The sequence below is a fragment of the Gambusia affinis genome, linkage group LG18, assembly GCF_019740435.1.
Source record: "Gambusia affinis linkage group LG18, SWU_Gaff_1.0, whole genome shotgun sequence".
NCBI lineage: Eukaryota > Metazoa > Chordata > Actinopteri > Cyprinodontiformes > Poeciliidae > Gambusia > Gambusia affinis.
Window position 1 is genome coordinate 10110874 of NC_057885.1, and position 140922 is coordinate 10251795.

Below are 140922 nucleotides of genomic sequence, written 5' to 3' on the forward strand. Positions count from 1 at the left end.
GACTTTCGTTGTTGTTTTTGTCTCGACTCGTTTTGTTGGTTTTCTTTATTAAGGAACAACGGTAATAATGTGAAAATTGTAATTTTTGTTACATATTTGTTCGTATTGAATGTTTTACGCAAAGAACTAATAAGATTTCTTGAAAATTGAAACAGAATTGACTTTGAAATGGGGTGAAGAACAACGAAGCAAAACAGCAACATCATGAAATTGTTAAAACTACGTCAAGTCAAAGTCCGTTTTGAGGAATCACAGTCTCCTCATTCTGAAGAAACTGGAGGAAAAGGGAACTATAGGTGCTTACTTTGCGAAATGCTTAAGCTGGGATTTTGACAGGGAAGTGAAGCAAGCCCTTATTTTGAATCGGAAATGATACAAAATAAAATTCTTCTGATTTTAATTAGGAACATAGGCGTACTATTTAAGCCATCCCAAGGAATAATGATTTGGGCATTTTAAACAAAACAAATGTGTCAACTTGAGCAAAAAGAAGATGCTCTCAGGATTTAATTAACATGAAAGATGGATACACTCATCCATTCTCAGTTAATCCAAACCCCTTAAATATAATTTTCCAATAAGATAGAGATGATAAATTTGGTCTTAATCTAACCTCTGCGTTGACAAAATGCCAAATTTCCAGATTAAAAAGTATCTAAATGGCCAAATTATATTTACATAGATTCATTTTTATTTACAGAAAAACACAAGTTGTTGGAGAAGCGCACTGCTGAATAAAAAATGCCTCGTGAGTTTTTCTGTTAATGCAAACAGATAAATACATCAGATAAAAACTGATGTTGGCTATCAAACCGTTTCTCTTAATTACATGCAGTTTTGGCACTTTTCTGATAAATGGCACTAACTGAGAAGTTTGTTTTTTTCTAGTAAGTGCATTGAATCAGACAATTTAGTAACAATTACAAGACAGTCCTTTGAAATTGCTTTTATAACACATTCATTTTTATAAAGCATTAACTCTGCACCCACAGTACATCATATTATGTATGATAATACATCATATTATGTATTATATTATAATATAATGTAAAAGATAAAATTTATCTTTAATTCATATTTAATAAAAGATAAATATGATTTATTAATCTTTTATTAATAAAGTTCACAGTATTCACATGTACCGTTTAATTTGATTGATTTCAATCACAGTAGTACTATTGCAGTTGTCATGTTATTCCACCTAATATTAATTTCTGAACTCTTCCTGAGTTAAAACATCAGTATTGTTGTTTCTAAATGAATATGAACTTGTTTAGTTTGCATCATTTGAGCTCTGACAGGACTGGGTCTTTTTCGTTATCCTGACCATTTCTCATTTTCTGTAAATAATAACTAAATATTTGTTTGGAATGTCGGAGACACGTTGCCAGTAGTTCATAGAATAAGAGAACAATGTTCGTTTTACTCAAACATAAACCTATAAGGAGTAAAAATCAGAGGAACTGATCATTTTAAGTGGTCTCTAGAGCTGTAGGTACGCACTTCATTTAAAGTCCCCCTGCCCCTGTTGTACCACCAAAGTCCACTGTTAAAAAAATAAAATAAAATAAATATTTTACTTTCACCGCTATTATGAGACAAAGATCAACATTCTCGCCCACTCTCTGAGTCAGTCACCAGACCAGACATCTTGTCTCTGAAACTTGCATTATTACCTGTTTGACGTCAAAACAAATAAAACATCGTCTGAGTAATAAAATCTCTCTCAGCTGTGACATGTCGCCGTATCTCTCACCCACAGAAAGCCCCTGGATGAAATCGTTATCTAGTTGTTAGAAGATTCCTGTCTCTGTCTCTGTTATTCCCCGAACCCCAATTAGAGGGATTTCCGAGAAATATCCGTCTGCAGGACCCAAACCAAACATTGACCATCGCTCCTTTCACTGAAGGCAGACTACATTTATGCCAGATCACTAGGTACTCTGGTTCAAAACCTTATTCACTAAGAAGTGAATCCGCCACATGAAGCCAAGTGGCATCAGGAGATTAGATGAAGTTCAGAGTCAGATTAGGAAAGAAAAGTGATTAAAGTGACTTTGGACGTAGCATAGCTGTCTGTGACAGACAGGTTGGTCAGAGTATTTAATAGATAATGAGATTTTCACATGCTATTATGTCCTGGGTTTATAGAGAATGGTCAGAAGAAAAGAAACTTTTAATCAACCAGGAGTTAAGACAGGAATGACTTTCTGATGTTGGGATTGATAGGGGAGTGGAGGGACTGGTTCTAATTGAGAAAAACAACAGTAACTCAAGGTCACATTTTCTACAATAAAAATACAAAATACATGCAGACTGGAGCAGATGATGCGAAAAACTGAGGCACAATTCAGGAACGTTTCACGTCGTTGAAGCCATGACAAGAAGGACGGATGCGGTTCTAAATGAAATCAGCAGTAATGTTTGGCCTGGAGTTCACATTTTCTCTCACTCTACGACGTGTGGGACTTTTCCAGGGTTTTCATTTTTTCACTTGTGGTCCAAAAGTTATTGGGTTAATAAATCTCTCTAAGTGGCGTTTAAGCGTGACTTCATTAATGTGAATGCTGTAACCATTCGTTATGCATTATGCTGCATTCATTCACACTACTGAGTTACACTTTTCTGGTTGCTCCGTAAATTTAAGCACCGTTTCAATAAGAAGCAATAGGGGAAAGTTTCTGTCTTTTTAAAATTTTAGGTTTTACATGAGTTTGTTTTTTTACATAGCATAGAATATATTTCTGTAACTCTACACGCAAGTGGAAGCCTGGATGCAACCATTAGCATTTTAGCTACTTTTATATAATTTTACCTTATAAACTGACCCTACAGTCTAGGTTAGGAACCACTGTTCTCCAGCAAGCTCTAACACTGTTTAGGTGGAATTTTGCCATTAATCAAAAGCTTTTACTAATTTTTCTGTTATAATAATCCCATTTAGGCACCTTGCAGGATCATAATTTGCTCTGGTGCGTCTGCCTATTTCTTGCACTTCTGCAAATCTTCAGCAGTTGATTTCAAACGTTTTGGCATCTTCAACAAAAGCATTCAGCATTCACACTTCCATTTTCACAGGAAATGCACACTTTCTAGTTTCCTTCTGTGCCTCGTTGATAAACCGGGGACCTGATTCTCACTAGTTTACCTAATAAAAACCAGTATGAAGTGGATGACTAATCAGGGGATTGATGCCAAAACCTAAATCAGGCAGCGATAATGAAACACCCGGAAAGTTAAGTACAGTAATTTTCTAAAATGCAGGTGAAACTTCACGACAGAATCTTAAAAGAACATTTATCGACATAAAGTAAAGATTTCCTTAAGTTAAATTTAAACAGATATTGTAGTTTAAGTTTGGAATTTAATGAATAAGGACGTAATAATAAATCTGAACTAGTTAAGATAACGTGTTTCTTCCTATTTAGACTTATCCAATGTTTAACGTTTTTCTTACTTTCATCACCTCTTTTTTTTGTGTCTTCAAAATCCAGATTGTCTGTTATACCAAAGAATGATGACAAACTTTCTTGGAGATTTTCTGTAATCATGTCATCGTGCATATCCCTGATTTGTGAAAGACTGTAAAATGCAACAATAAAATGTTTTAAAGCTCCACTGTGAGGATTTACGGACTCATCAGATGTTTAGCAGCAGCAGGTCCAGCTGCAGAGAGGCCGGTGTTTCCTGTACCGACGTTCCTCAAGCGTGCGCCCTGAGTTCACAGTGAAGGAGTCACGACCAAATAAAAGGAAGTGGTGGCTTCCTCCTACTACGAAGAAATCAGACGGATTACAAAGTAGTGAAAGTGAAAAGACTTATGAAAGACTTTTGCTTCTTTTTTTTTTCTAAGTTCTTTGGAAGACACAATTTTGCAACTGTGAGTGTATAAAAGGCGAAGCTCATGGCGCTCCAGAGTCAGACAGCGAAACTCACAGAGTGGAGAAATCCTTCAGTCTGGAGAGGAGAGATCAGCTTCACTCATTTTTACCATTTGAGACAAACATGAAGTCTGCAGTCCAGCTCATCGTCCTCCTGGCCTTCGTCTTCCTCTGCTCCTCGTCAGGTTATAGTAAGTGTGCCGTGTAAAGATGTTTTTCTTTTATTGGGCATGAACTATCTTCCTATCTTACGCTGCAATAATTTCTCCCCAGCTATTACAAGATGCAGTTGTATAAAGACGATCCCAACAGTGAGGCGCTTTCTCGTCGCTGATGTGAATGAGTACAAACCGAGTGCAATTTGCAACAAGCATGAAGTGATGTAAGTATCTGAGGAAAAAAATTGTTCAAACGATCAGAAACGACACTGAAGGCTGAGAACTAATTTATTGTTCTGTTATTGCAGAGCCATCATGAAAGATAATAAGCAGCACTGTCTTGATCCGAAGTCAGATTTCACCAAAAGACTCCTGCGGGATTTTGCAATGTAAGTGGAAAAGCTAGTCCTTTGAAAAAAAATTTTTTTCCTTTTTTAACTTTTACATAAAAGTTTATATTGGTATTTAGTGGCAGCTGCAGAATCTGTAAAGCATCAGTCAACAGGAATCACATGATTTATTTTGATTTTTTTTTTTTTTTTGCTACTCCAGAATTTCCTTTCTTGAGTAAAAACCTAATTCAGACAATTTAAAAAAAAAACATGAACAGTGATGGTTTAAAAATATTCACTAGTGCTTTATCTTCTTTACAGGAAGAGGACAGCGTCTACAGAGAAACTCTCAACAACAACAACAACAACTGCAGCCACTACAAAGTCAGCAGCAACATCATCTGCTGTCAGAAGGCAGCGACATTGAAGCTGCTCTTCAGCCTGTTTGTGTTGGTCTGATTTTATTTAAGTCTACAAACATTCACACCAGCAGCTAAAACTAAAAATATTTATTTCAGGCAACAACAGGCTTGTCAATCAGCAAACTGTGACTTTCCAAAATATCTGTCAGTTTGTCCTTTAATGTTTAATTGTCTAATGCTGTGTAGAAGAAAAGCTTCACTTCTTCCCCTTTGGGAAGATGTAGACTTTTTTTTTCTTATCATAATTTTGTTTAATTCAAATACGTTGTGTGTCTTTTTGTCTTTTATTGCACTGTACATAAAAAACACTTGCTGTTGATGGTTAAATTACAATAAATACAAACACAAATAAGCTCTGCTGCCTTCTGCTTTTACTTTATACTTTCTATCAGCAACAGCAAAAGGATTTCATGGTAAATCTGAGTCTGTTCTCCACTTTATGCCAACATTGGCTTTGCCACTGAATCTCAGCCCAATTTTGTGTTTATAAAGATGAATTATGCCAGCAGAACAAACATCATCTTTATTCAGCTTCATGTTGTTTCCTGAAGACTTTATGTTAAAGTTTTGGATGCCTCTTATTGATACATGAGAAACTGAAGGATCCTGATCAAAACAAATATGGATTCACATGATCTCATTTATTTACAGCAAACTATGAGCAGGTGGTATAAAACCTCCTTTTGTCTCATCAGTGATGTCTGACTGTCAAACCAAAAAGCTTCACCGTTCTTCACTGTAAAGCTGAGCAACTGTAAAAAGTGACAACAAAACAAAGCAGAAAGTTAAACTCTGCTATTTGGGCATTTGACTGATACACGGTTCTATAATTTATATGTTCAAGCATTGAATATCCTAGCTTTTACTAATTCATTTATTGAAAAAAATCCAATCAAATCTCCAGTTTTATGCTTTCCACTGGTTTAAGTTTCACAATATAATGACATGCAGCTCATTTTAAATATTTATAGATGGGGGATGACGGTTAGCACAAAGAAGAGCAACTCAATGAATCTAAACTATTTCAGATTTCACATCTTTTTATTCATCAAATGTTTTGTCATCTGTTTTAAATAAACTGCACTTTCATCACTTGCTTTTGAGTCTCATCAGTGATGATTGTCAAACCAAAGAGATTCACCGTCCTTCACTGTGACGGAGTTTTTCCCTTCAGCGCAGGAAGTCCATGAAAGGAAGTGGGATGGTTCAGAAGAGAGCAGAATCCTTTTTGTTTGTTTTTTGTTTTTGTTTGTTTTTACAGAATCCTTTTTGTTTGTTTTTTGTTTTTGTTTGTTTTTACAGAATCCTTTTTGTTTGTTTTTTGTTTTTGTTTGTTTTTACAGAATCCTTTTTGTTTGTTTTTTGTTTTTGTTTGTTTTTACAGAATCCTTTTTGTTTGTTTTTTGTTTTTGTTTGTTTTTACAGAATCCTTTTTGTTTGTTTTTTGTTTTTGTTTGTATTTACAGAATCCTTTTTGTTTGTTTTTTGTTTTGTTTGTTTTTACAGAATCCTTTTTGTTTGTATTTTGTTTTTGTTTGTTTTTACAGAATCCTTTTTGTTTGTTTTTTGTTTTTGTTTGTTTTTACAGAATCCTTTTTGTTTGTTTTTGTTTTTGTTTTTTACAGAATCCTTTTTGTTTGTTTTTTGTTTTTGTTTGTTTTTACATAAACCTTTTTGTTTTTTTTTTGTTTTTTGGTGTTTTTACAGAATCCTTTTTGTTTGTTTTTTGTTTTTGTTTGTTTTTACAGAATCCTTTTTGTTTGTTTTTTGTTTTTGTTTGTTTTTACAGAATCCTTTTTGTTTGTTTTTTGTTTTTGTGTGTTTTTACAGAATCCTTTTTGTTTGTTTTTTGTTTTTGTTTGTTTTTACAGAATCCTTTTTGTTTGTTTTTTGTTTTTGTTTGTTTTTACAGAATCCTTTTTGTTTGTTTTTTGTTTTTGTTTGTTTTTACAGAATCCTTTTTGTTTGTTTTTTGTTTTTGTTTGTTTTTACAGAATCCTTTTTGTTTGTTTTTTGTTTTTGTTTGTTTTTACAGAATCCTTTTTGTTTGTTTTTATTTTGATTGTGTTTGTTTTTACAGAATCCTTTTTGTTTGTTTTTTGTTTTTGTTTGTTTTTACAGAATCCTTTTTGTTTGTTTTTTGTTTTTGTTTGTTTTTACAGAATCCTTTTTGTTTGTTTTTTGTTTTTGTTTGTTTTTACAGAATCCTTTTTGTTTGTTTTTTTTTTTTGTTTGTTTTACAGAATCCTTTTTGTTTTTTTTTTTTTTTTGTTTTTACAGAATCCTTTTTGTTTGTTTTTTGTTTTTGTTTGTTTTTACAGAATCCTTTTTGTTTGTTTTTTGTTTTTGTTTTTACAGAATCCTTTTTGTTTGTTTTTTGTTTTTGTTTGTTTTTACAGAATCCTTTTTGTTTGTTTTTTGTTTTTGTTTGTTTTTACAGAATCCTTTTTGTTTGTTTTTTGTTTTTGTTTGTTTTTACAGAATCCTTTTTGTTTGTTTTTTGTTTTTGTTTGTTTTTACAGAATCCTTTTTGTTTGTTTTTTGTTTTTGTTTGTTTTTACAGAATCCTTTTTGTTTGTTTCTTGTATTTGTTTGTTTTTACAGAATCCTTTTTGACATCCATGTGTGCATGACATGCAAAGCAGATGGTATTTCACAGTCAGATCGCTTCAAACACTGACAAGGGGAAAATCACTGCAAAAAACTTTATTATCCTGGTAAAAAAAAAAGGTGTTCCCATTATTTTATAATTGTGTGTATGTATATCACATATTTCCACATGTGGAAATATGTGATATACATGTGATTTTAACACAAAACGTTCCAAAATCACAGGTACACATGTGCTTTCACATCTTTCACACATCATTCACATGTAAAAAGTTGTGAACCACATGTGAGGTTTTCATGTGATTTTCATGGGATTTTTTTGTAAGGGTGGAAACGTCTTTATTACTGTCTTTAAAATGACAACGGCACAGACAAACATTACTGCACAAACGCTTGACACCAATTTGAACAAGATGGAGGAGGGAGACTTCACTCATCAATCAATCAATCAAACTTTATTTGTATAGCACATTTCAGCAGCAAGGCATTTCAAAGCACTTTACATCAAATCAAACACAGAAACACAATGCAACATATTTGCTCATGTTTGCTTTTCAAACTCTTTGAACAGGATAGAGTTCAGATGGATGAGAAAAAGCGTAAGAATAAAATCTGGAATCTAAACAAGAATGAGTTAATTTTTTTTTTTTTCTACTGAGTTATCACATTATTTTCACTCAGAAATTTACTCTCTTTCTCACCGTCCCCTCTTGCTTTCTTCACAGGATCCCACTGGCTACTAGAAGGTAAAGCTCCCAGTGTCGTGTTCTGTGTTTTTCTGTATGTTTATTTCAGGTTTCCTGTGTGTCTGAGTCTCTGTGTTGTCCTGTCTCCCCGTGATTAGTCCCCAGGTGTATCTCGTTCCCTGATTTCCTCTTATGTATTTAGTGTCACCTGTGTGTGTCTGTCTTCGTCGGGTCCTACGTCTTCTAACGTCTTGTTTCGTCTACGTCTCAGTTACGTGAATGTACGTCTTCTATTGTCGAGTCCTCGTATTTCCTGTTGCTACCTGTTGTGAGCATTAGCCTTCCGCTCAGCAGTGCTGCCAGGTCTGTGGACTGTTTTTCTGTTTATATTTCATCATTAAACTCCTCATCTCACCTCATCTGGGTCTGCTGCGTTTTGCCTCACCGCCACCCACTCCACCGCATGACACCCAGCCTGTGTGAGCTCAGGTTCCCACAACTCTGCCAGGAACCCCTCCAGGGTGTCGTCATCAGCGGAGATTATTTCACAACGGCTGGATTGCTCAAAACCTCATTTGTGCCAAAATGTCATAGAATAGAACAAGTAGCCTTCGGTGTTGGACTTAAATTTCTGATGTTCCAAGTTTTCGAGATTTGAAGGAGGAGATGTGTTATATTAACCTTAACAATCAATACTTCTTATCTAATATGATCAAGTTGATGAAAAATGTTAAAACCTTTTGCTGTTTCTGCACAATTAAACGTAAATGTGAAACTTGTATCTGCCAAGATTTAACCTCATTTTTTTTGTTTTTAAGGCTGAAATCATAATAAAGACATTGATCCTCTTTGTTTCGCTGTGATTTTGATTCTTATGAAACAATCATTATCATGTACGTAATTCAGCTGTATTAACGACTCATAAAGCTGTAATATGTCGTCTTGGTGGTGGGGCTGTATTTTTTTTAAACACATGACTGTCACACATTTCCGCCATAAAATGAATGAGATGCTATTTAAAATATCGGAAGTTTAACCTACAACTTAATATGATGTGGTTATTATTATTTTTATATTTTACAATATTCTTTGCTAAACGCACGGTGATAAATTTGAGGTGACGTCATTTGTGAGCTTTGGACTGAATGTCAAACGTTTACTTAAAAAAATATGTAGTTATTTCCATCTTAAAATATTTAGACTGAGAAAGCAAATACACATATGAATTAGAAAATTGCAATTAGCAATGTTAATGTAGGAGAGAGTGGTTATATTAGAGACTCAACCATCTGATTCAATCGTAATCAGGAGGAAAGGAAGACCAAAAGTCCTTAAGTCATTTTAAGGAAGCTGAAATGCTGAAAGCAGCAAAAGTAGTGAAATAAAAAGAATCCTTTTTCTAGGTTTCATGCCTGCATCACAGAGTTGAACACATTTTCCTTCTGAGCTTCACATTATCTGGAATCAAGTGCAAGAATGCAATTTGAGACCTTTATAATTAACGACTCTTCTTTTTTTATTTTGAGGAATTATAGTTTCTTCTTTCCGAAGAAGCCAACACAAAAGGAGAACTGAAAGAGCTGAGCATTACGTTTGTTGCAAGCTGTGATCCTGGGAGCGAAATGATGTAATAAAGGGATAATTAGACGAAACCTGCAGTTTCGTCTAAATAACACCATTTCCAAACTCTCCAGGTTTCACATCGGAAAGCAGGGATGCTGGCAGGCTTCCAGCACGACGTCCGGCTCGGTCTCACCAGCATCACAGCCTGGGACAAGAATCTTCCTCCATCATCACAAGATGACGTGGCGGAAAACTCAACAGCTCTCTGTGTGTGGGAGCGTGACGCAATGCAGCTGGGAAGCATCCAAGTACTGATAACAATCAATGAAACGCAGCTTTAAAAAAATAAAATAAATTAAATCTGAAAAATGTGGCATGCATTTTTATATTGTAGATCTACATATGTGTACTTGACTAAAATTCAACTAATTATGAATTGAAGTCCCGGCTGCTTGGTGGCGACTGAAAGGGGAGGCGAGAGGATTAAGTGGAGAAGAGATGAGATAAAACATCTTGTTCAGTACGTTCATCACACTATACTGCGACCGTCCTTTAATCATCTGCGTTTACACAAATAAAGCCCTTTTAATTACTCTGGATCAGGTCATGATTTTTTAATTGGCTTCTAAATTAATTGAAATCGTCAAACGACAGCAGCTTCCTCCACTGCTGTGACACTCACTCACTCAACGACGACAGCCGAATGCGTTTCTCTGGTTGGATTCTCTCCCAGCCGCTGTCACACGCATGCCAAGCGATTTTATACTGAATTTTTATTTTTATTTTTTTTTTTTATTCTTTTTAAAGAGTTTGGTGTTTCATGCTCACCGTCGTTAGAGAGAAGAGACCACCATTCTGGCCTGTCGGCAGGTCCAACGTGCTTCACATGAGGACCCGGATGTTACGACACACTCCCACTCAAAGCTGATGAATTTCACGGTAAGTGATCTTGTCTCAACGGGAGAGTCTGATCTCAGTTTTTGATACTGTTGAGTCAGTGGAGAACGTTGAACAAAAAAAAAAACACTGCTTACCGTAACCCCACAGTCGAACCTGCAAGCAAATCCCAAGAAAAAAAAAAACAATTATGGTAAAATGTTGACTTGTTTTATGTGACTGAGGTCAAACTGTTGTGTTCACAGCCAAATAGACTTTAAAAAGAAACCGGAAGAAGAGTTAAAAGGAAATAAGCAATATATTTAAAAAAAAATCTAAGAAAGAAGTGGGAGAAACAAATCTTTTCTTGATCTATTTCTGTCTTCCTCTTTCCTCTTTCTTTCAGATTAGTAAAAACCACTGAACACGCTTCGACATTTGACACAATTCACATACAGTTAATCTACATTACCCCATTTATTAACGGATGTCATTTCTGTTCACCTCCCAACACACTTTATATGAACAATTACAGCGTAGAGAACGATACGTTGGACGGGGGTGGGGAGAGAAACCACGACACGTTGGACCAGGACATTTCCTCACTTTCTAAAAATATCCCGGGACAGGACGGGAAATACAGACATGTCCCGGGAAATACGGACGTTTGGTCACCCTACTTTAAACAGGAATAAATGTCATGCTCAGAATGACTGCCTTAGTCAACTGGGCATTTAGAAATTTATTTATTTCTCTCGCAAAACTGGAACAGAGACACTTTTTTTGCATCACACAAGTCAAACGTTCAACAAGTTGGTGTTGACACTCGCTGATGCAAACCACGAAGAAGAAGACGACAGGAAGTAGTTGGAGAATCATGGCGTGGCTTGTTTACTAATGGTTTACTGCATGAACAAACTTAGTCACCTGTGATTTTTTATTGAGTTTCTTATTTAATTGAAACACCAAAGTTGAAAAAACGATGTTATTTTCTCCTCATCAGCGGAATATTTGAAATGGAAACACATCAGGAGCTTTAAAGACTTCCTTGAACCGGAAAAGGGTAGAGTGCCTTCTCTTGGTCAGGGGGGGTGTCCTGCCCCAAGTGGAGGAGTTCAAGTATCTCGGGATCTTGTTCACGAATGGGGGAGGAAGGGAGCGGGAGATCGACAGATGGATTGGTGCAGCGTCTGCCGTCAAGTGGGCGCTGTACCGGTCCATCGTGGTGAAGAGAGAGCTGAGCCAAAAAGCGAAGCTCTTGATTTACCGGTCGATCTACGTTCCCACCCTCATCTATGGTCATGAGCTTTGGGTCATGACCGAAAGAACGAGATCACGGATACAAGCGGCCGAAATGGGTTTTCTCCGTAGGGTGGCTGGGCTCTCCCTTAGAGATAGGGTGAGAAGCTCAGTCATCCAGGAGGGACTCAGAATAGAGCCGCTGCTCCTTCACATCGAGAGGAGCCAGTTGAGGTGGCTCAGGCATCTGGTCAGGATGCCTCCTGGACGCCTCCCTGGTGAGGTGTTCCGGGCACGTCCCACCGGGAGGAGGCCCCGGGGAAGACCCAGGACACGCTGGAGGGACTATGTCTCTCGGCTGGCCTGGGAATGCCTTGGGATTTCACTGGAGGAGCTGGTGGAAGTGGCTGGGGAGAGGGAAGTCTGGGCCTCCCTTCTGAAGCTGCTACCCCCGCGACCCGACCCCGGATAAGCGGAAGAAGATGGATGGATGGATGGATGGATGGATGCTTTAAAGACAGAGATAGACTCAGAAGCACCAGCCTGGTGTGTGAGAAATTTTAAATATTTCACAGGTAATGACAGAAATTACTCCAGTGAACCTTTCCAGGAAAACAGTTGAGAAGACCATCATTATGTAGGAGTACTTTCTATGAAAACAAAAAGCAAATGAGCTCAACATCAGAGACTCCAGCAAACTAAATAATAATAAAATGGTGATTAGAGGAGAAGGATGAATATTTCAGTATTTTATTTGGAATATCAGAGGGTTTATTTGTCCAGTTAAAAAACACGCCTGAGCCACCTGGACCTGTAAAATACATTCATCTGGAGCCCCAAGCAGTGAAGTGATGCTTCAAATTATTGAGTCTGCAGAAAAAGGTCAGAAAAAAAAAAAAGACAAATTATGACTTTGGATGTTGGAGGAAAATTAATAGACAAAAAGAATATGGGATACATAGATATGAATGAAATCTGACAGACTGTAAAATGAACCCATTTCAGAGAGGAGTCACTGACTTATTTAAACATTGGTTCCTGCTCCACAGGAGTTTCTGCAGCAGCGTGAAAGCCGGGTGCAGTCTGAGGCCACTCAGCTTGTTTCACTGTCAAGCTGGGATTCCCGTCAGCGCAGGAAGATAATGAAGGAAGAGGAAGCTCCTCCCGTTTCAGAAGAAAGCAGACAGATAAATTAGAGAGGAAGTGGAAGAGCAGGAATAACTTCTTTCTTTTTTTTTCTAAGTTCTTTGGAAGACACATTTGTGCAACTGTGAGTGTATAAAAAGGTGAAGCTCATGGCGTTCCAGAGTCAGACAGCGAAACTCACAGAGAGGAGAAATCCTTCAGTCTGGAGAGGAGAGATCAGCTTCACTCATTTCTACCATTTGAGACAAACATGAAGTCTGCAGTCCTGCTCATCGTCCTCCTGGCCTGCGTCTTCCTCTGCTCCTCGGCGGGACGTAAGTGTGCTGTAGGAAGATTTTCTTTTGTTGTTTTATTGGGCACAAACCACCTTCTTTACTTACGCTGTAATAACGTCTCCCCAGCTATCATGAGATGCAGTTGCATAAAGACGTTCTCCGCATTGAGGCGTGAATTAATCAAAGACGTGAAGGTGGATGAACCCAGTCCGGCTTGCAAGAATCGCCAAGTGATGTAAGTCCCTGCAGAGAAAAAAATTGTCAAAAAGATCAGAAACGACACTGAAAACTCAAGACTGATTTATTGTTCTGTCATTGCAGAGTCATCCGGACAGATAACAAAGAGTTCTGTCTCAACCCGGAGACAAAATTCACCAAAGACCTCCTGCGACAAAAAGAAATGTAAGTGAGAAAGTGGTTCGTTTAAAACATCTTTCACTTAAGTTTTACATAAAATGTGGTATTTAGTGGCAGCCAACGCAGCTAAAGTGATTCAGTCAACGGGAATCACGTCATCACATCTAAAGAATCAAGTTATTTCTAGCAAAGGCTTAAAACCATCGGCTCCTAAATATTCTCTTGGAGGAGATAATTGACAGTTTCATCATTTCAGGCTCAGACCTCAGTGCTGAATGTATCACATCGTAGAGTTTTAAACAAGTAAAACAAAGTCAGATAGTTTATTTTTTTAGATGCATTAACAGCGGTGGTTTCAAACTTTTCACGTTTGGTTTGTTTTCTTAACAGGAACAAGAAGAAACTCTCAACAACAACAACAACAACAACAACTGCAGCTACAACACAATCAGCAGCAACAGCAACGTCATCCGTCACATTTCCGTGACGCTAAAGCTGATATTTATTATGTTTTTGTTTGCTTTATTCTATGAAACACAGTTTGCACCAGCAGCTAAAAGTAAAATATTAATTTTATTGAACCCCAGATTAGAGAGTTTCTGTTAGGACTGAATTACTGGCTAATCAGCAAAATGAGACTTTCACAAAAATCTGTGCATTTATATTTTGTTTGATATATACATTTATTTTTGAAGGATGTAAATATACTTGTATATATTTACAAATTTGTTTAACTTAAATAAACACAACACTTCTGTCTTTTCATTGCTCTGTACAGAATCATTACTGGCTAATCTGGCATCTATGAAAACAAACGGTGGAGGAAATTTGCTTGATTTATTATTGCAGGTCAAAGGTGAATCACTCAAAACTATAATGTCTGGTCCCGCTGTGACTCAGCTACAACCTGTCACATCCAAATAATCCACAGCTGACGCTTTCACTTTCCACTCGCCTCCACTGGAGCTAAACGAGCCCAAACCTGTTCAGTTAGAAACGAGCTGAATTGCACCATCATTACCTTTATGGATGGTAATGAATGCTGTAGAATCTGCAGCTTTGTTCTCTTCACTCAGAGACGCCTTAAGTTTCCACACCGATGAACAAAGTCAGTTCAACCTGCACCAGTTCGTCCCCTCATGGCGTCGCCGGTCGACCTGGACCCACTTTAGTTTTAACAAACTATTTTGTGTCTGTTCCGTATGTTTGTCGACAAATAAATAAATGAATGAATAAAGATAAATTATGATGACTGTGTGTTGTTTTCTGAAGACTTTATTTAAAAACCTGTACCCTCGTTGTTCTGATGCCTCTTCTGCGTTAGTATTGGTGTTTCTAAATGAATATCAACTTCTTTTCTTTGCATCCTTTATGTTATTTTGACCATTTCTCATTTCCTGCAAATAAAATCTAAAATTTCTGCTTCTAATTTCAGACACATGCTGTCAGTAGTTCATAGAATAAAAGAACAATTTTTAATTTTACTCAAACATAAACCTATACAGAGTCAAATCTTTTCATTTTGATCATTATAAGTCGTCTCTTAATTGTTTCCGAACTGTTTGATGGCTTCGGCTTTATCGTAATCAAACCATTCACGTTTTTTAAATTGTGTGTAATTTTAATAATTCTGTCCATGTTGAGGTCTAGATTATTTGGGACAGCATTTTTCCCTTAAATGAATAAAAACGTTACTTGAAAACAGTATTTTTGTATTTAGGCAGGTGTCTGTCTCACTTTAGACGGTAGGCGACTGTTTTAATGAGGGCAGCAAGACAGAGTGAGTGGCAGGAAGCTGGTTCCCCTCACACTCAGGGGGAACATGTTCAGCTGCAGGTTCAAGGTCGCGTGTCTTCGTTTCAGGCTGACCCGTGGTAGTGGGATCTACCGGCTCACACGGAGACGTTTCAGCTTGTTTTGGAGAAACACCTCCTGCTTGTCTGAGGAAACTAACAGAACCTCAGGATGGAAGACAGCAGCAGCTACAGTGTTTAACGTTTACGAAAGGATCCAGAGATCTTTATCCTGAGGTTCAGATCTCATAGTTCTGTGTGAACTGAACCTCAAACCAGTTCTTAGCACCTTGGTGTCAAACAATTAATACCTGATTAAGATATTTTCGAATCCATCTTGGATCTTCATCGGTTCTCTCGCTGCTCTTGCTGTAAAAATAAACAAACAAATAAATAAATAAATAAATTCCTGCTCTTGCCGCATCATCGCTGCCACACTTTTGGAAAAGAATGATGCACACGAGGTTGAACAAAGCGACCATGGAATCTGTTTTAGTATTTACTTCTATTACAGTAAGAGTGAAGTGACTGAGTACTTGGCTGTTTTCCAGCTGTGACAAGTCGTAGCACATCTCTCTCGGAAAGCGTTGCCGTTATCTGGATTCCAGGTCTCAGTCTCTGTTAACGAGGAGCATTATGATTCACCTGGTGGCGGCGCGCCAGAGACCCGGATGCGTAGAAGTAGAGCAAAAGTTCAGTTCAGGACAGCAGGAAAATCTGACAGAGTCTCAGTTCTGATCTAGTTCTCAGGAGGTGGGTCAGAAAACTGACCTGCAACCGAACCATGAAGAGCTGAGACTGTGCAGCATGCAGAGGGACAGTGAGCCAAGAGGTGGCAGCATTGTGTGTGTGAACTGCTGCAGTCAAAACGTCCAAAAATGAAAAGCTATTTACTCATCAGAAGATGTAGTGAAGTAAAACACACGATCGCTTCTGTAGTGATGATGAACTAGAACGGAAAACAAAGATTCAAGCTGAGACTGCTTTTCTTGATCTCTAGATGTTCCTACGATTTGGGATTTGTGTCACAAAACAACATAAACCAACTTTAAACTGTGAACTGAAAAGAAACTGGAAAACAGTTTTAAAGTGGAAACGTTTGCTGTAACGACAACTGAATGTCTTTTGGGGTTTGATTCTACCAGCTTTGCAAATCTGGGGACTGAAAGTTTCTTCAGTTCTTCTTTTCAAAGAGCCTCAATTTAACATGTATTTCAATTCAGGTCTGGGCTTTGATTGGGCCATTCTAATATTTGAATATATCCATCCATCCATCCATTTTCTGTTCACCTTTGTCCCTAATGGGGTCAGGAGGGTTGCTGGTTCCTCTCCAGCTACGTTCCAGGCGAGAGGCGGGGTTCACCCTGGACAGGTCGCCAGTCTGTCGCAGGGCAACACAGAGACACACAGGACAAACAACCACACACACACTCACACCTAGGGAGAATTTAGAGAGCCCAATTAACCTGAAAGTCAAGTTAATTGTGGGAGGAAGCCGGAGAACCCGGAGAGAACCCACCATGCACAGGGAGAACATGCAAACTCCATGCAGAAAGACCCCGGGCCGGGAATCGAACCCAGGACCTTCTTGCGCCACTGTGCAGCCCCACTTGAATATACTTCAGTCAAAACCTTTGTATCTGTGGTTGCAAGTTTAGGGTTCATATCGCAGAACAGGAAACCTCTGATTAATGTTCTTTACAAATGAATCAGTGCCAATATAAATATTTCCGACCAGCACTGTGACGGTTTAGATATTTATCTGTCTTCTCTAACCTGCAGATGCTGCTCTGATAGTTTTCAACACCAACAGAGAAAACGCCTCGCCGGCGGCCGAGTTTCAACACTCGGATTGTTTTGTGACGTGTCGGAAGTCTGCTCCTCCGCATTCAGAGGAAATCGACAGTGAAAGTTGGGAAGAGGGAAAGGTTTTTTTATTTTTGGTTCAGTTCCTAGGAAGACTCACCTGACAGGTTTTCACGTCATTGTGAGCGTATAAAAGGAGAAGCTGATGATGCTGCACAGTCAGACAGACTCGGGAGTGAAGAACGCTTCACGTCAAAGAGGAGCTAAAGAAACGACTGATCTTCACAACCTGAAGGAAGGATGAACTCTGGGATCCAGTGCATCGTTCTCCTGGCCTGCATCTCCATCTGCTCCTCAGCCAGTAAGTGTGCAGAAATATTCTACAGTCTAGAAACCTGAGATTAAAAATATTCCTAATTAAGTCCACATCTTAATTTATGCTGTCATTTGTTCTCCAGGTATTATGAGGTGTAAGTGTATAAAAACGATTTCTGCAGTAAGGCTCCATCTCATCGCTGATGTGAGAGTGTATCAACCTGGTCCACTCTGCAGCCAACAGGAAGTGATGTAAGTATCTTCAAGAGCAGATAATGACTAGCATGACCACTGAGCGTCGATTGAATTTGTTTTATTTAAATGTTTTTCCATCTCTTGCAGCGTCATCCTGAAAGATGAAACCCAGCGCTGTCTGGACCCACAGGGACGTCAGGCTCAAGACCTCATCAGAATCCTGACAGCAAAAGAAATGTAAGCAGGATTGTTTTTATATAAATGTAGCTTCTCTATGATGCTCTGAACATTAGACAGGCAGAAACGCCAGTCAGCACAAACAGACGTATCTGAGATAAACAGCAGTTTTAACTAAATGTAAAATCTCTGATCTGTTACGAGTCTCTGTTTCAAATCAGTTTAATATTTTGTAAAAAAAAAAAAAAACGCCTGAATGATTCAAAGTGACTGAATCTCATCCGTTTCCTTCACAGGCAGACAAAGGCTGAGCAGACGAGCAGCGTCAACGCAAAAGTAACTACTGCAGCAACCACAAGTACTGCAGCAACCACAAGTACTGCAGCAACCACAACTACTGCAGCAACCACAACTACTGCAGCAACCACAACTACTGCAGCAACCACAACTACTGCAGCAGGAACATCAACACCAATGGAAGCAACACCAGCAGCTACATCAACATCATCAGCAGCAACATCTCCGTAATTTGTTTTAAATTCACCCTGTGATCTGCCGTCCTTGTTGTTAATATCAACTCAGCGAAGACCTGAAACAGTGACAAGACACGTTTTAGTTGTCATGAAGTTTTAGCACAACTTCACTTTCAAATCTGTCAATTCCTTTGTGTGATGCCTTTTAATGTGATATAATTTAATTAGTCGATAATTTAAACTCATGGATGTAATTTGTAAGCTATGGTTGTTTATTGTCAACATTTATCTGTATAATTTTAGCTAATTAAGTATGTACGGTTTTTTTTTTATCTATTCAAATTCTCTTCTTTATGATGCCACGGATGGAAACATATTTTATAATAAACAACAGTTGATAGAAACACAAAAGTTGTCTTCTTGGCGGTTTGTCTTGAGTTTGAGGCTGCATCAATTCATAGCTTGTAATATTACAAACTCACCTGCAGAGACAAGAGCAAACCCCAGAGTACATGAACAGAGTTGGGTCAAAACATCTCAATCTGAATCTGAACGCTTAATATGAAAACATTTTCCTCAAATCTCACAACAACAAAAAAAAACGACCTTTTATTATACGTAGAGTTTAACTGTGAATGGTTGGAGAGCATTATAAAGCAACTCGGTTCAGTTCAGCGGAACTGAGTTGCTAAATGACAACAAATGTCAGCTGAGGCCAAATCAGCAGAACAATCAGATCCAGTTCCAACCCATTTTACAAAAGCTCATTTGCTCTAAACTGAAGTGAAGCCCAGCTGCTTCCAGCATGAGCCAATCATGTCGTCAGATCCAGTGACATGCAGTTCAGCGCTAAAGATGAAACCAGTCAAATTCAATTGGTTTTCTATTGAGATAAAGAAATGGAAAAGAAAGCCAAGCTGATGACCTGCTCTCTTCTGACTGAAGCTAAATTACCTCCAAAGCAAGCATGTGGTGACAGTGGAGAGGAATGACAAATCTAAAACTACACAGAATCGCACATGGTTAATGTTAGAGTTTAGCTCTAGACCCAAAACACAGACGTTTTATGCACGTTTTTCATAAAACTACGATAAACACTAAACTAAACAAGAAGGATCAACATAAAAATGTGTTAATCTATTCAATCTATTTCAAACAGAGGAGCAGACAGCCTCTGCAGAAAGACAGGTGGAGAAGTTAAAGAAAAAACTGCTCCTGCCAATCACACATCCCAGGAGATTTGCACTTTTACTCTCTCTGCCGCTACAACTGGTTCTTAACAAGCGCTGCCCTGCAGGCACAAGATGCGGTTTGTCTACAGAAAAATGTAGTCAGTTCACTCAAAATCATGTCCACAGTTTCACAGCGTAACACGTACACTCTGGTTAGTTGGAATTTGCAGTCGACCGTCGCTGAAAATTATACCTGTTCAAAAGGTTTTCTGCCAAGTGAAACCCAAATGACTTGCAGCCAAGTCGGTGACGGCACACATCTCTCCTCCCACTGATCGAGCACGTAGACGCAGTGGACAGCATATAAAACACCACTGGATTAAATGCAGCAAATTAAAAAAGACCAAGTGTTGCCTTAACCGCTGCGTAGAACACGCACCCAAAAAAACAAACAAAGAACGACACATTTATTTGGCAAACAGTGTCTAGCATAAATCAAGAAAACAAATAATGTGAGACTAAAGCTGGCAGAGAGCTAAAGCTACCGGCGCTCTCAGACGCCGCCGTGTCTCTGGGAATAGACGACGAGCCAAATCGTCTTCAATACAGCAGAAGATCTGAAAACTGCTAATCGTTCCCATCCGGCTCCATGTGATGTCGGATTTGTCCAGTTTTCTGCAGATGAACATAAAAAATAAAAAAAAATAAAAAAAATAAAAAAAACATTGCTTGGGGACGACAGAGGAGTACAGAACAAAAAAGTAAGAAAAGCGAAGCAGAGAAAACTGAGAATGGATACGCTGGTGCTGGTGTTGTAGTGAAGAGTGAGAATTGAACAGAGACTTCTAAATCTGAACGCACAAACCTAAAGAAAAATGTTTGTCGAAAAAACCATGGATTGTTCAAGTCAAAACCAGTCTAGGAACTTTATTTCAGAGATCCTTTTCTGTCATATTTTAGTTTTTGTTACAGAGGTGCATCAAACGCTAAAATATGGGCTTGGTTATCTGTCTTTCCTTTTTGTTTTTAAATATATTTTGTGAATAATTGGAGTCTGATGGAACAACCTGCTTTATTTTATTTTTCAGAAAAAGCCACTTTCCTGTTTAATACCCTGTACTTTAAGTATAGCATGAAGAAAAAATAACAAAATATAGTAAACAATAATAAAAAATAAAACTAAAAATACACATTGTGCATTTGAAAAGTGCTGTTTCTGGACGGCCTGGGTTGCTTTGACACGAAAAGTTTGAAAACTCCTGCAGTACAGTATCATCTGCTATATTTCCCAAACTGGCCCTTGATCTGAGACATTTTCCGGACCGTCGTACAAAAGGAAGTGGAAATATTTAAAACCAGAGCAGTAGACTGAACATTTAAAAGAATCAGCAACCTAAGCACAAAATATTAGAATGTGATTAAAACTTGTACACAGTATAGAGCAGACAAGCTGTTTTTGGCGACATGTGGGTTAAAACATGAAAAAAGAAAAACAGGCCAAGCAGAATAACTACTGCTATAATTATCACCCTGCAGCAGTTTTCTAATGATATACTGCAAAAGCTCGCTCACGTTATCATTGCAACATCGCTGAGCAATTAAGCACACTTATCTGAATTCATGTGAACTGAGAAATTGGTGAATGTTAGGTGTTAGAGAAAATGTGAGCCTTATTAGAATCTGTTTTTAGAGATTTAAAGGACTTAAGCTGAGTACAAAGATTTGGTGTAGCCACAACAAAAGGCCAATGAACACATTTTCAACAATTGCTTTGTCAGTGTCTTTAATTATCGGTAAATATATATTGTTTCCACTTCGTGCTTCATTCTCACCAACTTGGTTTGGTCTCTCCACCAGCTACCTCCGGTGGCTGCGTTTCCATTACAAATGATTTGCAAAATCTCAATCTTGTGCCTGCAGTGTTTGTAAGAAACGCAACTAAAATCCCATGCGAATAAGTTTTCTCAGGCGACAAGTCATTAAAAGACATGCTGTGTTTCATCATCCTTCTACTACTTCCTGTCGTCTTCTTTGTCTTTTCCGCTGGTGGCAACATCCGGTTGTTGATCACGTGACAGGTGTGGCACCAAAAAAAAAAAGTTTCCACTGCAGTTTTGCAAATTATAGTAATTTTGATACATGCCAGCGCAAATACGTTTTGTCAAAAACGTCTCTCTTTTTTCACATTTTTATTGAGTAGTTTATTATTATTTTTGTTCATATTTGTGCCTTTATGTAGTCACGCAGCTGCTGCCCCTTTAAAAATGGGGAAACCAGTAAAGACTTGTCACGTCTGATCTTGTCCGCACAGAACCGTTTCATTTAGACAAGCTCACGGAGTACTGCAATCAATCAAGTGGAAAATGATGAAAGCACGGACGCAGGTTTGACTCTGTCGGCGTATCAGAGCCTTGCCTGATACAATGCAGTGGATGGAAACGCTTTGATTTTGCCACCACAGAAGAACCGGCTCTTCCACCTGCGTCACAGAGACCGTTCGCCTGAGGGCCGAAATGTGTCAACATCTTTAATTCAAGATTCAGTTTTTCCAAAGGAGAAGACTGTAGAAGCCATTTATACATTTTTGGAACTTAATACAAAATGTTATTTTGTGTTTATGTGAGTTTAATTTTTTACTCTATTTGAAAATAATAAGCATCTGTAATTGTATCGTTGTTAAGCTTATGACGTGGAGCCTTTTGATTGGATATTGACTAATTGGTTTATGAAAGAAGAAAGCACTTGCTTAGAAGTCTGGCACCTTGGGAGTAACACAGTCTTTTGACCGTCACTTTCTATTTGTTTTGAATCTGTTTGTTATTTTTATTTTCTTTTAAGTTCATTAAAGACTTAAAGATGGCCGTCGGATTCAAGACCTTTTTTTTTTTTTAGAAGAAACGTGTCGCACTTACAATGACTTACGTTTAATCTCTGACAGTTTATTTGATTTCATCGTCCACGTTTAACTTCGGGTCAGTTTAGCCACGTTACTGTCGATTATTCTCGTGTATCTACACAGATTTATGACCAATCTGAGCCAGTGCAGTGAAGAATGGACATTAAAATCTTATTTTGTTTCTCAATAGGTGTTAAGTAATTTTGCCGAGTCATCCTGTGATGCATTGTTTTAATTCCTTGCAGTCATGTGGTGTTGAGGAGGTTTTTTTTTTTTATTATTTTTTATTATCTTCTTTTTTTTTCTTTTTCTTTTTTTTACCGACCCACTTTGGTTCCTCCTTTTTGACCCAAACGCCTGCTGGAGGACACGTGCGTAATCATGAGGGAGCGACGCTGCTTCGGTGAAATCATGACAGCCTTTACCGCCGAGGCCCGACGCGGTTTCACTGTCTGAAGATCTATCCCTCTGTCTGTCTGCTTCGGCAGGATCCTCCTCATAACAAAAAATGTCTGTTTAGGGCATCAGTTAAATATGTGACTCTCTAAATTCAGAGCGGATTTTCATCATCAGTAGTGAGAAATGGGATCAGAAATATTGAGGAAATGTCAATGAGAGATGATAAATTGTTAATTTTTTTACTAAACAAAAGTAAAACTATGTTTTTGTCTTATATATATATATATATATATATATATATATATATATAAATGATGCTTGCAGACATTTTATACTCAATCTTCCTCCATAATCCCACAAGTTTTCAGATGAAGAGCACAGCATGATGCAGCCACCACCATGCTTCACATTGGGGTTGTATATTTAGGGTAGGGCTGCACAATCACCATCGCAATACCAGCAGGCACAATATTAAAACCAAGGACCGTTTGAAATCCACTAACTGCTGGCTAATATATTCCAAGAGTTACAAACTTACATTTTTCACTCTAAATTGCCTACTGATCTGCGTATCGGTGTATGAATGTGTGTGCGACTGGGTGAATGTGACTCTGGTGTAAAGCGCTTTGACTGGTCAAAATGACTGGGAAAGCGCTAGATGAGTTTAGTCCATTTACCATTTGATATAACATTTAGCCAGTTGGACAGAGTTTACGGTGGATTCTTAACTTTGTTGCCCAAAATGCTAGAGGTCACAGAGTGATGGAAGCGTCACTGAGATTTATTTTCACAAATGATTATAGAGCGTTGCTTGTAGGATGCTAAGACAAACCATGGAGCCTTTTCTGTGAGGACAGTCAAGTAGAGGGTTACACAAGGCGCAGCAATCGATTTCTTTACCATTTCACTCTCTTTAAGTTTGGATTTTTTTAATTTTAGATGCTCTATGGAATGAAATAGTAATTTCTGCCCACATGAGGGAGGCACTTGGACAACCTAAAAGTTATTTAATATAATCTAGTTCTGGTCTGTAATGTCCAGCAGAGACTTTGGGTCATAATAAATTTGTTGTCATAATAAGTTCAAGTTTCAGTTATTGGTGTTAAATAAATGTAAAAAACTGACAGTATGGTCTGTGTTTTGTTTCACAAGAGCAACAATAAACACCAGTAAACTCTAAAATATTATTAAATGTGGACAGTTTAGTGGCATCAACCACATTTTATCAACTAAATTGGGTCCTGAAGAAACCTAATTCAGACGTGAATGTGTTTCAAAAACAATATTTGTATTTGCTGAGCCATGCAGTCACCATGCTGCAAAACTAATTACTTCCTAAAAATAAGTAAGAAATAGATTTTAAAATAATATTCTTTACAGTTGTCACGATAGTACCACAAAATATTGCGATACAACAACGCCCACCTCTGCTTCAGATCGTTTAATCTGCCCTAATTTAAAGGTTAATAAAATACCATCTGAGTAAACGAGTGAGACATTTTTAACTGAATTTAAGACAGTAAAAGTTCAATTTGATTGAAGATTCCTGAAACTTCATTCAGGTGCTGAAAAATGCTCTGGAAAAACAGAACAATGCTCATTTTAAGTCAATCAATTTAGTTAATTTCCTTGAAGAAAGAAGCGATGCATTGAAAAACAAAAGGAGACAAAACCACTCGGCAACAACAAAAAGAAACTAACATTAGCCATAAGGTCACTGTAGTTTACTGTGCTATTTGTGCAACATTGGACGAAAAACCCCCCAGCGAAAAACACATACCAGCAACAACGCCTCCGTTTCATTTATTTTGTCAGATAAACAAAAACTGTTTACAAAACTGGATCTGATGATCAGCCGCCTTCTGGAAACCGACGTGGGCGGTCGCCTGAATTCGTCTGCAGATCCACAACAAGCAGATGAGAGGAAAAGAGGCTGCCGTCGGTTCTCACACAACAGCACGCCAAATCTGTCTGACTCATTTCTGTGGCTGCGGGACGGAGGCGAGCCGTGTCCTAACCTCAGCGGGGCCCTCCGGTCGTTCCCTGAACCCGCCGTCCCATGACTCCCTGCTGCTGCACATGTGAACGCGCCAAAGTGAAACCGCACATTTGCACCACTGTGGGTACTGTTCGAATTTGGAGATGAGCACATGACCCCCCTCCACCCGTGTGTATAAATATTAGAGTACCAAGGCAGGGTTTCAGTAGACAAGCGTTTTCTTCTGTTTTCTTCTCCGGCAAAGATCTCAACAAGCAGCTGGTGGAACAAGATGAAGCTGTGCATCGTGTTTGTGCTGGCGGCCCTGCTGGAGCTCAATGACGGTAAGAGGCGCGGAAACGCTGACGTAACGTCCGGAAACGGGAAGATTTTTTCAGGGGAAAGCAAGCAGCTGGAAGTGTTTTGTTATTGTGAGATGAACTGCTCGAACGTGTACTAGACGAGGTATTTACCTCCATAAACATTGTGCTTTTTAGGACACAAGGTGGAAACACTCTGATGCTTTTGCGATAAATATTTGGTAGTTCAACAAGGAATCGGAAACCTTATGTCACTTTTTTACTTTTTATTTTTTTGTTGGTAAAAAATTACTTATGCTATTATTAACGGTTTAAAATCACTGTCCATATATAACCTTTTCCTTTAAGTGAAGGTGGTAGAGGACGATTTTAGTTCAAGTTTGTTGGGTTGTGAAATGTACATTCTGCACAAATGAGTTTAAAAACCACCCGCTTCGGATGTTATCATCCCATAGAATGGCGATTATCAGTGGTTATCAGCCCCATTGAATGGCCTCAGTTGGTCCCTGATCTGCCTGCTATCAGGCTGTTATTAACCATTCTAACCATTCTATCGGTGATAACAGCCGCTTGTCGCGAATAGAACCTTTTTATTTTTTATTTTTTACCTTTTTTTAAAAACCTTTATTTATAATTTCTCTGCAAATTTGAACAGGATATTAAGAATTTACTAAAAATACAAAAGCCAAACCTATCCGTCATAAGATTTTAATTAGGTATTGTAATAATCGTTACAGTATTTAAAAACAACTCACTAAAATCTAAAACCGGAGGTTTTTTTTCCTCTTTTGTTTATTTTTGTTCGCTTTTTTAAAGACCTATATTTCCAATATGCCTTTGATTTCTTTGGATTTTTTCCAATAATTCACTCAAAATAAATGCCAAAATTTAACATACTTGGATAATTTTATTGGATCTTTACAAGACGTGTTCTCTCAATTCATGCCGTGTTTTATGCCTTTATATATATATATATATATATATATATATATATATATATATATATATATATATATATATATATATATATATATATATATATATAGCATATAATGAAATTAAAAGGTATATTCTAGAGTTATGTAGTGTTATGAGTTGTCCAACCTCATAGCCTTCCACTAGGTGGCTGTATGTACATCCGTAGTTGCTTGCAATCTTATCAATAATGATAAGAAGAAGTTATCTTATAATCTTATTTTTAATTAAAAAAGTTAAAAATAAAAATACGGATGGATTTGCTCATATGATTATATGAAAATCTGTGTTTGTACCATATGAAAATGTTTAATATTTTTATTAGTAGTAATAATAATAAATTACGGATTGCACCCGACAAAACATTAGAGAAGAAGAAGAAGCTTACGTCATTCGACGCGACACTTTCCACGGTCGGAGCTGGTGAGTAGCCCCTGAATCTGTCAAATAAAAATGTAGTAAAAAAACCTCAAAAGACCGAAAGTCTACATTTATAAATCTGCTGATGGTAGTTCTATGAGTTAATGTTAGCGAGTATGTGGCACAGCATGTGTTTGTACAGATTTAGACACGTTTTAACTCTACTTGGTAGAAAAAAAAAGGCTACTTTAGCTCGCTAAAGTAGCCTTTTAAAAGCCAGTCAGGTTCAAATGTAGCTGTCCTTCATACCTTTAATAACAATGTGCTAAAATTTTGTTTCATATATCTTAAAAAACCGTATACTTTTCAGTATACTAGTTTATATCAGTATATTGATTTAATGTTAGGATTCTGTCATACAGTTCATTACATTTCATCGTTTCCCACAGTGTATTATAAACCCTGAGGCCATCATTCTTTATTTGTTGCCCCACCAGGCTAAGCATTGTTTATTTATTTAAGTCTTTGTAAAACGTTTGCATTTTCTGTGACTTTATAGTTATTGTTCATGCTAATTATACAAGCTATGCCAATATAAAGTCTTTGTTTTCATTTTTAGATCCGGATCACATACACAGGAGTCACTCATTGAAGATGAATCACAGTAAGTGACAGAAATTTGTACTCTTCTATATTTGAACAACAGTTCTCGCCTCAAGTAAAGAAACTGTGCGTTGTTTTCTTGTTGTTGTTGTGGTTAGGCTGGACAGGGATCTTCGAATAATTGAGAGACACCATGGTGTAAAACGAAGGCGGCTCCCTTCGGATGACATTTTCCAGAGAACACTGAGAGATGTTGACCAGGAACTTAGAGGTCAGCTGATACGACGAGCACAAAATGAAGCAAGGGAGAGGGCCACTCTTCTCAACCTGAAAAGAAGATGTAATGGTAACACTACTTCTTCTCTTGACTGTATGGTCATTAGCAAAATTGAAGCTCAAAGGTCTTGTGGTAAACCTAAATTTAATCTTTATGTTATCCCTGCACCATGCATATGTTCACTCTAGGTACTTAAGCGTCTTTATGCAGTGTAAGAAGTGACTGGTTTATTCCAACTTGTCCTTTGTCATGGGTATGTGCTTTTGATGTGTATGGTTATTTATCTTTGGTGTATGAATATGTTTCTTGGGTGTATCCTGTCTTTCACCTAATGCCCGTTGTAAATAGGCACAGATAAGTGAGTATTGTAATACATCCATTTTCTAATGGACATTCAATGATCTTATACATTACGGCAGATATTGAGTCACTGTAAGAACTATCAGTCTTTATATTCTGAGGATAACTTTTTTAAGAGTACAATTAAAATATCATTCAATTATTGGCAGTAATAGATTTTGACCTACAAACTGAGATTTCCTTATGCGAACTTTAGTGTCATTTTGAATATCTTATGTAGAATTGGCTGCCACTACTTGTGTTCACAACATCCAAATTGAGATAAACACTATTTCAGATGTTAACCTTTTATTATGTTTAACATACTTCCATAAATGACTATTGTATCATGTTTTCATATTGTGTTGATTGTATTATTTTTACTAGTATTTATATTTCTTCTTTCTTTACAGATGGACAGGGAGTTGTTATAAGGCTGTCCAAGCAAGTGAATGCCTGTAACAGGAAACTGAAGAAGATTGTTACAGAGTACAATAATCTGCAGTGGCCTCCACAAACTGGCATCTTTCCATCACATTTAGAATTTTGAGAATTGTGTGATGCCTCCTCCCAGCTGTACACATTGTTTGATGAACAAGTGAGTAGAATTGATCTAAAGGTTTTATTCAACTTTCTACATGCTGTTATTCACTTTATGTTGCTACTACATTTAACAAGGTTCCACTTGCAATTGTTCTCTTATTTTAAAGATTGAAGATCATGGTGTTGTTCCAAAGAACCTAAAAAGTCGAGCAATAGAAGCCCTGCATTTGAAGACTAGAGCAACTGAAGAAAAGCTTCTACTTAAGAGAGAGATGAACACTGTCATTCTTCACCTTCATCAACAACATGGACATTTAAGTTCAGCTATAAATGATACTGCAGATCCTGGTTCAAAAGCTGTACTTCATCAAAACATTATCATGTTAGAAAAGAAAATGTACAGTGCAATGAACATGTTCAAGAGGTTTATCGAAGTTGGTGCCCCTCCTCCAAATCATCACCTACCAGAGTTTAACTCTTATTCTCATATGAGGTTGGACAACTCATAACACTACATAACTCTAGAATATACCTTTTAATTTCATTATATGCTTATATATATATATATATATATATATATATATATATATATATATATATATATATATAAAACACGGCATGAATTGAGAGAACACGTCTTGTAAAGATCCAATAAAATTATCCAAGTATGTTAAATTTTTGCATTTATTTTGAGTGAATTATTGGAAAAAATCCAAAGAAATCAAAGGCATATTGGAAATATAGGTCTTTAAAAAAGCGAACAAAAATAAACAAAAGAGGAAAAAAAACCTCCGGTTTTAGATTTTAGTGAGTTGTTTTTAAATACTGTAACGATTATTACAATACCTAATTAAAATCTTATGACGGATAGGTTTGGCTTTTGTATTTTTAGTAAATTCTTAATATCCTGTTCAAATTTGCAGAGAAATTATAAATAAAGGTTTTTAAAAAAAGGTAAAAAAAAATAAAAAGGTTCTATTCGCGACAAGCGGCTGTTATCACCGATAGAATGGTTAGAATGGTTAATAACAGCCTGATAGCAGGCAGATCAGGGACCAACTGAGGCCATTCAATGGGGCTGATAACCACTGATAATCGCCATTCTATGGGATGATAACATCCGAAGCGGGTGTAAAAACACTAAATTAATCATTTTATGCGCTGAAAATAATTATGCACCAAAAAAAATAATTCACATGAATTATTTGCGATTAAAAAGACAATTTCAAATAAAACTCCACTCCAACCTTCAGGTCCTGACCTTTGTGCTTCTGAGTCACATCCCGTCATGAGCGCGTGTGAGAAACCGCTCTCGTGGAGCGAGGTTTCGTCATGCAGCACCGCCTGCTGAAGAAAACTCGCCTGGGGAGGGTGGAACTGTGTTTCCTGCATTGTAAATGTTAATGTTGTAAAACATCGAGGAAGGCAGCTGGAGGACCAAAAGAGGAAGCAGGGCGGTTTCATTTCACAAGCAGCTGGATGTGATGAAACGTGCTAGCAAAAGCGGGAATTGTCGAGATTTGATTTGTGAATCGGGAGTTTATTTAGATCCTACTAGAAGTGCAGCAGAAGGGAAAACAAACTCTGACAGTCTAAATCTCCACATTTTGTCATTTTGCAACCAGAAACGTCTCTGTAGATTAGGTGTTTGTGGAAGAGGAGCAAGGAGAGCTCCATTGGTGAGAGAAAGAAGAAAAAAACATGTAGAGGAAGATGTTCTGATCTAGATCAAAGGGTATTCATATATGAAAATGGCCCAGTCAAAGTACAGAAGTAAATCCAAAGCGAGTCTTGGAAATGGTCACTTTCTGTCCAATCTGACTGAGCCTGAGTTACTCCGCAAAGAAAGAAAAGGCAAAAATGTCTGTAGATGTGCAAAGCTGGTAGAGAGACAGTAACTGTAAACTCAAGCAACGAAATACATCATGCTTTCTATTTTTATATATATATAAAAAAAAAAATCCAAACCATGCATCATTTCATTATTTCAACTTCTGTGTTAGTCTTTTATTTTAGGAGTAACATAAATAATCAAACACCTGACAGTTTGTATTTATAGCATGACAAAATGTGGAAAAAATTCAGCGGTATCAATTATTCTTTAGCCGATTTTTTATTTTTTATTTTTTCATTTAGTTCTGCGAGGTATCGCAAGCTGTTGAGATTTCTGACCTCTCCCAGGACCCGTAGTTAGTTAAACACGAATGGAAATAAGACTCAGCAGGCCTGTGTGTTTTTACCGAAACTCTGCTTTCCTTCCGACAGGAATGCCGCCCATAAGCAGGGACCTGAACACGCACTGCAGGTGCCTGCAGGTCGAGTCCAGAATCATCCCTGCGGAGAACCTGAAGAGCATCAAGCTGGTCCCCGAGGGGCCCAACTGCGCCGAAACAGAAGTCATGTGAGTGAATTGGGAATAAAAAACAAAACTGTTTGGCTTTACGTGGCAATGCTGCAGCTCAGATCGATTTAATGTAGGTGTTAAACTAGATCGTTGTTACAAATCATTTTTAAATTCATCTTATGAACGTTACATAAGTTTAGATTTGCATATAAAGAGTCTTTGTCTTTATATGTAAACAAACAAATCCAATCTGATTTGTTTTAAATACAGTTAGGCACATATTCTGTTTAAAACACAGTTATGTTTCTTTTTTTTTTTAAATCTGATGCAGGCAGATTCTACCAAGTGAAGGCATATTATTACTATTATTATTATCATGATAAGAATAATATCAGAGTATTGCTGTTCTCAGCTTCCATACTGGCTCAAAATTGAAAAATAAAAACGACATAGTAAGATACAAAGCCATTGATCCCAAAAAGGTCATTCTACTTATGTTTGCATATCTATTAACTATTTGCCTGTAAATATGCCACTCAAATGGTATTTTTGGTCAACATCAAGAGACATTAATATGATCATTTGATGGTAACACTTAATCCCAGCTGGCTCCCCTGATAAAGAAATGTACAAACACTTGAAATGAATTCATATTTTATGAAAACAGAGATGCTGAGTCACTGAGATGTTAGATATCATCAGATAAAACAATCAGCACGGATCAGTAAACGCTTACTGAGAGCTGCTGGATGTATGGTGGAGAAGATAAGGTGTTTGTAAATCCCTCTACACGTTGGTGTTTTCCGCCCACTCCACTCATTTGGAGTGGGCCTGTTTTTTATTGTTGTTTTTTTTTTAGATTTGCCTCATTCGTAAATTTGACATTAGAATAACGCTGCTCTTATTCTGTTGGCCAGAGCCGGCCTGGTGAGCGGGGAGAAGGTGTGTCTCAACCCTCGGTCCGCCTGGGTGAAGAAGCTGGTCCAGTTTGTCCTGGAGAGACAGACCCAGAAGCAGAAAGCCGCTCCCACCAAGAAGGCATGAGGGTCCTTCCACACGCCTCAAAGCGATTCAGCTGATTCCTGAGCCATGATATTTCATACCCGTTTCATTACATCATTTTCTTATCTCCACTCTTTTATATATATATATTTTTAACTCTATAGGCGTTTTCCGCGTTTCACTTTTTTAAATAGCATTTTGTACACAAAACGCCGTATGTAGCTAATATGTAGCTTTGTAACATGAGACTCTCACCCAGTAGCAACAAATCAGTGCAGCTCAGGGGAGAAAAATTGTGCTGTGAATTATTTTATTTTTTTTAATGTGAGGCTTTAATAAAGTGTTGCTTCTTGTATTAAGTGGTTGCGTGTTTCTTTGTAAATCATGTCACCGTTTAGCACATCGTTAACGTGGGGCTCGTTTAAACCCCACGTTTTAAACTTCCTGTTAAACTTCGCCTGGCAGGAAGTTTGTTGGGCGTATTTCTCCAGCTCCAGCCAGCAGGTCTAGCGCTCAGGTTGGGTTTCATAGACTTCATCGGCTTGGATGATGAGAACATCACTGAACATTTAAGAATCATTTTATCCAAATCTGACCTAAAGGTCTCACATCTGAATGCGTTGAACTTTTAACTCAACGTTTACTCCCTCAAACACAACCTGGGTGTAGGGAAGTATTTTGTTTTTCTTAGACCTATACTTATTTCATTTAACGACTGAAAATTACAGTAGCTCTTTAGTAACGACCTAATAAACAATAATACACAAAATTGTGTTTCAGATCCTCAAATGAGCTTAAGGAGGCCCTTAAACATATTTACTTTACGTGAGGCTTTTGAGTTTTTGAAATCAGTTTAAGAAACATCTTAGCTTGAGGCGGCCATGTTGGATTTTTATAATAAAAGATAATAATAAACCTCTGAGTTACAAACTGAATGTCAGTGGAAAAGTATTTTCTTTCTGACTGAGTGCAACTCAGCCACAGTTATTTTATCTCTTAACATTCCCACTCTTGGCCAGGACCATAATCAGAAAGGTTGCTAAAAAAACATAATTTATTGCTTGGCGGCTTTTGCATTTTATGACATATTTCATGACCAGCATCCCTCCCGTTATGCTCCGGTAATAAATGCACAGACGGTGGGGACTTTCCGGAACTGGTCGTGTTCCTAGGAATCCGCTCGTTGCGACAGAGCAGCGGATGAAGAAAGAGAAAAAGGGCGGCGCTGAGAATCTGACATTGCTGATGTAAACAATGTCAGTGGAGAGCAGCAAGACTTGTTTCTGCTTCAAAGCAGTTTTATTTTTGATAAATGATGTGAATTTAACGCATTAAACTCATACTGAATGTAACTGACTCCCCTGCCAATCGCCCACAAAGCTTTAAATAAACTGAAAATCTAACGATTTTTTCCTTTCACAAGAAGTCAAAAATACATAAATTAGCAAGTACGCTTATGTTCCTACCTTCTGTACCAGAAACAAAACTGTGTGTTATTCCTGATTGTCTCTTTTCTATTATAAAATCTGTAAGTTAAAAGATGCCTTCAGGGTTTCCTGCTTTATTTTGCACAATCAGTTTGGAGAGGAAAAACTTGAGCTGCTTTAAGCTCTAAGCCGACATTTAGACAAACAAAACTGAATTTGAGAAAGTTTCTTTGCTCCTCAGAGATGAAATCGTGTTTCTCTGCTAACCTGAGGTTGTCTTGCAGGTGAGGCATCACAGATTGTTTCTCACATTTCCCCCCCCCACAAGCTCATTTTCCACAGTTTATCTTCTCACAGGCAGAAAACAAAGCATGAAATGTTTTTTTTGTGTGTGTTTTTTTTTCCTGATAACACTTGACTCGTTTCCATCAGACTCTTCTTTTTCTTTTTTTTTCTCTCAGAATTCATTCGACATTTTTCCAAGGAAAACAATCAAAGTTCAGGGAGAGGCAATGCCAACAAAAACATTTTGTAAGGCACAAAGAGGGCATTGTAAATTTTGGCAGTAGTAACAAATAATCCCACGGCCCAAAGCGGATAAACCGGAATAGAAGATGGATGGATAAATGAATCATTTTTAAAAGTATGTGAACGAAATAAACTGCTTCAATTGATCCTTTTTCCTACATGCAATCTTGACTGAACACTTTAGTACGACGACTCACAACTTTATGATGGTGATCAGATTTTCTGCATGTTTTCTCTCCAAAGCTTCAGATTTAACCGTTTGCTGCGAAGCAGCATAAAACATAAATACACCGTAGTGCACCAGGAAATATTAGGAGTCTTTGCAGCTTATTGTCCATAAAAAAACCCGAAAACTCCCTAACAACTCATTAACTCGTTCATTGACCCTCAACAGGAAAACATGTTGAGTTTTCCGGTGAGATGACGTAACCCTTTCCTGCAGGAAACCACGTCTGCAGCGCCTGTGTCCAGCTGCCGGTCTCCGAGAACATTAACAAGATGTCGAACACTGTGGACAAACGGGACAATATTCAAAATAAATAAAGGAGTTATGGAAGGAAAATGTAAAATAAATAAATCTGTCACAGACGGACGTTGTGGCTTGCCTTGATTAACTGCGAGGATCTTGGAGTGGAAGTTCTTTGCGTTGTTTTTCTTCACCATGTACTCGTCCACGGGGAGCCTGGCGGTGCGGACGCTCAGCTCCGCGGCTCTGGACAGGCTCAGCTTCTGCAGCAGAGAGCCCACGAGGCAGACAACCGACTCAGTTAATTTATTTATGTGTGAAGCAAAGCGAACCTGCGACGGGGCTGGGCTCATGAAAACCATCAAACTCTGAGCTGGTTTCTATTTTGTAATGTGCTGATTTTACCTTCTGGATGCTTTCGTCCACCAGACCACCGAGGACGTACACTTTGTCAGCGTCCACTGTCTGCAAAGCTGTGATCAACGACAAAACATCGTGGGCATAAGCAGGACTTCTTCAGCATTTAATGTCGCCATCATTACACTGACATTTTACTTCTTTTTACTTAACATTTGTATGTGAGACAGTTTAAATAAAATTGCTTGAAATATTTGCTGTCGCGTTGGAGCTAGAAGATTCTGGGTTTGAATCCCAGCCTGTGTTCTTTCAACATGGAGTGTGACATTAAGTTAATCGATCTTGTATTGAAGCACAAGAAAATTTTATGATAAAATTAGGAATAAATACTTAAATAATCATATTTTCTTTAAGAATGCAACAAACAAAATTTTTAAATATTGTTTAAAAATATTTAAACAATATTTAAATATTGGTGAACTGCGCAGCATTTAGTCATTTGAAAATTTTAGAATTTATTTTTTATTTATTAGATTAATTTCCAATTGTATCTAAAATATCAAATGTATCAAAATAGCTATTTAGCAACGTGTTTATTTATTTAATTGCTGCCCTTAAGGTCTTCAAAAGGTGAGAATCATTCAGGCTAATTGCTCCCCCTAGAGGGCAAAATATACTTTACAAAATCTACAAGTCCAAGGACTTGAACTTCAAAAAAAAGTTAGTAACGTTTACATGGAAGAATAGCAAAACTGGTGCAATTACAGTTTTGAATATAATTGAAAAGTAAATTTATTTTAGTAATTCAATTCAAATATGGACCTCACATTTTATATCGATTCATTATACTTTCACAGAGGGGTATAATTTGTTTATTTGTCTTCATTTTGATGATTATGGTTTACAGCTAATGAAATTGTATTATTTCTGAGGAAATAATAAAATTGCACAAGACTGATCATTTTTTAATTTTGCAAAGATGGTGTGTTATGACGACCATGTTATGATCTACATAATTATGGGACATAATTCACAAGGAGGGTGAGCCCCAAGCGTCAGTCGAAGAAGCTCGGTGTTTCAAGAACATTAATGGAAAGTTAAGAGGAAGAAAAAAGTGGCAGAGAACGTAGCACAAACAACTGGAATAAGTCCTAATTAGCTAAATCTTAAGCTAAATCAATAGACATTTGACAATCGAACTCTATGTTATCCGCATGTAATGAATATACATAATACATGAGTTTCACTTTTTTAATTGAATTAAAGAAACAAATAAACTTTTTATTGATATTCTAATTTACTGAGCTGCATTTCTATATGAAAGTAAGTAAATAAAAATGACCACACCTTCTTGGGCATCTGGTGTGAGATAAACGACAGATTCTGAAGGGAACAGATCCAAACAGCTTTCCTCTGTTATTTCCATCTACATTAAACAGACATCAAAAACAGAAAAAGTGAGCGACATCGAGGCAACAAGAAATCCAGCATGAAAATGAAGAAACGTGTCGCAAAAAAAAACAGCTGAAAAGTTCGTTGTTACTTTTACTTTTTGATCAAAACAGTTTGGCAGAGACTTTTCTGACTCTTTTTGATAAGAGGACAATGGGAGACTGATCGAATCACCGCGTAGCCGAGGAAGCCGTCGTTCATCCGAACACACTCCCGGTAGAGTCGGCTGTCCTCCCTCAGGTCCGTCAGGAACAGATGAAAAGGCCGAGTCGCCTTCTTGTTCGACCCGTACAGCCGCCTCAGCTGACCCGCCAGCCGGCTCGTCTCCTGAGCGAGAAGGAAGTCCGTTTTTCTTTCTTACGTCCACTTCGGCACGGAGGGCGGCAAAGCACAGGTAAGAGTGGCGCTACTTCAACGTACTTTCACTCAAGCAAAAGTAAAACGTCAACCACGCGAGAAATTACTAAAGTAAGAGCAAAATAGCATTAGGTAAAAAAGTCTACTCGAGTACTGAGTAACTGATCTAATCATCAATCATTTGATATTAACACTCATAGAAGTAAACTTTTTCAAAACAGTTACTCCAGTAAATGCTTCTGCAGGATTCGTCTCCGGACAGAAGATGGTCACCTTGTCAGACATGCAGTCTGTCATGCTGAGGTCCACGCAGAGTTTCCGGCCCGTGGAGCGAGCCTCTGCTAGACGCTCGCTGGTGATCGCCTTCATGACTCGCTTGGTGAACTGCGCGGCGTCTGTGTCCCCCCCTTTATGAACAGAACAAGGGATCATGAGAAGTCGACGAGTCAGGTTATGATCCTCGGCGTTCGTCGATTCTCCTCGGTCTTCACCTGATGCCTGGGCGCGGTTCGACCTCCTCCTCTGTTTCTCTTCTTTGCGTTTGCTCTTCTTCGCAGCCAGCTGCCTCTCCCAGTGTCGCTGCTTCCTCAGTACGTTCTTCTGCTCGTAAAATAGAAAATAAAAATAAACCAGAAAACACTTCACTTCACAATCATTGGGTGAAAATTTAAAGACATTAAAGTATCTGCTGAAAAAGGTCAAGGGTTTTTACAAGGCACTCTACGGAGATATTTGATTTTAAGACACAATAATGAACAGAAACTGGGCTTAAAACAAAAAAATCTAGTTTTCAATAGAATAATCAAAGAATAAAATATTAAAAAACCATTAAAGAAAAATCAGATATCTATGAAGCTTTATGTTGTGTTAATACTTTGATGCTTTTCATGAAAGCAAACAGGATTAATTACACTGTTTTAGGTCAAGATCAGGTTTTAAATGTGCATAATAATAAAAAATACAGTTATTCTGAAATATGTTTATATTTAAGGTAATTCTCTCCAGAGTGAGGGTTGGTTTTAGATTGTTATATTTTAAAAAAAAAAAAATTAATAAAATAAATAACTGCTGGATTAATGGAGATAATGTGTTTGTCATAATAATAAAGTGAAGTCGGCGAATCTTTTTGTGCAACATAAACATGTTTTTTTAATCATAAAATCACATTATTTTATTAAGAGAAGTGTATTCATACGAGTCTGGTCATTCTGCTTAATAATTTCTTATCGAGGATATTAGTGGGAGCAAAGTTTGTCAAACACATTTAGATCACCACAAAAGCTGACTGAATTTTAAAGACAACCTTATCTATATATTAACTTGCGGATTTTTGAAAGATGTTCTTCATCTGTCCTACTTACAGAACACGGTGCTTCGCTTCCCCCAGCTTTTCTTTGCTCTCCATCAGGATCCAGGTCCATGCGCAGCAGATCCATGAGCTCTGAAACCCCGTCCAGATCCGTCTCACACGTTTCTGACGACACATGTTGCTTTCCACTCAGTCCCAGAGACATCTCTGGCAGAAAAGAAAACCTTATTTCTTATCGGAAATCTCCAAAATATCACGTTAGGGTTGGAGTAGATGATCAAGACGAGACAGTCAAAGTCTGACTTGTGTTGTTATCGTCACACATAACGGGAGTTTATTACAATATTAACAACAACAGCGAGCTGTTATTGTTAATATTTTGTACTTATGTCAACCGCCGAACTGTAACACGTTGACACAACAATAAACGTTAGCAACGAAAGCAAAGACTAGAACTGCATCGGACACCATGCCTGTTTTCAGAGGACTTACTTCCGGGTTAGGAGCACGTGAGATTTCCGGTGAGTGACGTCAGACAACAGAAACGAAGAGTGTCGATAAAATGAGAATAAAGTACCGATTACTTTATTAACTTATATGACTTGTGCTTTTTATATACAAAGTAGTGAAGTTAGAAAGAAATTAGAAAGAACAACTATAGTTGTGTCCCTTTGAACAGGAACGTTTCATTTGCGCCGATTCACCAGAAGGGGTCGAAACTTATTCACAGAGTTGTTGAAAATGATAATTATACGGAAGAGGATTAGGGCCACCGGAAAAAAAAAAAAATCTGACTTTAAAGTCAGAATTCTTTTTCTCGGCCCTAATCTTCTTCCGTAGAAATCACCTTGTTTTTCCCCTCCTCTTCATTTACTCCATCCCTAAAGGCAGGATGATTTGGACTTTCCTCCAGCATCTGTATACTTTATTGCTCTTGCAGGACGCATATGTGACAAAGTTCAGTTTATGGTCAGTATAATAATTTAACACAACCCAATATTGCTAGGTTTAAAGGATTACATATGTGAGAAAGTTAGCAACTCAAACCACCTTGTTGCCTGGTACTTACATGTATAAATTCATAAAATTAAAAAAAAGTTAAATTTCAGTCCTTTATTCCTAACGATTGTCATGACTATCATTTAGAAAAAAAGAAGTTGCTGCAACATATGTATACTGAATGGTTAAACTGTATACACATATGTAGTGCTCAAAGGCACTAAATTCTATTTAATAATAAAAAAAGGTAATATTTTTTTAAAATACCACTCGTCACATTTCACTGCTTAACAGCATTTTAACTGAGCTGGAGTAAGAACAAAAGTTGACATTGCATACAGACATGTTGCAAATGTGCAAATACTATTGGCATATTATCTAATGTAGTGCTTGCATATGTACATGTGCACAACGTGACAACATGTTGCTGAAACAAAAGATGGCATTGTTAGCTTGCATTACATGGAGACTTGGTTTTGGAAATGCCCAACCACACAACGTGTAAGACAACTTGCAGTGCCATCAGAAAAGTCCTTTAGCACACGATTGTTTTAATTATAACAGTGTCTGATTTAGACAACGAACCATTAAAGAGAAAGGGATTCCCAGTCAGTTTTGTTGAGAACCGCTGTTTTGTGTTTCTGCAGTAGGTAATACATCAGGTTTTGATCTCGGCGCTGTCTCCGGTTGAAGCTAGAACAGTGTTGTCCCTCTGGGACCTGTCCAGAGCCAGCTGCATGGCCCAAACACTGAGAGGCCTCATGTAGGCCAGAGAGCGGTAGATGCTCCTCTCGCAGTAAGCTTCAGGAGTCTGGAAGGCCATTCCCAGCCGCTCCCATACTGTTCGGTAGCAACCCTCTGCAGTCCGCATACCTTCCTCCAACATACCCTGAAGAACAAAAAAAAAAAAACACAACAAAACATTAATGTCCACGTTGCCTAAACACTACCACAAAGTTGTATTGAATTATCTTGTTAAAAATGTGACAAAAACAAATATTTGGTAATATTGCTCTATGTTTAGGTCCAGATATCTTTCCATAGACTCAACAGCCACAGCTGTCCCTAGAAAAGAAAAGCATGATCCTGCCACCACCATGTTTCACTTTATTTTCCCTTTCACAAAACTGGAAGTACATTGTTTTACTTTGGCTAGGAGGGTCTAACTGAAAAACCATACCATACCATACCAGCTTTATTTATAAAGCACTTTAAAACAACCACAGTTGATACAAAGTGCTGTACAATCCAAAAACAAAAACACAACAAAATAAAAATAATTGTAATTAAAAGTAGTTTAAAAACAAAAGACATACACTTTAAACTAGATCTCACTGGTGTTGAAAGCCAAGTTAAATAGATGGGTTTTAAGACGAGCTTTAAAAGTGGACAGAGAAGGGGCCTCTCTGACCTGCAAAGGTAAGTCATTCCATAATTTGGGGCCCATAACAGAGAAAGCCCTGTCCCCTCTGAGCTTCCTTTTTGTTCTCGGTACCTCCAAGAGCAGCTGATTTGCTGACCTGAGGGACTGATGGGGTATGTGGGGATGAAGAAGCTCAGTGAGGTAAGCCGGGGCAAGATTATGCAATGATTTAAAAACAAACATAAGAATTTTAAAATGAATCCTAAAATATACAGGCAGCCAGTGAAGTGAGGCCAGGACAGGGGTCACATGGTCCCTTTTTCGAGTACCTGTCAACAAACGTGCAGCAGCATTTTGTACTAGCTGCAGACGTGAGAGCAGCGCCTGACTAACTCCCAGATAAAGTGCATTACAGTAGTCCAAACGAGTTGAAATAAAAGCATGGATCACTGTTTCAAAATGCTGCCTGGAAAGAAAAGATTTCACTGACGCCAATCGCCTTAAATGATAAAAGCTGGACTTAACCACGGCTCTAATTTGGCTGTCCATTTTAAAATCACTATCCACCTTAAAAAAAACTGTCGTTTTGGTAACAAAAACCAAGACATTTATTAATTTTCAAAAATCTGAATCAAGCTCATTAAACAACAAACTGAGCTTTGAGCAATCCGATTTCTCAAATGGAGAACTTTGAAAATATTTATCAATTTTTATATATACAAGTTGACCAGCAACTTATACACTGAAAACAATACTGGGCCTAAAATAAACCCTTGAACACCAGAGGTAAAGGCTCTGCTGCCTTCATTGGTATGAAGAGAGGAATTCCTGTTTATCAAATACACAAAACGTAAGGAGAGCTTCTTAAATAAAGTTACCACTAAGGTGAGAGTGTCATTGTTTACAGTGTTAAAACTAGTACTCAAGTTTTATAATCTTATTTTCGAATCTTTTATAATCGGCAAAGAAAAAAAGTGTGTTGAACCGAAAAAAGAAAAAAGTTTGATTTATTTGATTTGCTGCTTATAATCACAAAGAGACTCGTTTTAGGTTTCTGGGGCTTCATTCTGAAATGAAACTTCACAGCTGGTCTTCAAAGAAGATCAGAAAAAGTGTTGGGAAACAGATGCTTTTTTTATTGACCTCAAAGGCATCAGACTTTATCAAACACTTTACAAATTCAGCTAAGACTTCCACGTTTGAAGTAGACCCTGAAGAAAAGAAAATGACGTTGATATAATTAATCTGACTGTGTCCCACTTTTAAAAAAAAAAACAATTAAAACTTCCACTCACCTCATGAATCATAGTAGCTGCCAGCCCGTACACAACTCCGATCCAGACCTCATCTGACTGGACACTGGAGCGGTCGGGCACTCCCTCAGGACGCATGCCGTTGACGGCGCCCATGTGGCCCTCAGAGAAGCTCATTACATTCAAGTCAAAGACAGATTTCAGTGCGCGCCGGATCTTTTCTTTGGGAAATGCCTGGAAGGAAAAAAAGGACGAGATTTTAAGGCGACATTCATATAAAAACGAATTGGAAAGCATTGGCTGTGTGGCTACTTCCACAAAAGTCATGCAGCACTTTGCAAAAAACATTCATAGCCCTGGAAACTGCTCAGAGTTCAAGGGAGATGATGGATGAAGCTAATTCCAGAGGCTGTAAAAGAGACTGGTGCTGAGGTTTTTGACCTTAAAGATGGAGGCGGAGCTACAATGAAATCATCTGAATCAAAGCATAATGATCCAGAACAAAATCTAATTGGTGGCCAAACACAAAAATCGGTGTTTACAGATGCTCTCCACTCAGCCATACTGAGCTTGAGCTGCTTTGCGAATAAAAATAGACACATTTCTGTACTGGAAATCTGTACTGAAAAATTTCATCACATCTGGATGGAAGTATCCGCTATGTCAGGATTCATTTGGCAAATATATTTCCATCTTCTCTCCGTCTTAAAACACCTTAAGCGAGCGCAATGTTTTTTGCAAATTTGAGGAAGTAATTTTGAATTTTGCAGTTACCATCACCCTTTTCTAATGAGATACTTTAAAAGGCATATAAAAATACATTAATGGAAACACATTTAAAAAATCAACAGTATGGGCAGGAGGATGTTTAACTGACCCGATAGGCTTCTTCTTCCAGCCCAGATGCTCTGAGGAACCAGTGTCCGGCACACTGATCAGACATGACGCTGTTAGAAAGCGCCCTCCCGCTGCTGTCATAATTGTAATACTTTCCTAAACATCAAAGGGAGAAAGAATAATTACACAAGCTGCACTTAAAGCTAACTGGTGATTAGAAGTGTGCGTCACTTCATCACTCCGTAGATCTGAAGATGTTCTACCTCAGCGATCAAATCTAAAACTCTCAATCCATGCGACCATGACAGAGAAATGTTGGCGCGTACCGTTCCATAAGAGTTTATCAAAGGCTGCGCTGCCTCTCTCCAGGAGGTCCTTGTAATGCTGGTAAGCCTCTTCACTGTCCACCAGTCTGGCCATTTTACACATCACACACAGGGACGCCAGCCACATCCCACCACAGTACGCACTGCAGGACACAGAGAGACCAAACAACAGCAAACTTGTAACTCAACTGCAGTTGTAAGGACTCCAGGACACATATTAGGAAAACTGCTTCACTTTAGCCGACCCCATTTGAGTAAACCGGGCCTCACCTCGGTCCAGTCACAGTCCAGCCGTCATATGTCTGATCTGCATATCCAGAGTTTTCTATCAGGCCGTCTCCATCCTGGTCAAACTTCAACTCCGACTCCATCACAGCCTAAACAATCCATTATGTATCATTAATCCTCAGAGTACCAAAGCAGGTAAGTCAAGATAGCCTCATAATATGGTTTGGTATGGAAGTTGGATGAGTTTATTGTTGAATGATCAGTTACCCGGATCAAGGTTTTAGAAAGGTTACAGTTTCAAACCTGAAAAATGTTTCCTTATATCTTCTGACAGTTCGAAGGCCTTTTGTGGAGAAGGCAAATAAACTGCAGAAGTGACATAAGATCTCTCTGGCAATAAGCAGGCTGCTAAAAGCTACTAGGTCATGTTATAGACTGTAGCTTCATTTCATATTTTATACATTTTAGGGTCATTATACAGCAAGAATCCGATACTGGCCCATACTTAGTGAAAACTTGGACGGACATCTTTAAATAAACATTGATTAAACAAAGAGTTAAACCTGGCAGATGGGCCACATGTCCTGCAGGTACTGACTGTCCTGGGTCAGATGAAAGTCCCTGTAGACCTGCAGGACAAACTTCAGGTTCAGGTCCTTCCAGTCTGCGGTGTCGTGGATGAGGTAAGCGTTTAACCTCTGCCAAGGCTCATCATCTTGGAACAGAAATGTGTTGCATAATCAAAAATATATACAAAAGTCAAGCAGATAAGAGCCTTACAAAGACAGCTAGTTGTAAAGACCAAGACATCAGTCAGGTTTAATTCTGTAGTTTAGTCGTAAACAGCAGTAATCCACTGAGACGCTCTCACAGTGAGGTTATTATCTGGATGGTCTCTCCCCTACCTGGGTCTCCTATGTCATGAGGCACCACGTTTTTTGTCTTGACAGGAGAGTAACGGCCGTTCATCAGATGCAGCCTCTCTGTTGGATCCTGCTGAACCACGGTGCCAGCTGAGGGAAGATCGATGGGTTAAAAGATGGAGCACGTTTTCACAATCGGTGGAGATTGATGGCATAAAACTGGTGTAGCAGGGATAGTTAGTGAACAGTCGGGTTACAGCAGTGTTTCTCAATTCCGGTCCTCGGGCCCCCCTGTTTTAGGTGTTTCCCTTCTGCCACACACCTGCATTGAATATGTGGGTGATTAACAGGCTTCTGCAGCACTTGATGGTCATGCAATAATTTGAATCAGCTGCTCTGGAGTAGAGGTACATCTAAAACATGCAGAGCAGGGGGGCCTGAGGACTGGCATTGAGAAGCGCTGGGTTACAGAAAGGGCACTAAGATTTCGCTCACCAATATCATATTGCACACTCAAGGCTAGCTTGGGCCACAGCATGATAAGTGCGAAGGAGGCGTAGAAGTGCACGTCGTACGTGTTATACATTCTGTACTCTTGACCTGGAAAACAGGGCAACATTTTATTCAATCTGAAAGTCTTCACTGTTGTCCGAATGTTTTATCCGATTTGAAATAAAACAACAAAACAGTGAATATTTGTGTATCTTAACCAAGTAGTGATTCTCCTTGTGCCTACCTTCTAGGTAAGCAAATCGGCCGTACTCCTTGATGAGAGCAGGCTGAGCTGGCAGACCGCCGTCCGCACTGCGCACACCGCCGCTGACGTCGGCGTCCTCCGAAAGCTCCGTCCACACCGTTCCTCCGTCCGCCACGAAGTACAGCTCGTTAAACAGAGCGGACTTGTACCAAGGCGGAAGAGAACTGGGACACATGGAAGAAACTTAATTCGCAAACAAAAAACAAAAAAGCAGAAGGTTCTTATGTGTGATCACAAAACAGCAGCCAGCAAAAAAAAAAAAACAAAAAAATGAGAAAACGGAAATGCCTTGGCTTTACCATTTCTTTTTTCTTCCAGTTTAAAATACAAAATTTGTAAATCTATTATTCACACAATGATACATTTTTCTGTTTATTTTGATAATTGTGGGTTACAGCTAATGAAAACCCAAAACTAATCTTATCATGGTCCAGCAGATTGACAAAAATCTAATTTCCGTTAAGCACCAATCGTGTTTGGACCTTCATAATCATGGGACAGATTATCCAGGAAGCAGTCTCTGACACCTTCCATCAAATGGGTAAAAAGCCACAAAACGTCATTTCTAAAATAAATAAATAAAAAAAAAAATTTTCACATACTGATGTATCCACAGATTTCATAGAAAAGTTGAGAGCAGGAAAAAAGTATGATTTAAAAAAAAAGGTGAACAAGGTTTAACAACTCATTTCTGTATTAAAAATATTTTTTCCTTTGGTTTTTTATGATGTTCTAATTTACTAAGAAACTGAACTATTGGTTTTTGTCAAAAAAAGAAAAATCCATCCATTTTTCATCTTTCGGTGGTGAACAGAAATAAACTTGAAACATGTCACTTATACAAAATATAAAGGTTTTACCTTCTTAACTAAAGTGTTGAGCTAATTTAACTTTCCAGTATTTTAATTTTATCTTCTGAAACTGAAGTACCTGTCCCGTAATATGGGTCTCTGCCACTCCTCAATGGATTTCTCCCATTGTTTGTAGTGTGTCAGTGCATAATGGCTGAGGGACGGAGATGCGTTCCCTTTGTCCCCAAAGTAACGAGCATATCTCCTGTAGAAAAAAAACAACAAAACAAAACACTTTGTATTAAACACTTTGTTTAATACAGAAGTCCAAGATAAATCAGGGTTAGAGATTACTTCTATTATTTCTCCCAAAAAAACTCTTGTTTTTTTTTTGCCTTTTTCTTCTTGTGTTGCGCTTAAAAGAAAAGTGACTGGCTCTGGTGGGACGTGAGGTGAATAAGTAATGAGAAATACCACCCTGATCTAAACCATGGGTAAGCAAATTAAGGGAGGACTAGTGGGCTCTTCTTACACCGTAACCTGAGAACGACGGCAAAGCAAACAAGGGAGGAGGTATGTATGCTTTGCATATGCGACGTTGAAGCTCAACAGCCAAACCAAGTAAATAGGTAAAATAAGTGTAGTGTTGCATGTTTTAGCAAGTATCAAGTTCTTACAGCTGTATATCTCAAAGGGATGTAAAATCAAACTAAATGTTAAATCCCGGTAATGGAAATACATTTTTCCCCCCCTTACAACCACGACTTTTAGATCCCTGAACTGTGACTAATGCGATGTAAGAATCACCTGACGTGTTCCCTCTCCCTGGACCCGAAGGTGATTCTGGGCATGTCCCAGGCCAGGCAGAACTCCAGGCTGTTGAGTTTATGGGCCGGCACCGAGCAGCTCACCGCCAGCGCAGCTGCTACCTTCTCTCCCTTCTGGGTTGGTGGGCTGGATCCTGCACAGATCAACAAGCGATGAAGGTGAATCAGACAATAAACAGCATCTCTGTCGAATTTAGCTCCTTTCATTGAGATGAAGACGATCACCTGACCTTTGATACCCTCATATAGCCACATTTGGGTCAGAAGAAATTACAACCGTAATATTGATTCTATCTTTATTGGGCGTATTTTTAAAAACTCTTTCAATTTAAGGTATTTTTGCACCAGAGCATAATAAAATAACAAAAGATCTGTTCTTTATGAGGTGCTAAAATGGTTTTGATTTCAAGCGTACAAAATAACTTTTCGTTATCAGATTAATCACTGCCTGTGATTCAACGACTTGTTGAAGTACTTTTGGAAACGATAACTGCTTTGGTGTAGAGAGGAGTTCCTGGTCGAATCAAAGATTGCAATGTGCCAAACATCATAACTCCTCCATCACCGTGCTTGGTAAGAAGTCATTCTAGCTGTCAATGACGGCAAGAGTGGCGGCAAAACGCCGTCTCTCATCTCATCTAATAATAAAGAATTTATTTTAAATTTAAACAGGAAAGTAGGAAAAAGAATATAAAAGTGAGATTTGCTTATTATAGTCTGTAAAATATGAATTGTTGAAATTGAATGTATAATCTTGGCGTTGCACATCGGCTGATGTTCACCTAGATACATTTAGGGGGTGATTAAATGTTGCATAGTTATCCTGGGCAGTTTTCACACTAAAACTGCCTTTTTTTTAATTCTCAGTTTTTTCTGCATTAAAAATACAGACGTGTGGTTTGGTTCCCATTTACATGTTTCAGACGATCAGCTAGCAGATTAACCTGTGGGCGAGTCCAGTCGTCCGTCAGTGATCAAGTCGCTCCACAGACCGCTGCAGGTTCCTCTTGGACTGAAGGCCGTCTGATGGCTCACCTCCCTGTCAGCCTGTTGAAGTTAAAAAAAACCAGTTTAGTCTCTTAGAAATGGATATTTAGTAGAAAAACTATAGAGATGCTGACTAGCCATGGTGCAGTTACTTTTATCAAGGTACACCTGTGACGATACATTGTTCTGGACGATACATTGTCTCAGAGATTATAGGGGTAAACGATAATATTGTTGTTTTTAGACCATTTTCCACTAATGTAATGGTAAAGGCATAATAATGCAACAACACTTTCTCAAAGATCACTGGAAATGGAAGACATTTTAAATATCCAAAGTAATTAAACAGTATACCAGAAACAAATGAATCAAATGAATTATGAAGTTTCTGTTACAAAATTATCCTTCAAAAAAAAAAAAAAAGGCCTTTATGAGACCAAAGTATCAGAATGAAGACTGTAGTCATCCAGGTTTTGGTAGGAAAAAAAAGAGAGAAAAGAGGGAAACAATAAATCATGCAAATGGAAATTATTGAGCTTGTTTTAATTCAATGTGCGATTAATTTATTTCTCGCTTCTGACAACATAAATGACGTGAACCTGCTCTCGCGCTGCGATGCACAGGGTGTAGGGGTTCGCTGCGGTGCAGTGGTGCAGCAGGACTCCGGACACCGCCTCCCCGTCCTTCTCCAGGTGGAACGGCTCATTCCAGTGGCCGCCGCTCTTGTCGTCCTTGTGTCCCGACCCGTTGACCATTGTAAACATGATGGAGACATCCAGAGCGTAGTCATTCTTGTTCTCGATGTCCCACACAAATACTGCCGCTGGGAGACTCGAGTCCTGAGGAGGAGCAACGATACTCAACAGGTTTCTTCAGACGTCAAAAAATTAATAAATTTACAGAAAAAAACCCCAAAAACTCTTGTGTACAGAAAAAGCTTTAGGAGAACTATAAATCTGTTTTTGGTGTGGTGGAAAATTTTATTTCAGACTGATATCTTATAACTTTATTAATCTGATGGTTATATTATGTTTTTCCTTTTCTTTTTGTCTGTGCGCCACAACCAAGGTTAGCTATTGTTTTCCACAGCTGCAAAAAGGAGCCAGATTGTCTGGCGTGTTCATGATTCTTTGTTCTCTGTATAAAAACGATATGTTGACTGTCTGGCAGAGCCTCTCACTTTGACCTGAACAAGAGTCTGATTCTGTAAGCTCTCATATCATAGGCATAGTATAATAAACCTGACAGAGTGATGTTCACCTCAGAGGGTAAAGGTCACGGTTTATGAGAAGTTTGGGCCGAAGTTGTTAGAGCGCCAAATATTTTAATCAACAACGTAGACGAAGATGTGTTAAAAGCCTTCAAATAAACTCAGCTGTTACTGAGGAATACAAATGATTTCAATGTTTAACCTGAGCTAATTTATTCAAGGTGAAGGGTAGAACATCAACTGGTTTTGTCAAAATAAAACCAGTTTTATTCAGTCAGCCCAGGATTTCACTATTGTTTTTGTGATTTTTAAAAAATTATTATTTAAAAATATTTCCTCAGAATTTTGTGACATTTGCGCTTATGTATGATGGTAAATATGATTATTTTTTTTTTTTTTACTGCCTATAATCGATCACAAGCTATAATTTGACATCAAGTTAAGGCTGACGGAGCAGTGCAGTAGAAGTAAAAATAATGTAGTCTAACTACCACTGCTAACAGGTGGAAGTTAGCAGTCACTTAATATTTTTGACAAAGTTTGTGGAAACTTTTGCAATAAATTCACAGTTATGTGTTGGCGTGAAAAAATACAGGGATCTGTTCATTTTTTTTGCAAATAAGTAAATAAATAAAACCTTTTAATTGGTGTCCTGTAGTCTAACTTCCTGTTACGTTGAGGGCCATTTCCAAGTGAGGCAGATGGCCATTGAATTTCATAAATAAAGAAATGACCGTGAGAAATCGGCTGCTTGTCTGAACTTGCTTACATACATCCTCAGTCTTAAATATTTCAATTATTTCTCACGCCAACTCATTGGAGCCTTTTTCTCTTCCAGAGGCTCTGGGAGCCTTTATATGGTTCACGGCTTTACGATATCTTTAAAATACCAGGATAATCTGGTGGACGTCATGTTGTAAATGCATCAAAAAGAGGAAATCGATCCAAAATATCTGACCAAAGGGGAATCTCTCGATATGTGTTCCAACCTTGTACAATAGTAAATTGTTAATATGAAAAGACTAAGTGCTTTCCCACTGAGTAAAGAAGAACATACAGTATTAACAGTGGGGGCATCAACAATTGAGGGAATTATTACACAACTTTATATTTCCAGAACAATCTTGTCAGAATTTGTGTAACAGGCTGAGTGTGCAGTCAGAGAAACGTCACCGACCTGGTAGTCGTGAGGGATGACGGGGGATATCTGCCGACAGGTGAGGGTGACGTTCTGACCCGGCAGCTGGTACACGGTCCAGGCGCGGGGGTACAAGGCGTGGTAGAAGGCGTACTCTCCGCAGTAGCCCCAGTTCCAGCCTTGCAGCGTGGGCGGACGCTCCACGGACAGAACCTGCTGGTAAACCGTTTGTCCTCCACGGCGCAAACACACAGTGAACTGCAACAGGAGGAGACGACGCTCAGCTATGCTGACGAGTAAGATGCAATGATTAGCATTAAAAGACACACTTCTGAAGTCAAGTCTGCCTCTAGCAGATTCTTAAATACCAACAATAGTGATTGGGAAAGAAACAAGTTTTTCTCACCCTTTCCTGAAAACTGAATCTAGGAAATTCCAAGAAAAGGTTTTTCAGTCCATAATTACTGTGCCTATAAAGATGGCATCTCATTAAATAACTGTGTGCAATAAATTTACAATAAATTAAACCCGACTCAGTGATTGCATTTACAAATTAGACTAGATTCATTCATAACTAAACAACAAATCTTTTTTTTACACAGTCTGAACGAATATAAAGATATAACACACAGACGCACTGAACAGCCTTTTACTTGTCAATACAAAGTTCTGATCACGACGTTCCCTCTACTATTTTGTGTAAATGTTCAGTATTTTTCTGCAGGACAATCCACCACTGCAAACATCGATGTGAATCATTGGTTGGCTTGCCAGCAAAGGTCTGACCAGTACACCACTGGGAGCAATATGAACATTTTTATCGTTCTGCTGTTCACAGTGTAGCTCAAGTATAATGATATTAGAAGAAATATTATCAGTCTATCTGCCAAGATAGCTGTCACTAGCTACCTCTAGTCATCAAACAGTGTTACATAAGATGATTGATAAGTGGCATTCCTGTAGTTTCTACAACCAACAACTGGAAGTTTATCTAAACATGTGAATTTGTAAAAGTCTAGCAGCCTTCATTTGGGAAGCGGACTCCATGAAAACGGCGAGTGACTGTATGCTCAATATAGCTGGGGAAAAAAAAATAAAAATCTACTCAGTGTCTTACTGAAAGTGTGACACGAAAGTAGACTTTGGCGTTTCTGAAACCCCGTATGCGGCCCACCCCTGGTATGGGCTGCCTAAAGTGTGCACTGTGTCTCGCCGGCTAGTTGCTGCTCGCTCCTGGTAAGACTGAAAGAAAGCCGTCACACTTTACCTTTACTCATAAGAAAGTCTAACTGGGCTGTGGAGAAATATTTCAAGCCTTAATAAACGCCAGCAGTCATGATGGGAAGCTACACAAGCCCTGCTCCTCACTCTTATTAGTCATTACACAAGTACAGATAGCCAGGTTGGGCAACATGTCTGTTGTTACGTCACGTTGTGAGCTTCTTGTACCGTTATTATTCCATAAAAACCATATCGTCCTGTGTTTATTCTAGTCTACTACAAAAGCAAAAGGAGGCCCATTTCCCTGCATTCCCTATCAGATGCCCCATCATGATGACAAAGCAAACTCCAAGCAAAAGACTTTTGGGTTATGAGGTACCTGGTTGGCCATGACGGTTTTGTAGTGGTACATCCCAGGGTTTAGTTGCCATCTGCAGAACTCCCCCCTCCAACCTCTCGTAATGGTGCCGCCTCCAATACCGCCGAGAGGAGCACCTGAACATGCCAGCAGAAAGAGGAGAGTGATGTCAAAGAAAGGATGAACGGATGAGCTCACTCATGGCTAATCCCAACTCTATGAAAACACGAAGGTTTGCATAAGCTCAGTCCAGCTCTGCAGAATAAATAAGAAGTAATTCCAGTCGAGCCTTAAACAAGTCCAGTGAGTTTTGTCTAATAATTTACAGGCCTCCTACTATTATTGCCAACCCTGGTAAAGATGTTTCCAAAAGGTTTTTGGATAAATAGTAGTTATTAACTCTACGCTGCAGTTCTCCAACATCGAGTTCTGAATACGTTTTTGCATTTCCTCAACCATCCTCCCAAATTTAGGCCAGTGACCATGTCCTAAACCAAGCACACTGACACTTACTAAATGGTGAGATATATTGTCTTTCTGCTTTTGGAGAGTGCATAAAAGAAACTGACCTCTGTGTTGTGTCAACAGAAAAATAGATTTACATTTGTCTCCTGCGATTTGTTATTAATGACAACAATTGTGGCAACTTTTATTTTGACAAAACAAATAATCCTTAACCACTGAATAAACCTACTTAGTGTAGATTTAGAGATTTAGCTACTGCAATAAAAGATGTTTATTCAATTTTAATCCTTAAAGTCCAGCATAAACATGAACTGTTACATTTTTTTTTCTTTCCCGGACCAATCCTGCCTTCATCAGAGATACTGTTCCCTTTATTACTGCACTCAGCAGAGCATTTCTTTGTGATCTACTATAGCAGTTGTCTTGTAAACCTCCCCAAAATGAAATAACTATTCTTTGCTATAACTGAATCAAACTAACCATATATTTGCCGTAGAGGCAGAGCTCGAAACATATCGATGAATGGAGCCTTCTTCTCCACTTGAGTCTTCTTGTACCACCATTTAAGATACCTGGAAAACATGCAGAGGAAAGTGAAGTTGTGAAAACTTTGCACTTTCACTTTAAGCGAGGAAGACGGGTCTGTTGATTCTTCTTTGGTCGATTTATTAGAAGAATGAGGAGGCGCAATGCCGGGGGGGGGGGAGGGGGGGGAGGCAATGAATTAAAAATTGTACACAATTTTATGACATGTCAATAAGATTACAACAGCGGGTTAGTTCATAAGATGATCAATGCCTTCCTACACAATTCTGCTTGATTCTCATCTCCCTTCACAGCTCTGTCTGAGGTTTCTCCCATATACTTGGATCCCTCCGATAGAATTTCAACCAGGTCAACCAATGAATAGGAGGTGAAGTTGTGAACCGATTTTCGTTGCTGGTTTAGGATTGTAATCTGTCGGTAGTTTTAGAGATAGCAGTGAAGGAAGAGAAGGAAGCCGCTCAGTCCGCGTTAGCCACCCTTCCAGATACTGAACTGACCATAACATTTGCATCGTCTCTCTTTGCAGTGAAGGATGCTTGTTTACAGTGCAGGCGATTTCAGGCAAGCTTCATAGCATCAAGCTAGTGCATTACATACGTCACAGCCAAAAGTTTAAAGTTTTAAACTTCAACCAAGGCCACGCCTCCAGGAAGAAATTGTTTCTGATAATATGGTTAGTTTAGCTGTCCTACATAGTCACATCATTGACACATTGCATATCAATTCTGATTATCTGGACATTATTCTTGATAATGTGTTTCTCACACACCTCTAATAGACGAGTCTGAAGTTAAAGAGGAAAATTTTATGCGTCTGCATAAACGTAAGTGTTTATGGCTCAGCTGTGTGTTATCTCAGCTTTATGACCTCGCCGTCTTCCAGTGCGAAGACGCTGCATGAGATAACATCTCCACGGCAGAGCCTGACCGGTTACCCTGCTCTGACTGTTGCAGATTAGTATTCATACCCCTCCACAGAAAGCCTCCTCCTTAAAATGAAAATTTTTCTACCTTAAACGTGTCAAAATATCAACAAAAAAAAGTGAATAACCTGAGTAGCTTAAATAAAAGCAGTATATTTTACTTTTAAAACCCCCAAACTGGTAATAAACAAACACATTTTCTCCCAGCTTTTTCTTGTTTCTCAGCTCTCTGGAGCTACAGGAGTTTCCAGGCCTTTAGCACTCTCAGCCAAAGCAGGACACACACACACACACACACACACACACAGAGAGAGAGAGAGAGAGGGAGAAAATAGAGGGGATTGTGCAACTACACAAAGGATGGACTTGTAAAATGAGACCAGCACACTCACAGTCTCAGGTCTACTTCATCTGAGCGCTGTTAATGGTGTGCTCACAAACATGTGTGTCTAGGCGTGATGTGGGGTTGCCCAGTGAAATATTAATTAGGCAATGTAACAAACCCGTTCAAGCTGCTTGCAGTGCCCAGAGCGGAGTCAATAATCTGAGCTCCGAATGGAAACACGACGGGTTTTCTGTTAATATGCAAAAAGGGGGAAAAAAAGAAAAGAAAAGCAGCATAAGGCTGTTGTTGTGGTGCAGGAAATACGCTCGGCACTGCTGATGTGCAGAACTAACAGCCCATGATGCATTTAACCTACATTTTTCAGGCGACACAATTCCCCATTTGTGTTTTGTTGTGAAAGATCAACAAAGGATTAGCAGCTTTATTTTCACTTTTGCAACATAATGCGAGGCTTTTTTTTTTTTTTTTTGCTAGCTGAAATGACAAACCATCTCACAGAAATGGATCAATGCTAAACCCAGTGATTAATCAATGGGTAAAAACAAAACGGTGCAAAGTGGATTGTTTGAATTCCAGCAGCACATATTTCTATTTTGCCTTCATTCAAACCTCCTGAGTCAAAACTTGCTAGGATCTCTTCTTGCTGCAGGGTATGTTTCTAACAGCTCTGCACATCTAAAGACTGATTGTTTCTGACCTCTTTTTTTAATTTATTTACAAAACATCTCATCTGTCCGATTGAAAGGAGAAAACTACCTGAACATAAACTTTCGAGTTTTACTACAGGCTGACATTACTGAAATTACATAACACAAAAGTGGATTTTGATCACTGATTACGTGACTCTTCAAAACAAATTTAATGTTACTGTAGGGCATCAAACAAGCGGGGCTGAACAAAAAAGGCCACCATTTCGATTCAAGATAAAATTCTCAATGAATTTCAACAAATATGAACACTTCGGCCAGGCTTGGCAAATCTGCTGACAATGAAGGTCTGACATCAGCAACCAGCTGTGAACAATACCGCCGCATGCAGAAAGCTCAGGCTGCACTGAGGCCGAGATGAATGGAGTCGACCAAAGCGTGTCATTTGAAGCCGCTGCGGGCTCAGACTATTGTCAGGACACTGCCGTCTGCGGCCCAGCTGAAATGCAAACAATGGTCCTCGACCCAGTCCAGGTATGTGAACGGGGTGCCAACATCGGACCCAACCCAGCTGAGCTTTGCTTTGGCTGCCAGCTTGCTGAAAACTCCCAGTAACCATATCTTTAAAAAAAAATAAAAAAATAAAAAAATCAACAGTGTTGACTGCAAGTCTAGATGTTCTCCAACACTGAGCTGGAGGCGGTGTTCTCTCTGAGCAAAGTTCATTCAGTTATGATGCCATAAATCTTTGCAATAATTAACAAAAGCTGCCATGGCAACAGGGCCGACTGAGGCACACCCTGTATGAGCCCTGCAAGCATCACCGTACGCTTTTCTACGTGGTCCGAAGTGACCGTTTGAACTGGTTTTTAGGGAACTTGTAGGATCTCAGGGAAGCACAAATAAAGAAATGAAACAACTTCATTGTGTTCGCTCCCAAAGTAAGGAACCCTCAGACTTGTGGGACGTCGTATTACGTTTGTAAGCACAACGCTGACATATTTTACGGAGAAGATGGCCGATGAAAACGTGAAGCGTTGCTCGAGTCACATGTTCAGCATATTTGATTGCAGCAAGTAAAGGCTGCATGGTGGGCTGCTCAAAAGCTGCTGAATGTGCTTACTTTGGACGATCAAGAGCATTTATACTGGAGTATTTTTATCTATGCAGCGCCCTGAAAATCTATTTATACCCACTGAACTTTTTTCACATATCATCAGAACTTAAAATACCGTTGTTCACTAACGGATGTTCTATGACACACACCTTATTTACCAATTAGGTGACTTCTGAAGGCAAATATTTGCACTGGCTTATATTTAAGGACATCTGAGTAGAAGAGGGGGATGGGATTCTGCATAAATGCACTCCAAACATTTTAGAAAATTAAGCACAACTTATTTTCCTTTCACTTGCACTGCTTTGTGTTGATCTGTCTCCTTAAAGAAATAAAAGAGACCACTGCTGTTTCTTCTAATCTGATATATTAGGATCGGAACCAGAACTCCAAAGCCTTTCTTTCAACAAGACCAAAATGCAACATCCAGAAAGTAACTTTAGAATTACATTATTAGGATCCTTTACTGCAGGACAGGTTTTGCAGAACAACTAAACACTCTGATCTTTGGACTTGTAGCTGACCTAGATTTCGTAGTTGGAAATATTTCTTTGGAGAAAATGTCAGTGGTGCTCCATTTTGGAAAACACCAAAATGGCAAGGGTTGCTGCTAGTTTCATACCAAGACTGCATCTTATTAGGAGGGCTTATGAACACTGGTTTAACATGTTTTGTTTTAGCATTTGAAATTATCCCTGTGTCTTACCTGACTCCCAGGCCGATGTGATCCATAACATTGGACAGCGAGACATCTTTGGCCTGAAAGGGCTTCCTCTTCTCCTTGAATTCGTGCGCCAGACAGATCCGCCACCCCTCTTTGGGCACCCCTTGTCCCATTTCCTTAGAGACGTATCTGCTCATGAGGTCCGCTGTGGACTTCTCGCCCCACTCCGAGGTCATATCTGCACGACTTTTAACCTAGAGGAGCTGAAAAACGTGCTGAATGGGATTTAAACACAGAGAGCTGCCACCACCTTTAGTAAACTGAACAAGCTCAGTGAGGGTTTTTACATGTGTCTCTCCACTGGAACTAATACACTGGATTGGATGAGTCAAAGGGGGCGACCTGATGGACTCTTGATATATGAGCAGGAAATGTTTATTCTTCAGGGTGGAGGCTCTAGTGCCATATTTCTGCTACAGCAGTGGGAGCATCTCAATGGGCTTTCCAGTGTGGATTTGCCCCTTCTTCAGGAAGTGCTGAAGAACCTTCTGTTGATTAGCCTGAGCTCCTGCAACACGGTAAAGAGAGTAAAGCAAAACGTTTAACGACAAAACATGAATTAATGCCTACAGAAAACCTTATGGAGAGATTATTTCTCAGCAAGCATCTCCAGAATTGCAACACGTCTACATTTGACAATACAAAATTTGACAATTTTTACCTCCTTAGTCAACGAGTACTAGCTTAAAACATCCGTTTGCTTTGAGGATAAGGTACAGCGAAACCCGAGGCAACCTGCTAACCACAAAGAATTGTCTGTATTTGTTTAGAAAATACCTGAGTTACAGCGTCAACAAGACATAGCGGAAAGCCGACCTCTCTAAAGAGGCTGTAGCTCTTTTCAGGGAGGAGCTCAAAATGTAAATCCTCTACTGGCTGCGCGGAAGCTAATTGTTACCCGCATCTTGACTTGCAGGGACAGGCTTCCCTTGTAACTGCTGGAAAACATTTCGTTTCACTGTGTTTAGCGTTATATAAGTTCAACTTGTACATTCAGTACATGTATTGCAGCTACAACATTATTGTTCATATAGAGGAGATTTAAAGTAACCATTGAAAAATGTCATAGAAGTAAACTGTGCCTGACAAATTTGACTCCGGAGATCGGAGCGAATATATATCTCTATAAAAGGATCCGCTTGTACCATTTTAACAAAAAAAAAAAAGAGAGACAGAGGTTACGTATTTTCCAATTTGTCGTACTTTGCAGCTGTATAAAGCATGTTTTTAAATTCATTTGTAAGTCAGTATGTACGGATGTTCTTCCGTTTAATTATAACGTTTTCATCAGTATTCTGCAACTGCCCCTGCGACTGGCCCGTAGTAATTTGGTGCATGTTTTATGGCAAGCTGTTTGTGTATTTAGTCGAAATCCGGGATTTTGACTAAATCTCATGTGATTTGGGTTAGGACAGATGACGAGCCCGTGAGACGAGTTTTCCGCTTGACTTTAGACAGGAACAGATTTAGGGGACTAGCACACAACAACTTCAAGGTTTTCATAATTCACAAATTCAGTGGAAGGTTTAAACCTAATCAGCAGTTCCTCACAAGAGTGTTCATATGATATTCTGGTTTTTTTTTACCCTGTTGCAACCACAAACTTAATGATTCAGAGTGGAAGTGGAAGGAAATAAAATCCTAAAAGCGTGATGTGTTGTATTGTACTGTACTGTATTATGATTACCCCCCTGAGCCAATACTTTTTAGAACAAAGTAGGCCTGTACTTTGGTGCACGTTACAGGTTGGAAAGTTTTGGGGAATATTTCTGTCAACTTTACATATCTAGACACTAATATTTCACCCTCATTCTTCTTTGCAAAATAACTAAAAGTTTTTTAGGACTTGCCATTACAGGTGATTCTAGCCAGTTTGGCGCCCTGGGTGAACACCTCAAACTGCTCCTCACCTCAATGGTGCACTGTCATGACATTCACAGCCTGGCCAGTGGAAGCGGAAAGGGAGCTGGGGCCCATGCCACCCCCTGACGACATGACGTCCTGGCTGCATGTCATCAAAAACTTCTACTGCTTGCCATACATTCTCAATTGAAATTAGGATTTGGAAATTGGACAATTAGGGGACTTGGACTAGGCCATTCTAACATAACTTGTGCTAAACATTCTTATGTTGTGTTGGAGTCATTGCTCTGCTTAAAGGTGAATCTTATATCCAGTTTTATGTTTCTTATTGGCGCCCCTAACAGGTTTTACCCTGCATTTAGCTCCATCCCATAGTTTCACTTCTGTGTCCCTACTGCTGACAAATAGCATAGACATAATAATTATTGTGATCAATTATGTTACTTTACGTCTGTGACAACTGGTGCTTTCTAATGTTCGTCGTCCTACAAACGACGTGGGCGACACATATACTTTCCCTGTGAATATTTTTTTAATTTTAACTATTCAATTTAAAATATATGACACAGACAATATAATTGTTGTTTTAAATCAACCATTATTTTTAAGAAAATGACTTGTACTTTTGTACTTTTCTAAATATTAGCGAGGTTTTGTTTTTCCATGGTTTGTGATTTCGTGCGCAGGAGCGGAAGTGGACGACATCCATTTTTTTCCCCAGTTTTGTTTACTGTAGCTTCGGCGATAGCGAGGTGGGAGAGCTATGTTTAGTTTCTCCAAAGACACAGTTAAATTGTCTTAATGTGTCTAAAGAAGTACTTTTAGGCACTCTCTTGACTTGAAAACCTTAAAAGTCTTACTGCAAGATCGCTTGACGTCGAGGTATGTAAATACGACTTGCTGTATAATCAGCAAAGTCCAGCAAAAAAATTGAGACCGAAGAAGTTAACTTCTTCATACCGACTGGCTCGTGGAGAGAGTCACAGGCTCGTAAACAGTGTTATAGTTGACGTTCAGCTGTCTCTAGTTTTTCTTTTTAAGCGTTTGGAGATGTGTTGAGGTAGCGTTGGTTTTGTCTAAGGGCCCAGATGATCGAGGTGGTGGCCTCCATGGCCCGGGGCCCCGTGTTCTTGGCTGGGGAGCTCCTGGAGTGCCTCATAACCTTCACTAACCCGATATCTCACCTCTCCACCTCGGCCAGCAGGTACGATTTTTCTCTTGTGGGATTTTTCTTTCCTTCAAATTGTATGGCTTTATCGTATGAATGTGTTGTTTATCTTGAATTATAGTGTCTAGAAAATTGTCATCAGATAACCTGAGAGCAATCAGCTAAATAAAGCCAACATAATTTATTTACAGAGCAATTTACGGGCAGTTGAATGCATCTAAAAGTGCTTTGCAAAGTTTGGAAACAATTAACCCACAAAAAATGAGAGAAAAAAAACCCACATTAACTAAGATGTATATCATAAAAATTATTTAATGTGTCTTTTTTAATTGAAAGATTGCATAAAAATATAAACGGAGAAAAATAATTGCAGTTTTATTTGTAATGAGGTGAAAAATCAAAGACGGATTGAAGAAGGTAAAAATAAAGTTTACTATAAAATGTACGTTATCCATAAGATAAATAAATAGAACTAAAACCTAAAATGTCACTAATTCTAGGATTAAATCAAATACACGTTTAAAAAAAAAGGGTATGAAAAAGATACACAGTAATTAAAGCTTCAAGATCTAAGAACTAAACAAAACCCTAATAAATGCATGTCCACGTTTTTATTTTGCTTCTTGCATTATCAACACTATATTTGTCCTCAGTTCTTGAGGACGCCTGTACCAAAGATGGAGACTGTCATAACAAAAAGATTCCTCATTGTGAATTTTATTTTTTAACTTCAGGTGCAAACAATCTACTTTGTAAAAGCAAATCACGTAATAGTAGAAGCAGCACAGCTATAACAGGTTTATCTTGGGACACAGTGTGGAGGGAGGAAATCTCCAGACCTCACTGTTGCAGAACGGCAGCACATTTTTTCAAACTGCTTCTCTAATAAAACATTACTTGATAATTGTCACATATTTATACAGAGGGGTGCTAATAATTGTGCTAAAGAATGCTAATGCTGATCTCAGTCAGTCAGTCAGCCTGCCTCCGGTGTAACCATTGTCTCCTGCGTGGCAGCGAGATGTTGGCGTGGGCCAGCGCCCAGATCCACTGCCAGTTTCATGCCAGTGAGAACAGAGTGGCCCTGCCGGCCCACGGCAACAAGCAGGACGTCCAGGCCGACAGCGACACCGTGCTGATTCCAAGCAGAGGTGAGCCCCACCACATGGGAGAGAGGCCCAAGGTCCAGATTCATGTGTCCGATATCAGATCTGCAACATGTCAGGGCTGCCACCAGCGATTATTTTTGGTACTGATTACTCTATCAGTTTTTTTCCCCTGATGATTAATCAGGTAAAAAAAATAAAATAAAGGCACATTTTACAGATTTTTCATTTATGTATTTTTTTATGCAAGGTTAGAAATGCATTAAATTATTGCCGATAAACAAATTTAATTCTCTTTTTTTCATATAAGACAAAACTGTCATTATCCTGAAATGCAGTGAAAACTTTATTTAGTGTACGCTTGATCATTTGTTGTAAATAATGCGACTTCAGAAAACAACAAAATATATTTTTTTCTGCTTACAATGTGGGGCTGACCTGGTGATTATTTTTTGGGGGGATTTTCTTCTTTTTTGCAGAATTTGAACTTGGAGAAGCTAAAGCTATTCCATCTGGGTGGAACATAGTGACAAAGCTTTTTTAACTTAAATGTAAATGTCTGTAATTTTTGTACAGTTTTAACTAAATAATGCTGAGTCTGTATACAACGAATCGATTACTAAGTTAGTCGACGGTTACTTTGGTTATAAATTCATCACGATTAGCCTCATTAATCGTTTCAGCCCTACAGCGTATTTGTATTTTTTAAGTTCGGATACCTGTGAAAGGGAATTTGGCAAAAACTTATTAGTAATAAATAAATTGAAATATTAGGTCCAAAGATAAAGATTTAGAATGTGCCACCAAGTCTTCACCTTTATTTTTTGCAGGAGAACGAGGGCAGTGTGTGCTGGACACACCTCCCAAAATACTGTTCTGTGACCTGCGCCTTGACCCCGGAGAAAGTAAAACGTGTACGTATTTTTCACATGATTTCTGTGTGGATTTATTTTTTTTTTATCCTCGCTTCTTTTACATATCCGCGTATACCTGAGATGATTGCTATAGATGATTGCTATAGGTCGTCACCTATAGCAGTTTTCTTTTGTATGACTTAATCAGTCTCTGATAGTGCCAGAATGCTTTCTGTTGTTGCGTTGAGGTTTGTTGGTTGTTTCTTGTACAGCTTTATGAATTTCCCTGCTAAATGAAATTCAAATATTGGGTGTGGAAGGGTTTCATGTTTGAGCATAGAATATTTTGGCGCTGACTGTTACTGGCTGGTCTAAAATGTAAAAAAAAAAATCTGGTCAGTGAACACGTCACGCACAAGCACTGCAAGCTAGCTGTGCTAACAACAAATCAAAGATTCTTGTTAGTTTAAAATGTCAACTGTAATTATTTTGTCTCTTTTCCAGAGTATTAGTAAAACTCACTTGCGTCCCGTGACTCTGCCTGTGTTACTGTTCCTAAATCGTGATTGAAATTGGCTAAAATTTGTATTTGCCGCTAAGGTGGGCTGGATATCCTGATCTCTGCATCTGTATCACATTCACAAGAGTTTTATTTTGTTGGTTTGTATCTCTGCTTTCCACCACACTACCTTCTCAGACTCCTACAGCGAACTGGTTCCCGTAGACGGACCTCCTAGTTTTCGCGGTCAGGCAGTGAAGTACGTCTACAAGCTGACCATCGGCTGTCAGCGAGTCAACTCTCCCATCAAGTTGCTCCGAGTTCCTTTCAGAGTCCTGGTTCTGCAGGGTGAGAGAGTTTTGGATCACTTCCGGCTGCGTTTGCTTTTGTTTTGTCCGACCCTCCGTTCTTAGATTTGTGAGGAAATTCAGTGGAGAATGAAAACTGACAAAGTTTTTCTTATCTGGCCCACAGGAATGCCAGAGCCTCCGTTCCCTCACGATGAAGAAGTTTCTCCCTCCAACCCGTTTCTGGAGGAAGAGGAAGCGAGCCGGCGAGATGCGACAGCTTTGGAGAGAGCGCTGGACATGCTGATGGTCACCACCTCCAGACGATGCCCTCGTAAGTTGTTCATCAGTTTATCTGTCTTTGTTTGTGTGTGTTTTTTTTTATCTTTCTGTATTTCTTTTTCTTTTTCTTTGTTCTTTTATTGTTTTCTCTCTTACTTTCTTCTCTTCTTTTTGTTTGTTTTTGTTTCCTCCTTTCTCTCTTTCTTTCTTTTTCTGTTTCTTTTTTAATTTCTTTTATAACTTCTTTATTTTCCTTTTTCTTTTCTCTCTTTCTTTCTTTTTTTCTTTCTTTCTTTCTTTATTTATCTGTCTTTGTTTTTTTCTGTTCTTTTATTATTTAAATTTTTATTTATTTTATTTTTTTGTATTTTCTTTATTTAATTTTTTTTGTCTTTTGTTTTGTTGTCTTTTTTGCTTAAGGGTACTGAGAAACAGAACCATGAAGTGTCACTCTAAAGATGCATACATACATACATATATATATATATATATACATACATATATATATATATATATATAGTATTCGGTGAGCCTAAACATTAAGGAGGAGATCAGATCAAAACAAAGGCCATCAGCGTGACCTCTCATTTGGAGTCCTGCCTCCACACTCACAGCCACTTCTCTCTCTGGCTTCAGCACAGACATCGGTCAGACATGTTTAATATCACCAACACGCGAGGAAAAGTGGCAAAGTTCTGCATCTTTAAAACAAAAGCTATACTCATGAGGAATTTATTTAACATAAATGAAAGGTTATTAAAGTTGTATTTCTGTCCGAGGGAGACATTTGCCTGCAAGGTGATATGTAAAAACAATAATTGAGTGCACAAGTTTTAATATATTTTAGTTTTTTCTAGAAACACAGGTTCTAATTCACACATACATGCTTGATGTTATTCCTAGTATTCGGTGAGCCTGCAAAGCGAGGAGGAGATCCAGCAGCAGTACCAGCGGAATAGAAAACACAGGCCATTACATGTAAATACGGACTGACGGCCGCACCTGGAGTCCTGCCTCCACACCGCCTCCAGCCACTTCTCTCTGTTCTCTTCCAACGCCGCCGGTGCTTGTGTTCAGCACAGAAGAACATAGTATAAGCAGGGTCACGTTGTTTAATATGCTTTCAAAAATCCCTCTGAAAGTTTCAGACCATCAGAAATGTTCAAATGGATTTCAGTCGTCAAATTTTTAGAAGCCTCCATTTAAACAAAAGCTATACTCATGAGGAATTTATTTAATATAAATGAAAGGTTATTAAAGTTGTATTTCTGTCATAGAGGAAAGACTGTACCTTAAGTGATATGTAAAAACAATAATTGAGTGCACAAGTTTTAATATATTTTAGTTTTTTCTAGAAACACAGGTTCTAATTCACACATACATGCTTGATGTTATTCATATAACTTAAGATAATATTTAATTATCTGTTCTTTATGAAGGTTGCAAACACTCTACAGATTTATTGTAGTATTTATTGCAAATGTAGCAGTTATTATATTAGTAGGGCTTTTTTTTTTTTAACCTCTTTTGTTGTGAACAATTAATTTATCAAACATTTTACCGTAAAAGTTTTTAGACTCTTCACTGACATCTCCTTGCTCTCGCTCTTCAGTGACTCTGAGGTGGCGCCTGCACTTTGAATTCGTCACGGCCCGCGAGCCGATGGAACCGCCCACCGTCCTTCAGAACCAATCAGAGGTGACCGTCTGGGCGGGGGCGGAGCACGTCGACGTGGACACCTTCAGCTGGAACCTGCCGGTCAAAGTGCTGCCCACAAACCCAGCGCTGGCGTCCTACGTGTCCCAGTTCACTGGCACCAACAGCATCAACATCTGACCTCCAGAGACGCACAGTTTTTAAGACTGGTGTGTGTGTGTGTGTGTGTGTGTGTGTGTGTGTTTTCTTTGTACAGGTAACAAATATTTGCACAGAGTTGCATATTTCCAGAAGAAATAAGCATCCCGAGTTGGTGGATTCAAATTGTATTGAAGCAAACTGTATACGTCGCCTATTTTTTTTGGCTTTTTAAAATTTTTAGAAAAATGCAACCTTTTCTTTTTGGTGTTTATTTACTTCTGAGACTGATTTCTGCGTGAACAGCTTTTATTTTTATTATTTGAAGCCAGCATTACTCATACAAGATGCTTTTCTCTGTGCAAGCTCTTCTCTTTGAGCTGGTCTAAGAAGCACAAGGATATATTAACAGTTTAACCTCCAATTTTCTTTCTTTATTTTCCACAAGAGTGTCATCTCCAGGTTAAATGAGTTACAGCAGAAAACAGGTGAAGAGAAATGCATATAAAGTATGCATTCTTGTTTATATTTACATTACTACATTGTTTTGACAAAAGTTTTGTTTAGCAAAGAACATTAAATCAGTTAAACATGCAAACGTTTTACAGAATTTTTAAAGCATGGTTGATTATAGAAATAAAATAGATTCAAAAGAATGTAGAATATTTGCTTTAATACGAATACTGAGTAAAAAATGTCATACATGAACACAAAAGGCTACTTTTCCAAGACTCACGGACGGTGTTTAATATTTGTTCATTAAAACAAAACAAAAAAAGGCATTTTCTGATATTTAGGTGCAGGTTAGGCTGCTGTTGGTCTCTGTGCGGATCCCCCCGTCGAGCTGCAGCTGGAGCGATCCGTGGCTGGGGTCCCTGTCCGTTTCGCCCGGGGTGCACGGCAGGCGGGGGTCGGCTGTCTGGACCAGAAACGCTTTGCAGGTCACCGGCTCCACCCTCACCTCACACCAGGCAGGGAAATCCACCGGTCGATGCACCCTGCACGGCATGAGACACGGCCTTTGTGTACAGCTCCGGGTTCCTCACGCTGCGTGTTTTTAATGTGTGTGTTGTTCAAGAATAGCTATAAACCACTACTGTAGGCTCTAAATTCAGTAGATATCAACCTGCTTGTTAAAGCCTGGATTTGTTTGAAAAAAATCTAAAATGTTTCATATGAAGATCGATTATTTCATGCATTCTAAACATCTAAAGCTGAATTCTAGGTCAGCAGTGTTTTGTTTCTAAAATGAAAGATACGGCTCCCCACCCAGGGCACCATTACTAAGGAGTGGCAGCACAAGCACACAAAAAAAGCGTAATTTAAATGTTAGTTACTCCCGTGACGTCTAATTCTGCTCGTTTTCATTTTCCACTAATGGGGAGTGTTAGACAACGTAAGAAAAATACTGTGGCTTTGCTCTGCAGACGGGTAAATGAAGCAGTCTGACTCAGTTTATTATTTGTATATAAAAAAAAAGATCAATAATTAAAAAGTAAAAATTTAGACTGATCAAAGATGCAATTAATTATTGTTCCTTTAGCAAAGATTTCTAAATTCATTAATTCTTTATTGTATTTGTAAAACACTAAACCACAAATACCTTTTCAGCATGAGGACAAAACACAATGCTCCACATAAATATGCATATATATTATGATTTTTGTAAATTCAAATTGCATATTAAACAACAATCTAATAGAAATCATCGAGGCAATGTGAAAGAACAATTTTTTTATACTTTTGATTACTTTTTATTATAAAAGAAAATATTTACACTCTTCAAACTAATTGTCATCCCTACTGATCAGAAGTTTGCTCTTTGGATCATTTATTTTATGGTGATGACACGAGAAGGCCTCTTTACCATCACCCTAATCTTCAGGTTCATAGGTTCTCTGTCAGAGTTGAGTCTCTGTGCCGCTCCGTCGCATCAACATTAAACAGAAACGTGTTGGTGTGAGGAAAATATTCCTGTGACGTTTGTCTGCCAGGGGTCTGAGTGCCTCCGCTGTTACATGCAGGCTGTGTGCATCTGGACACCGAGCGATTCTGGGTGTTTGTGTTACTCACGTCTCGCAGCAACCGACTCCAACGGGGTGCAAACAGGTGCACTGCATGCAGGCGTTATCCATCCAGGTCTCCCCCAGGGCGTAGCGCCTCCCCTCGAACTCACACAGAGCTGGGACGACGCATGGAAAACCACAGTTCAGATTGTTTTTAAAAAACAAAGAAAAGCATTCGTTTAGATGAAATAGGATTTCTCACCTCTGGAGTTGAAGTGGCACTCAAGAGGCGCTGTGGAGCCACCGCCAGCCCAGAGCAGAAGAAACCCTGCGGCTGCCACCGTCCAGTTAACCACGGCGAGCTCCATCTTCATCTTCTCCCGATTCCTCGTCTCCTTATGTTCCCTCGCTTATACATCCGGAGGCTTTAAGTCCGTGCCGTGGAGGTGTGGTCGCCATGTGGCCCGTGGCCCTGGCTGTGGAAAGTGGCGCCATCCATCAGGAATGAGGAGGTCTTGTTGTTTGGAGTGGAGTTGGGGGGGTGCAGGGGGGAAGGCGGGTGGACAGAAGTGAATCCGGTATCTTTTCATGGGTTTGGCACCGCAGAGATGCTCTCGCTGTGCTTCAGCGGGCATGAAAGTCAGAAAGTGATAGAAACAATGACACATCCATGTGGTGACTAAGCAATGGAGGGGCAGAGGAGAGGTGAGCTGGAGGACAATGAGAGAGAGGCCCAAGGAGGAGGAGATGCAGAGGGATTGGATGTATTTACCGTTACTCATCACCGGCAAACCCCTTTTCTAGTTTCGAACTGATCAGAAAGCCGCAGCTATTTCAAACCGTCTAAATGTTGGGCTATAGTCAGAAAACGCATGCGAGGCAAAACAATGTCATGGCCAGTCAATGCTAAAGGTCTTTAAACTGAGACTCCAGCAGATCTCTGGATGTGATCCCTACTTTTTTTAAACATGTCCCCGAAACCTTAAAGTCTTCTTACAATCTAGGTTCTAGATTGTAAGAAGACTTTTAAGGTTTTCTTACAATCCATTTAGAATAATTTTATTATTCTAGATTCTAGAATAAGAAAATTAGAAGTTCTGTTGGAATTTAAAATTGCTCAAATTTTGTTGAAGGCATCAAATAAGCTGCTACCTGAGCACATACAGAGCATGTTTTAGAAAGAGAAGGGAAGATATAACTTACTCCGACTTAAGGATTTCTAGTGTACGCACAACAGGAAAGAGCTTTTGTAGTTCAATTCATGATGTAAGAAATTATGGAGCAAGTTAAATGAGTTAAAATAAAGTCAACATTTAATACAATTTAAAACGAAATATAAGGAGGACATTTTCACAAGATATATGGGTGAGAGAGAGGGCTGCACAGTGGTGCAGTAGGTAGCACTGTTGCCTTGTCCTGGGTTCGATTCCAGGCCCGGGGTCTTTCTGCGTGGAGTTTGCATGTTCTTCCTGTGCATGGATGGGTTCTCTCCGGGTTCTCCGGCTTCCTCCCACAGTCCAAAAACATGACTGTCTGGTTAATTGGGCTCTCTAAATTCTCCCTAGGTGTGTGAATGGTTGTGTGTCATGTCTGTTTTTGTGTTGCCCTGCGACAGACTGGCGACCTGTCCAGGGTGAACCCCGCCTCTCGCCCAGAACGTTAGCTGGAGCAGCTAACGCCAGGTTAGGGACAAGACCCCACTAGGGACAAGAGTGCACAGAAAATGGATGGATGGGTGAGAGATAGCACTAATGTGTATGTAAATTGAGGCCAACGCATATGAGTGTGTGGGTATGGATGCATATCGGACATAGGTAAGCATATGTAATCCTAAACCTAGAATAAATGGAAAATTAATTATCTTATGTCCTTTTTTTATTTACTAATGAGGGTCCATCTGATAATATGGTATGAGTTTATGGGGTGAAAGTTCATAGGTTTCCTATTCCTTCCTACTCCTTTTCAAGCATTATGATACAGAAATATGTGTCTTTTGCATTCCTTGTTCATGTGTGATATCTTATACTGCTATTATGTTCAAAATAAATAAATGAATAAACCATTTTGAACCACTTATCTGCATGGTTTCCCAATAGAACATTGTCTGAACCATAACAACTAGACCACGAGCTTGTCTTCTTCCTACTGGGTATTTTTGACTCTTTCCCTTATTATCAACAAGGACACTTACAGCTTCAAATAGAGATTTACAAACAAACATGAATTTAATCTTCTATTGTGTTTTTAATAATTTGACCAATGGAAACTGAAATAATGAAAGTTATTTCTTTATAAGGTACATCCATGCAATGGTTCCTACTCACCTGAAGCGACATTGTCAGAAGAGCTGTGTATTATCTGCGTTGCTATAGTAACCTATCTTGTTATTTCACAGCAACTATGTAAAACAAAGTGCAACATCAAAATATTTGATTAGGATGTTTCAGACGCACTGTAAAAATTTTGAATCAAAATTGGATGTACATTTATGGTTTACCACAAATATAAATATGTGCATTTCTAGGATTAAGCTATTAATATTTTGACTCAGTATCAAAACAAAAACGTTTGTCAACAGATCTACATAAACTTGGTACCGACTTTGTTTTTCACAGAAAACAAGTCGAGATGTCAGCAGTCAGCATGTTGTCATCTGACCTGATTTTACGGTGATGTGAAAAATGATTCGTTCATCCACTCAAACTTGTTTACCATCTGTGGACAGAGTTCAAGATCAGAGGAAAAATCCACCCAGATCTTTCACAAGCGGCCCCGGGGCCTCGTAACCTTCCGTCTTCTCTGACACCTCCAACATTTCTGGACGGTGTTGATGGGTCCCTCCGATTATAGCCACGGGAATGTTTTCATCCGCTTGATCTCTTTGACTCAAAGTTCCCCCTTCCATTATGTACAAGTCTTATGGACCAGCCGGAGCTCTTTTTTATTTTTATTTCATCCAATAAAGCTGAAGAAGAATTTACACTCCTCATGTTCAAACTTGGGTGGTACTAGGCTCTTTGGAGATTGCGGGTCACTTCAAACGTGTCGACTCAGAGCTCACACCCTGAATCGCCCAGTGTGCTGCGGTCTGCGATGAGAAGGGCGGATGTTTCAAAACTGAAGATGAGGATTTTCCTGTCCTGTCTTCACACTTCATGGACATGCACTTCATTGGAGACAATCGCATTTTAACTGGTTGGGAAACTTTGAAAGTGCCCGTGGCTTTCGTCATGACATAATCTTTGGAATGAAAACTAGTTGCACTGACTGAACTTCTTCCTGAAAAACTAGAAAAAAAACATTTTGGTAATCGTCTTTATTTAATGTTTGCATATCCTCTATACGGCAGAAAATTTTATGCCATAAATAAATAGCATCAGATGCATAGATTTGTATGCTTTTCTTGATTTTTTTGCATTTTCTCCCCCCATTTTTGCCCAATAAAAGATAAATCAATACATCAAAGTCCAGGAAGTATCTATTAATAATATTTTTTATTTCCAACCTTTGCTGCAGTTTTTCCACTCTGTCCTTTTCATTCGGGTGGATTTCAATGATAACTGTTGGATGAGAAAATTTTGAATCATTATTCTTTACAGGCAGCAATCTTTTAGCTCCTTTTGGCACATTTCTTTTTTTTATTTTTTATAAAAAGGCTTCTCTTTGTGATATTGTTTGATAAAATTTGCTTAATTAACGTCCACAACAATGTTGACATGTGTTTGTTGACATAAGTGCCAGGGTGGCATGCGGGTCAGTCCTAGAAACCAAAACTGCTGCTCCTGGACAATATTAAGCTTAGAAATTTATTGAGCACCGCCTGACAAATACATTACAATAATTACAATTTATATCTTGAATATTTATTAGCGAGGAAATTTAATGACTGGACTTCGAGCCCTGGAAGCACTACATCGGGGTATCATGCTCCATGCCTAAGGTTCTGGATTTTGTACAGTTTTTGACACAGAAGTCTGAATTCAGTTATTTGTATGGGTGGGTGGGTGCTTTTTGCAGTATAATGTAAATGCTACACTGCCCCTGCAGGCTTGTATATCTTTGGAAAATGATGTTAGGGGAGAAATGATTCAGAATATCCCATTGCATTATGATGTTTCCTCTCCACAGTATAATGGTAGTGAGTGGGGTGGTGACCCTGATAAGTTACTCAAACAGAGGGAAACCCTTTGACACCTAAATAGAGATTAGCTTTAACATGAGTGCTAATGTTATGTTGCTTAGAAACATTTGTAAGTTAAAATCCTCCTCTTTAAATGTGTCGCTTGGAAGTACCTCCACTAGCCTAATATAATGTATAAGTAACTCAAACCGCATCATGTCAGACCTTTTTCAGACCTTAGGTGTTTACTGTCTTTTAGGGCTTTGGACAATAAAAGCTGAGAGTGAAATGATAATGACCAACAAAGATATTTGCTGGGAAGATTTGAATGCCCTAAAATTAAACCTGACTGCCACTACTTTATCCATCACTCATTTAATAAATAGAAAATGTTTAGTTGTTGGTAAAAAAAAAAAAAAAAAAGATGTGAAAATTAACAGTATATGTTTTCAGATGAAAATTTTTGTGCATGTTTATTTAAAAATTCTCTGTTATGTGAAATAGTATATTTCCATAGCGGATTCTGTAACATCAGATATTCTGGAACAGGATTAGTAAAAAGGCATTTCACAGTTGTTTTGGAAATTATAGTTCATGCATTCGGTATTACAACTTTCAAAGGAATACATTGACACCTTTAACATTACCATACAGTTTCCAAGACTAATTTGAATGCATTTTTTCTTATCTTGTTCCAAATTACTTGAGCACGCAACACACTCGACTTTAAGTCGAGTATATATATATATATATATATATATATATATATATATATATATATATATATATATATATTTATATATATATATATATATATATATATATATATATATATATATATATATATATATATATATATATATATATATGATAATATGAAAAGGTTTTATGTCAGTGTGCTAAGTATTGTAGATCCTTCATATATTTTTGTACACTGTACCTTTAATTATGAATGCTTGAAGCCCTGCTTCAGACTCATATAGTCAACCCAAGACTCAACGATGGCTTTCATGGACTTCCTCGTCTTTCCGTATCGACATTCTACTACTCTGACCTGACTGGAAATTTCGGTTTCTGCTGTGTAGCTACTAAAAACCTAAAATCATGCCCGGTCAGACTGTAGCTATTCTAGCGTCTTAGCAGTGACTAAAAACATTAATTTATATTTTTTAAACAGTTTACAGTCTGATAAAGTCTCCAGTTCCGTTGTCCGGCTTTTATACGGTCTCTGTGGAAGGTTTCTGCGCCGAGCCGAGGCCTTGTTGTCGCAATAGTCTTCCACAAAAAAAAAAAAACGTCCGGGGATTTTAATGTTGAAGTCGTCCGGTTTGGGAGTAAAATTTAGTGTTTTTTCCCTCGGAAGATGGACACAGACAAGTTTAACTATGTCTACAGCTGTGACCTGGACATTAATGTTCAACTGAAGATGTAAGTTGGGCTGCTGAAGCCGTGTGTTTTGATGAATCTATGGAACTACTTTGTTCTGCGATCTGACAGGAGGCTCGGTGTGTTTGCGGTATGGGTCGGTATGACATGTTCCACTGAAGTGGGATTTTACCTTTTAAGTCCCTTAGAGTGCTAATTTCTTATTTTATAGGTTATCTCTTGTCATCTGTTTTAATTTTGTGTTTTGGTGTTTCTATGTCCTGTCAGGTCGTTGGTTTCTATTCATAGTGAGCTGCAATGTTTTGATTTGCTACATATTTTTTTTTTGTTGTGTCGGTCCTATTTATGACGACATTTCATAAAGTCTTACATAAAGTAACTAGTAAGCGAAAAGTATTTAAATTAATCCACTTGTACTTCCGTGACTCAGCGAGCATGTGCCTTCTTGTTCTCTTCAGAGGTAATTTGGTATCTTCATTGATACGTTATGCTTATTTAACAGTAACACTCTAGTCATTTGTCCAATTTTTTCTTTTCAGCTGATCAAATGGTGAACAATTAGTTTTTTTCTCTGCACATACCTTGGATAAAAACGGAGAACTCCCACTTTCTTTCAGTCTATAATAAACGCACCAACAAACTTGAGATTTTTTATTTTTTTAAAGTTCAGTGAAATATGCTTCGCATTTACGGGAATAATCTTAAATAGTCCCTTCATCGGGTTTTAATTTGATGCTTGATCTGGTTGTAATTTTTTGCTTTTGAAATAAAAGCAAATGCATGCACTCATATTCTGTTGCAAAGTAGCTCAAACTCTTGTTACAAGTTTTTAGATCTATGACTAAGTCCACGCTAACATATAAATATGCAACTGAGCTGAATCAGACAGCTGATTTCTAGAGGTGTGCGATACTGCATATTCTGCTATCGATTAGATAGTAACTCAATACGGATTCAGTACTGCCGATAATGATACTAATACATATAACTTAATATGGCATTAGCAAATTTCTGACCTTTAAGTGTTTTTTCTTTTGAATTATTTTTGGTAAAACTCAAGACAGAATTTAGATAAAGTGCACCGGCGTCCACAAAATGCGTTAATAGCGTCTTTACATCATGTCTTTACATTCATTCTCACCAGTAGTCAACTTTATGCATTTTTGTTTTAGTCTGTGCTTCATCAGAAAACTAACAAAAGAAAATCCTATTACTAGATTAACAATGAGTTTGCCTTTCTTCCTCTGCTCTTCTCCAACAGCGGCAGTTTGGAAGGAAAGCGAGAGCAGAAGAGCTACAAGGCGCTGCTGGAGGACCCGATGCTGCGGTTTTCCGGTCTGTACCAGGAGAACTGCTCGGACCTCTACGTCACCTGCCAGGTGTTTGCAGAGGGGAAACCTCTCGCTCTGCCCGTCCGCACCTCGTACAAAGCCTTCAGCACACGGTGGAAGTAAGAACACAATCGGGGGTGTTTTCTTCTAGATATCTTGATAGTACTTTTCCCGTGATAACTACATTTTATCGACTTGTTTTTCTTTCCGTTCCAGCTGGAATGAGTGGCTGCGGCTGCCGGTGAAGTACCCGGACCTTCCGCAGAGCGCCCAGGTGGCGCTCACCGTGTGGGACATCTACGGGCCCGGCAGAGCCGTTCCTGTTGGGGGAACCACAGTCACTTTGTTTGGCAAATATGGGTGAGTCTTCTGAGCCACAGCTATGCTTTGGTTGGCTTCTGCTGAGATAAATTAATACAAATGAAACAAAAAGAGCTACCAGTTATTTTTTGTTTTATGTGTGCATCAAAATTTGCACGTATAATTCTCTCCCTGTGACACCTCGTAACTTCTGCCGCTGCTGTTTGCTCTAGCATGTTCCGGCAGGGGATGCATGACCTTAAAGTTTGGCCAGGTGTGGAGGGGGACGGAGGGGAGCCCACCACCACACCAGGACGCACCAGCAGCAGCCTGTCAGAGGACCAGATGGGCAGACTAGCCAAGGTATGGACAGTAAACAAGGAGCAGGGATGGTGGTGTGTATTATTTACAATGCGGCATGGCAGAGGACGGCAGGCAAATGGGAAAGCGTGGGATGGGAAGTTGTTTCTAAAGCGTCATCTGTTCCAGGGTCCCAATCTGGAGGTACTCAGTGATGTGAGTACGAATGGAAGAGCTGCCAATGCACTGTGTATGTGTGAGTGTATGAAAGCCTCGGTCAAAATATGTTTGTATGCAAACCTCACCACATCTAGACTGTAGAAAGGACCGTAAATGCAGCTGGTCTCTGTTCAGTGTGAAGTCTTCTGTGTGGGAAACTAAACACATTTTGTCCCAGGTTTTCGGTGTGAACACGTCTGTGTCCAGGTGTATGGCTGTGTTCCTGAAAGCAAACACACACACACGTTTGTTTTTGAGTTTTCTGCTGTTACTATACACTTATGTGTTGTAGGGGCTGTGGGCATGTATTTCAGTTTTATGAAATCACTAAAAATGATAGTCTAGGTAACTACCTAGACTTTATCTAACCTTGGATTTCTAGTTTCCAAAAACTCTCAAATTCCTGTTTATGGTAGGAATATAGTCGGGCAGGAGCTGGACTCCTACCCGATCAACAAGTTGACCGACCATAATTAGTGACCGACTGTTTGGAAATTCAAATATACAATATCTTTTCAGACCAGCGAACGCACCACATCGGTTCTTGTTCTGGTTCAAAACAAAAATTCTCTTCGCTGTAGACGCTGTTATTGAATGACATTAAATATTTCAGTAGTTATGGGCAAATGCATTGTTTATTGTTACCAAGAAAGACTGATCAAAAACTGCTTGGGATTGTTGCTTTCTCTGTGCTACTGGTTTTAACAAAGCCACTTGTATGAAAGCACCAAAAATTATAAATTTGTCAGCAAAGTATCGAGAGCAATATAATTACACTAGTTCATGCAACCGATGCGCTCGAGTCGCCTAGTTGATAAATGCAAGTCTTATTTTTAAAGCCACATTTGTGTTTGTGGGGTTCTGACTGTGTGCAGATCAGCACCAGTAGGTCGTCAGAAATCGTCCACCGCATTGCGACTTGGGTGGTTTTTGTTTTAATGTTTCAAGAGCAGCGAACTTAGTCTTATCTAAAGTATTGTTTTTTTGTGCTTTGAGGTGCTTAACGGTGCAAGCTTTAATTCCAGCTGCTGAACATGCCTGTGCAGAAATGTTGGACTGGCTGCTGACCTTGAGTTTGTGCATGATTGTTGGAGCTCACCAGCTGCTATCCTGCAAGCGGTTCCACTACAACAACAGCAAGCGATCAATGTCTTTTAGCGTTTGAACGTCTTTTTCCCTCTTTCTCTGTGTCTTTGCTTCGCATCCCCATCCAGCTGACCAAGGCTCACCGGCAGGGCCACATGGTGAAGGTGGACTGGCTGGACCGGCTGACCTTCAGAGAGATTGAGATGATCAATGAGGTGAGATGGTCTGGTCCAATTCTGTCTCCAAACTGAGGGGTTTTTTAAAATTTCTTTTAGATATTCAGATAGGTAAATTTTTTTTACATTTTTATCCTTTTTGAGCAACCCTATAGAACAGGAAAAGTTTTAAACCACTACTAGTTTAGTCAACTTTTCTTCAAAGTAGTGTTGATCTGTATTTGTTGAGGAAAATTTATGAAAACTGTCAAACATTTTCTGTAAACTTTTGCTGCTTTTCCGCTCAGTTTTCGGCCAGTTGTTTTACCGCTACGTAAAAATTAGGAAAGAAGTTGAAATTAATGGCTTAAAGAAAAAGGGGGCATATGTAGACAGTTGGCATACAGGTGAATTATCCTTCCCTTGATTGTCTGTATAACAAGTGTAGTTTTATTGGTCAAATTCAACTCCTACAGTCTGAAAAAGTATGCTTATATTATTGAATTAGATTAATTTTCCAGGTCTGAATAAGTATGAAAAATGTTTAAAGTTGACAGGAAATCTGAAAATACCACTTGATAATTAGGTGTTATTGGTAGATTAATATCTGAACACCAACTATAAAGTCTTAAAAATGCAAACATTTTAAAAGCAATGCTAAGCCTGGTGGGAGAACAAGTAAAGCCTGGTGGCCCGCCAGGCTCATAATACCCTGGGGGAAACCCTGTTGTTGTTGATTTTTTTTTTTTTTATCAGACTGATTTATAGTTATATGGCTTAACACAGACAGAAAAAAACCCTTCCTCTAAAAATGGCTCAGTAACTGATCGGAAAATGAAAGAAAAATGTAAAAGACGGTGTTTAGGGACATTCAGGAAGCCTGGAGAAAACGTTGACTGTGATTAGTTTGAAAGATTACAGGAAGCTCTCAGTTCTTGGGAACTAAAGATGCAGAAAAGAGGGATGGCTCCTGACTTGAACGGGTCTTCAAATTTCGAGAAATAAATGTGTGTTTCTGCAGAGCGAGAAGCGCAGCTCAAACTTCATGTACCTCATGGTGGAGTTTCCTCGTGTCAAGACAAACGACAAGGAGTACAGCATCGTGTACTACGAGAAGGTCAGCTTCGCCTTCTTAACATCCATCCAGGTGCAAACCGCACCTCACGCAGCATTGAGCTGTGTTTTTTTTATTTTTTATTTTTATGTGCTGCTGAATCAGCTGATGGTCGCTTCGTCTCTGTACAGGATGGAGACGAAGCGTCGCCCGCGCTGACCAGCAGCGACATCGTCAAAGTCCCCGACCCGCACTTAGGGATGGTGAGATCAGATTTATGGAATCTCTGCAGATATCAATAAACTCTAAAAGAAGACTTAATCCCACAAGATTTTAACAATAAGTCTTTGGTTTTGCTGGGTCCTCCTCCTCTCAGGAGAACCTGGTGGAGAGCAAGCACCACAAACTGGCTCGCAGCCTTCGCAGCGGACCCTCGGACCACGACCTGAAGCCCAACGCCGCCACGCGGGACCAGCTCAACGTAAGGAAACGGCAGTTTTGATTTTCACGATTTTAGAAGGACGAAGCCCCGACAGTAAGCGAATGTTTGGACGTCACCAACAGATCATCGTGAGCTACCCTCCAACCAAGCAGCTGAGCTCTGAAGAGCAGGACCTGGTGTGGAAGTTCAGATACTACCTCACCACTCAGGAGAAGGTGGGGGCGCTTCCACTTCTTTCTACTCATTCTTTCTTACAAACCTGTCCCAATATGCAATAAATCAATGAATTGCTTGATAAATGAAAATAAGGTAGATAAACAGTCATTAAAGAGATGCTCCCCTTTAATGTTATTGAAACTTTGGCCTTTTGAGAAATGCTGCAAACATTTGACACCCAGTACAAAGCAGTTGGTTTGCACTATCTCTCACTTTTGCCTGTTTTTCCTGTCAAAGCTGAATTATTAATATGTTTTTTAATTATAGAGACTTTATAATCCATTTTAATTATTGTTGTTTGGTTTATTTATTTTGGATATTAAAATGTTTTCCAGTTCCAGTGTTAAATGTTCGTTAGAGATTAAAGGTTTTTTTTTTTTGTTTTTGAAAGGTGTACCTGCATTACCATGCCATTATTATTATTATTATTATTATTATTATTATTATTATTATTACTATTATTATAATAGTTGAAAATGGCCTCAAAATGACAATATCATCATTAATAGCAATCATTTCCGTGGCAATTTATCGTCCAGCAGGATTTGTTACCCTGACAGGCCCTTCTCCTCATGGCAGCTGTTGTCCATAATTTACCACCTGCTCTCCTCCTCTTCCTCTGGCTTCAGGCTCTGGCAAAGTTCCTGAAATGTGTGAACTGGGATCTGCCCCAGGAGGCCAAGCAGGCCCTGGAGCTGCTGGGCAAGTGGAGGCCCATGGATGTGGAGGACTCCCTGGAGCTGCTGTCTTCCCATTTCACCAACCCCACAGTGAGGCGCTATGCTGTGGCACGCCTTCAACAGGCTGATGACGAGGTACCGCCAGATATCGGCGCCCACGGCACAAAACCCTGAAAATAACTCACTGTAGGAGCATAATCTCCCACTGAAACACTCCAACCTTTATGTTAAGCACATTGTCTCAGTTATTGGCACCTTTTAACCATCTCTAAAGTACAGGATATCTACGTACTACCTTTCTAAAGTCAGTCAGAGCATCTGGGGGTTTGTAATCAGTAAACCATGACTTCCTGTTTCCCTCGCTACATAAATCGCAGATCCCCATTTCTCTTAGTCACTCTTCGAAACCGAGAGAGAGATTCCTATTTACGTAGGCCAGATGTGTGTTAAAAATGGCCAGAAGAAAACAGCTTTTCCCCTGAACTTGCTTGTATCCAAAAAGCTCTAAGCAGCTGAAGCTGTGACCAACAAGGCCTCACTTTGCCCTTATTTGCTTTATTTAGCCTCCGTTCACAGTGAGGAGGGGGATTTGGATTTGGGAGGTTAAAAAAGAAGAAGAAAAAAAATCTCCAAAGCTCACAAAGTATCATTTTGATTTCACCTGGTCTTCATATAAACCATCTATGGTATATCTCAGCTGTTTGTTTAGGAGTACTGCCAGAAAAAAGTCCTTTACTTCCTTGATCAGAACCAGAGTCGGTTGAATGCAGTATAAAAACATTCTGATCATAATATAGTACAATCAAGCTAATGCTAATTGGGAAAAAGCTATCTAAGAAAGTCCAGCAGATTGCACTCGTTAAATGATTTTTGCTCCTCCAGTCTGCGGACCTGCTCACAGAGGAGAGGAACCGCTCGGATGTTAAAACGATAACGACCCAAAACATTTTGCCACATCAGCCCAGAAATGGTTCCTGAGATACACAGTCAGGAATGCCTGCCCTTTGACCTTAACTCTATTGAAAACTTGAGCTGAAGAAGAAAGAAATCTTTTTAAGCATCTTTCTCTGGAAGGTCAGGGAGTCGGGGCGTCCTTAAAAAGTCTCATAAGGTCTTAATTTGATCTAAAACGAAGGCCTTAAAATGTTTTCAATTCAATAAGAAAATGCAAGTTGGCCTTTAATAGTCCATTTATTCCAGGACTATTTGATGTGGTGTTTTTTTTTTACTTGAGAGACATTTCTGTCAGGTAGTGGGGGTTTGATCTGTTTCTGTGACTTGAGATTGTTGAAGCTACCAGCAGCTAGCTGCTAATACACCCTCAGTAACTAGCTAGCTAGCTTTCTTACCTCTGATTATAATGCACTAAGTCCCCCCCCAGGTTCTCCCCTATATTTATGGTATTTTCAGCCTTAGATTTCATTCAAAGTGGCATTAAAAATGTCTGTAAATAGTCTTAAATGTTAACTCGCCACAACCTGCAGCCACTCTGACGTTGCTGATCCTTGTGTGGCCCTCTCGTCCCTCCAGGACCTGCTGATGTACCTCCTCCAGCTGGTGCAGGCGCTCAAATACGAGAACTTCAACGACATCCAGGGAGGCTTGGAGCCAGGCAGCAAGAGAGACAGCCAGGGACTTTCGGATGACTCCACGCTGGACAGGTCAGAGCAACATCAGCAGAGCCGCCCCCCTGGCTGCACATCACATGCAAGCCGCAGCGACAGGCATGAGCTGAAGGGGGCTATTCTCTGGAATCGGGGGGGTAGAAATTGTCAGCAGGTGATCTAAATTTACCCCCAGACACGCCGATTTGCAACGTTTGATTATTTCTGTTTCAGGAGGCGTTGAAAACGCTTCGGTTGTTAGGATTTCACTGGCAGCCGCGCAGCTGAGGCTGCAGGCTCAAGCTGTTGGCTCAGCGCAGACGTGCAGCGGCCACACTGACTTCAGCGTCACGTGATTAAAATAGTCGTTATATGTAATTTCTGCTTTAACTGCTATATTGGCGCTGCAGAACCACAATGGCTCACCAAGTGTTTTTGGTCCAGTTTCTAGTTAGTTTAGTCTTATTTCAAGTGTACTAACTTGCACATAAATGATCAGCAAGACATAGGAGCTTGTTTTAAGCCAATAATTTATTCATATTACTAATAAAACATACTCGTTATAAGGGAAATAATCTGCCAATGAAACAAGATATCTTTCCCATATTATAAATTGGAATAATATGTTCCTCTGGCAGATTATTTCACTTATAAATAATTTTTTCATGAATAGTAATGAATTTGTGACTTAAAACAAGCTCATATATCATGCTAAAAAGTTACTTGTAAGCTAGTTTTGTCTCATTTAAGGTGAACTAAGATATTTGCACAAAACACTACAACAAAAATACCTGGCAAGATTCGGCCTGTCACGATAACAGATTTTACTGGACGATAAATTGTCCCAGAAATCTTTTCAATAAGTGATTAATATTGGTGTTTTGAAACCATTTTCAAGTAATATGTTCATAATGACACAACAGCGCAAGTTTGTTTCTCAGAGACCAACACTCTTTAATTTTGTGAATAACACTGAACACTGGAAGGTATTTTAAATATCCAAAATATACACAACAGCAAAAAACAACAAACAAAAGGCAAGTAAGAATCACTCACAACCAAAACCAATCATGTCGACATGATTGCCCTTCAAAACTCATCAGAATAGAAATGATTGAGCTAATTTCATTTGTCATGCTATTAACTGGTTTATTGTTTACCGCGACCGGCTTCGGTCTGGTTTCATGTTTGTCGTTTCGTTTGTGTCTCAGTTCTCAGATCCTGTCGGTTCCGTCCGGATCGTCCTCCACCCCCCAGCAGAAAGGCAAGGAAGGAGCGGACAGCGAGACTCTGGAGGTGATAAAACCGTCCCACAAACAGCCGAGGATCAAAGAAAACACACAACAATGACATCACAAATGATCACATGATCATAAATTCCCGTTTGTGCTTCATTTGTTTATCTATTTAGCAAGACTTGTGCACCTTTCTCATCTCGCGCGCCTGCAAGAACGCTACGCTCGCCAACTACTTGTACTGGTGAGCGACAATCATCCAGAACAAGAGCAGCATTTCACTGGGACATGATGTTGCAAAATCGACTTGTTTTTCTCCTCAGGTACGTGATTGTGGAGTGTGAGGATCAGGACACGAAGCAGAGGGATCCCAAAACCCACGAGATGTACCTGAACGTCATGAGGCGGTTCAGCCAGGCGCTGCTCAAGGTGAGTGTTTTCCTGAACAGATTTCAGCGTGACGTGTTCGGCAGCAAACCAGCTGAGCTGTTTCTTCTTCTTCTTCTCTTTCTCCTCTCTCCTCACCGCAGGGCGATAAGAGCGTGAGGGTGATGCGGTCGCTTTTGGCCGCCCAGCAGACCTTCGTGGACAGACTGGTGCAGCTTATGAAGGCCGTCCAGAGGGAGAGCGGGAACCGCAAGAAGAAGGTAACAACAGCGTAGCTTTACTAGTAGATTACTCTGCCAGCTAATCGATTGATCCAATTTTAAATCAGCATCCAATTCTGCTGATTTTTCATTCAACAACTTGAGTCGTTTTCATACGACATTAGAAATGCGTTAAAATATAAAAATATTCACCTGAGGAGTTTCTGGGTAGAACATATTTACAGTCAACGACAGTTTTTTTTTTTTATCTTTAGTGAAATTTTTTTTTTTTTTTTGCAGTTTTAGTGACACAGAGTTAATACTCTGTGTGTTCTTGGAATTGCAAAATCCAATTAACAATTAATCGATTACTGTATTGGTTGACACTTATTTCAGTAATCGGCGAATCCGATTAATTGCAGTTTAATGAAGCGCCATTATTCTTTCCGAATCCTCCGCAGACGGAGCGGCTGCAGGCTCTGCTGGCCGACAACGAGAAGGTCAACCTCTCGGACATCGAGCCGATTCCTCTTCCTCTGGAGCCTCAGATCAGGATCAGGGGGATCGTCCCGGAGACGGCAACGCTCTTTAAGGTTTTCTGTTGCTTAAATCCTCCTGTGATCACGTGTCTATCTGCCGAAGGACAAGTTGAGATTTAAAAGAGTCGCTCAGGCGTTTGCAAGTGGAATAAAACATATTGACGTGAGCGCAGTTACACCCGTTAAGAAGTACTGTCGACTTAAACGGAGGATCCATTTGTGTAGAACCAGGCTTGGGTGGCGCGTTAAGTGCAACAGATGAAGCTGGCTTTCTTTCTCTTACTGATTCACACACATCTCCTCCTGCAATTCAGCTTGTTTCTTTAGTTTGCTTCATGAGCGAAAAGCCTCCACTCACTGTGCTGCTGTCTCATGCTAACTTTGCATTTTCTAACATGCTCATATTATTTCGTACCGAGAAATAAAAGAGTAAACGATAGACTCTTGATTGGTGATGTGTTGTCAAAAAATCTTTAAGAAACCAAGGACTCGTACTCCAAGAACCTTTTCACATATCATCTTCTTTCAACAATAAATCTCAATGTGTTTTATTGAGCATGAATGGAAGGAAAGGAAACATATTTATTAAAGTTTTCTAAATGAGAATCTGAAAAGTGTGGCGTGCATTTTTATTAAACCAGTTTTACTCTGATACCCTAAATCCACTTAAATCCTAATAATTTCCAGAGCTGTTTTTTCAAAGAAGAATGGGCAAAAATGTGTAAATATTGTAGAAAAACCCAAAACCAGTACAGTGAGTCGGATGCACGCCACATTTTCAGATTTTTATTTGTGAAATGTTCTAAAACGGTGGATTATCTTCCTTCCACTGTATAAACCTCCACTACAATATAAAGACAAACATTTCAACTCTTTGTAAGATTTGTGTGTTGGGTGGAAGAACTATCCCCGCTGTATTTTCAGACGGCGGCTTTGCTTCAGATTCTCTCTGCGTTCCGTCTCACTCTGTCTGCGTTCCGTCTCACTCTGTCTGCGTTCCGTCTCACTCTGTCTGCGTTCCGTCTCACTCTCTCTGCGTTCCGTCTCACTCTGTTTGCGTTCTGCCTCAGAGCGCTCTGATGCCGGCCAAGCTGATCTTCAAAACCGAGGACGGGGCCATGTACCCGGTCATCTTCAAACACGGAGACGACCTGAGACAGGACCAGCTCATCCTGCAGATCATCTCGCTCATGGACAAAGTAAGACCTCTTTGAAATCTTCTCTATGGTGGTTTGCTTTCAATTTGATTTGAATGTGTCTGTAAAATAAATAATAAAGTGGCTTGGAAATAACAACTGAAGCCTGTAAGGATGGGATTCTGAGATGTCATGCTCACATATACATACGTAGCACTTCTTGGTAAGCTGGTAATTAAATTTAACTAGCAATTCTTGAGGATTTGTTTGTGTTTTTGTGTTCAGCTTTTAAGGAAAGAGAACTTGGACCTGAAACTGACTCCATATAAGGTTCTGGCCACCAGCACCAAACACGGTAAGCAGTCATTTTCTCTTATTTCCTTTTAGTTCAGACAAAATTATGTTTTTATTGATGCCAAACAGTTTGTACATCTGGTAGAAGAATATTAAATTACAGAATCCGTAATGGACTATTCTGATACCGGATTTAATCTAAGACTGGGAGATAAATCAGATCTGCAGAATACTTTTTTGAAGATTAATTTTTTTGGAAAATTAGACCTTTTTTTTCCCACCAATACAATGCAACCAATTTTTTTTATTTTTTATTCAATTATTCTCTGGTTTTCATAGAGGGATGTCCGCATTCTGTTGCCTATTTGGACTTTGAATTCAGGTCAGCTCCATCATGGAGTATTAGGGCAAGGCTACGATTTTTTTTATTTTACCAGAATAAAGCCGAACATTTATGAGAACTCCAGCACAAAAAAGTAAGAACAAATTAAAATGAGGAATGTTGAGCGTATTGTGAGGTTGGTATAAGTTTTACTATAAAGAAATCCTTCATCTTCCGACACTTCAGCATCGAATTACCATCAGAATCAGGACTTGAAAATGATTGAACAAATGAATGTCTATTTCATTAAAGAACCACTATTGAAGCTTTTTCCTTGATAAAATGACTTCTCGTAATTTTCAAGATGTTCTAGTAAGACTGCATCTTTATTCTGTCAATGTTACGACTGTGTTCTAGTAATTACTTAAAAATTCTGGGGGTGATTAAGATAAGACGGTTTTTGACAAGATTTGGAAAAGACAGTTAATTTTTTAAATACTAAAATCAGATCTGATATGGGTGGGGAAAAAAAGAATTGCAGATATCACTTTCAAAATGACTAAAGTCGCGCGTTATTGTTCCAGGTTACATGCAGTTCGTCCAGTCCGTTCCTGTTGCCGAGGTTTTGGCCACTGAGGGCAACATCCAGGTGAGCTGGTTGAACCGCAGCGGCATGCGAGGTATGAGTGAGACCAATGATCCGATCCGTTCTCATTGACGCAGAGCTTCTTCAGGAAGCACGCGCCGAGCGAAAAGGGCCCCTACGGCATCAGCTCTGAGGTGATGGACACCTACGTTAAGAGCTGCGGTGAGACTCTCGGCACGCTGCGGCTTTAAATAAAACAAACAACCAGCTGAACTCGGCCACATGTTGAACGAATGTCCCTCTGCTCCCCCAGCTGGTTACTGCGTCATCACATACATCCTGGGAGTTGGAGACAGACATCTGGACAACCTGCTGCTGACAAAAACTGGTGAGGGGGAAGTTTGTCTGTGAAGCCAGGCCGCCTCCACAATCCCAGGTTCGGGATTTAAAAAAAAAAAATTTTTTTATCGAGTTTATCCTCACTCTCGCTCTTCCAGGGAAGCTCTTCCACATAGACTTTGGCTACATCCTGGGTCGAGACCCCAAGCCGCTGCCGCCGCCCATGAAGCTGAGCAAAGAGATGGTGGAGGGCATGGGGGGGACGCAGAGCGAGCAGTACCAGGAGTTCAGGAAGCAGTGCTACACCGCCTTCCTCCACCTCAGGAGGTACTAAGATTCATCCCACTCTTGAGTGCAGGCAAAAACTAGACATTTATTTCAACCGGTTGTGTTTGAGGGATTGCTACATGCTAACGCATGCTAAAAGTGTTCACTGCGGAGATCGGATCAGTTTGTAAAATCCTTTCACTTATTTTCTCAGGTACTCCAACCTGATCCTGAATCTTTTTTCCCTCATGGTGGACGCCAATATTCCTGACATCGCTCTGGAGCCAGACAAGACCGTTAAAAAGGTGGCAAAAATACTTAGTCATGTCGATCCTTCTGTCAACTTTTACAAAAAAATATATAGATAACGAGTAAGGAGGATGAAAAAAAATGGGGACATGTAGTTGTTTTTTTTCTTTAGTTCACTATTTTTGGATGATGGATTGACCGGTGCTTTGGGATCTTGTTTCACAGCCTAAACCTGCTTGAAGCATCTCTGAAGCTTCTGCAACTTAAAAAAAAAAAAGCATAACTAAACAATGTGATTAAATTCCGACTTTCATCTCAAAATTCTAATCCAAATAAATAACCAAAGAGTCAATTATGTCATTATATGAAAATAATCACACAACATCCGAATATTTGCTTGTGCACACAATTTAAACTGTTGAAATTATTCTGAGAGAAAAAATTAAAAATCAAAATTCTGAGATTAAAGTCAGAATTCTTCTTCTTTTTTTTTAGTGGCTTTAGTTCTGTGTCGACACGGCTAACATTTTGAAGCGATTGTTACTGAATGACGAGGTTTCTGCACCTGGGCTTCTCACCGCATCGTGGTAACTGTAACTCTTGACGTGCCGCCAGGTGCAGGATAAGTTCAGGCTGGACCTGTCGGACGAGGAGGCGGTCCACTACATGCAGAGCCTGATAGACGAGAGCGTGGGAGCTTTGTTCGCTGCTGTGGTCGAGCAGATACACAAATTTGCACAGGTACGTCTCACTCTACAGCAGATGACCACCGTTTGTGCAGCCGAATGTTTTGTTTTGCAGATAATGATCCCAAAAAAATAAATAAAAAAAATGTCAGCTTTCTTGTAAATAAGACGAGAATGCAGCCCAACTCGACCTCCGTTTCTTGTTCTTTCCAGTATTGGCGCAGATGAACAATGCAGACGACGGGCGACGTGCGGCTGACCTGGATGAAAGCTTTGCACCACAAATATGCGATCATGAAGCTCTGGCCCGCCTCTGTGCTCACGAAGAAGGCAAGAGGAAACCCGGAGACACTGCTGGGGACAAAAAGGCCAAGATTGCACTGCCAACCTTTACTGAAAGACAACAAACCCAGGACATGTAAATCTTCTTGTTTGCTCCTGTATATACGATGTACAATAATTGCGGAATGAATGAAACGTGAGGCCAAATAAAGAGACTGTTGCTACGACCGAGCGCGCCCGCGTTTTCACTCGGAGCTGGTGTATATTTTCCCGAGCGGAGCTGCTGAGCAGCGTTTATGGTACGTGACGTGTTTCTGCTGACCCGTCTCTGGACGGTCATGCTGTCAATGCTGGGGGTTGGAACAAGCTGAGCTCTGAGGTTTGGCGAGTCACTGGCAGAGTGACTAAGCATTTCCTGTTGGAGAAGGCCAGAACTCACTGCTTTATATCAGCTTGTGAACTTTTCTTCTTTCTTTCTTTTTCTCCACCTGACTGCTGTTTAACATAAAACATCCGTGACAAAGAACAAAGGTGGGCGATATTTTTAGTTGCGCATCACTCCGGATTCCGGGAGATTTTAGTCACGTTACAGAAATCCATTTTTTTTTAGATCCTACAACTTGTGTCTGTGAATACATGTGTTTGGATAAAAGTGCTGCACATATTTTTATTTGGAAGTTTGGAAAATCAAAAGCTGGTGTTGGGGAAAAACAGGTCAAATTTTAGGAGTGTGTAAAAAGATACACACAACTGAGTTTTTTCCCCCTTTTGAATCATGAACACCAAGGTTCATTTGTGACCTTCTTCAATGTTAATTTGTTGCACTCAATATTTTCTCTGTTCAAAGGTAAAATGGCTCTCAGTGTCCATACTGAGAGGCGTCTGTGATTTTGTTTCTCTTCCCTTCTTGAACTTTTTTAAATCGGGGTTTTATATGTTGCTTTTTGAGAACTTTTAGACTACTTCATGATGGAACAGGTTCATTTTGGGTGATTTCCTGATAAAAATATGTTTTTCTAAAACCATTTGTTTCAGGATTTTAGACAAAAAGGTAAAACACCTCCATTCTCAAAAAAAAAAAAGAGAAAAAAAGCTACATCTCTTTGTGTTAGATCCAAATTGATCAAACTGTTGTATAACTCTCAGGCGGTGGTACTTGACTAACGTTTCAAGCTACTCATATATTTCACTTTTAGCTAGAAAATGCCTGCTAAGCTAAATAACTTCAGAAAATGTTTCTGCTAAAAAACAGAAACCATCAAAAAGAAATGCAGTTCATAACTCCTAATGAGTCTAAACAGAACCTAACCCTGTTCTGGTTGCCAGTTTGAAAAGCACTGGAACATGCTAACTGCTACTTAGCAGCACTAGCTAACAGGTTTATCTGTTTGCATCTGACGAAAGGATCGTGTTAACTATGAGAAGCTGTACAGTTTAATGTGTGAAAATTATTTTTTGAGAGAGCAAGAACGGAAAATATACAGTTTGTAACCACGGTTTAACATGTTATATAATATGATCCCCATTTCAAAACAAATGTAAACTACTCTGAACTAAAACTACCAAAAATGCTGCCTTGCTAACACTAATTAAAAGCACTACGAATCAGGGCAACTTCCGTTCAAGTCGGAGACTTTATTCCAAATCGCATACGTACGTCCTGCTCCTTGACGTTGAACACGTCCGGATCTTGGCTGTTGTGTAATCAGGTGTTGATAAAACAAGCCAGCTCTTCATGCAATCATCCAGTCCTTCCCGCCGAGCGGATTTATAAAACCCGATCCCACTGGCTCTGCTGTGTCGGCCTCCCAGGTTTGTGTGTTCAAACAATTCTGGATGGCCAAACCCACAAAGAGCCTCAATGTTCTGGAAAGAATGCAACGCCAGCAAAACAGAAGACAGAAAATGGAGATGACAGGACGTTCTTTGTTTTCTTGCAGGGGGGGGCAACAGTGAGTCAGACGTGTCTTTTTAAAACAATAAATGATGGGAAAGATCTGCTCTGTTGTCTCTCCGGCTGCTAAATGTAGTGGGGGGTTTCAGCAAGTTCGTGCTTCTTGTTTTGAGATGATCATGCTTTTGGACTTCAACTGGGTCTCAGCTCAGAGAGCGAACAGAGAAAAACCACAACCAGATATAGATTCTTCACTGAGCTGTGATTATGTATACACACACACAGAGAGAGATAATTTTTGCCCCACCAGTAAGTCTCCCTATTGCTCCACTGCAAGTCACAAGAAACAGATAAATATACCGACGCAGCTCTGATTGATGACCATGTTTGATATGTTATGGGTAAATAAATATTAAAATTAACATGAAAAAAACCCCAAACTGCCAGACGTGTCTCATCAGTAAACTTTAATAGAAACTAAAAGCACAAAATAGATCAAAAGATCTCAAGCTGGAACACATCATCACCTGAAACACCCGGTCAAAAAAAAGAAAAACAAAATTCAAGAACGACTGAGAATAAATCACCAGTCTGTTTCAGAGGCATTTTGAAATTTCTCCACGAATGGAAAAATTACATCGAACAGCAACATCCAAGAGTGCATTTTCTTTTGACTTTCCTCCTGTGTTTGAACTTATTTGCAAAATCCTGAGTTTAGGTGCTTTAAATCAGTGGTCCCCAACCACCGGGCCGCGGTGGCGCAAAAGGTGGCTATTTAGCGTATGCAACGCATAGGGGCGCTGCACTAGAGGGGGCGCAAAAACGATGTAGGGATTTTTCTTTCTAGTCAGCATTTTATGTACTTAACAGCTGTTTGTGCATGATAACAGAGGAACAGCACTGATTAGGCGCCCCTCCCCTCCTGCCAGCCGCTCTTCCCTCCCATACAGGTAGTTTGGTAACGGCCGTTCGAGAACGCGCTGAGGCGCGTTTTTTTCTTTTCTTTTTTCTTAAATTTGTCGTAATGCCTCGACAACAGGGAGCTAAAGATAGGGCGCAGAAAAAACTCCGGGGCACAAAACAGAAAACGGAAGAGTGAGAAGGATAAAGATGTTGGAGAGACGAAGAAAAGCTTTTCAAAGTGGTTGAAAGACAGTAGGTAAGTAATGTCAGTGTATCAACAAGAGAGTTGTAAATATTCAGATTAGCTTAAGCTAGCCTAAAATGACGGGTGGTTGTTGTTGTCTTCGTCCTGTATTGAACGAATACAGGACGCGATTTATTCCGTATTGCTATAAATGTCTGATAGACACACCTACAACACACCTCTCAACAATAAGTGTAATAATAATGACCAAAACAAATACAGGGGAAATATTAGGGTCAACTAAATTGTCGTTGCGGGAACTAAACAGGACCCCACGAACTGACGCTGTTGTCATGGTTACCGAGTGACGGACACTACGCAGCCACAGTGAGCTGCTATCCACCAGTGTCTTTTTAAAATGTCCACCCGATACTACACCGTCCTTAAAGTAAAACTTCTGGCAAAAATACAGACGGTAGTGGGAAGACACGGGCTAAACAATCACTGTGAAGTTTAATAGGGGCATTAAAATAAATGTGTCGGTGACATTCAGTGGCACCCAGTGGGTTTGATATCAGATATAATGGTCTGACGCAGACCCGTCAGAACCTAAAGAACCAGACATCAGTCTCTTCATCCCTCAGTCATTTCCTGAGACAAAAAAATAATATAGATGACAATTTAAAAGAACAAATCATACAAATAGATTAATAGTAAATAAATAAATATTGTGAAGAGAACATTAAAAACGTTTGTTAGGATTGTGTAGAAAAAATTTTGATATCTTTTATAAATAGTGTTTTGTGGTCAATATTATTTCACCATTTTATTAATGTGGGTTGCCAGTTTGGATAAGGTTTCCTATCAAGCTATAAGAATGATAGAAAACATGCTAACAACAGGAGGTCTAGACACAGGCTAACAGAACCGGCTCTTTGGCTCACTTGTACAAGTTTATGTCCTGGGAGGGAGGGGGGGCGCCAGTGAGCTGTTCGCATCCACCTCAAAAATACCTAGTTGCGCCCCTGCGTGGACCAATTGGTACCAGACCGCGCAAGAAATAATTAAATATGGCCGTTCTATGTATTGAGTCTGGGGGAGCTTTTATTTTGAAAATACTAAACCGGATGCTGTCGGTTACGTCTTGCGTGCTAACATGCTGAATGAGTAAGAAACAACTGCATCGGTGTCGATCCTCACAACGCGCGCACCCCCCACCCCCTCGTTCTTTTTCTAATATGGGTCGAAATAGTATAGCATCTGTATAGCATTTTGTTTTCAAATTCATTCAATAAATAATGATGATATAATATTAGGCTGTATTTCTGCCAATAGCATAGCTGCAGTACATTAGTGGCCTAATGTGTTGAATGTGCTGAGAGGCATTCAACACATTAGAAACCAATCAGAACCAAGAGTTTGTCTTTTGGTTCTGATTGGTTGTTTCTGGACAGCAGCAGAGTCAGAGGAATTTTCACAGATTATCAGCTTCATATTTTACTGTCAGACACTTTTAACAAATATTCATCCATCCATCATCTAATCTAATTTACATTTATCCTTGTGCACACACATTCACAGCTTAGGACAATTTAGAGAGATCAATTATTTTTTTAGAAATTCTACCTGTTGCAGTTTATATATATATATATAGGAATGTTGTAAGAATGCTTTCTTGGTGTTTTTAACTCTGAAATTGATCTTGTGTTTTCTCCATTGACTTTTAGTTAGGAATATTATTTGCCTGTGTCTGTTTTGATTTCCTAAATTTGTATAAAACATTACATTTTCATAATGCCCGGTGTTGGCAAAACCTGGGTTTGGATTTTTATCCAGGTTAGTGCCACCTGGGTGTGGGTCTGCGTAAAGGCCGAGCCGGGCTTAGATCGGCCTTCAGGCCAACACCAACATGAAGGCCCTCCATGCAACCAGTGGAGGTTGGTCGCATGGTCCTCCATGTTTGATTGGAGGTCCATCTTTCCTCTGGCCTCCCTGGTTGATTGGAGGTCCATCTCTCCTCGGACCTCCCTGCTTGATTAGAGGTCCATCTTTCCTCGGACCTCCCTGAATTATTGGAGGTCCGTTTTTCCTCGGACCTGCCTGCTTGATTGGAGGTCCCTCTTTCGTCGGACCTGCCTGCTTGATTGAAGGTCCATCTTTCCTCTGACCTCCCTGGTTGATTGGAGGTCCATCTACCCTCTGACCTCCCTGCTTGATTGAAGGTCCATCTACCCTCGGACCTCCCTGCTTGATTGAAGGTACGTCTTTCCTCAAACCTCCCTGATTGATTCCAGTTCTGTCTTTCCTTGGTCTCCTCTGTTTGGAGACTCTCTGATGGTTGTTTTCCAGAGCAACTCTCAACTTCATCTTCAGGTCTGCAACCTGACCCTGCAGAGATTTTACTGTTTCCTCCTGTTCTTTTATTTTCGAAGCTTGCTCAGTGTGACTTTTGAGCTGCTCCTCATATTTAAGTCTCACTTTGTATTCTTCAATCATTACTTCTATGAGACCTTTATTGCGGGAGGCGTATTTTTCTGCCTCCCTCTTGAAGTAATCCAGCTGTTGAAGAATGCTCTTGTCGGCTGTAATTTTGGAAGAGTAAGAAACCTTTGATCCATCTTCACATTTGACTTGCAGTTGACGTTCTTTTTCCAACATTTTTTGCAGTTTTTGAATCTCCTCCTGCTGCGATTTCACTTCAGCCTGACATGCAATCCTTCGGTCTCTTTCTTCATGGAGTTCAAAAATCTTACTCTGCAGTTCACTTTTAGGATCGCCTACCTGCTTAGTGAGATCGATGACATGTTGGCTAGTCTCTTCCATATCTTCCACTAAGGGGGTGATCTCAAAGCCAGCAGAGGGAGTTGTTTTCTGCTCGACTTTCAATGATCTTGGACTCTCAAAGTCACCGGAAGGACTTGGTTCCCCCTGGATCTCTGCTGACTCATCTTCCGGTTCGCTGTCATCTTCAAAAACAATGATAGCGTCGTAGTCGACTTGGATGTTTCGCTCCATCATTTCAATCCATGAAAACTCAGCTGGAAAAGCTTCATGTTCACAAGTGATCTGTTGTTGCTTCATGTCTATGTTCTGGTAAATTCTTGCTTCTCTGAAAGGCTCGTAATATCTGGAATCAATATTCCGCTCGTTTCGATTAATTTCGAACGTGCTCTGGAGAGTGATCTGTCGCGATAGGACTGTGGAACAGGTCTGAGAAAACGCTGTCTGTGAGCTACATTCAAGAAAGAGATTCCTTTGTCATATCAAAGAGTGATGTCTTCACCGGTACCGGTCCATGGACCAATTGGTACTGAGCCACGCAACAAATAATTAAATATGGCCGTTCTACGTATTGAGTCTGGAGGAGCTTTTATTTTGAAAATCCTAAACCGGATGCTGTCGGTTATGTCTTGCGTGCCAACATGCAGCTGAATGATTAAGAAACAACTGGTTCCACCAAATGGTTGAAGGCTTATGCGCTCCCAGACATTGACTTTGTTGTCCTTAGGCCACTTTGTAATTGATTTGGCAGTATTAGTATGGGTCATTTTCCATTTTGAAGACCTACAAGTCACCAAGAAAGTCTTCATTTTGCACTCTGTGTTCCACATTACTGGAAGAATAGGGCTATGGCATGTGGAGAAGTGAACACACCTCCAAATTGTACAAAGGCTGGTTCACCAGAGTGGAGAGTTTCTACTTCTTCTTCTTAATCAAAAAAGAGAGATTTACTCTGGAAGGCACTTTGTACCAAAACCTCCCTCATCTGCATCCTCTTATCTTTCTGATAAAAATCCTGAACCTGAGTGAAGTTGCTTTCCCACCTTCCTCAAATCTAACAAAATTTTGGTCAAAGGTTTGCGCAGCAAAAATTGGCCTTTGTGCAGCTATCATTTTAAAGATATTAATAAATGTTCCCTGAAGTCATAAGAGGACAACCAACCCCCTAACTTTCTTCAAGTCAGACAAAATTGGTGTCAGTCAACTCAACTTTGTACAGCAAAATATTTTGTTTGTGCTGCTTCTGCTGTGAAGAAATTAGTGAAAATTTCAAGGTCAACAGGTCAACCAGCCGACCCACGTCACCCAAATCTAACGAAATGGGTGTCAAATGTTTGTGCTACATTTGTGCTGGGTTTGGTTCATTTGTGCCTCTATCGTTCTAAAGATATTAATTAAAAAAGTTTCCAGAAGTCATCTGAGGTCATTAGAGGTCAACCTCCGCTCCATGCTTACAATTACAAAATCAAACAACTCAGCTATGTTTGTGCAGCAAACATTTTCATTTGTGCTGCTTTCGCTTTTGAAGACGTTGATGACAACCTCTGGAAACTTTTTTTATTGATATCTTTAAAATGATAGCGGCACAAGCAAGGATTTTACTGCTCAAACGTTTGACACCAGTTTTGTTGGATTTGAAGACGGTTGGGGGGCCACTTGACTCAGGTAAATCCTGATTGTGTTTTTTCCTGATGCTGGAGGTGCATGAACCTTGTTCTTTTGTACAAAATTTCCACCCCAAAAAAAGCAGCTGTGAAAAACATTTCTGGCAAAATAGGGAGACGGGGAGATCATGAGGTGTTCCTAATCCAGGGAGAAGTGAGTCTAACGAAGCAAAGCGAGGAAAACCGTTTTTAAAAGTCTCTGCGTTTCAGTTTTCATCTGACGTCTCCACAGAGAAGTGGGACAAAGAGGGATTCCTTGTGCTGGAGTCCAAGCCTTTTTTCTGCCTCTGTCCTCCATTGTGACAACATACCACACCTGTGCTGGGATCATGATCCACAAGTTGGCTTGAGTTTTAGTTTTCTACGCTCCAGTCGACGGAGCCGTGGTCATCTATTAGCTCCAGGTGGATGTCACAAGGGTCACAAGGTTCGACAGGGACACAGACGGGCGTAGTCAAAGACTCTGCATCCTGAGAAGTTGCCTAAAGCAAGAAGAAAAGCTAAGAACACAATCGTTTGTTGAAGGAACGCTGGGGCGAGGTTGGAGAAAATCCTACCAGAGCCTTGGGTGGATTGTCGGGAGCCGGTCGGTCCCGTCTGGGTTTTCGCAGAAACGCCACGAGAAACAACAAAAGGAACACAAAGGACAGACCAGTTCCAAGACATAGCATTGGCAGCATCCCTGCAGACACAAAAACAACAAACAACAAACAAAGCTGAAGGATTAAAGACGCATTAAACATCAGCAGGAGATCAGTTTGGCCTTTTAGGTTCAACGTCTGGTTGGATCAAACTGGTTCACCATGTGAGACCTTCTCTAACCTCTCAGTAAGAGAGAACCAAATGCATCTCCTTCTGAAGATCCGGGCAGTTTCAGTGATTTCCTGACTCCTCCTGACCTGATCTGGAGCCAGTTTCAACACACCCTGGAGCCGATTTGGGGGAAGCAGCCATGGAGAAGGTCGGGAAGGAGAAGTTGGCCTCAGCACAGTAGTTCTGACCCGGAGACAAACCCGAGAACTCAATGACTGAAACCACTTCCTGAGTCCAAACTGTGCGGCTCTGTCACACACAAACAGAAAACAGACATATGTCAAAAGTTGTCAAAAGACCTTTTGTATCGAGTAAGAATGTATATGTTCTTTTTTTTTTTTTTTTTTACAAATGCAACACTTAAAGTATAAGTTGATTAATGCGTTGTTTTTATGGTTTGAGAAGGCTTTGGATGTCAAAATTAATTTTCATTCATGTCAAGATCATGAATGTTCTCAATGACTCAGCTTTATTTAATCAGCTACATCTATTGAGAATAATAATAATAATAATAATAATAATAATAATAATAATAATAATAATAATAATATAATCTTCATTTAACAAAAATATTTTTAAATTTGCACTTTAATAATTTGTCGCTAATGTCAGACCTGGTTGTCAGAGGGGTTGAGCGTATTGAACACGGTGACGGTGGTCCAGGGGTCTATCAGCGTGGAGACGGGACAACACACATCACGAGAGCACCTCCTGCTGGTAGCGCAGGGGAACTGCACCTTCACAGACAGGCTGTCGTTGTTCAAAGAGACGGAGACAGACGGAGGGCTGAAGGCTGTGGGTGGAAAAAAGAGAGCACTCTTATTTTCAAATGGTTTATTTTCACCTCTGTCAACAGGTGGAAAAATTTAAAATTTCATATTGCAGTTTTGGCTTGAGTTACAACAGCATAAACAACCACTGACTGAAGTCGCTGTAGTCAAACTTGTGTGGCTTAATCCAAACAATGGAGCTGGGGCTGAGGTGGACTCCAAGGCGAATCATGTTGTAGAGCTCAAAGCTTGAAAAGACCTGCGAGACGTCGCAGCTCCGGGAGGAGATCCAGACGCACCAGGGCACGTCCTGCCAGGGATCCCTGCACCGCAGAAACACAACTCAGAAACTCAGATGCATAATAACAGCTTTTCCTCTTCTGCTGCTCCCTCTGGCTTTACTTTTTCAAAGCTTTTCCAATAGAAGAATGTAGGCCTCAAGAGTCAGCAGCTGAAATAGGGTTTTTTTATAAATATTATGCGTATGGAGAAGAAAAAAAACACACCAATGAAAGTGAAATTATTGATAACTCTTCATATTATCAGATTTTAGCCAAGCAAAAATAAATAAATAAAAAAATTGGCAATATAAAATCTTTGTAGTGCTTGACGATAAATGACGGTTAGTAAGCTTTGCCACGTCAGCCAGAATAAAATCTGAATTTAACAGATTTGATAACTTGCGAAAGTATTAAGAACCCTAAAACATTTTCACATCTTGTCATGTCAAGACCACAAATTTATTTATTTATTTTTTTCCTGAAAATGATCTTTGACCTAAACAAACTAGCACGTAACTCCAAAAAGAAACATACAGCAAACATGTAGAAGAATTTATCTTTGTCTCTTGTTAAGCTGGTCAAAGTTGATGGCAAGATGCATGCAGCAAATATTGAAGAAAAACCTCACAGAGGCTCCAAAAGTTTTGAAACATACACCCTATCCCAGGTTACTGGTTTAGTATATTTAGAACAAATCGTACTAATGTGTTTAAATGGCCTAATCAAAGTTCACTCTAATTGTAAACTTGCGTAAGGTATTTGAAAATGCAGATTTAAAGACGCTCTCTGTGCAATCTGACTGAGTTTGAGATATTCTGCAGAGGAGAACGAGCTCAAATGTCTGTCTGTGGAAGTGAAAAGGCGGTTTATACATATCCAATAAATGCACACCACATATTTTGCAAAGAACAAAACAAAACAAAAAAGAAAACTTTGAACATCTTATAACAATGCACACAACATAAATACTAACTACATTTGGAAGGCCTTTACTTGTCTTCTTGTGTTATTTACTTTTTAAAAATCAGACCTGCACCACTGTTGGAGTTTAATACAAGTTTTGTACAGTAAAACCATGTAGTCTACATATGAAGTGTTAATTTTATGACATTTTCTGTCAATTTTTGAAATGTTTGGAATAACTACTACATAGAAGAGTACATATTTATGCTGAGTAACTGAGTCAGGAGTTGAATTTCTGGCCTCCCACATGCCGGGGATTAGGACTTACCCCTGAGTCTTTGTCTGCACTGTGTAGGTGATATTAGGACTGGCATGGGGACAATCCCACCGCAGGAGGCAACCTAAGTCCAGTGATTCCACAGCGGTGTAGCAGACTAACCCAGTCGACCCTGAGAGGTTCGCACGAAACCCAGACACAGAAATAGCCCAGTTACACAGGTGCTCACTGACCCCTTAAGTCCAACTGTCACAACTTTAAACTGCACCAACATGCTGCACATGCAACAAAACACAGCATAACATGACGCAACATTTGACAAAAAATGCCAAAAAGGAACCACCGTTTAGCACGGGGTGAAGGGGAAGCATTTTAACAAAGACGTTAAAGTCTAACCACGTTGTGCCTCGGAGTCATCCCCAAACTTCTTCAGGACTCACCTGCGATGAGCTGGACAGTTATTACAGACAGCACAAATTCAAATCCACGCCGAGGGGAACGCCGTGACCTCATGGCCTCTGCGCCACCTCTGAACCGAGGAAAGCGAGGCTGCGATGAGCTCAAGCGACGCGCAGCTCGGAGAATCGGAGGTTGGCGACTCCCTTTGAAACAGGACCGGTGAAGAAGACGTGATGAGGAACCATGGAGGAGGCAGGAGTGACGAGCGGGAAGGTAGAGGAGAGGGATAAGGATTCAATTAAAGGCGGGTAGATTTTGTAATAGAGGACAGCCTGAGTGATCCACTTAGAGAGGAAGGTGAGAAGAGAAACCATGAAGGAGAGCGCTGCAACCTAAAGTCTGTGTAGTGCTTGTACTTGTTTAAAATATCAGTGCTGTGAACGGCTAATTAATTTTCAAGTTCTGGATCGAATTATCTGTAATAGGAATCAATAAAATAAAATAACTCGTTTTGTCATTTAAATGAAGTATTGAAATGATTTCCTAAGTTTATGATGCAAATCACCAGCTTGATGAACGTTTTGTCCTAAAATAAATTAGGACTGTTTTCTCATGTCACTTAAAGACCCTTTATAGTGTGTACATAAAAAAAAAGTTAACAATTTGTGGGTTTAAGAAACGTCATCTTTTATGACACTTTACTAAACCGTTTCAGAGTTTGTTGCTTGGTTGTGAATTACTTCTGTCATAATTCAGGGGGGGGGGAAACAAAAAGCTTTTCCTTTGAATGATATATTGATTGACCAAAGAAAACCTAGTTTAATACTTCCAAACACATACAGGTTTCCTAATTTGTAAATTGCTTTAAGAATTAATGCCGGTATTAATTCTGATTAAAAAAAATTTCCCCAACGTGCTCATTTTTACATACAGAGAGCAGAACCGGGCGAAAATATTCATTGATCTATTCCTAGAGACAAGTAAATAAAACTTTTATCCAGGGTCAATTTAAATAACAACTAAGAGGACCAGACAAAATTTCACATTATTAATGCTTGCTTACAAAAATATCTTAAGATACCGACATTTAATGTTAAACCCAAAGCTTCTAGAAGTTTCCTCTTTTTTATACAAAACAATAAGTTTGTGTTTTTCCCCTGACCAGAAACTTAATACACCAACGAGATGTTAACATAATAAAAACATTTAAGGTCTAGTACGTCTTCCCCATTTTAAAAATATTTAGCTAATGTGTGAATGATTTGGTTATAAATTTAGTTATAATTTGTCAAATAGTTCTTGGGAAAAACAGACCAAATGCCAATTTCTGAATATCAATAAAAATATATTAAAAGTTAACTTATTCACCAAATCTAGTACATTAAGCTAAAATGAGCTAATCTTTATTTTAACCTTTTTCAGTCAGACGGTGTTTTAAAACATGTCATTAGCAGAAATCTAACTCAAAATTACCAACATTTAAACAACAAAATTAACATTTTTTTTAAACCAAGCTCTAAATTAGCAGAGAAAGATAAAAAAAAATTTAATTAAATGCACATAAATAAAACTTAATAGCGCCATAAGCCATACATTTAAACATGGTTAAAACGATAACACCACGTTTATTGGTTTATTTTTTTGAGAAGGTATTTAGAAGATTAATCATAATATCAATATTTGTAGAAATAAGACGACCCTTTAAATGTGGAGTCATTGGAGAAGGCAACAGAAAACAGCTAAAACATCCGTACAGTCCGTCTTTTTATTCAATGCCATTTTAAATAATAAGAATCTGTACATCTCTTAAGCAGGTCTTTGACCATTCATTCCCAAATATAATGATAAACAGTTTCCTTATCAACAGTTGAAGTGCTTAACCAGGCAACCAAAAGGGCCAACGAAGTTCATACAACAAAAACAGTCTTAACATTGTACAGCACACTCCTCCTCACACACACGCGCACACCCACACCCACACACACAGTCACTCGCATACCAAACGCGCCGCAGAAATGATCTGTACACCTCTTGATAATTAAACGCATGAAAACAAAACTAACTGCCTGCTCATCCAGAAGCAGGCACCAAACATCAAAAATAATCATCAATGCAACAGTATTAATACTAAGCTTAACATTCCTCATTTCAGCATCATCAGTTTCATCTGGAATAATAGTCGTTAAGAGCTGTAAATTTACAGGATCTCGCTGCCACAAACTGGAGTGCTCACATGCCGACAGAGTCCAATCAGTCAAATCACAGGCTGACATTATGTGTTGGGACGCCCTCAGTCCAGCAGAGGGCGCCCACCAGCAAAGTCTCACAGTGCTTCCTGGAGAGAGAGTCGTTTCTTTTAAGTCTGGACTGTATTTTAATGAACTCATGCAGACACACAAACGCCTGTGCAACAAAAAAACAAACAAACAAAAAAAGAAAAGAAAACATGTGTCTGGAAAATAAGTATTGCTGCATTAAAATCTGTGCAAATTTTAAGAAGACCCGCTTGATTCCCAGGGAAGAGCTTTGCATTTGGTGTTGACAGTTCAGGATTTATGTTTGAGCTCCTGGCAGGGTCAGTCCTGGATCCAGGCTGGCGTTGGTGGTGTTGATGGTAGGGGAGGGCGGCAGGCCCTTGGGTCCCGGACAGAGGAGCCCGCGTGACGCCGTGTGGTCCCCGTTCAAGTTCTTGTAGGGGTTTCGACGAGGCGGAGCTCTCAGACACACCGAAGGGAAACGGAGTCCGGCCAGACAACAGCCGGGACAGGAGATGACCTCCTCCTGGTCCAGAGAGTGTCCACTGCCGGAGCCGAAGGGAGACGAGCCGGCTGGGTCGGCGGGCGGGGAGTGGTACCCATTGTTGTTGGCGGTGGGAGTGTCCGTGGGAGCGCCCCAGCCGAGCGGCCGGCTCACAACCACATTGTGGTTGTCCAGATTGGAGAGGGGCGGCAGACTGGGAGGCCCGTTGGAGATGGCCGACCTCCAGCCTTTCGCCATGGAAGATGTGGAGGGATTAAAGGGAGTCGAGGAGTGAGAGGGAGGTGGAGGCTTGGAGTAAAGGGGTGACGATATGTCCTGCGTGTCTGGTGAGACGGTGCAGTCCATGGGCTCCTCCTCCATGTCCTGCTCCTCTTGGTCCGCCAGATTCAGCGACATTGGTTCAATCGGAAGACCTGAATCACCCGTCAGAGAAATATCTGCCTCCCCTCCCAACAAACTGTCCTCTTCGCTCCCTCCGTCTTTCACATTGTTGACCTCAAACATCGACGACTCCTCAGCCAGGACGGTATTTGGCGCAGACACCATGTGCGGCGGAGGCGTACACGGCAACGAGTGGCACCGCCTGTGCCGCCGGGGCACGTCGACGACCTCGCCGTCGGACGTGGGAACGTCGTCGCAGTCCGGCGGAGGCGGCAGGGTAAAGGTCAGGGAGATGACAGACTTGCTGGGCGTGTCAAAAAGCTTGATTTTTCCTCCTTTGAGGTCCTCCCGCTGCGAGAAGGGGTTCACCCGGGTGGAGGGCGCCGAGGCGACACAGGGATGAGGGTCCAGAGGGTGCAGCATGTCGGACTTGCTGCGAGAGAGACGCGGGTCTAGCGTGTCGCAGAGGGACGGCCTTCGCAGAGACCCAGGGGCTGGAGAAGAGATTGTACAGAGAAAAGCCAGATTAAATACAGGAAAACATCAGATTATTGTCACGTGGTGCCCAAACAACGTCTCACCTTTCACTGGAAGTTCGTCTCTCTGCTCTCTCTCAGCTCGTTTCTTCTTCTCCAGTTCGGCTACAATTTGGGAGAAAGACGGACGGAGTCTCGCTGCCATCTGAGAACGACACACAGATACAGACGATTAAGTATGACAACAAGCAGAGACTCTTCTCATTGTAGTCATATTCCCTAGTGTTTGTTTTCTTTCTTAAATAAAAGTAAATAGATCACATTAGTTTCATGTTTTTTGTCCAAATATAACAATCCCATAAAACCATCCATATCCAGAACTTGCATTTATATGAAAGTTACATCAAGTCCAGCTCTAACGCTTCCTTCAACTTCCCCTACAGTCATGGCAGGAGATATAATACAGACAGCAGAATGGGAAGCAGCCATCTTAGAGACGGAGCACATGTGTGTATCCAATGAGAGTTTCATACATTGCAGCAAGCGATGGCCAAATCCAGGAAGTAAGGTGGACAGTCTCCAACCATGTGCTGAAAGGCCTCAACGTCCAGGCCAAAGTCCTGAAGGAAAACACACACACACACATAAAAAATATCATTCTAAATGGCTTTCTAAAAAGGTCCACCATGGTTATTGTCCAATTTCTAATAATTTTTATTTCTGTCAGATAATGGCTTTAACCATTATACTGAGTGGAGAAATATTCTTATCATAGCCCCAAAGGAGTTGAAACAAAGTACCGAAACACTTGCAGCCGGAAATGTATGCAATTTCTGCAGTTGCGTATGAATAACAGGCTAACAAATACACCATCTGTCCAGATACTGAGAAAAAGCCACAGAAAAAGTCTTAATTTAAAGCTAATTTCTGCCATTTGTTCGGAGAGAACAGAAAACTGAATGTGATTTACTACCACAAAAACTAAACTTACTTGAATCACTACCAAAGCATTTGTCCATGACTAGTTATCAGGAAAGTAAAGCTATGTATGCATATCAATGTATGCAGCAATAATTCTGAGAAATTTATTACATTTTAAAAGCTTACAGTATTTGATGTTTTTGAATTGTGAGATTTCCCAGTGAGTGTAACAGATCACGTGGTTTTGCTGTTTTTCCTGTTTAAGCACCACATTTAAGACTAAGTCCAAATATTTATGTGGTCAGAGACCACACAAACTATTGGGTCAAGCAGAGTTGACGCTGCGCGCAGCACAAACGCTCGCTTGAGTTTGAGGCCTTTATCAGTATTTGAATTCTCAGTCGAGATAGGACAGCCAGCTTCCTGTTTGTCCGAGATAACAAAGAAAGAAAAGATGATGAAATGACAAAGCCGTGACTTTGCTTAAAGCAGCTCCAGTCATCACGACACCACATTAAAATTTCTGCCGATCTCGGCGTCATCTGCGTTATGGACGCAGCCATGTTTGTATTCGGGCTTCAAAGTTTCCCCCCGCGAAGATTGGTCTGGTTCAAACAGGATGTAGATGCGATGCACAGCGTAGTGGGGTTAAGCAGCTCGGCTCTGCCATGGAAAGCTGAATCGGTACCTCGGTGCGTGGCAGGATGTCTGGGTCGGCCTGTATCCTCGCGATGATCTCACACAAGATGATCCCGTACGCAAACACATCCACCTGCAGCGACACCATGAAACCATTCATCAAGAAACTATTGGGATAAAGAAACAATAACTATCCATTCCTCTAATATTTTAGCAATACAGTCTATTTTTTTGTGCAAAGTTAGTTTTACAGATATGCAAATTGGCAGATTAATAGCAGGTAAGAGTATATCTGCATTTAATATACATAAAAGGGGACACTGAAAATGTTTCCCACAATAGAATTTACCCAATTTTTATGAGATTTGCAACAATACAACCAAAGCCATGAAAAATATCATTTGAAAATCTAAATATATCCAGCCACCAAGGAGGGTCAGTGGGATCGTCATTATATTGTTGCACCAAATGGTTTTATTTTTCTGTACAAATCTGCAGCTTCCTCTGAGCTCTGGCACTTTGAAACGTCACCAAGACTTGATCATCAATATTTTAACTCTAGTGTTGAGTGGGAATTTCCACCCCGCTCTACAATTACATATGAGGAAATATTACAATTACATAACCTGTCTGTTTGCTCTCTCAACAATAAAATTATTATTTACACATTTATGGCTTTACCTCACTGCATAGTTTCATGGTTTATTCAACCAGCTTTGTTACACCCACAGACGACATTGAAGCTTAGAGAGTGAAGGAGGTCACTCATCTTCAGTACCTTTTCATTGTACACTTCTCCTCTGAGCACCTCTGGGGCCATCCAGTAGGGGGAGCCAACAACTGCCAAAGGCTCCTCCTCACTGCGGAAAGAAGAAGAACGATGCTAAACGGTAGCTTTCAGATGCTAACTTCTAAACGGCCCGTTTAAATTCACTTCCAATGACACTTTTGGGATAAAAGTATTAATATAAAACTAAAATGTACAAAAAGGGCTTAAAACTGAGTTACAATACACAACAAAAGCTTTAAACTGGGGGAAAAAAGCCCAACAAGCTAAGACCAAGTTGAGCTGAAATTAGAATAAAAAGTATCAGAATGAAGCTTGAACTTTCAGACTCCTTCTGATTAACTGAGCCTGGAGCTAAAAAAGGTAAAGTTTAAAATTTTTAAATATTATGACTCGGTGCTTTTTTTTTTACAGTTCATGTTTGGTTTTGACCGTCCACCACGGAAAAAAAGCTAAAAAACAAAAAAAAACAAATCAGTTTTTCAACCTACAGCCAACATTTAGTATTTATAATTACGGAAAATTTGCAATGAAAAAGTGAAAACAATGCAATTAGGAGAACTACAGGAACGCATGGTTCACCTGAGTTCAGTTGAAACTTGGATGACCTGTGGGATTTTCTAGCTCTTCTGATGCTAACTACTACTAGCAATACAACCCGATTACCTTCGTTAAAACACAAACTATTCACAATAGCCTCAGTCCTGTTTTGCATGTCAGCCAAAACGTTTTACATCTGGGTCTCATTTGACCAATAATACTTAGAGGTTTGTGGTTTAAACTAATAAAAACGAACAAGTTTAGGCGCTACAAATACGAGGCACAGAGCAGGGAACAATTTACCTAGACTAAAAACAACAACAAGCATTATCTAGATGTCAAATTACTGCGTGTGGCAGCAACATCTCCCACATTTGGACTGAAATGTATAATTAAATGTCTGTATTTTTGTTACAAGAGACGCTAAGGGTGTAGGCATTTTACCGTCTAAGAAAATTAGATATTCACTTGTCTTGCACTATTGACATTAAATTAAAAAAACAACCCTGCTGTAGGTCAGTTTGTTTATTCCATGCGCCAAATATTTTTCAGATTTGTTAAAAACAAACGTACATGTTTTTACATCCTGTATGACTTTAGTTTGCTAAAATTTTTGGCAAGTCCGCCTCCATCAGATCAAATATTGTAAAATTAATAATAAAAAATATAGAAAAGCTTGACAACTGTTTAAAGACAATAATTTTATTGTATGCAAACATTTCCTTTTAAAAGCATGTTTTGTTTTAAAAACAAGAAAAGAATGCACAAAACTATTGAATTTAATCACATTGGACGTTGATTGTGGAACCTCCCTCCCACAATACATTCAAAATTAATAACCTAATTTGCAGGAACAAGCAGAACACAGAATCTTCCATATCCTTTACAATGAACATCAAGACCAGAAGTAGATTAATCAACTTCCGCAGCCCCGGATTTGCTGAAAAGCATCAACTAGATTAAACTGCGGTACTTGTAAGGCAACGTAAGCAACAAATAAATAAAACGCATAAAAAACACTTAAATCTGATTAGCACAGACTCAAGGGAAGAGAGGTTTTCTGAGGTCACTGTGTTTGTGTACTTGCCTGCGCTTCCCCTGCGTCTAAGAAACCACAGTATTTTCAGTTATGTCGTGATATTGTTGTGCAACTTTAGCAGAGAGAGAAAAAAAAAAGGAAGGAACTGAAGAATGTGCAAGAGGGACGATGTGATTGCACACACACGAGCACCCCCTCCTGCTGGCAGCTACTTCCTCCCTGTTTCTATTTCCATCTGCCACGGCGGGTTATGATGCAGCAGAAAATCCAAAACAAGAGCCGAGACGGTCACGGCTCCCGGTGTAAACACCATTTGGAGAAGTGGACTGGCACAAACGAGAACGTGCAGAAGACAGAAGGAAACCGGCTCGACCGACAAGTTCGAGTTGGAGTAAAAACAAAAAAAGACCAGAGGGACAGTGAGCGGAGCAGTGGGATGGGTGGGGGAGGGGGGGTTGTAATAGTTTGACCATATTTGGAGCTTTTCCCTAATCCCCCCCCAACAGACTCCTCAATCATGTCCTTTGCTTCCCTCTTTCTTTCTCCACTCCATGCCGTTTTGCAGACGAACAACACAAACACGGCATCCGCTCTGTTGGTGTGCAAATGTGTTTGAGTAAAAACGAAAAGCAAACACGACCTCGGGGATGACAGACGCACAATCCACCAGCTGCCGTTTAAAAAAAAAAGAAAAGAAAAAAAATGGAGGCACAAGTATGTAAAAGTAAACAGTGGCTGTCATTCAGGTGGAGAAAGAGAGAGAGATGTCGCATTTGGGAAATATCAGGCCTCGTTTTCAGTTTCCCTCCTGCTCACATTTTACTAGGTGATGCACACGGAAAGCATTTAAAGCGAGAAAGTTACGAGCGGGCCCCCGGCTGCCCGACTGTGGTGCGCACTTGTGTAAACACAAACGGTGGCTCGACCGAACCAGAGGGAGCGGAAGCAGAGCACACTGAGGAAGGCGAGTCTGGCTGCAGGGCGAGGCGTCTCCGACTCTGCAGAGCTAGAAAAGAGGAAAGGGCACAACTCTGCAGGCAACAGCTTGAAAAAAAAATTATCTCTAAAAATAATGTCCGACTATTAAACATTGAACATCTAAGAATTAATTAAACTGATGTGTGTGCATGTTCAAGAATTTCAAACCTTAAAAATCAATCAATCAATCAAACCTTAAAACCCATTAACATTTTGCACTGATTTCTGATTTTCCCTCCCTTGGTTCATGAACACACCACAGCCAAGACGTTCAGCTCTGTAGCAGCTGCTCTGTTGGCAGAAGACTCAAAGTTGGATGAGAAACCTCCAATCTGGAGACGGTTTAAAGGTCAGAGTTTTCCCTTTTTTAGGGTCGAGAATTTTACTGTTACAAGTTACAGTTTTCAGCTGAAGCAAAGATAAGAACATATTGTGCAATGTGATTAAGAGATGAATTTATACAAAAGAAAATCTTAAAATATGCAAACTGATAGGCAGTATTTTATCTTTTGTGGTAGAATGGGAGTACGATAAGTATTATTGCAGCTTTGATTATTTACAATCCAAGATGACGACTGTGGTGACTATCGTCACTAAAACTACGATAATGGTGAGGGAGCAATTATTAGGATGCAAAACGGAAAGGAGATGGCAACGAGGAAGATGAGAAAGACAAGGACTAACAGAATGTGGATTAACAACTTCAGTGACACAAGTGACGACTGCGTAGAGGAAAATAATAACCAAGATGAGAATTGCTGTGAGAGAGACTAGATTGAGGACGACAACAATACTGATTTTCTACCGGGCCGATCGGTGAACACAAAGTGAAGTTGTGAAGAATATTCTGCGCCGTTTTAGCAAAGGCAGTGGAGGAAGTGAACGAAGCCGTTCAATCCGTGTTGGCCAAGCTTCCAGATATTGAATCAACAATAACAGCCGCCTCGTTTGGATCGACACTTCTCTCTTCGCACTGGAAGATGGTTGGGGCGACTGTGGCTCTGTTGGTAAAGCAGTCGCGATCAGAAGGTTGTAGGTTTGATTTCAGCTTCCGGCAAGGCACTTAACCCCAAGTTGCCTGCCGATCTGTGCATCGATGCATAAATGTGGGTACCAATGGGTGGATTAATTTATGTAAAGAGGTAAAAATGATTGGAAAAGCACTATATAAGTTCAGTCCATTTACAATTTCATGGACAAATATTAGTAATTGAGTAAAGTTTAAAACTTTAGATTTAGCAATGGCAGTAGAGGAACTTTCGAAAGAACGAAGGAAAAGGATAAGGCTATGATAAATAAGGAACAATGACAGCAATGTTGACCAGGGGTCAGGCATGAGGACTAAACCAGGTAGGAAGATGAGAACTATGAAGAGCGTGATGAAGACTACGCTGAGAACAAGGACTCCTTTGGCTATGAGGACCTGGACGAGGATAGCAGCAATGGGGATGCTCACAGCATTACCATTGACCAAAACAAATTTTGACAAAAAATTCAATTTCAGCATCACATGCCCTAAAACTAACTCATGGATCTCCAATGACCATACATGTTTTTCTAAGTCTAGAACTGCAGCTTCTCGCATCCATAATCATAATTTCTGCAGCTGCACAGCTTTACTTGCTCAACACCAGATCCAACTTTGGATTTAGCGCTTCCTTTCCGGGGCTTAAACGTAATCGTTTCTACATATGACCTCAGAAATATGCAAATGTGCCAGTAATTTTCTAAAATAGTGACTTTACACAAACACTTGCTCTCCTTCCAACTCTTATGATTGCAGCCAAGAGACTTATTTCACAAGCAGCATTTTGAAAGGGTGACGATTCTGAAACATTTTTCCACATTGTGGTAAATCTGGTTCCTGAGGACAGAATCTGACCTCAAACCGATTCTGGAGCCATGAAGTAACCAAGAAGAAAAAAACCCTAAACAAAATAAAACTTCTGTTTCTTGTCAAACAGTGCAGAATGACTATAAATTACACGCACCGCACAAATGTGATTAAATGCAGCTGCAAACACAGGAGCAGAGAGCATGATGGGAGCAACAGAGCTAGTTGGGCGTCATCTGCAGCGTGACTCAGAGCCGTCAATATTTACTCCGTCTGTCCACTCTTTTATTTGAGAGAGCAAACGGGGGTCAGACCACAGTATTTGGAGGAGGCGACTGGCGTCTGCATACCATTAAAAACTAAATCTACTGTGATTAATGGTCCCATTTTTTGTGACCGTGTCTCATCTGAATGTGTCCAAGGTTGGATGAGGGCGGGGGAAGAAAAAAAAAATAAAAATGGAGAAGTTGAGTGAAAATATTTTCAGAAAGATACGGCATGACCGATATCACACAAAGAAAGAAGTGAAGGCATGTGATTTATTGAAACTTATCTAATCGCAGAAAGTTTATAGATGGTTACGTTGTTATCGACTGACCTGTAATCTGGGATTTTCTCTGCCAGGCCAAAGTCTCCCACCACAGCTGAGCACACGCCACCCTCCAAGCGCACCAGACAGTTCTGCACACAGGAGGTCAGAGGTCACGATGGTTACCATTCAATGCTTCACATCCAAAAATGCAGACGGCATGATCACCTCAGTAGTGATCCAAGAGGAGGCATTCAGTAGGTTTTAGTTGCCATAACGACAAATTTTAACTGTAATTAACTGAGCTCTTTACACAACTAGAAAGTAGAGCCTCTTTGTGGAAATGAAAATAAATTGTTTATGGTTTATAATTTCTTGTTTTTAGCACATAAAAATAATGGTACTGCTAAATAAAAACCAGAAATGCTTCCTGAAGTCAGTGAACACACAGTACACATCATAGTTTACATAAAGAAAAGACTTAGAACCTTTCAACAAAAACGACAATTTGTTTAACATAAAAAGAAATTTACAAAAAGAAATCTGTAAAATGAATTTAAGTTTTATTTTGACCTCTTGTTGAACCAACTACAGATGTAATGTATTTAAAACTGAATGCTGTTCCTTTTAAAATAATATAATTTTCTTTAAATCCGTAGACTTAACAGAAATCTGAAACTGCATCCAAGAGCCTCTTTTCAGGAAATTGGCACAATCTGGAAGGATTATGCTAGGATTAAAAGTCACTTTGAGGCCAGTTAGCCAATACTTCTAATTCTGAACTTTTCTGATCTGATTCCAGCATATTGCTGTCACAAAGCTAGAGTTAGAGCAACGTGATGTTATTGCACACTTCGTTGCATGGCGACAATACACAAGGAAAACCTTTACCTTCTGCAGAAATGGGTCTAAAATGTAAAAAAAAAAAAAAGGTGAAAATTTTCATTCAGTGACCTTCAGTGACCCCTTGCAGGCAGTGTTGATGCTAACCTTAGAGGTGAGGTCCCTGTGGAAGATGCCCTTGCTGTGCAGGTACTTGAGTCCGCGGGCGATGTCCAGAGCCAGGCTGAGCCGCGCAGCCCACGACAGATACATGTCGCTGCCCAGCAGCTGCTCCAAGTTACCGCCATTAATGTACTGGACCACAGAAAAAGATAAAAAAAAATAAAAAACATGTCCAGTTTAGACTTAACCCTTTGCTGAACCTCTGATATGAATAACCCTAACAATGCTGATCCAAGGGAACGTGGCAGTACTACTTGGACTACCGATTTTCATTTCTCATCAGCTACTTACTTTAGTTTGGACAAATTGCAATCATGTAGCTACAGTTTAATAAAAAAAAAAAAATGTTCTGCAAAAGTTTGAATTGCTGAGTTTGAACCTCAGAATCTCTCTAGAGACTTGAACTAGGCCTCTGCAGTTGAATTCATAACGCTGAAAGCTCATGAAAATAAAGTGTGTGAGCAGCAGCAGGAAATATAAAAACTCTCCACATCAGAACTTAGGAAATGAGTTGCGAACTGAATCACAAGGTCGCTTGAATTTCCTCTTTTTCTTGTCACCTCATCTTCAAGTGTTTAGCTCACTTCATTAGTTTAAAAAAATTAAAAATAAAAAGGAACTAAAGATCAGGCCCTGTGTCGAAAACACGCAGCGACATGAAAACAAGCATGAGCGCAAGAGACGGGTGTGAATGCACCAGATCTCACTTTAAGTCTTTGTGTTGCTTCCCATTTGCTGCTGGGTAACCATGGTAACCACTGGTGGACCGATTAGATGCAAAGGAACAGGTGACACAAGCCACCTGACCTCTGCGTGTTTATTCAGGTGATTCCGTCTCATTGGTCTGACAGGGACAGAAGCTCCATGTTTACTCGGCCAGCGGCTCAAGTTAAGAAATAAAAAAAAAAAAAAAAAAAAAAAAAAAGCAAACTGGCTGCTTATTCCTTCTTCTTCTTCTTCTTTTCCTTATTTTGCAATCAAACCAGATCAGGCCCAGAAAGAAGTGTGGTCTTGAACTGTGGTCATTCAAAGGTCCACAAGCTGCACTTTGTGGAAAAATATGAAACTTGGGAGATGATGATTTCAAGCCAGAGCTGTTAAATTTTTCTCCACGATTATCCAGACGTCAAAATGTCAAAATCAAACTCCCCATTTTTTTTCAGACTGCAAAGACACCCTGTGTTGAAACAGGTTTTTGGTAAAAGTTTATTTTTCTTTTAGCCCCTCTGAAGTGGTGGGCTACTTTTTTCAAGATCAACACCAAACCGACTTCTCTGTTAATGCAACAGAGTTTGCCGTTTACACAAGAAGCCAGGAAGCCAGTTTTGGCTGAACATCCTGCTAACTGATGCAGGAAATCATCTCGACACTCCAGTCCGAGTACAAAAACGAGCTTAAACTTTCTGCTAATGTCTGTTTGATACAATAAAGAGCAATATGGGTGAGATTATCACCCTGCTTTTTAGGTAAATTGTGGCGAATCCTAAACGAAACATTTCATCAGGACCTCACCTCTGTGAGAGCGTGCAGCTGTCCCTCATGGACACACACTCCTATAAACCTGCAGGGAAACATGGAAAACCATCAAAACCACACGTTTTTCCAAGGACCAATTCAATCAACACTTAATAAAATATTAGAAACTGACGCATTTGCAGGTGTATAAACGTATGATGATCATCGTTTGCGTTACCTGAGTATGTTGGGGTGCGATAGTCTGTTCATGAGCTGGACCTCCCTGAGCATGTTGGCTCGGTTGCTGGCCAGGATGTTCATCTTCAGAGCCATCACCTGACCCGTTACGCGGTGCTGCACCTGGGATCACAGGACAAAACGGGACCATTTCAACCTCATGGTGTCCAAAATTACAGAGAGAGAGAAATGCTCAAGCAGTCAGAAGGCGCCTTTAATTCGTGCGAACCCACTGTCGGCTAGAAAGAACCCAACTGATCTTAAAAAGAGTAAAAACACAGAAACAAAAACATTCCCAAACCCGTGCGTGTGGAAACTCTGTGCTGCTCGATTTCTGGAGACCGGCCAGGAAACATTAGCAGGTCGCCTGCAACATCAGCTGCACTTCCTGGCCAAACCTGTCGTCATGGCGATGGCGCCGTCTGGTATGGTAGCGTTGGGAGACGCGACTCGCTTCCTCCCTCTCTCCCCCGCCCCGCACTCCCAGGACGTGCATTTGCTTGGTATGTATTTTTACTTCTAAAAGAAATTTATGCTAGGGGGATACGACAGCTGAACTGTTTGGCACCGAGAGAAGAAGTCAGTGTTGCTGCTTCTGTTACCCCGAGACTAGAAGCGCAAGTAGAAATGAGGAGGAAAGCTGTGAGAGCAGCCCGACAGAGCCAGGTGCATTCGTGTAAACTCTTCACTGGCTGCATTTTCCGCTTTAGTTTCAGTGGAAAAGGTTTTCTGTTAACTTAAAAAACAACAACAAAAAAAAGGGAAGAATTGTAGCGAGAGAAGTTCAACGCAGAATGAACCGAGGGCCGACAGGACAGATGGTTTGATAGAAGAGAATAACCCAACACTCCAGCTGGTTCACAGAACCGGCTGGTTATTCATGCTGTGGAGTTTAGAGGAACTGGATGAACCAATACAGTACTCAGAAAGAGTAGAAGGAGCTTTTTGTTCATTCAATTTAATAAAATTAAATCTCTGCAAAAATTGCAACTTTATGATTTTTTTCCCCCAGAGAGATAAAACCAGGAAGGAAAGTCTCCTTCACCTTAACAAAACAATTTAATCTGTTAGCATACTACAGACTGGAAACACAACTTTCACTCAAATTGGTCTAAAATGAGTCAATTTATAATAAAGAACAAAGTTACAGGGAAGAACTTTTTTTCCTGTGGTTGCCGTGGATACTACAGAGACTGGATGGTGAAAGATTTGTTTTACAAAACAGAAAAATAAAGTCTTCCTCTTATTGCTAAATTTACTCCCCTGAATTTATGGCACAACAATCCTCTCTGTGTTTACCGTTTTAGCCTTGCTAAGCTAACAGGCTTGCTGTTCATTTTGGGGTTTTAGATCTTCATACTTTTAAAGTTTTGGTTGTTTTCAGTGTTTGGTTTTGAGAATGGGTCGTTGTTGAAGTATAGAGGGATTCATCAGGGCAGCAATTTCATGCTGAACCCACTGATTAAAGTTCTTTGAATGAGAACGTCCTGGAGCAACCCGTTCTATCCAGCTGTCTCTCCCTGCACCTGTTGCCGTTTACTGCTGGTCAGCTGGCTGAAAGAGTTGCCGTTGTTCGCATTTGCAACACAATACATAACTTTTTTTTTTTTTTTCTTGCTCAAGGTCATTGTTCACAGAGAATGTCATACTGCTTCAGGTCTAATTTGCAAGGGAGAAAATTTAAATTTGTAGTATTTACCGCCAAGATGGAGATCAAAGTCATTCTGCTTGGATCAGGGGTCAAATGTCAGATTTCACCAAAGTAGAGGGTCCAAATGTGATCAGAGCCAAAATAGATGTAAACATGAATACTTTGGAAAAAGAAATAACCAAAGAATACACCAGGAAATTGTAAATTAGTCACTCGATCCGTTTGTAGCTGTTTTCCTGCCTCTTACAGCAGACTTGTTTGGACACACGAGGGATTTCCACACACCCTTGGACCTGTGCACATGACAACATTCAGGTCGCATTTCCACACTGCGGCGGCTCCTGCAGAGATCCATAAATAATTAAAATTTAACAATGCGGAATTGGAACCCTTCCACTCTGGGTCCAACGTGCGGTCGCACCTCGACTCATTCGGCCCTGGTGACTGACGTGACGAGCACAGAGGTCAGGGACCCACATGTGACCCACATGTGACCCCCCCCCCAGCAGCGCGGAGGATGTGCACAGTCTCACAAAAGGATAAATACCCGAGAGTCCAAGGAGCCTTTCCAGGTCAAAGGTTAAACGTCTTCAAGAAGTCCAACAAACTTATTTTAGCATTTGAACAAACTTGTAAAATACTAAACTAGTTTAAAAATAATGAAGTAAGGATACAAAAAAAAAAGAAAAAGAACTCAGCTTGGGTTTTAATTTCAAGGAGAAACTAAATCTCTTCTGCGATGTTAGTTTGCTGAAACAGAAGTCCGCCCTGCTGCTAATAACAAACCGTTATTTACATCAGCAATCAGGAGTTGTGACCTTAATGCTTGACTGTATACCAAATTTCCTCCATGCTAATAATAAAGCCAAAGGGGCACAGCAGGGTTTCAGATTGCGCCTTCATTAGCAAAAGAAGAGTGTGTAATGAAGGAGCGGCGGTGGTGGAGGAGGAGGAGGGTCAAAGAGCAGAGCCTCCGAGCCGCGACACTGGCCTAGATCTGAGTCCTGCATCCATGTTTACGTGCACGCACGCATATTCACACACGCAGGTCTGCACAAAAGAAAAGGACATCGTTTGTTCTGAGGAGGACAAATCGCAGCCTTCCAAGTCAAGCTGCAGGATGTGCATGAACACAAACATGCAAATCACACTTGAGGGCAATGAAGCCGCCTTCTCTCCAGGTGGAAAACGAAGCAGGAAGTGGAGCCAGTGTTGGACTCATCTCTGCCTCTCCGCAGCACTAAGAGAATGAATCACTTTTGTAGGGAGGTGGGTAAGACTGCAGTACAAGTTTTCCTCCTCCACCTTGAACTTTCACACGTTACAAGTGCAAACGTTTGTGTCTTATAAACAGATGTGATAAACGGAACTTTGATTATGAAGTGCAAATAGTATATAGATTAAATGACAACAGCTAAACAAAATGGACCGACAAAATAAAATGGCATTAGATGCTAAATGCTTTTTGCAACAGTTTTTAGAGTCTATAAAGAGTCTTTAAATTGTTCCAACTGTCTTGTTCCTGTTGGTTTACGAATGTTTTCTAAAACCTTTGCATACTTCACAAATTGATTTATACTACAGTCTAAATGCACACAGGCGGACTATTTACTAACTACGCAACATCTGAAGACAATTGGCTGCAATACATTTTATTTAGGGGTATTGGAGGAAACGGGGGTTGAATATGGATTCATGCTACATTGCAGGTGCCGCACCTGCAGCTCTGCAGCTAAAAATCCCGTTTGGCCTCTCTTCCCTGCCCACCTCCTTGTAGAAATACTTACATGCTCATCTATAATCCAGGGATTAACAACCCGCCACACTGTGACTCACGCTGCAGACTGGCTGCATTACACACATGTGCCAAAGGCTGATGCAGCCTCATTTGACCCAGCTGTTTTGTAGCCTCCGAACAAACAAACTCGTCATCATCACAGCCCGACTCAACGTGGCGGTCAGAACCGAGCCTCTCAGGCAGCAGCAAAACAAAAAACACGGCGTTTGTGGCGTTTCTTCCACACGTCTCATTCCCAGCGCTTTAATGGTCACGGCCGCCGACTCGCCGCCGGAACGCTCGCATCGGGATCATCCAGCGACAAAAAGCAATTACCCACACACCCGCGCTTCACTCTCGCTCACAAACACGAGTTCAGACAAACCCCTGAGCGCTCCACCAAAACACACTCGGCCTTGTAAAGTGCTGCCGTCAGCAGAGGAAAGGTCACGGGCGCCGCGCGCTCGTCAGCCAGCGGCCCCGCGAACAGAACCGACCCAAAACAAAGACGGGAGGAGAACGCTCGCAACTGCAAGAGGGATGCAGCTTTTATGGCTTTTATAGATGTGATTCTAATGGAGTTTTTGATGCTCATAGTGGGAAGTGTGTTTTTTCTGAACTAATGAGCTTCTTCCAGTGAAGTGCTCTCACTTCTGGTCAGCTGGAGATAAGAGTCGAAACCACTTTGCTGAAACGATGAGATGACTGATTCAACAAGACAGCGATTGAACGAGGAGGAAAAAAATAAAAAGTTTAAAACAGAAATACTGTATTCATGTAAAGGCAAATATATTGAAAATAATATTTAAAATTGTGACCAATTTCTAGGATACTTCATCTCTTTAGATTGTTAAATGCAGAGAGAGAGAAAAAAACGTAAAAATCTAAGATAAAAGCTCATTGCAAGAGAGTTTCTGCAAAGGATTAGGGGTCAACAATTGAGAAAAAAAAACCCAACAACATTCAAATTAATTTAAACAATGAAAAATTGACAAATTTAAATCATTTTTTAAATCCCTTGAAGCCGTTCACCCATTCATGCAGATTTTTAGCCAACGTGTGCAAGGATTTTATTTCCTCGTGTAAAGAAACCCACACACTGTGCTCTCACCTTGCAGGGGAGACTGCAACCATCAGCATAAATAAGAAAACCATGTGTGCTGAGCACATCGCATGCGTCGCTGGTGTCACGGAGGGAAGAAAGTGTGCTTGAGTGTGACCAGAAAACCAGCTACAAACACAGTTCAGTGACTTCGCCATTGGCAGAGGGTCAGCTGTGGAAACCTGGTGGCTTTCCTGGTTTCTGCACCACTTCCCCCCCAAACAGCAGCAGAATTCATACATCAGTCGATACACGGCTGTAAAGTTTCAGCTGGAAAGCGTTGTTGTGGCGGCGAAGTCATGACAAAACCTCCCTTACAGCCTGTGTGTAAAAAAGTTTGTTAACGTTTGGAGAGACTCTGCCCACTCTGTAAATTTTAAGAAAAATCACCCAATTCCCCGAACAGGTCGGAGACGCCGCCTGAAATTCTGCTTTCACTTTAAGCATGAAGCGGCATGTAAATGCGCCGGCAAGTTTTCATGCAGGCGAGCGAGACGACGACGAGGAAGCCGGAGAAATGGGGTTCCATCAGCCAATCAGCAGGGAGCGCTGGCTGTTAGGGGTCAGAGGTCAGATTGCGGTAGTGGACAACACACCCAAACGGTACACCTCTCTGATGTGCAGCAGCAAACGACTCCATCCTTCCTCAAGGACCAAACATGGAGGATCACTGGAGCTCAAGACAACAGTTTGTTAAGTCAACAAAACTCAGCAGGTGATAAAAATGTTAAAAACTTAAGAATGTCTGAGAGAAATGATTTAAAATAAACAGACATTCCTCACTTCTCATAGTTTAGGTTAATCTAAAAACGACTAAAGAAAACGGTTCGATGCTGATGTGTTTTGTTGATCTTGTGATTACATCGTTTTATTCAGGATTCAGTCTTTTTCTTTTTATCGTCACCTAATCATTTTAGCCGTTTTATTGTGCCTGATAAAGACTTTTCAAAACTTTAAAACAACAAAGGCAGCCTGCTCACACGTGTCATTATGAAGAGATGGGAACAATTACAAGAAGGCTTAAAGGGACGTGTCAACATGAAGGCATGTGCCAACAGGTCTCAGCTCACCTTTTCAGTCATCGGTGGCTCATGCATTCCTGCTCGCATGCTGCCGGCAAATCACTTCTTGGCTGCTAGATTTTATTACTCATAATGCAACACAATTAAATTAACTATTTTAAGATAACGATTCCTTGTCTTGTAGGTTCCTCGGGTGTTTAGTGAGCAAACGGGGTACATCGATTACTGAAATAGTCAACTGATTTAGTAATTGATCAAGTGTCAACTATAGAGTATCGACTCAAAAAAGGCAATTTGCTGAAAAGAACATATTTACAGTGGTAATCAAGATAAAAATCTTACCAAACAAATTTATAGATTTTAAGATGAGACTTTGGCTATGAATGAATTTACAGCCAAACTCCTTAAGTGGGATAGTTTTAGCTTCATTCATTTCAGATTTACTAAAATATTGCTATATTATTGCATTTTAGGCAATAGGTTTTTTAAAAAAAGGAAATTATTTGTTTATGCATCTTTTAATGCATTTCTAGTGTTGAATAGAAAGGCTAAAGTGGTTAAATGAACAATTATGTGCACTTTTTTAAAAATCTGATTAATTGATAAATAGTAATCAGTTGTTAAAGTGATTGGTAGCTACAGCCCTGATCTTAAACAGCGTTCCAAACAGAACATTTCACGACACCAACCAGTACAAAATGTTTAAAGGTCATTCCAAGGTTACTGAACTGATTACAGCTTGAGCTGCAGATGCTACAGTATCACATGAGCTAAACTGGCTTTTACCTCATGCAGTCATCTTTTATACATAGACTATTCATTTAAAAGAAAACAACAAAAAAATACGCTCTTTCAGACTGGTGTGAGGGACACAAAGTAAAATCTCATCACCTTTTTAGATTTGGAAGTCAGTCAAGTCAAAACTTTAATCATGTTTTTTAATGTTTCATAAATCAGATTCTAAAACGAGCGAGCTGGGCTCCATCATAAACACATTTCACCACACAGACGCCACCATGGGCCGTTTGTTTCTCTTCTCACTGGGGAGTGGTCCTCCTTGAGGTTTAGCTAAAGACTACAGCACTGCCAACAAGTGGATGGGAGGAAACGCTCATTGTGAACCGACGTAAAAAACAAACATCACCCATCTCTGGAGATAAAACTAGAAAAACACAGACGGAAAGGAAAAACATGGGTGTTGGGCAATAGCTGCACAAACCATCTTATTCCCTGATCCAGTAGAAAGGCATAAAAAAAAAACAAAAAAACATTAAGGTTCAAGTAAAGACAGGCACACACGCTCTGGGCTCCTCGGTGCTTTTGTGTTTGTGCGACAGTGCAGAACATAAACAAAGCCTGATGGTTGTGCAGCAAGTGGCAGCAAAGCAGGATCCAACCAACAGCAGCAAAAAGAGCGGGATAAAAAGACGAGCTAGCGCTAGGCTCTGGTGTTCAAGTCTGCACTGGCTCTGCAACACCAACACCCAAAACATGGAGCAGCCACCCAAATCCCAAACGCTGGAAGTTGATCATGGAGCGCTGGAGACAGCTGCTGACGGCTGGCGACTTTGAGGATCAGCTTTTCCTAGTCGCTCCTTTGTTGGCGACGGATTCCTCCCAAGCTGAAATTCTTCCAACAAACTGGTCAAATCTCAACTTGTCCCGCTGGGTGATTTCCCCCACTTATTTCTAAAACAATCATTATCTCTTTCGTTTCGGGGAGTGTCGCTGTGTTTGTAATTTAGTTTCCACAGACAACAAGAAAAAAGAAAAGCAAGATGAATGAAATACTGATGCCTTGGGCAGTTCATCAACTGTCAGAAAATTATTACTTTTGTAGTTCCCATCACTGACTCAATCCGAGCTGCGCAAATCTTAAAACAAAAACAAAGAAATTAAACCTAGTAGATCTGAAGCTGATAATGTCACATCTAGTAAAGTTGATGGTTAATTTGTGGCATGTTTAGCAGCCGTATAATCAGGATCTGTAAACCCACAGAGGCGACGGCACCAGAGTTGTTTGGCGACCCGTTTCCTCCACATTATTGCGCCATCACAAGCAGTTGACATGCAGACATTAAGGTTTTCAATCATGGTCACCGTGTTCTGTCGCACTAATCCCATCTTTATCCCTTTTCTCGTCTCCAGTTTCTCATCAGATCATATTTGAGAAGAACTGAGCCACTGGTTCGCTTGTTTTTCCATCTCTGTTGCAGCCTGTCATTACAATAATGCTCTCTTCTGTGCTTTGCAGACTCCAAAGATAACAAGCAGAGGCCCAACCCTGAGCCTCGCCGACGGTTTCCCAACATCCTTATGAATTCGAAGCAAAAGCTGGGCGAAGAGCTCAGAAGAAACCGACTGAAGCCCCCCTCAAAGAGTCTTCACTTATGAGGTCCTGGTTGTTCCATAAAAACTGTTACACTGAAAATGAATGGGGCTTTTTTGAGCCCCTTTTAATATGGGCTAATAAAACATGATCCGGGAAACAGCAAAATGCCCCGGGGGCTTTTTTTTCCCCCAGCTATAATTATAACCCTGCGCCAGGTTTCAGCTGATGTGCTGACAAATACACATATTTGCTGCAATCTTAACTAAAGAAAAAAATAATAAACCCACAAAACAATGTCTGAAGCTATCTTGGCCTTTAATGAACTCTTGCAGCCATTTACTCGTACTTTCTATCGAGTAAGCTTTTTGGAATTGCAAAAATATGTTTATAGGGTTTAAACCGCACTAAACAAAAGGAGAACTGAATCAGGGGCATTTTGACATTTAGAAAAACTTTAAAAAGTTTATGGTTGAGAATTTGTGTGAAAGTCAGTTTTTAAAAAAAAGAAAAAAAAAAGAGCTTTTACAATTATGTATCAGTTTATGTACAATAATTAAAATAGGAATGCAGTGCATCTTTCCTAAATGTAAACATGTTTTATGCTTGGTCAACTCTGAAGGCAGTGTAATTTGTCTTTTTTGTAAGATTTTGTGCCAGCAATGGGCTTTACACTACAGAACATTAAAAAACAAAAAAACATCAAGGTGGTGGTGATCAACGCCTGCAGCAAATGTCACCACGTTGCGATGTTGGAGAGCCGCCCGCCGCCCAATTCAGTCAGTTTTACAGATTTATGTCAGAATACATTCGCAGATAGAGAAAATATTGGTAAATTACTAACAGTTGGAACATTTATGTACCCAAACTCTGCCGCTGTCCAACCGCGACATTTTCTGTGCTCCTCCTGAGTGTTGCGCCAAAACTGCAGAGTAGTTACACACAAATACAAACTTTTGGTGGATGTTTATTCTTAATTTAGAAATGTCAAAAAGAAAAGAAAAGAAAAAAAATTCTACGTTTTGTGTAAAACCATCTTGTTAGCATCGTTTCACCACTCAATAATACATCGCAGAGAGAGGGGCTCGTTTGTGACCATTTATACGTTAGCTTGAAGAAGCAGCTCTAGCTTGAACTCAAGTTGCATCAGTTTTGCTATAAAGATCAAATTTTGGCTAATTTATTGAATAAATTTGGCTAATTTATCGAATAAATTAGCCAAAATGTGACAAAGGTCTTCATTAGAGTTAGCAGTAACCAGGAACATTTTAAGGCAGCTAATCCTACTGCAGAGCTAACGCAGCTTCTTCTTTTTTTTAACTACTTTAAGCAAACACAACACTATAGAGAGAAGAAGAGTGCATGTGAAAGGCCAGTAGTAAAATCTGAAAGACTTTAACCCATGAGAAAACATTTAAAGAAAAAGAAAGAAGTGATTTATGTTGGTCCAGTAAATTCTGCAAACAAGACAAAACTTAAATCCGTCAGGAGGTTTGTTACGCAACAGCTTCATCGACAGCAGGTGTTATCTGCATTAGCAAACATCTCGTCGATTATCAGGAGAAAAGGCTCAAACATGGCGCGATAACATGGTGATCCTATTAGAAACTGATCCAAGTTGTTCCTCGTAAAACGGCGAACATGTAATCGTATCCTGCGAGTTTATCTGCACTGCTGACTGATGGCGGAAATTATTTCGGATTGATGCGGCTTTATTGCTCTTGCAGCTTCGAGTGTCAGAGGCTGACGCAGAAATGAGAGGAGAAGCGCTGGAACATTTTAGAGAATATTCAAAGACGGCATCTTGAGGATTTGTCTTCCTTTGTCTCAGAAACACACTTTCTCTCGTTTTAGGATTTCTCTCTTTTTAATGACTCCACCACGCCGCCTTGCACAATTGCACCCAGACGAGGTGACTAGCTGCCCGTCCGTCTGCAGCGATCCTCCATTGATCTGCACTCAGGACTGGAGCTCGACAGCAGCACAAGGCGGGAGGCCAGGCTCTCTGTAACCAAGTGCAGAGCATCCATTTCAAAAGCAGCCATCCTGCACATTAAGTGGAGCCTAAATTAATTTAAAACACCCATCTCAGACAGTTTGTTCTGCACAACACACTCGAGCCCATTTTCTCCAAACTCAACTAGGATACAGAAGCTGCCGTCCACTCATGCGTGTCGGCAAACTTTAAAAAAATAAAAAAGTAACCGATAGCCGCGGTGACAATTTTGCATTTATATTGCGCTATCAAAGGGCAGCAAAGCGCCAACCTGACAAACCAGCTGTAAACATGGTTGCATTTGCATGTTCATTAGAAATTCAAAGGCCACAGCGGAGGGAGCAGCTTCAGGCTGAAAGGAGAACCGGGACAAGAAACCAACAAGTCAGTTTAAAATGGAAGAATCAAGTTTCAACCATCTTTAGCGGCCACTTCTGTGTGAAACGAGGTTTAAATATGGGCATAGAACAAACAAACAAATACAAGAAGTTTGATACTAAAATAAGAAACAACAAGACAGTCCCGTCTCACAACATATGAAGAAATGATTTGGTACGACGCATTCAGGAACAGCTCATTTTAGAAAAAACGGCAAAAGAAATCTCAAGATATTGAGCTCCCATTCTCCATTTTCTCCTCCAGGGACTCTCCATCACTGTGCATTTGCTGCATCATTTTCAAAAACATGCAGCGCACACTTCTGTATTAAACAAGATGCTGCGTTTCTAACAAGATCGCTTCTAAATATAGACAACCTGACATACTTTTGTGCCAAAGACACAATGAAACACTAACCAGCAAGATGATGGCAACCTGAGCAGAAAAATCACACAACACTTAAATTTAATCATGAAGATTAGGAGCATTCAATATGTCTAAATCTTCTTGGGGAGCTGTGTAATCTGTGGTAATTCAAAAATAAAGCCAATTTACAGAAAGGAAGAGACAAATCTGTCAACTACAACTCTGCAGCCCTGATTATTCGCGTCCATCACCACATAATGCTGAACTTTAAACACAGGGAGATGCATGCACTGAGCCACGTTCAGTGAAAACCACGAGTTACCGTAACAGAAAATCCATATCAGCAAACACGTTGTGCAATAAAAACAGAGAAATAAGATAATGTAGCTTCCTTTTAAAGTCATCAATAAGACTCTCTGCAAAGATAATCTTCCAGTCGACACCATGTTGATTTTCCCCTCATTACTTTGATGAAGAAAGATTACAAGCTTAGAAATTATTACATTTTCTGGATTAACTGGTCAGACGAAAAAACTAATTTAGCGTTTACACACAAATGGTTATTCCCACAGGACGATACTGCCACCATCCTGTTTGACCATGGCAGTAGCATTTACGTCGAGGTCCAATTTCTCACATGTGAACAGTTTACTAAGATCACGTTAACTTCTGATCACAATCAGGTCCACTGGGTTTTGTTTTAGATCGAGTTAAAAGAGGCACGCCAATCGTTTCTGGTTTTTACCTGCAAAATATTTTGAAAACTTTACTTCCATTTCACAGTCAGGGACTGCTTTTTGTTGGCTTATCAAGGAAAACATCAATGATATTAACGTTTGCGGGTCCAAATGTGGAAAAAATAGCAACAAGTACAAGTGAGACTCTGAGCCTTAATGCTAAACAACCTGTTAGAACCCCGTTCAAAATGAACATTTGAAATTAGGCGGGTCTTTTTCTATTCAGTCTGAACATATTTAGCATCACAAGTCATTTCAAAATATGTTCATAACAAAAAGAAAAAGTTCATAAAAATATGATCTCATCTTAAAATAAACAAAGCTCCATTGTATTCTGATTACCTTAATTGCAACTATTTTATCCCTAATAAATACACATTTGCACGCCTGATGGGAACTTCTTTAGAAAAACTAAATTATTTACAAACTACAGGATGAGTACATCTAAAATTATGTTTAAGGCTGCACAATATCAAGAAAACGTACACTGCATTATTTCAATGCAGGGTTTCCCTCAGTGTATTATAAGCCTGGCAGGCCACCAGGCTAATCATTGCTTATTTATTTAAGTCTTTTTAAAATGTTCGCATTTTTTTAAGACTATATAGCTGGTGTTCAGGTATTCATTTTCTAATAACAGATTATTATCAGGTGATATTTTCACATTTCTTTTCAACTTTAAACATTTTTTAACTCAAAAACACAACGGGAGGTTTGATGAATGATTGTTCTAGCGCCCAACCACCAGGCTTAGGACGCTTCCTGGAGGAAACCCTGCAACGACATGTTGCTTTTGCACTAAAATGTACATGGAACAGTACAGTACATCCTTGAACAGAGCCATCTGTTCAAGGATTTTATTGGCATACGTTTACATGAGTGCATTTCTCCATGTAATGTGCAATATGATTCTGACTAAAAGAGGAGATTTATCTACTGAACATTACCAATGACTATTTTCTAATACCAATACCAATCATTTAAAAACCTTTAAAAATAGATTTTTTTTTTAACCTCTTCAAGTCTTGCAGACTTGACATGAATAAAAACTGGAGGCATTTTAAAGGCTTCATTTCTTTTAATTGCTTCTCAGGTGACCCAACTCACCCCTTCGTCAGCCGCCCTTTGTAACGCGCCATCTTTAACGCTGTTATTAACGGGGCATTCCCGGCAATTAGGCTGTATGGAAGTGAGCAGAAGCATGTCGAGCGGAGGACGCAGGCTGCTGGCCCGCACAGAGAGCGGAGCGTAGAGTTACAGACACACACGCAACTGATCTACCTGCGCGGACCGTGTCACGTTACACACACAAAAGAAAAAAAAGACACCACAAATATCGTCGTGTGACAACTGATGTATGATGAATGTTGTTCAGAAACAATTATTAACCACTGCACCCCTTCACTCTTACGCATATTTGGTATTGAATGCAGTGGTTGCCATAGTCAACACTTGTTTCACACAACGTGAAACCTCACGTTGGTCAATAAAGATGACAGCAGGTCAATACCTCATCCTGCCTGGTCAAACAGTCAAACACACACATGGCTTTGATTAGGCATGCATGCAAGATTCCCACGGTAATTTGGGGCTTAAAAAATATATAATAATAGTAATAATAATAATAATAATAGTGTGGTTTCACTATATTTACAATGTATGTATTTCAAATAAAAATGTACAATATAATCCAATTTTTTAAAATACAAAAATAAATACAAAGCAATTTGCCATTCTGCCGCTTGTACAACATTGACTGTTACAGTTTTGCATAGACTGACAGAAGTATAACAAGTTCATATTAGGTGGGCGGGTTCCCAGTCTGGCTCAGTAATTATGCTTCTCTTAGTTTACCAACCGTCTTAAATCAATATCACCTTCATAAGGCTGATGCTTCTTTAGTTTCCAAACTGCCTGAAAATTTCATAACTCAAAATATTTCAAAACAATCAAATTTGTGTCTTTTCAGGGGGATGAAAAAAAAAAGCAACATGTTGGGGAGGGGCAGAACAGTGTTACGCCTGGTTTATTTCCTATCAGAAATACATGTGCACAGTGGTAGACACATACCTATTTTTGTGATGTAGCATTTGCACGACTACCTGTGTAGTCAGAGTTTGGCAGGTACTGAATCAAACAGCATCTTTAGACAAAAATGTTTTCTCTTGGCTCTTTTCCCTTTAGTACCTACTGGGTTCGAGTATCTACTGCTCTAGTCGAGTAGCCCCCCAACCAGTAGAGTACTACAAGGTACGAGTCAACAATTGAGTGCCACTTCAGCGTGGGTGGGTTTGTTTTAGCAGAAACGTAAAGTAACGTGGTTTGCATGAGACACAAACATGACAATGGAGGAGAATCGATGCTAAACCTGCTGCTCAGCCTGCTGTCAATCGTCAGATTCAAAGGAACAGAGTCAGAAAAGGTTGCGGGCAGCGAGACGAAACACTCTGGATAAAAGTTTGGAAAGCCGTAGCGCGGCATCAAACCAAAAGGGTACGAGACGCATAATGTGTGAGAATCAGCCAGTGGTGGCTAATGCTAGCTGGCTATAGTCATATATACAATAATTGAAGCAGTACAATAGTTTAATGGTTGATGTCAGGTGTTGTAAAATGTACATTTCAAAAGCACCTTCCAATTTAAAACAGGAAGGTGGGTAAACAGCATACCCATCAAGTAAGGGAGTGAAAGTCAGAGACGGTATTCAAACCTAGTCCTCTTGACACATACGGTGCCTGAAGGTATAGTCGTGACTTTGGTTATACCACGAGTTTTTCAACTTTATCACATATGATTGTTTTATAGCTCTTCCAGCGTAAATGCATCCCTTATCAATTCACACACCTTTCTTTCCACTGAACAGTGTGGTAGGAGACAGATAATCTGTAAATATTCTACTGCTCCAAGTGCCAACTAGAAACAACCAATCAGAGCTAGGAGGCGGGTCTTAGCGCTGTCAATCACAATAGTGTGGCGCTGCTTAGCCCCGTTCTCTTTGCTACTGCTACAGCTTTTCCTATTAGCAGATCCTGTTGTGAATGCTAAAACTAATTAGCATAGCCACTAAACATCGGTGGATAAAGGGTTTTCATCCATTAGCACATTGTAGCAGTTAGTACATGAGGTTGATTGACAGCATTAAGACTTTCCTTTTGGCTCTGATTGGTCGTTTTTGGTTGGTAGCAGTGCATTTCTGCATCAAATTTTTTTTCAACCAGCTGACCGGCAGTGCGCAGCAACGAATACAGACAACTTTTACAGGTTTAAATGTAAACAGCTGGAAACAAACTGCTTTTAAACTGTTTTTCCAATTTTCTTTTGGCCTTATGTCTATAAAGCTTAGTTTTAATGTGGATGTGAGGCGAAACCCGCCCTGATTCTCAGAAAAAGGATGCGCTCTCCTCTCGCTCACCTTGAACACCTCGGAGAAGAAGCCAGCCCCGATCTTCTCGCAGCTGAAGTCGTCTAGGCGGGCCAAGGTGGACACGGCGCTGCGCAGGGCCCGGTAGGAGGACGGTCGGATCCGGTTGGTTCCGTGGACGCTGTGCATGGGCGGCTCGGCGGCTCCTTCCTGCTCCCCCGGGTCGACCCTCTTCGTCTCCATCTCTGACGGAGGAGGTGTGACCGAGTGCGTGGTTTACAATCCAGCCCGACTTGTGTTTACATTTCCACAGCGAGCCTGCCGAGGGGCCGCGGCGTGCGCTCCCCCTCCGGCCCCCGGAGCAGGAATGGCGACGACAAGCCCTGGAAACGCGCCGCCGCTGTGCGACCGGTCCGACTGAATTCCTCGCTTCTCTGTCAAATTCCTGCAGCGTGTCCGCCTTCAGCGAGCGGCGCAGCTGCAGCGGTGCCTACTGCAGAGCCAGTCCCTCATGCCGTGCAGCAGAGCAGGCCCTCCGCTGCTGCAGATACTGCTGCTGCTGCTGCTTCCTCTGTCGGGTTTTCTGCAGTGGAAAAGGCCGGGGCTCCCTCCCTGGTTCCACCAATTGAATTTCCAGCGTGCAGCCGAGCCGCCTCGCTGGCGCTGCTGCAGCCTATTCGCGCTGAAGAAGGGGGCGGACACACACACCCACACGCGCACACACACACCCACACACGCACGCACATACACACACACGCCCACACACACACACACACGCCCACACACACACACACACACACACACACACACACACACACACACACACTAGAGGCGTTAATTCACTAAATCATGTAGTGATGCGAGCAAGCTGTCAATAAAAACTCCAACCCATCCCTGCAGGGTGATGATCTACATCTCAATAGAGACTGGGCAAGAAAATCATTAAAAAAAAAAAAAAGAAAAAAAGGTTTGCATGCAAATAAGCGCAACTCCAAAATTAACGAGAAAGAAAGAAGCTGATAAGTAGACCAATATAATCTTCCACTTATCGCTGCTCCTACTTTAACCCTGCACCACTCAATTTGACTAATGGCTTTAAAAAGTCAATCACGTTACGTGGGGATTTCAGCGTGTCTGCAGTCCACAAAGAAAAACTGACCCCCCAAGCATGACTGCAGCTTGTAAATTATGGACGCCAGAGTGCAGCGGACTTCGAGGGCTCGTCTGTCACGCAGTCCACGCACGCCCTTCAGAGTCTATAGGCTAATTCAAGCATGAGGGGGGGAAAAAAAAAAAAACCGCTGACGCACGACCGCCCTGACGCTGAGCCGAGACACGCGTGGCTTCCCGCAGAGGAAGAACCGACTTACCTGGCTGGCCTTCTCTAGAGAAAAATATCCTCAGAGTCCGTCCGCTGAGTCCCGGTTCGGACTTCTCGGTCCAGTTTCCAGCAGCTTTGCGTTACTAATTTATGTTGTCGCCGGAGCGCCTCCTGAACGCACGCAGGACGCGTTGGTTTCGTTTTACGTCCGCTCTCCGTCGCTCTGCCGCGCCGACCCTCTCCGTGACGGCTTGGCTGCTCCGTGGAAGCGGAGCGACGACTTTTGCTGCGTTTTAACAGAGGGCGGCGGGGCGGGGCGTGTCCACACGTGATCAACACAAAAAATGCACCTGTGGTGCCGGCGGGAGTATTAGCTGCAAACGCTATGCATCTGCTGGGTGACTTTAGCAAATAATATTTGGTGGGGAAAAAGAGAGATTAGTTTCACAGTGAACAGGTTTTATTTAATAAAACCTGTTCACTCTAAAGCAAAGCCAGTCGAAGTTATGTGCTGTAAATGCGGCTTCTTCGAGCCCAAAGGACACTTTATTTTGTATTAGTTGTAAACGGCTATTAAATATCTGGGGAGTGCAACTTTAAGGCGGCGTTGCTCTTGGTGTTGCTCACCTAGCTTTAGCAGCTACATTGTATTTTCTCTGAAACTAATTGGGGTTTTCTTTGAATCTTCCTGGAAAAACCACCCTCAGTTTATCTTTAGATTCTTAAAAACAACGTGATCCGCCACATTTCAAGAGTTTAGCTTGAAATTTTAAACTCTGTCGGGTTATCCAAATATTCTGCTGCTTCAAACTGTAAATTAGCTCCAGCTTGGTTTTCCTTCGGTAGTGGACTCTCGTGCAGTGAGTGTGAAGAGGTTTGAATGAATTACTGTGTTCATGGAAAATGTTTTCTACTTCTCTCCAAAACCTTCTGCAAATGCTATCTAACTCCTGAACAATTCTTCTGAATATTTTTTTTTAACTCTGCTATCACATGTCTTGCAAGAAGCGCTTGGTGGTGATTGGTTTATGGTGAAATCCACAGATTTAATTGATTTTTATGTCTTTTAACTGTTTCTTTATTTATATATTCAGTGAAGAATGTTTGTTGTTTCCCACTTTACTGTAGTTAGTTTCACTTGTGGCCATTTTTGTGTGGATTTCTTTACACACGTGAGCTATTTGGCATCTGCTGTGAATTTTATGTAAAAAATATACAGTGATTCTCCCAGCTGTGACGACTCTGTGACTGTGACGACGAAAGACAGTGACCGCTCTTGACCTTTTGACTGAAAAAACAAAAAAACTGAACTTTCTCTTTAAGGAATCCGTCATCATTTTAATTGGATATTTCCATCAACTAACCCAGCATTTGTTCCGTTGCGCTTATTGTGAAATCTGGATTATAAACACAGATAACCATCTGGGGACCAGTGGTGAAAAACCTGTTGTAACAGCACGCTTCAAAAACATATTTTGTTTTAAAGAAGAAATAAAAAGTGTTGCAATCTTCAAACAATACCCAAAGAGCTTTGAACCATCAAAGATTAAGAGAATGTGTGCGTTTCATCGTGTCCTGTTAAAAAGATGAAAAGGCTCTCTGTGTGTGGCGTGGACGAAAGGAAAAGACCTGAACTGAGCTGCTGTGATCTGTAACAAGTGGAGGAGATTCACTTCGGCTTCACTGATCTGCATCGCGCCGAATCCCTGCAAAATGTTCTCTAATGTTACTTTGCATTAAAACAAACAGATCCAGCTCGAATCCGATCACATTCAGTCTCTTATCGACATTCAGTCCATTAACATGAAGTCTGTCTTGAACCAATTTAAAAAATCATCGGCGCTCGCTTGGGTTGTTTTTAGACCCAGATGGAAGTGCAAACAATTAGCGAAATGTGAATTTTGCATAAAGGTCTCCTTTAACGATGGTCGGACATTATGTTTCTAACAAGCAGGAAGTGATAAACAATTCGATATTTTTTTGAGTGGTTGTTCATACTGCTAAATGTGACTGTAATCAGACTTTAGTATGAACACTTTACCACTCTGAAAGTTGTGAATTAAGAAGCTCACAATACCGTGACATCATAATCTTGTCTTTCCGAATTTCTTTAAAGTCACGACAATCTCACATTTCTTAATTTTGATGTTGTCCAGCATGTAGATAGTGATTTTGGTAATCTGAAACGAGGAAAGCACCGTTTAAGACTCAGGTCAGCTAGTGATTCAGTTGAGCTCAGCTTTACTTATTTTCCCCCAAACACATCTCATCACAAAGTACTTTACGACACAAACACTCGACCAATTCATATTCAGCTGAAATCAATTGAAATCCTTCCAGGTTTCCATACACACCGATGCAATCGTAGTGATAATGCAGTCCAACAATCTGTTTAAAACAAAAACCGAAAGGCTGCGTCAAATCAAGTCAAGCTGGAGAAGCACAGGGGGATAGCGGAGAGGAAACACTTGTTTTCAACAGGGGAGAAAAACCTCCGGCAGAACCAGAAGTGAAGCGGTTGGTATCTGGAGTTGTAGCGGAAAAGAACCAAACAGACACTGACAACAAATGGCAACAAACACCTGCAGACAAAACCGAAATGAGAGGATGGTTCACATTCAGCCGTGAAGATTTATGTTCACAGCTCTCTGTAAACACAGTTCTTTCCACTTGGAAGTGATGGATGACTCTGAGCCATAAAAATAAAAAAAATAAAGTTAAACAACGAGGCGCCGCCTAACGCCTCCCAGGTAAATATTGCGAGTGTTTGACACCTTGGGCTGGAGGAGTGCGACTCCCAGGACAAAGTTCACGTCGGTCACTGGGTGATCATGTTTACTGGATCTGTCCAGAAGCCACAGGAGGCGGGAAAAAACCCTCCAGAGGTGACTGATAATAATCGTCGCTATTTATTATTCAGAGGTCATGATCACTTATTCATCATGCAGAGTGTTGCGTGTGTTGTGAGTTCATCCCGGGTGTCTCTGGCAGGATTATGAGCAAGACGTCATGCATGACGGAGACCTGGGCTGACCTGTCTGTGCTGCTTCATGCATGACTGTAGTGAAGAAAACAAAACAAAGCTTTGAAAAGGCATTCATAACTCTTGATGTTTTAATATATTTTGTTGCGTTTTAGCCACAAGCTTCAATAGATTTGGTTGGGATTGAGAAAGCTCGCTGGTCAAGTGAAACCAGAATTCAACTTTTCGGCCTGAAGACAAAATGGTGTTTTGTGTTTCGGCCTAAATACGTGGTGGGAAACCTGACCAAACATGGCAGCGGCAGCATCAAGCTGAGGGAAGGAAGGTTTTCTGCAGCCGAAAGAGGAGAAGTTGGTCAAAGTTGATGGCAAAAATGGAAAAACAAAATCTTTTAGAAGCTGCAAACATCTTAACACTTGGGTGGAGGCTGGAGCAGTGACTTTGACAAAATGCATAGTGTTGCGTTACAGTTGCCTAGTCAAAGTCCAGACGTAAATCCCATTGAGAATTTGTTCAAGGACTTGTCTTTTCTTTTGTCGGGGAACAATTTCAGTGTCTAAATGTACAAAACTGGTAAAGACACCTCCAAACCTCTTGCATCTGAAAAATTCATGACCTATCTAAAGTATTGACTCACGGAAGCTGATTACAAAGGCCGACTGACCTTTTCATATTTCCCTCCTCATCACAATTATGCACATTTTTGGTTAGACATGTCGCCTGGGGTTCCGGTGAAATACATTACAGTTTGTGACATTGATATGTTTGCAAGTTGCTGTTTTCATTCGGTCTTTGCTAACATTTATCTTTGGGGCGTTTCCTTTTCTTTCTCGAATTGCTTTAACAGAAATCTAATGGAGCGGAGATGTTTTAAACAGAGCCGTGTCTCTTTAATCTCCTCCGCTTGAGTTCAGGTCCTTCAGGGTAAATTTTCCATCACACACCATTACCTCTCAATAATCAGCTAAGCCTTCTTTGACGCTCAACAAAACGAACTGGGAGTCCTGCCAATAAAACCAATCAAGGACCGGGGTCGATTTATAATTTGCGTTCGTCATGGTTTGTGGGTCAAGGAAATGACGACCAGCTAACTCAACTGGTAAAATATTTGTTTGAAGACGGAAACAAATCCGGCAGAAAAGACTCTAATTAATGTGGAATGGATTTTTATTCAGCGTGATGAATTGTGGCGATAAATGAGGCTGGCTCCTGCCTTGGCGACCCCCTGATGGAAGAGCAGAGGAGGTCTTTCTATAGGAGGAGGATCAATAAGCTCTGTCCTGCTGCTTCCACCTGAGCCACTCAGGTCGTCCTCATGGGAAAGATCAACCTCCAAAAGAGGAATACATTAAACACACACGCTTTGCTTTCATTCCTCTCAACATAAACATTCCTACCGATAGATTAATCCCACTTCTTCTAGGCCGAGAGACAGTGCCCATTTTTGATTACGTTGAGATATTTTCCAGGTGGTTTTTGCCATGAAGTCGGAGTCGCTGAGCGTAAATAAAACATGCAACACTGATCTGACCTTCTGAAGTGGCCAATTTTCACCTCAGCAGCCAGCTCCTCCTCTGATGGTACCCCCATCAAAGCTCAACTGGGGGTCCTAACGATCACACCCGGCCTTACAGCCTGCCATGTGGGGGGCAGAGGGGTCGTAATAATTGGCTTCTTGCAGCACAGCAGCTGTTTATTATGTGCCTGCACACAGGTCCCTGAAGCACAAGGCGACGGGGAGTGGAGGAGGGCTACAAGGGTCCCCAAATGGGACACTGCCCCCAACCCTCCTCAGTCTCTCTTTCCTCATGAAACTCAATGGAATCTGGCTGTCAGAAAACAGAAACGGGTCACCAGTAAGGACAAACGTTTTCATCAAGCAATGACTGTAGGCAAAGAAAGAACATGTGCAATAAGTGGAGAATGCACATGTGGCCGTTTATATTAAAATGTCTCAAAAGGTGAGGAAAACAATGTATTATACAAAATAACAAGAGAAATTTCTCTTTTTTTTAAAAACGTATCAGCTAAAATAAATAAGTAAAAGAAGAAAGTTAAACTAATTGATTCAATTAAATAAATACATTTATCGTCATGTTTTTGCGCCGTAGTTTATTAAAAGATAAACATTAATATTATTATATTAATATATGTTAATATTATTATTTATTTTAGTCCTGAAGTAAAATGTTTAGTCTACCATATGTGCTCACAGGCAGAATTTTTAAAAAGGTTTTTGTTATATTTTTCAGAGAATATGAACGACGATACAAAAACTTTTCTTCCACTCTTGGTTAGTGCTCTGGTGAAGCCATAAACACATCATGTTTACCTTTTTAACGTCATAACGACAGTCCAAAGTTTACCAAGTTCAGTTCCTGATACATCTCAACGTCAGCCTGAAGTCTTTTGTCGTATTGGTGGATTAGACATTTTATTTTCTCAGATTTCTACCAGTTCTGGCAAAGAAAGACCCCAAATTCCTGTAGTTTTTTGGGTTGTTTCACATCAATCGTAGCAAATTATACTTATTTTACTATCAGTTCTGATCTTGTTGTATGAGCCTTTGATGTTCACACTCCCCCAAACCATCAATGATCCACCTCCATGTTTCACAGTAGAAATATTGCACGTTTTTTTTTATTGTTATTATCATCAGATACTCACTCAAATTTAGCATTTATGGTTGAGGCTAGCCTTAAAACTTAATCTAGTTTTGAGTGCTGTGCTGTCGCACTGCAAATGGCTGTTTTACGGCATCGCCATAGCAACAGACGTCGTTTGGCGAATCATTCCCGGCAGCGTCTCGTCCTCGTGCATCTTAAAACAGTCACGCCGCATTTTTCCACCGAGTGTTATATCTCGGCTGTGGCACTTTTGCGGGTTTTATTTGCATCTTAAACAATTTTCCTGTCAGTTGTGGTGGGAACGCTGGTCGGTTTCAACAGAAACCATCACTTTCCACTTCTCAAATGGAGTTTGAACAAAAAAACAAACAAACAAACAAAAATAATTTAATATAATTTGATAATCATTCCGGCTTTCTCCACCTCTCTGACTCCAGCAACATCATCGGTCAGAACCAGAAAGAAAACGCAGGAGTCTCACAAACTCATAGACTTTGTAGAAATTAAAAGCAAACAGATCACAGATGACAGCACTACTGTAGGTTCATGTGTATCAACTTGTTGCTATGAGTGCAGACCAAAACTGTATGTCAATAAAACCCTCCATCACGGTAATTTTGGTTGCTTTTATTGTCATTGTGACTTAAAAAAAAAAAAAAAAAAAAAGCAAAACAAACAAACCTAATTGACTCACCATAAATATGGCACAACTATAAACTTAATTATTTTTGTTGTCTGCTAAACCTTCTCGCTGAAGCTTTTGTGTTTATTTCAGATACTAAATTTAAATGAATGAAGGAAAAACTAAATTCATGGCCTTCTCTGGTACTCTGATCTATAATAAATAATATAATATTAGTTAAGTTGCAAAAAAAAAAAAGAAGAAAAAAAAGAAGCAACTTCCATTACAATCATGTCTGTTAATTCAATTTAGCATTGGGTTAAAGACAGCTATATTAACCCTTAAACTCAGAAGCATCATAAAGCAGTAAATCTACATTTTAGGATGTATTTGAAGACACTAAAGGAAGAATCTGAGGATCCTGAGTGACTCTCCTCCCCCAGGAGACCCACAAGTCAGTCTGCTTGGGTCTCTGGGGGAGGACTAAAGGTGCTGTAAAGTGGATGAAAGGGAAATTTAAGCTCCAAACAAATAGTAAAAATAAAGTACGGCCCACTCAGAGGGAAGTAGGCGACAGAAGGGGCTTGGATGTTGAACTCATCAGGAAAAATAAATGTGCGGTTATTGCTGCACGCGGGCCACGTAGGGTGATAGAAAAATCCTCAGCCGCCTTATTATTTGCGCCGCGACATTTCAAACACTGCTGTTTGTGCGCGTGTCCATCAGCAGACAGACAGCGAGGCGGAAATCAATACAAAAGTGCCTGAAGTCATTCTGCTGTTGTTCACTGATCCTATATCATTCTGACCTGAGGGCACGCATTCATAAAGCTTTCAATGATTCATGCAGGAGTGCAAACGCGGCGCAGCCCCGAAACTAGAAAGAATTGAAGTACAGCAGCGTTTTCTGTTGCAGCTTCAGGACATAAACCCTGCAGATTGAGTGTTTCCTCCATTTTTCCCCTCTTGTCTCAACACGCTCGGCAGACGTGCGAGCCTCAGGTTTCGTCTTACAGGTGATCAGACTGTTTTTCTTCACTCGGCAGAGATCGGGATATGTTAGTGTTGTGCTTTTTCTTTAAAGACTGGGGCGTTCCCCCTGTGACACAGCCTTTGACTTTTGGTTCTCTCAGCAACACTTGATTTTTTTTTACGTTTATTTGCCCAAGTAAAGCCTCTCAGGGACGCATTAATGGGACAGAATGGTTGTAGGTCTGTCTCTGTGAGAGGTTGCAGCTCTTGAAGCGTGCCTCATTTTTACAGAGTCTTGCAAAAGTATTAACGCCTCTTGAACTTGTTCCTATTTTCTCACACAATACAACCAATGTACTTTAACATGCTTTTGCGGCAAACAAATAATTGCGAAATGGAAGGAAAGCTGCAAGTTTTTCTAAATGTTTAAGAAATAAAAAACGTGGTTTGCATTTGTCTTTAGCCATGCTGAGTCAACACTCTTTAGGCACCAGTTTTTTGGGGGTTGTCCATCAGCTGACCACATATAGACACTTAAAAGTTTTCCCGTTCTTCTTTTCAAACTTTGCAAAATAAAACATTTCATGTAATTAATTTAATTGTAGTTCTTTTGAGTTCGCTAACAGTCTTCATACAGTTTTGTAGCTTTCTCTTCTGGCTAGCTCTGATCAGATTCCTGTCCATCTTGAAGAAATGCATTCCAACAGCACGATGCTGCCGCTACCGTGTTTCACCATACCTATGGTGTGTTCAGGGCGATGTGCGCTTGTTACTTTACTGTCTACATGTAGCACTGCATGTAGGCCAAAAAGAATAAACGTGCTTTCATGCTGTCTGTGTGATGTGTGGAAACCTGCAGACAAGAATAGTTTTGTCCTCCTTTCAAAATTTAAACAATATTCCCGCTGTTCCTTAAGTGTCAAATTTGTGAAGGGCACAACAAATGGCTGTCCTGTCAACACATTATTGAATGGAACTCAATATTGTGCTGAATAAAAATCATACAAAAGTAGGTTAAAGTGTGGTTTTAACGCGATAAAGTGCGGAAAGAGTCAATGGATGCGAGTACATTTCTAACGTCTGCTTCTGAGGAGTCATTTCCAAACTACCATCGAAATGAGGTTCATTCAGAGAAATGAGCATCAATAAAAAAAACTCAACTGAAATGATTGCAGTCTTCTATTATTCACACAGTCAAGCTCACATTTGAATATACTCAATTCTAATAAATTCTAAAATACATTTATTGTTTAAGATTTATTCTTAAATTACCTAAATCTATTGAAAGCAAAATCTAGTATTGAGGCGGTTTCCGTGAGACGTAGTAATAGAGAAATAAATTATTTTCTTATCGTACTGGACAGAGGAACAGAGTAAAGGTGTGACCCTCCAATGATTTCCCCCAAAGGCTTTTATTTTGGTAAATGTAACTCACAAAGCAAAAAAAAAAAAAAAAAAAAAAAAAAAGCGTGTTGAGCTAAAATGAGCAGAATCAGAAGGTCTGTCCGAAACAAAACAGTATGGATTCTCCACTGAAACCAACCTGCAATGCAGTGGTTCTTCTTTGTCTCAGTAGTTTTAATTTCAGAGCCCAGAGCGGTTGAACTTTTCTCTGCAGTGCTTCCCTCTAGCGGTCACGCATAGTTACTACACCCCAAAGCCATTTCCTTGTGAAATCGAGTCCTACATGTGGACAGGTAAAGGTCACTGACAACATTTCACTTCAAAACGATATAACCTCACTCTGCTCATTTTAATCGCTCTGTTTCGGCAGCCATGTGCTTTAATTTAATGTTATATCAGATCATAAAGGCGCCGCTGCTCGACTTATTGATCACTTCAAACACGCATGTGCATTTGCAGACAGTAAAGGGATGAATACTCATAGTGCAGAAATAGAACGTCACTTTTAAAAAAGTAGGCCCTATTGGATATTTACAAAAATGCACAATTGGACATTAATTGAGAAGATATTTCAATCGCGGTAGTAAATTAAGCATATTAGAATTGCGTATGTAGGTCAATAAATACTGGCCTCGTCAGAAAGAAAATAATGACTTTGCTGTTAATAAATGAATATGCTAAGACTTTTGCTGTTTTTCAGTAGTGAATATTTATATGGTTATATTGTTTAAATGCCTTTGTTGAAAACAAAACACAATTATATTCAAGCGCGGCATTTACATTGTCTGATACAAAAATAAAAGCAATTATTTATTAAAGGAAATTTAATACACCAACATAAAGTTGCATTAAATTGAAATATCAAATAACACAAAGCAAAAGCGTTTTCATTTGAACTTTCACATTTGATGTTTGTGATTGAAGTTCAGGTCAGGAAAACCACGTGTATGCTACATATATTCCGGAATGGATTTTCAAAATACAATCGTCTTCATTCGTTGACCGTAACCAACATTTTACGGCATTCTACAGCTCTCCTTCACTTATAGTAATATTTTTTCCTTTGAATTACCATGTCTGTTGATTAAAGCCAGAAAATTTCAACTCATAACCATGTACATTTTTATACAAAAAAAATATATATATATACTGGCTTAACCAGTAACGAAAACGACTCATTTTGATCTTATTTTGAAATCGTCCCCCGTATATCCGGTTTGTTCCTCTAAGCTCTCTAAGCTGCGCCATCTTGACCAGCAGGAACAGGTACTCTACATCAGGAGCAGCTCACCGCGGTCGAACAGCCGTTGACCTTCCGTCCGCCAACTCGCTGTGGAAACATGGCTCTGGGTCGCCTGGAAAAGGCTCAGGCGTGGCTCTTCAGAGCTGTCACGTCCTTCTTCTTCATGATTTTCCAGCTCCTCTCCAGCCCCGCTGCCTCTGCGAGGAAGTTGCCGCCCGTCAGCAACCCGTTGCTGCTCCAGTCAGCGACGCAGCTCGCTAAGAAGATCCGGAGAAAAGAGGTGTGCACCCAACTTATCCATGCCGGACATCAGTTTATTTATCCCTCTGTCTTTACAGAAATGTTGTAAAGCTAGCATTAACTTGGCCTCATTTATATTTGTCTTTCTTTATTATCTCAGGAATGAGCTCAACGGTTGTAGAACCGTAACGTTTTACTGTAATTAAAGCGGCAATGCTGCGACTTGAACAGGCGAAGTAGTTTAAGTGACACCACAGCACCTGTTTAATAACAACACACCTCTGCTACTGTTGGCCCAGTAGAAACAAACTCCTGTGTAATTCAACGATTCCGTTGAGTCAGTATGTACAAGATTAGCGATTAGTTTGATTAGTTTGTTTTTAATGACAAAGAGCATTGAGGTGTCGCTTCTGTTTGTAAACTACAGATACAAACAGGTCACTTTTACACTCAGAGGCCAGGTAATACTGGTTGTAGGTCATCAAACCGGGGAAACAGGGAATATTACCCAGACGTCAGAGGGTTACATGTTTCTAACATAAATATTTGTAGCTCAAACTGCAACACTGAACTGTTTAAAAATCTGATTAAAAACTCATAACTTTTTTCTCTACTTGCATCCATGTTCTGTCCTTAATGTGTCCTTGACTCGCCTTCACACAAACTCTTCAGTGGTCTAAATGTTGTGTATTTGCAGGTATCCAGCGTGGAGGTGGTGCAGGCTTACATCGACAGGATCCAGGAAGTTAACCCTTTTGTGAATGCTGTTGTAAAGGACAGGTGAGAAAGAAGCACATTATCAAACACTTTGCTGTTATCTGCACTCCTGATGTTAGACTGAATATTGTGACTACAGGTGGGCGATGTGAGCCTGGGATCTTATGGTGATATTTTGTGGTACTATTGTGATAACAATAAAAAAGTGATGATCAAAACTACTTATTTCTTCTCTTCTAGGTCTGTATGTGGCTTTGACTGCATTCATAGTACCAAAAACACAAATACTGTCCATAACATTTCTATTTAAAACTCTTACTTAAAGAAGTGTGATTTATGTCACTAACACGCACACATTTAATAATTATTGGTGAATTTACTGATATTTGTCGATGCTCTTGTTAAACGAGCAGTGGAGAAGATGGTAGGAATAACATTTCTGATGATGCTGCCAGGTTTTCCCCCAGAAAACTTGCAAAGCCCCGTGGTTGGGTGTTAGGGCGGTCATACATCCAGCGGCCTGTCATATTTCTGAGTTAAAAAATGTTTAAAGTTGACAGGAAATTTGATATCACATCACTTGATATTCATGTGAAGATTGACACATGAACACCATCTGAAAAGTCTTAAAAAATGCAAATATTTTAAAAAGACTTCAATAAATAAGTAATGCTTAGCCAGGCAGGGGCACAAGTAAAGCCTGGTGGCCCGCCAGGCTTATAATGCACTGAGGGAAACCCTGATGCTGTCAGGGTTTTTTTTTGTTTTGTTTTTTTTTACTCAACATCATTAATTGAAATTTATGGAGAACATGAAAATCTAAATTCTTATAAAAACCTTTGCATGATAAATGATAAAGCATAGTTGTGACTCTCTGTGTCTTTTCCAGTTAAATAACTTTCTTTTTGTCATTTAATTAATGGTGCTACACATTTATTTAAAACATTTTTGTCACATTACATCTGCAAACCTATACAGGATTGTCCTGTGATTCGCTCCATCCACTCGGAGCAGCTCATTTGCTCCGTTTTGAGGGAAAACATCACCACAGCATGATGCCGCCACCACCACGTTCCACCATGGGGATGGTGTGTTCAAGGGGTTGTGTATTTTGCCTGCTGATGGACATCACTTACATATTGGACTGAATAGGAGCTGGATACAAATTCAGGCCACACTTTTCAGATTTCTGTTGGTTCAAAACAAACTCGTGTGCACTATTTTTGCGCTGGCCTCTCACTAAATTTCAACAATAATACACTGAGCTTCTTGTCAGTCAAGAGGTTCCATGTATAATCAATGAAGCCAAACTTACCACCTTTAACATGAACCACATGAAGACATTAGCTTGTTTCCCTTCAGGTTTGCGGCTGCCCTCCAGGAGGCGGCTCAGGTTGATAAGCTCATAGAGGAGGAGACGGGAGGAGAAGACGTTCTGGAGGACAGACTTCCTTTTCTGGGCGTCCCACTGTCCGTCAAGGAGTCCTATTCCCTGCAGGGTAAGTGCTCCGCTTAACATCCGCACCCACGTTCCTGCGACATGATGCAGCTACTTCTGACCAACCAGTCAGTAGTTTTTTTTGTTTCCCTCCTACAGGCATGCCCTTATCCACGGGGTTGATATCCAGACGGGGGGTCGTCGCCGCCGTCGACGCTCCCCCCGTGGCGCTGCTAAAGAGAGCCGGCGCCATCCCTCTGGGCGTCACCAACACCAGCGAGCTGTGCATGTGGCTGGAGTCCCACAACCACCTGTACGGGATCACGCGCAACCCGTACGACCTGGAGAGGATAGCGGGAGGGAGCTCAGGTCCGTAAAAGAGAAGCTCGTTTACATCCCGTCGTCGGGTCGCCACTTCCTCTGCTTCCGGGAGTGATTTCGGTGACATGTGGAGCGTCCTCTGTCTTTGTGTCCTCAGGAGGGGAGGGCACCATTCTGGGAGCAGCAGGAGCGGTCATCGGCGTGGGCTCAGACATCGGCGGCAGCATCCGCATCCCTTGTTTCTTCAATGGTGTATTCGGCCACAAAACCACTCCAGGTGAAAGAAGCTGCCTGATGCATTTCATACTCCCAAATCCTCCCTTTATTTGGATTTCCAATGAAGAATGTGTGTAAAAAGACTCGAACCTGCTGGGAATTATCACCTGAATTAGCGACTGTGTCACTCAAAGATGTATTGGAATCGACTGGTGCAGTTTTTGTAGTTTATTTGCTAAAAAACTGTTTTACTTTTTATCTGTGGACTCATCTGTCTTTGGATATAATGCAATAATAATAATAATAAAAAAAAGAGATTTTAATAGATTTTTTTTCTTTTCTAAAATAAAAAATACAAGTGATTAGAAATATTTTCAAAAAGTGACTTTTGTTTCGGTCATCCCTTCTCTCTGTCGTACAGTTGAGTTATTACGGTCAGGCTGCGATAATTGTTGTTTAATTACAATATAGTCGTAATATTAGCAGAATAAAGACACAATTTTAACTACAAAATGGTTTTTTCATTGAAGAAAAATCTTAGAGTTATCAGGATGTGGCCAACCAGTCAGTGTTTTTTTTTTTGTTTCCCTCCTACAGGCCTGCCCTTATCCACAGGGTTGATAGTGTAGGTCCTTCTTTCAAATAGACCCAGTCGTTTGCACGATCGTTTCGAAGTTTCGCTGTCGTAAAACCGAGACCCCGAACTTTTCAACATTTTTCTGCAAAGGCAGGAAACTTTTAGGCCTGAAAAGGGTGAAACGGTGTGTGTTTCTGGGGGAGCTCAGGGTTGTTGGTGGTGTGTTCCAGGTGTGGTGTCCTGTGAGAACCAGTACCCTCCCACCTCTGGCACTCAGCACGAGTACCTCAGCTCTGGGCCCATGTGCCGCTACGCTGAAGACCTGCTGCCCTTGCTCAAGATCATGGCAGGACCCAACGCTCACAAGTAAGACATCCGCAACATCACTTAACTCTAACTTTTATTTTTAATTTTTTTAATTTTATTTTTTTTTTACCTGTGTGTGTTGGTGTGAAACGTAATTGAGAATTAGGACGACATTTCTCCACGTGCTGCTCTCTGTGACGTCACATAGGAAGAATTAGGTTGGGCGAAATTCAATTGTGAGTCAGGATGTGACCCTATCACAGAGTGGGTATGAATTCTAACATTTTATTACTGTGTGTATATTCAAATTGTTGCAGTCAGAGGTCAATGCATTTGGATAATTATTACAGGTATCAGCGTTCCTTATACAAACCCCACACACGTCTGCCTCTGCCTCGGATGTTTCTGTTCATTACCTCTGCAAATATTGTGCAAACTGCTGCTGGAGTTAAACTCGTTTATCGTTCTGTTTTTGTCCACTGATTAGATAAGGTAGGAAGACCTGCAACACTTGGAGCTGGAGAGGAAAAAAAGAACAGCTCTTAATGTTTGACTACATAATGTTTGATACTGGAAAAAAATTAAGAGGCCACTTTATTTGATCAGTTTCTTGAATGATCTAGTTGATTTTACTTTTAATAGCTTCACGTTTGAGTAAAATGCATATTGTTCTTTTATTCTGCTGACAACATGTCTCGGAAGTTTCAAGCAAAAAAAAAATTATGTGTCGTTATTTCAAAATAACAAAACGGATGGAGTGCTTTCAGAGCTCAAATAACGCAAAGAAAACAAGTTCATACGCATTTAGAAACAACAAAACTAAAGTTTTCCCTCAGGAAGAGTTCAGCAATCAATATCTGGTGGAATAACCACGAGGTTTTCAGTGGGGCTCAGTGCAGTGGGCTCTTGTTTTTTCCCAGAGCTGAAGGTTTTAGTCACACAGTGTCTTGCAAAAGTATTAACACCCTCTGAACTTGTTTCTGTCACTTTGTCATGTTACAATCACAAATGTTTATACTTTTTAATAGATGGGTTTCAGTGTTTGGGGGGGGCGTAACAAAGTCTTGTAAACAAAATTGCCCTTTTGATTTATCATGCAATTGATTGATTATTCTGACCAATGGCTTATTGGTCTATTATATGAAACCCCAATAAAATGTATTTCTATATTTGCATAAATGTGACAAAAGGTGTGGAAACCACTGTATTCTTTCTCCTATAAAAAAAACTAGTTACTCTTTTTACAGTGACTCAACTTACGTTTAGCTCCTAAGCTAACAAGCAGATTTTTTGTTGTTGTTGTTGTTTTTATCACCGCTCTAATCAGCTTGCATGTGTCCGATCAGGCTGTCCTTAAACGCAGATGTGGACCTGAAGAAGCTGCGGTTCTTCTCCGTCCCTCACGATGGCGGCTCACTCTACACCTACCCCGTCAGCAAGGAGCTGCTGGACGCTCAGGAGAAGGTGTGCACAAAAAAAATAAAAAATACAACTAAAATAAAATAAAACACCTACAGATAAGCAGCACACACCCCAAAAGGCCGGGAAGTTTCCCTCTGATTTCCAGATGTGACGTTCTGCAGGTGGTGAAGCGCCTGGAAGCTGACCTCGGGGTCAAAGTGCAGGAGGTGTTCTTTCCTGAGCTGCGCTACGGCTTCCAGATCTGGAACACATACATGGGTCTGCCTGATGAAGAAGGCAAGGTACGAACGTCTGATGGAGCGGGAGTCCTAAAATAAACTCACCAAGCTGCTCTGATCGCCTGGAAATCACTTTCAAATGTTACTGCTAAGTGGGACTCTTTAAAACAAGCTTGCAAAATGGATTTGTAGGATTTCATTGCGTTTTAAGCTTCACTAAGCACTTAGACTCTGAACTTAAACAAGGATAAACGGTTGTGATTTTTACAGTAACCAAAGAAATGACCTATCACCTGCTTCAGTGCCTGTTTTGATAGTTATAGTTAAAAACAATTTCGTATTTTTTCAACCCGACTTTTAGTTTTTGAGATCCTCGTTCGAGTTCTTTTGTCCAGCTTAATACAAGTGTACTTTTTCTTGAACTGGTTTCTGAGTTAGTGAATGGGTAAGATTAAGAAACATTATGTAGACGCTGGACTTAAAAGCCAGATAAGAAGAGAGAAAAGTGTTTCCGTCCAGC

The 140922-nt window shown here is 40.0% G+C and overlaps 11 protein-coding genes and 1 long non-coding RNA gene across 17 annotated transcripts in view; 8 read left to right on the forward strand and 4 right to left on the reverse strand.

Annotated features, from left to right (window-relative positions):
* The first annotated feature begins 3875 nt into the window (after positions 1-3875).
* Positions 3876-5145, forward strand: LOC122820285 (C-X-C motif chemokine 9-like). Its single transcript, XM_044097580.1, has 4 exons — positions 3876-4072; positions 4155-4263; positions 4348-4428; positions 4693-5145. The coding sequence occupies exons 1-4, from the start codon at positions 4006-4008 to the stop codon at positions 4796-4798; spliced, it is 363 nt and encodes a 120-aa protein (XP_043953515.1). The 5' UTR covers positions 3876-4005; the 3' UTR covers positions 4799-5145.
* A 5322-nt stretch (positions 5146-10467) lies between these two features.
* LOC122820363 (interleukin-8-like) lies at positions 10468-14684 on the forward strand. The gene is made up of 5 exons (XM_044097724.1): positions 10468-10591; positions 12817-13227; positions 13315-13423; positions 13510-13590; positions 13936-14684. Exons 2-5 carry the CDS (start codon positions 13164-13166, stop codon positions 14030-14032), a joined length of 351 nt encoding a protein of 116 aa, XP_043953659.1. The 5' UTR covers positions 10468-10591; positions 12817-13163; the 3' UTR covers positions 14033-14684.
* Positions 14685-17359: 2675 nt separating this feature from the next.
* Positions 17360-18716, forward strand: LOC122820361 (C-X-C motif chemokine 3-like). The gene is made up of 4 exons (XM_044097721.1): positions 17360-17505; positions 17603-17711; positions 17802-17891; positions 18128-18716. The coding sequence occupies exons 1-4, from the start codon at positions 17445-17447 to the stop codon at positions 18357-18359; spliced, it is 492 nt and encodes a 163-aa protein (XP_043953656.1). The 5' UTR covers positions 17360-17444; the 3' UTR covers positions 18360-18716.
* Positions 18717-24801: 6085 nt separating this feature from the next.
* Positions 24802-31867, forward strand: cxcl19 (chemokine (C-X-C motif) ligand 19). The gene is made up of 4 exons (XM_044097723.1): positions 24802-24890; positions 25015-25093; positions 30432-30567; positions 31428-31867. The coding sequence occupies exons 1-4, from the start codon at positions 24831-24833 to the stop codon at positions 31552-31554; spliced, it is 402 nt and encodes a 133-aa protein (XP_043953658.1). The 5' UTR covers positions 24802-24830; the 3' UTR covers positions 31555-31867.
* Positions 26386-28647, forward strand: LOC122820364. 3 transcript variants are annotated; one of them, XR_006368776.1, is made up of 5 exons: positions 26389-26467; positions 27024-27068; positions 27166-27537; positions 28037-28221; positions 28334-28647. It is a non-coding gene; the product is annotated as an uncharacterized LOC122820364 (long non-coding RNA). The 3 variants fall into 3 exon arrangements; XR_006368774.1 differs by having other exon boundaries at positions 26390-26467; positions 27166-27353; XR_006368775.1 differs by lacking the exons at positions 28037-28221; positions 28334-28647 and having other exon boundaries at positions 26386-26467; positions 27166-28030.
* Positions 31868-32792: 925 nt separating the features above from the next.
* trmt10b (tRNA methyltransferase 10B) lies at positions 32793-37970 on the reverse strand. The gene is made up of 9 exons (XM_044097720.1): positions 37901-37970; positions 37461-37615; positions 36591-36699; positions 36373-36506; positions 35917-36069; positions 35638-35716; positions 34339-34406; positions 34073-34196; positions 32793-33975 (listed from the first exon to the last, which is right to left on the reverse strand). The coding sequence occupies exons 2-9, from the start codon at positions 37611-37613 to the stop codon at positions 33845-33847; spliced, it is 951 nt and encodes a 316-aa protein (XP_043953655.1). The 5' UTR covers positions 37614-37615; positions 37901-37970; the 3' UTR covers positions 32793-33844.
* A 536-nt stretch (positions 37971-38506) lies between these two features.
* On the reverse strand, positions 38507-56419 carry gba2 (glucosidase, beta (bile acid) 2). 3 transcript variants are annotated; one of them, XM_044097719.1, is made up of 19 exons: positions 56150-56419; positions 55995-56068; positions 55316-55841; positions 51512-51603; positions 50588-50703; positions 49027-49245; positions 47239-47478; positions 46597-46699; positions 45633-45786; positions 44965-45090; positions 44014-44198; positions 43773-43877; positions 43320-43427; positions 42978-43129; positions 42457-42563; positions 42187-42329; positions 41901-42016; positions 41066-41257; positions 38507-39296 (listed from the first exon to the last, which is right to left on the reverse strand). In XM_044097719.1, the coding sequence occupies exons 3-19, from the start codon at positions 55507-55509 to the stop codon at positions 39066-39068; spliced, it is 2583 nt and encodes an 860-aa protein (XP_043953654.1). In that variant the 5' UTR covers positions 55510-55841; positions 55995-56068; positions 56150-56419; the 3' UTR covers positions 38507-39065. The 3 variants fall into 3 exon arrangements, with proteins under 3 accessions (XP_043953654.1, XP_043953652.1, XP_043953653.1); XM_044097717.1 differs by having other exon boundaries at positions 55316-55536; positions 55621-55841; positions 55995-56419; XM_044097718.1 differs by lacking the exon at positions 55995-56068 and having other exon boundaries at positions 56111-56419.
* A 1462-nt stretch (positions 56420-57881) lies between these two features.
* rgp1 (GP1 homolog, RAB6A GEF complex partner 1) lies at positions 57882-63838 on the forward strand. The gene is given in 9 exon segments (XM_044097726.1): positions 57882-58078; positions 58278-58400; positions 59382-59515; positions 60301-60384; positions 61022-61171; positions 61298-61444; positions 62045-62190; positions 62296-62455; positions 62969-63838. Coding segments are annotated over 8 exon segments (1197 nt in total). The 5' UTR covers positions 57882-58078; positions 58278-58284; the 3' UTR covers positions 63229-63838.
* A 141-nt stretch (positions 63839-63979) lies between these two features.
* msmp1 (microseminoprotein, prostate associated 1) lies at positions 63980-66688 on the reverse strand. The gene is given in 4 exon segments (XM_044097725.1): positions 63980-64184; positions 65260-65368; positions 65455-65571; positions 65574-66688. Coding segments are annotated over 4 exon segments (468 nt in total). The 5' UTR covers positions 65611-66688.
* Positions 66689-70322: 3634 nt separating this feature from the next.
* On the forward strand, positions 70323-84834 carry pik3c3 (phosphatidylinositol 3-kinase, catalytic subunit type 3). The gene is made up of 25 exons (XM_044097727.1): positions 70323-70740; positions 71960-72148; positions 72246-72389; positions 72563-72692; positions 74063-74149; positions 75111-75206; positions 75335-75406; positions 75520-75624; positions 75708-75800; positions 76431-76616; positions 78012-78142; positions 79297-79381; positions 79497-79564; positions 79644-79749; positions 79851-79967; positions 80369-80500; positions 81517-81645; positions 81868-81937; positions 82783-82847; positions 82922-83006; positions 83098-83172; positions 83282-83450; positions 83605-83695; positions 84255-84380; positions 84539-84834. Exons 1-25 carry the CDS (start codon positions 70676-70678, stop codon positions 84551-84553), a joined length of 2631 nt encoding a protein of 876 aa, XP_043953662.1. The 5' UTR covers positions 70323-70675; the 3' UTR covers positions 84554-84834.
* Positions 84835-97227: 12393 nt separating this feature from the next.
* On the reverse strand, positions 97228-125378 carry tesk1b (testis associated actin remodelling kinase 1b). The gene is made up of 11 exons (XM_044097728.1): positions 125147-125378; positions 123828-124458; positions 109059-109180; positions 108878-108926; positions 107351-107497; positions 106430-106512; positions 101432-101513; positions 100703-100786; positions 99627-99713; positions 99199-99298; positions 97228-99111 (listed from the first exon to the last, which is right to left on the reverse strand). The coding sequence occupies exons 2-11, from the start codon at positions 124017-124019 to the stop codon at positions 98030-98032; spliced, it is 2028 nt and encodes a 675-aa protein (XP_043953663.1). The 5' UTR covers positions 124020-124458; positions 125147-125378; the 3' UTR covers positions 97228-98029.
* Positions 125379-134928: 9550 nt separating this feature from the next.
* The window catches only part of faah2b (fatty acid amide hydrolase 2b), a 12616-nt gene continuing 6622 nt past the window's right edge, over positions 134929-140922 (forward strand). For both annotated transcript variants that reach the window (XR_006368777.1, XM_044097730.1), the window contains exons 1-8: positions 134929-135227; positions 135885-135967; positions 137267-137403; positions 137502-137711; positions 137821-137940; positions 138687-138822; positions 140109-140226; positions 140346-140465. Coding sequence is in view for 1 of the 2 variants with exons in the window: in XM_044097730.1 (XP_043953665.1) it covers positions 135045-135227; positions 135885-135967; positions 137267-137403; positions 137502-137711; positions 137821-137940; positions 138687-138822; positions 140109-140226; positions 140346-140465 (1107 nt within the window). In the remaining variant the exon portion in view is untranslated. The remainder of the gene's footprint in view (positions 135228-135884; positions 135968-137266; positions 137404-137501; positions 137712-137820; positions 137941-138686; positions 138823-140108; positions 140227-140345; positions 140466-140922) is intronic.

Bases quoted from the DNA above. Each gene is read 5' to 3' on its own strand.
- LOC122820285 (XM_044097580.1), top strand. From the start codon at position 4,006: ATGAAGTCTGCAGTCCAGCTCATCGTCCTCCTGGCCTTCGTCTTCCTC. The intron at 4,073-4,154 runs GTAAGTGTGCCG...ATTTCTCCCCAG, and splicing joins CTGCTCCTCGTCAGGTTATA to CTATTACAAGATGCAGTTGT. The intron at 4,264-4,347 runs GTAAGTATCTGA...CTGTTATTGCAG, and splicing joins TGCAACAAGCATGAAGTGAT to AGCCATCATGAAAGATAATA.
- LOC122820363 (XM_044097724.1), top strand. From the start codon at position 13,164: ATGAAGTCTGCAGTCCTGCTCATCGTCCTCCTGGCCTGCGTCTTCCTC. The intron at 13,228-13,314 runs GTAAGTGTGCTG...ACGTCTCCCCAG, and splicing joins CCTCTGCTCCTCGGCGGGAC to CTATCATGAGATGCAGTTGC. The intron at 13,424-13,509 runs GTAAGTCCCTGC...CTGTCATTGCAG, and splicing joins TGCAAGAATCGCCAAGTGAT to AGTCATCCGGACAGATAACA.
- LOC122820361 (XM_044097721.1), top strand. From the start codon at position 17,445: ATGAACTCTGGGATCCAGTGCATCGTTCTCCTGGCCTGCATCTCCATC. The intron at 17,712-17,801 runs GTAAGTATCTTC...CATCTCTTGCAG, and splicing joins TGCAGCCAACAGGAAGTGAT to CGTCATCCTGAAAGATGAAA. The intron at 17,892-18,127 runs GTAAGCAGGATT...TTTCCTTCACAG, and splicing joins ATCCTGACAGCAAAAGAAAT to GCAGACAAAGGCTGAGCAGA.
- cxcl19 (XM_044097723.1), top strand. From the start codon at position 24,831: ATGACTCCCTGCTGCTGCACATGTGAACGCGCCAAAGTGAAACCGCAC. The intron at 24,891-25,014 runs GTGGGTACTGTT...TCTCCGGCAAAG, and splicing joins AACCGCACATTTGCACCACT to ATCTCAACAAGCAGCTGGTG. The intron at 25,094-30,431 runs GTAAGAGGCGCG...TCCTTCCGACAG, and splicing joins CCTGCTGGAGCTCAATGACG to GAATGCCGCCCATAAGCAGG.
- trmt10b (XM_044097720.1), bottom strand. From the start codon at position 37,613: ATGTCTCTGGGACTGAGTGGAAAGCAACATGTGTCGTCAGAAACGTGT. The intron at 36,700-37,460 runs GTAAGTAGGACA...TTTTACGAGCAG, and splicing joins GAAGCGAAGCACCGTGTTCT to AAGAACGTACTGAGGAAGCA. The intron at 36,070-36,372 runs GTGACCATCTTC...CTTCTCGCTCAG, and splicing joins CAGACTGCATGTCTGACAAG to GAGACGAGCCGGCTGGCGGG.
- gba2 (XM_044097719.1), bottom strand. From the start codon at position 55,509: ATGACCTCGGAGTGGGGCGAGAAGTCCACAGCGGACCTCATGAGCAGA. The intron at 51,604-55,315 runs GTAAGACACAGG...CATGTTTTCCAG, and splicing joins CACATCGGCCTGGGAGTCAG to GTATCTTAAATGGTGGTACA. The intron at 41,258-41,900 runs GTCAGTTAAACA...TTTTCCTTCCAG, and splicing joins TGGAAGAAGAAGCCTATCGG to GCATTTCCCAAAGAAAAGAT.
- pik3c3 (XM_044097727.1), top strand. From the start codon at position 70,676: ATGGACACAGACAAGTTTAACTATGTCTACAGCTGTGACCTGGACATT. The intron at 75,625-75,707 runs GTAAGGAAACGG...CGTCACCAACAG, and splicing joins CCACGCGGGACCAGCTCAAC to ATCATCGTGAGCTACCCTCC. The intron at 79,968-80,368 runs GTAACAACAGCG...AATCCTCCGCAG, and splicing joins GCGGGAACCGCAAGAAGAAG to ACGGAGCGGCTGCAGGCTCT.
- tesk1b (XM_044097728.1), bottom strand. From the start codon at position 124,019: ATGGAGACGAAGAGGGTCGACCCGGGGGAGCAGGAAGGAGCCGCCGAG. The intron at 109,181-123,827 runs GTGAGCGAGAGG...CTGTGATCCCAG, and splicing joins TCTTCTCCGAGGTGTTCAAG to GTGCAGCACCGCGTAACGGG. The intron at 106,513-107,350 runs GTTAGCATCAAC...TCCTGTGTGCAG, and splicing joins ACAGGGACCTCACCTCTAAG to AACTGTCTGGTGCGCTTGGA.